General features: G+C 46.8%; 2 protein-coding genes across 12 annotated transcripts; one reads left to right on the top strand and one right to left on the bottom strand.

The window, feature by feature from the left end:
- Positions 1-18,505: 18,505 nt before the first annotated feature.
- Positions 18,506-36,607, top strand: TMEM11 (transmembrane protein 11). Of its 2 annotated transcripts, XR_638975.3 has the most exons (3): positions 18,977-19,080; positions 21,911-22,202; positions 23,564-23,608. XR_638975.3 is itself a non-coding variant. In XM_003912469.5 (2 exons), the coding sequence occupies exons 1-2, from the start codon at positions 18,779-18,781 to the stop codon at positions 36,219-36,221; spliced, it is 819 nt and encodes a 272-aa protein (XP_003912518.1). In that variant the 5' UTR covers positions 18,506-18,778; the 3' UTR covers positions 36,222-36,607. The 2 variants fall into 2 exon arrangements, 1 of the variants encoding a protein (XP_003912518.1); XM_003912469.5 differs by lacking the exons at positions 21,911-22,202; positions 23,564-23,608 and adding an exon at positions 35,705-36,607 and having other exon boundaries at positions 18,506-19,080.
- A 6,238-nt stretch (positions 36,608-42,845) lies between these two features.
- Positions 42,846-106,382, bottom strand: DHRS7B (dehydrogenase/reductase 7B). Of its 10 annotated transcripts, XM_009189891.4 has the most exons (8): positions 105,643-105,677; positions 63,354-63,491; positions 59,740-59,918; positions 54,498-54,607; positions 50,415-50,631; positions 49,762-49,854; positions 45,988-46,140; positions 42,846-43,926 (listed from the first exon to the last, which is right to left on the bottom strand). In XM_009189891.4, the coding sequence occupies exons 1-8, from the start codon at positions 105,660-105,662 to the stop codon at positions 43,721-43,723; spliced, it is 1,116 nt and encodes a 371-aa protein (XP_009188155.1). In that variant the 5' UTR covers positions 105,663-105,677; the 3' UTR covers positions 42,846-43,720. The 10 variants fall into 10 exon arrangements, 9 of the variants coding, with proteins under 9 accessions (XP_009188155.1, XP_009188159.1, XP_009188161.1 ...); XM_009189895.2 differs by lacking the exon at positions 63,354-63,491 and having other exon boundaries at positions 105,643-105,965; XM_009189897.2 differs by lacking the exon at positions 63,354-63,491 and having other exon boundaries at positions 105,565-105,647.
- Between the last annotated feature and the right edge of the window lie 36,778 nt (positions 106,383-143,160).

Genomic DNA, 143,160 nt, shown 5'->3' with positions numbered 1-143,160 from the left:
TCCTGGCACAGCATCTGGCACATAGGAAATGCTCAATAAATATTTGTAGACTGCATGAATAATAAAGTCCCCCAGCTGGCGTGGTGCCAGAAGCAGGACTCAAACCCCAGCCTCCCACCTCATGGGCCTGGGCATTTCCTAAATCATATCCTGGCACCCCTCCTTGCTCCAACTCTCTGTGAGGAATCCAGGCAGTCCTGAGCAGCAGCCAAACCCTCGGCAGTCTCCAGCCACATGAACATGAAGCCTGTGTTTTGAGGCCCAGTGGAGAGGGGGAGAATCCCACCACCAGGGTTTAGGGAGCGCTTCCTGCTCACAGGTGAGCATGTCCTCAGAGGCACGCCGGCTGGCAGGCCTTCCTGTATAGTGCAAAGCCCCAGAGTGCTTGTAACGGCAGCCCTTAGCTGCTGGGAAAGACCCTCCCTTTTTTTTTTTTTTTTTTTTTTTTGGGGATAGAGTCTCCCGCGCCCGAGGTCACCCAGGCTGGAGTGCAGTGGCCTTGATCTCGGCTCCTGCAAGCTCCATGCCTCAGGTCAGCCATTCCTCACCTCAGCCTCCCGAGTAGCTGGGACTACAGGCGCCCGCGCCTCACCCGGCTAATTTTTGCATTTTAAATGGGGCCGGGGTTTCACCCATGTTAGCCAGGATGGTCTCGATCTCCTGACCTCGTAGTCCAGCCAGCTCGGCCTCCCCAAAGTGCTGGGATTACAGGCATTAGCCCTTGCCCAGCCAAGACCCTCCCTTTTCAAGGGATCTTCCCGGTCACTGCCTGTAGCCAGGTGAAGTAGGGCTCAGCTCAGGCCAGCATGCCCTAGCTCCAGCAAATTACAGGCCAGAGCCAAGATGGAAATTTGGCAATAAAGTCCTATCTAGAATTGTATTATCTGCTTTGGTTTTGGTCTTCATTGTATTTACTTTTGCAGTTACCTGCACATGATACAGGTGTTCCATTTAGGTGGCTGCATAGAGCTTCCTTTTTTAAATAAACTATTTATTTTTTGAGATGGAGTTTCACTCTGTCTCCCAGGCTGGAGTACAGTGGCACAATCACAGCTCACTGCCGCCTCAACCTTTAGGGCTTAAGCAATCCTCCTGCCTCAGCCTCCTGAGTAGCTGGGACTACAGGCATGCACCACCACTCCCAGCTAATTTTTTTGATATTTTGTAGAGACAGGGTCTCCCTATGGTGCCTGGGTTTGTCTTCAACTCCTGGGCTCAAGCAATCCACCTGCCTCAGCCTCCCCAAGTGTTGGGATTACAGGCATGAGCCACCACGCCCGGCCAGTTTCCCTTTTAAATAATATATTTCAGTGTTCAAGAGTAGACCCGCCAGAGTTTCAATATTAAAGTAAGATGAAAAGTCCAACCTTATTAGCAAGAACTCATTTTCCTATTTTATTTTGAAGCCAAAGTCGCTCTCACGCCAAACTGGAAGTCTTAGTGGCCCGATCTCCAGCTCACTGCAGCTCCGCCTCCCGGAGTTTCGCCATTCTCCTGCCTCAGCCTCCCGGTAAGCTGGGACTACAGGCACCCGCCACTCGCCCGGCTAGTTTTTGTAATTTTTTAGTAGAGACCAGGGTTTCACCATGTTAGCCAGGATGGTCTCAATCCTCCTGACCTCATGATCCGCCACGATCTCCGGCCTCCCAAAGTGCTGGGATTACAGGCAGGCCACTGCGCCCAGCCAGAATGATCATTTCTAAGCAGAGAGAGGGGGTGCAGAAGCAGGGGCTATTCAGGACCACTGCAAGCTCACGATGTCACTGGGGCCAGAGCCCAAACCACTTACTCCTCGTCCAGTGCCTGTCAGCCCTAAGATCAGAGATGCCTGGGTCAGTCTTGGGCCAGATGACCCATGCAGTTGACCACCATCACACCATCCATGGCAACATGTTCCACGTGGACAGGCTGCCTTCCAGAAATGGCCTGTCCTGCTGAGGTCGTGTTAGTTTCCAGGGGCAGGGAGGAGGGTGGTGCTGCAACAAGTTTCCACGCCTGCCCCGCTGGGTGCCCTGGCACAAGCATACAAGTGACAAGGGGCAGCACTCATAGCCCTGGAAACAGGACCCTCTGCGCTTTCCACAGGAGCTCCACCTGCACTGGAGAGTAAGGACAGCCAGGCCCCACAGCTGCACAGTCAGGAGGGAACCAGGTGCTGCTCACAAAATGCCTGCATTTCCATATGAGCATTGGTTTTAGAATTTACTGCACAACGGCCAGGCGCGGTGGCTCACATCTGTAATCCCAGCACTTTGGGAGGCTGAGGTGGGTGGATCATGAGGTCAGGAGATCGAGACCATCCTGGCTAACACAGTGAAGCCCCATATCTACTAAAAAACAGATACAAAAAATTAGCCGGGCGTGATGGCCGGCGCCTGTAGTCCCAGCTACTTGGGAGGCTGAGGCAGGAGAATGGCGTGAACCTGGGAGGCGGAGCTTACAGTGAGCCGAGATCGCGCCACTGCACTCCAGCCTGGGCAACAGAGCAAGACTCCATCTCAAAAAAAAAAAAAAAAAAGGAGAGAATCTGGAGTCTTGCCATAGCATGATCAACATATTGAGTCCCCTGCCACTTTTTTCCTAAGATGATGACGCTTTTTATTTTTCTTGAGGTTTATGATGGGATCAAATGGAGATGGAAGGAAGGGTCATGGCTGGGCCTTGGCCAGGGGTGACCAGTAAGACTGACAGTGCTCCTTTCTGCTGGGATTCCCCAGGATGGCATTCTGCTAATCCCAAAAGCAATGTGGTGAGGTTTCCAGATTGACAGTTCACTGAGGATTACATATTAGGGCTTCCTCACTCCAGCCTGGGCGATAGAACAAGACTCCATTAAAAAAAAAAAAAAAAAAGAATTTACTGCACAAATAAGCCTAGCACAAAGCAGTGCTCATAAGTATTAGCTGAAAGAAAGACTTTTGAATGAAAAAAATGGAGAAAACTACACTTTTTTTTTTCATTAAAAAATGGTTAGCTGGGTGTGGTGGGGCACACCTGTAGTCTAGCCACTCGGGAGGCTGAGGCAGGAGGATCGCTTGAGCCCAGGAGTTCTGGGCTGTAGTGTGCTATGCCAATCAGGTGTTCATACTAAGTTCAGCATCAACATGGTGGCCTCCTGGGAGCAGGGGACCACCAGGTTGACTAAGGAGGGGTGAACCAGCCTCTGCTGGAAACAGAGGTCAAAACTCCCGTGCTGATTAGTAGTGGGATCGTGCCTGTGAAGAGCCACTGAACTCTAGCCTGAGCAACACAATGAGACCCCATCTCTAAAAACAAGAGGGGGAAAAAAAAGAAAAATGAAAAATGAAAATTAAAAAATAAAAATAATAAATGTATCACATCACACCCCTCCTAAACTCATTTTGGTCCCTGTAGCCGAAGGATGTCAGAGGACAGCTCAGTGCTTCTCCCTACAACACACACTACCCTGTCTCAGCTGACCCCAGGATGGGCAGAAACCCAATCTGAGCTTATACCTAGGAGAGCAATTCCCTCAGACACCACCGAGAACATTCCAGAACAGATAAGGATGGGAGTTTGCTGGGAGGATACATTGACCTGACAGGCACTGGCCCACTCTATAGACAGCAGTCTCTGGGCCTCCCCTGCTGTCTCTGGGGAGCCCTGGGATCCCCTCACAGTGTCTTAGGAAACCCCTACCCACCATCACCTTCCTTTTTCTTTTCTTTTCTTTTTTTTTTTTTTTTTTGAGACAGAGTGTGAAAAAGTCAGGCTGGAGTACAGTGGTACAATCTCAGCCCACTGCAAATCTCTGCCTCCCGGGTTCAAGCCATTCCCATGTCCCAGCCTCCTGAGTAGCTGGGATTACAGGTGCATGTCACCACGTCCGGCTAATTTTTGTATTTCTAGTAGAGTTTCACCATATTGGCCGGCTGATCTCGAACTCCTGACCTCAAGTGATCTGCCCGCCTCAGCCTCAGAAAAAGTGTTGGGATTACAGGCGTGAGTCACTACACCCAGCCACCTTCCTCCTTAACTCTCACCCACCACCAGTGCCTGGCACAATCCCCTGTACAGAGGACCAAGCTGGAAGAAACCTTCATAATTCAACATTTTTTTTTTTTTTTTTTTTTTTTTGAGACAGAGTCTTGCTCTGCCGCCCAGGCTGGAGTGCAGTGGCTCAATCTTGGCTCACTGCAAGCTCCGCCTCCCGGGTTCATGCCATTCTCCTGCCTCAGCCTCCCGAGTAGCTGAGACTACAGGCTCCTGCCACCATGCCCAGCTAATTTATTATTATTATTATTATTATTATTATTATTATTATTTTAGTAGAGACGGGGTTTCACCGTGTTAGCCAGGATAGTCTCCATCTCCTGACCTCGTGATCCACTGCCCTCGGCCTCCCAAAGTGCTGGGGTTACAGGTGTGAGCCACCACGCCTGGCAATTCAACTCCTTTTTAAAGGAGAGAAACCGAGGCCCCAGGGTGGGGTGATAGGTTAGTTAGGGGCAGGTGGGACAGAGACCCAGGTGTTCTAAGCCTCAATGCAGGACTCCTGGGTGCAATGAATGCATGTGTGCTAGACCTGGGAGGCCTCTAGCAGCAGGAAGGAAGCAGGAAGAGCCAGCAGGAAGAGCAGCAGGAAGGAAGAGGAAGAGGCAGTCGCCCTGGCCTCACTGATGCACAGGCCCAAGGGGGTGCCTGACAGCAACTCCAGGTTGTGCCCAACCAAGGCTGCTGTAGACCGGTTCAAAAATGTGCAATGTCAACACAGCTCTGACTCCCGCCACTCTGAGCTGCCAGGGAAAATTCCAGAGTGATCTGGCTGGGAGCCTGTGTCTGGGTGAGGAGAGAGCGGCTCCAGGCAGGAGCTGACAGAGGTGACGAATCTAATCCCTTCTACTGAACTTTCACACAATAGAGACACAGGTGTGAGGGTGACAGGGCCCCACTGCTTCCCTCAAGATGGGGGTGATCAGGTCTGGAAGACTCTTGGGGCCTGTTAGGAGGGCCTTTGTAACCTCCTAATCTCATCCACTCCCAAGCCAGACATGCAGGCCCTGGACCCAAGGGCTCGCTACACTGAAACTCCCTGCTCCAAGTCACCTGCCTGAATGTCTCCACAGGATACACTGCCTCTGATGGCCACGGGGTTTCTCCTTACTTTTGGGTTGATGTTCTCATTCTGTCACTTTGCAGTGGGTTGAATGGTGATCGTCAAAGTGACATGCCCAAATCCTAATTCCTAGAACTCATGAGTGCCACTATATTTGGAAAAATATCTTTGTAAATATATTTAGGTTAAGAATCTTTCATTATGATGATGATTATTTTGAGACGGGATCTCACTCTGTCACCCAGGCTGCAGTGTAGTGGTGTGATCTCAGCTCACCGCAGCCTCGACCTCCTGGGCTCGAGATCCTCCCACCTCAGCGTCCCAAAGTGCTGGGATTACAGGCATGAGCCAGCACACCTGGTCAGGTTAAGGATCTTGAGATGAGGAGATCATTCTGGATTATCCGGGTGGCCCCTAAATCCAACAAGTATCTTTATACGAGGGAGGCAGAGGGAGAGTTGAGACCAAGAAGGCTGATGTGCGACCATGAGGCAGAGCTTGGTGTGACGAGGCCACAGATCCAGGCAGGCTGCAACCAGAAGTGGGAGAGGGAGGAAACATCTCCCCAGAGCCTCTTGGGGAACATGGCCCTCCCAGCACCCTGATTTCATTCTTCTGAACACATGCTTGCTGTCTGAAGTCACCCCATTTGTGGTCATTTGCGACAGTGGCCACAGGAAACTAAGACCCGTCGGCCCCCAATCTATGGAAGCAAATCCCCAATTATTCCCATGCCCCAAGCTGTTCTCCCTCCCTGACATCTTTCTTGCCTCTCTCTTCCCACTTACCATCCTACTTCTTCTGACTCCGCCTTCTCAGGCCACGTAAGTCCAGGAGGCCTCGGGACCTGTGTCCCCTCATCTCCACCAATTCCTATCTTCTCAGGCATTTTCTTTTCTTTCTTTCTTTTTTTTTTTTTTCTTTTCCCGAGATGGAGTCTTGCTCTGTCACCCAGGCTGGAGTGCAGTGGCATGATCTTGGCTCACTGCAACCTCGGCCTCCCGGGTTCAAGCGATTCTTCTGCCTCAGCCTCCTGAGTAGCTGGGACTACAGGTGCCTGCCACCACGCCCGGCTATTTTTTGTACTTTTAGTAGAGACGGAGTTTCACCATGTTGGCCACGCTGATCTCGAACTCCTGACCTCATGATCTGCCCGCCTCGGCCTCCCAAAGTGCTGGGATTACAGGCGTGAGCCACAACACCTGACCTCTTCTCAGGCATTTTCTCCCAACTCCAACCCCAAACCACGAGATGAGATGCAGCCTCAAAAGGCAGCTTCTTACTCCATCCAGAAGAGCAGAGACGCCTTGGGCGCTGGCAGGGAGGCAAGGGCTGGCAGGACAGGCATTTGGTCCTGGCTCTGCTGCAAGATTGCAGTGGGGCCCCGGGGTCATCTTAGGACCTCCCTGGGCTTCGCTGGGTTTCCTCTGTGGAAATGGGAAGAGTCGCACCAGATCCCCCTGAGGCCCCTCTGAGCTGCAGTGTTCTCTCTAAAGAACTGGAAGAAGTTTCTAGGAGTCCATGGGTTTCAGGATCTGTGAGATATGCTCCAAGTGCAAAACCCCACAGAGAATTTGAAAGAGTTAGTATGAAGAAAAAGAATGTTGGCTGGTCGCAGTGGCTCACGCCTGCAATCCTGGCACTTCAGGAGGCCAAGGCGGGCGGATCACGAGGTCAGGAGATTGAGACCATCCTGGTCAACACTGTGAAACCCCGTCTCTACTAAAACACAAAAAATTAGCCAGGCATGGTGGCGCGTGCTTGTAGTCCCAGCTACTCAGGAGGCTGAGGCAGGGGAATCGCTTGAAACCAGGAGGCAGAGGTTGCAATGAGCTGAGATCATACCACTGCACTCCAGCCTGGGGGACTGAGCAAGAGTCTGTCTCAAAAAAGGAGAAGGGAAGGGGAAGGGAGGGGAAGGGGAGGGGAGGAGAAGGGCAGCAGAGGGGAGGGGAGAGAAGGGAAGGGGCAGCAGAGGGGAGGGGAGGGGGAGCTGAGGGGAGGGGAGGGATGTTGGCTGGGTGCAGTGTGGCTCACGCCTATAATCCCAGCACTTTGGGAGGCCAAGGCAAGTGGATTACCTGAGGTCAGGAGTTTGACACCAGCCTGACTAATATGGTGAAACCCTGCCTCTACTAAAATCACAAAAATTAGCCAGGTGTGGTGGCGTGCACCTGTAGTCCCAGGTATTCGGGAGGCTGAGGCAGGAGAATCGCTTGAACCCGGGAGGCAGAGGTTGCAGTGAGCTGAGATCGCACTGCTGCATTCTAGCCTGGGCGACAGAGCAAGACTCCGTTTCACAAAAAAAAAAAAAAGAAAAGAAAAAGAATGTTAAAATATCTCACTCAAATTCCTTTTTTCATTATTATTATACTTTAAGTTCTAGGATACATGTACACAACATGCAGGTTTGTGACATAGGTATACATGTGCCATGTTGGTTTGCTGCACCCTTCAACTTGTCATTTACATTAGGTATTTCTTCTAATGCTATCCCTCCCCCAGCCCCCCACCCTGCCGACCAGCCCTGGGGTGTCATGTTCCCCGTCCTGTGTCCCTGTGTTCTCATTGTTCAACTCCCACCTATGTCTCACTCATAAATTCTAATTGACTACATGAAATGACACTTTTTGGATATATATGGGATTAAGTAAAATGTATTATTAAAATTAACTTCAGGCCAGGCGTGGTGGCTTATGCCTGTAATCCCAGAATTTTGGGAGGCCGAGGCAGGTGGATCACATGAGGTCAGGAGTTTGAGACAAGCCTGGCAAACATGGCAAAACCCCATCTTTACTAAAAATACAAAAATTAGCCAGGTTTGGTGGCGCATGCATGTAATCCCAGCTACCTGCAAGGCTGAGGCCCAAGAATCACTTAAACCCGGGAGGCGGAGGTTGCAGTGAGCTGAGATTGCGCCACTGCACTCCAGCCTGGGCGACAGAGCAAGACTGTCTCAAAAAGAAAAAATAATAATTTCACCTCCTTTTAAAGTGTTGCTACTGGAAAATTGTGTTTGTTTGTTTTGAAGACAGAGTCTTGCTCTGTCGCCCAGGCTGGAGTGCAGTGGCACGATCTCAGCTTACTGCAACCTCCGCCTCCTGGGTTCAAGTGATTTTCCTGCCTCAGCCTCCCCAGTAGCTGGGACTACAGGCACACGCTGCCACTCCCGGCTAATTTTTTGTGTTTTAGTAGAGACGGGGTTTCACCGTGTTGCCCAGGTTGGTCTCGAACTCCTGACCTAAAGTGATCCACCCACCTCAGCCTCCCAATGTGCTGGGATTACAGGTGTAAGCCACCATGCCCAGCCACTACTGGAAAATTTTAAAGGACCTTTGTGAGTGGCACAGTATCTATCCTGTGGCTCTCTGCGGCGGTCTCCCTCATCTCTGTCCCAGTCATGCCAGGGCCCCTGACATCTGCTCTATGGAATGATGTGTGGATATGGCCCAGATATCTCCAGGACCTGCTATTTGTCAGTCTGGGCTGGGGAGGGAGACCAGCAAGGGGCCAGAGAGTTCGGCTTAAGTGATACCCAGGTGAGCCCGGGGGTTCCCATGGCTGCGATGGATTTTGCTCTCATGGTCACTTTTTTCTTTAAATTTAGGTGAAATTCACACAATGCACAATTAACCATTTTAGACTACAATTTAGTGGCATTTGGTGCATCCACAATGTTGCACAGCCATTGCCTCTACTTCCAAAACATTCTCATCCCCCAAAAGAAACCTCATTCCCCCCAGAACCCATCCCCATTTTCCCTCCCACCCCCAGCCCCTGGCAGTCACACATCTGGTTTCTGTCTCTGCGGAGGTGCCTGTTCTGGACATTTCCACATAGTTACACTCACACAATATTTTCTTTTGTGTCTGGCTTCTTTCACTTGGAACAATGCTCTCAAGGTGCCTCCGCAAGGTCCATGGACCAGAGCTCCACTGCATCATGTGGCTCACACTGCATCATGTGGCTTCACCTCCTTGTGTATATCCATGTATTCATGGATGCCTGGGTGGATGCCCCTCCTGGCAATGGTGAGTGGGGTGCACAACCTCTGAGCAAAACCTACGAGACCACCTGGGTGCTCTCAGTGATAGCTGGCCCTGCCCATTCCTTTTGCAACCTCTAGGAATCCATCATCCTACTGGGGTTCCCTTTTCCCTCCAGCCATCATCTAGGGCGGGACAGGATTGAACACAGCCTCAGACCTTCATTTCCATCGCCTTCCACTCAAGAGTCAGCAATGTATCTGGCCCCAGCTCGGATCTGTGTGTCCTGCCCTCTGTGTCTTGGGCCTCAGGTTGCCAGGGAAGCTGCTCCCCTTCAGAACCCGTGAGCGTGGTCCTCCACCAGCCTGCTGCTCCCCAACGTGGGGACACAGAGCCATGTCCTCGCCCTGCACTGTCCTTGTCCCAAATCAACCTATTATCTCCAGCTCCCTCTCAGTCTCGCAGCTTCTCAGAAGAGGCACAGGTCAGGTGAGACAAGCCTGTCTTCATTTTGAGGCCTTGATCCAACTGGGAACAGGGGTGCTAGGGGTCGAATTGTGTCCCCTTAGAATTCCTATGTTAAGGACCTAACTCCTAGGACCTCAGAATGGGACTGTATTTGGAAATGGGGCTTTTAGGAGGCAACGAAGGTGCATTGAGGCCATGGAATGGCATCTTAATCTGACAGAAAGGGTACGCTTATAAGGAGAGAACTCTCTGTGTCTGTCTCTCTCTGCCATGTGGGGACACAAGAAGGCAGACATCTGCCTTCAGCAGGAACGGGATCTGCCAGCACCTTGATTTTGCACTTCAGCCTGCAGAACTGAGCAGGAATTGTGTTGTTTCAATCACCCAGTCTGTGGTATTTGGCTAGGGCAGACTCACACACCTCCTTACGTAGGTAGACCACCTTCCCCACTCACTGCTAAGTATGTTCAGTGGTATCACCTGCCTAGCACTCACCTGAAAATATCTCATTCGTGACTGCCTGTCTCCCCAGACACAGGTTCCTTGCGGATGGGGCTGGCCCATGAGGCTGCCCTGGCTCCCAGCCTGGAGCACACATGCTGTAACTAGGAGTGGGCAGAAGGATGGACAGAAGGAGAGATGAAAAAGTGTCATGGGATGCATGGGCGCCTTCTAGAATCTGTTTCACATAACACACAGAATCTGTTAACTACCAGATCAACTGCTGTCATCTAGCAAAGGGTTCCCTGGAAGTGTCTGGTGTGAGCAGGGGCCTTGCTGTGGAAATGCTGGACAAGAACAGGGCCCTGTTTGAGCAATAGGAGCCACAGCCTCTTGTGGCCACCATGAGACACTGGGCAGCATGGGGAGGTGCCTCCACCTATGCCATTTCCCAGTTCGTGAAGTCAAAATGCTGCCAGATGTCTCACCTTCTGCATCGTTGTTGTCAGGATGACATAGGCTCTGCAGTGAGCTATAGGAAGTGAGGGGATGCAATGATCAAACCATCTTTGCCTTGCTTGCCACACCCTCACGTGACCAACTTGGCCCAGTTTGCCCAAAACTCTCCCAATACTAAAACTAAAAATCTCATGCCCTGGGATTCCCCTCAGGCCTGGGCAAGCCAGGATGGCTGGTCACCCTTACACACTCCTGCTCTGTCTTGGCCCCTGCCTTGGATGAGGGGCTGGCCGTATGAGCTACGGAAAGGAGAGGCCTCGTCCATTCATCCCTCCAACACCAGGTTTGTACAAGCACCCTCTACGGTTCTAGTAACAAATGCATCTCCAAGTCTGCACCAGAAGCTCTGCACTCTTGCTGTTTCCATTCTCCGCCAAGGCGGACACTAACATAAAGGAGGGCCCATCTGTGCTTTCCCAGACTCACATTGTAAAACTATGGGACCAGTGAGGAGTTCCATTTGCATCTTGGGGCAGTGGGCTGTGCTTGGGGTTCCCTAGGAGTACTGCCCATGCTTGCACCTTGGTGCCTTTCCCATGTCTGAGGTGGAGATGTTGATGTGGTGGGATAGATCAAGGCTCCCCAAGGACATCCTGGCTGCACGGTAGCCAGTGGCATTTTTGGCCAACAGTTGGGCTTCTCTGCTGCTGCGCCCTGTTAGGCTAGCTTTTGTCTCGCCAAGTGGAGAATGTCTGCAGAGAGTCCTTTAGAAGGGGGTTGTTTCAGCGATCTACTGTTGCATAACAAGTCACCTGGAAACCAGGGGCATCAAACCACAGCCACTTCATTCTGCTTGTGGAGTCTGTGTGGGGAATCTAGAGAGGGCACCACAAGAAGCAGAGGGCCCCGTCTCTGCTCAGCTGTGATGCTCACTAGAGCCTCGACACCTGGCCTCTCCACGTGGCTTGGGCTTCTTCAGCATAAGACTTCAGACCTCCATCGGAGCACAGGGAGCTCCAGTGACAGAGCCTCTATGGCCTTTTAGGAGCCAACCTTAAAAGTCATTTAGCATCACTTCCTCTATAGCCTGCTGACTGAAGCAGTCACAGCCCCACTCAAATTCCCTGGGAGGGGACTTAGGCACTATCCTGAAGGAAGGAATGCCGAAGAGTTTGCTGCCATGCTTTTAAACCACCACAGGAGTGCTGGGGGAGAAAAGAGTCTTCATGTATGAAAAAGGTGGGACACGGGAGGCTGAGACAGAGAGCAGAAGAAAGTGAACAGGTGAGAAACAGAGGGTGGCCACCGTGGTAAGTTTTGGGATTTTAGAGAAAAAGCCGTGCTATCTGTGATGTCACCATCCTCGTCCATCTCCCTGGGCAACTTCCACCAAGTCCACACCATTTGTCACTGCTTCCAGCCTTGGATTTCTTTTTATCTCAATGATGGACCTATATATCTCAATATATAGGACCAGCCTCCAAGGTGCCTGCCAGATAAAGACTACCTCCATGAGGGTGGGGCAGGGCCAGCCTAGGAAGGCCTGGGGATGCCCAGATACCAGTGTGGAGCCCTGAAATGAAGGAATGACGACTGGAACTTCGATTCACTGCACACACACTGCCTCACTGTATGCTGAGGCTTCACTTTATTTTTTGAGACAGGGTCTCACTCTGTCACCCAGGCTGGAGTGCAGTGGTACAGTCATAGCTCACTGCATCCTCCAGTTCCTGGGCTCAAGTGATCCTCTCACCGTGGCTTCCCAAAGTGCTGGGATTATAGGTGTGAGCCACCTCCCCGGGCCCGAAGAATTTTTTAAATCCTACATGTTATGGGCTGAGTTGTGCGTCCCTGCCCCTTACCCTCACCCCAATTCAAATGTCACTATCTTAACCTCCCAGTACCTCAGAATGAGACTACATTTGGACTTTGATTAAAGAGAAAATTAAGTTAAAATGAGGCCATGAGACTGGGTCCTAACCCGATTTGACAAGTATCCATGTAAGAAGAACAGATTAGGGCTGGGCATGTTAGCTCATGCCTATAATCCCAGCACCGTGGGGGACCAAGGCAGGTGGATCACCTGCGGTCAGTTGTTCAAAACCAGCTTGGCATTTAGAATGAGGAAACATTTTAGAATGAGGAAAGGTAGGAAAGGATATACATCAACCTTTCAATATTGTAAGGATCACAGCAGTGCAGGGCGGCTTGTGGAATTATTAACTCTTATGACATGTCACTGAAGAACAAGATCCTGTACAGTGAAACTGCTTATCTGGGGGGAAACATTTAAGTTGCATATTAATGGATGGATTAATGGATGGGATGAGAACTACAGTCTCCAGTAACAGAAATTTTAAATGCACTGTTAATGAATTTTTTATAAGTAAATAAACTGTGACTTTTTTCCTTAGTAAATACACGTTATTAAGGCCACCTTTTAAAAAGAGAATCATATTCAAAATGTTCCATTTCACTCATGAGAAATTCAAATTTTGCATAAAACAAGATGTCATTTTTTAAAGAAACCTTGCCAAGGATAATTTTAGATGTACAGGAAACTCGCAAAAATAGTACAGTTCTGTATAGCTTTCACCCTGGTTCCCTTGACATTAACATCTCACATAGTCATGGTACGTGTCAAAACTAAGAACCAACATTGGCAGTTACTATTAACTGAACTCAAGACCCCATTCAGATTTCACTTGTTTTTTTTTTTTTCTTTTTAAGTGTGGTTTTTTTTCTTTTTGAGACAGAGTTTCACTCCTGATCACTCAGGTGCCGAGGCGGTAACATCTTGGCTCACGAACCTCCACCTCCCAGTCCCAGGTGATTCTCCTGCCCAGCTTCCCTAGCAGCTGAGATATGGTGCACCTTCCAGCTAACTTTTTTTTTGGTATTTTTAGTAGAGATGGGGTTTCACCCATATTTTCAGTCAGGGCTGCATCCTAACTCCTGACCTTGTGATCCACCGGCCTCGGCCTCCCAAAATGCTGGGATTATAGGCGTGAGCCACCACACCCGGCCCAGATTTCACCTGTTTTTCCACAAATGTCTTCTGCTAGCATCTGGCACTTAGCGAGATACCACTTTCAAATTTATCAGATTTACAAAAAGAAAACACTTGCTAACAGACCATGCTGGCACAGCTGTGGGAAAACAGGCGGTGTCATGTACTACTGGAGGGAGTGGAGAGCAGTCTGGCAACATTTATCAAAATAACAAGTGCCTACACTCTTTGACCCAGCAAGTTCTCGTCAGGAAATTATCCCAGTTTTATTTGCAATGGGTACCAGGAAATGGCGCAAACATGCTTATTGCAGCACTCTTTGAAAGAGTGAAAGACTGTCCAGAGACTGGCTGATACAATTATGGCATATCCAAACAATGCATTATCATGTACTGCTAAAACAAATCAGATATGCCCTGATGCAGAGTCATCTTCAAGATACAATTAAGTGCAAAAAACAACAACAACAAACAAACAAGAAGTGGAGCAATGTGTATAATATGCATCCTCTGGGCCAAATAAAACATTTGTTAATATATGTCTACTTTATATCTGCAGAGGATCCATAACAAAGATACCAGAGATAGCCTGCAGAGGGTTTTGGACAGAGATGGAAAGAGCCAGGTCACAAGATGGGCAAAAAAACCCCTTATTTTTTACTGTATATTGTTTTGTAATTTGAATTTTATACCATGTGAATATACTGCCCATTCAGACTTAAAATTCTACTTTTAAAATGCTCATTTTGGCCGGGCGCGGTGGCTCAAGCCTGTAATCCCAGCACTTTGAGTATTATATTACTGAGGGTCAGATCGAGACCATCCTCGGTGAAACCCCGCCTCTACTAAAAACTACAAAAACCAGGGGCCGGCTGCAGTAATGGGCTTACCAGGTCCCAGCTACTCAGGAGGCTGGAGGCAGGAGAACGTGCTGGATCTCTGGGAGGCGAGCGCCAGCAGCCGAGATTGCCCACTGCACTCCAGCCCTGGCTCATGGATGAATTGGCTTTAAAAATGCTCCTGTTTTGATGTTTTCAATAAAATTCAAACTTTGTAAGGAACGTGGCTGAAATTAAGACATTGTTTTGGAAGATTTGGTTTCTTTCCTCAATGTACTACATATAAGTAGCAGCCAGTGGTAAAGCTTGTACTCCTCAAAACAGCCCTGTAAGACAAGTGCTGTGTGAACGGCATCTATTTTCTCTCCTACACCTGCCTTTCTATACGCTCCATGGTCAGGGCTGGAAGCCAGAGAACTACATTTCCCAGACTCCCTTGTCATCTGACTCAGCCAGTGGGAGGCACTGGTGGGAATGTGGAAGATGTGAGATGGGGAAAGCAATTCCACTCTCTGGCTTCTGGTTGCACCCCTAAAATGCTGTCTGCAGCCCTGAAGTTGTGTGTCAGTAGCACCAGGCGGCAAGTGCAGCTCCAGGCTCCTGCTCAGCAGCTAAGGAATCAGTTTCTGGAAACGAATTCTCCTTTTGCTCCTCCAGCCTTGCGGGGGTCATAGTAGCTACCTCCAGTTACTAGGCTTTGGGTGCCCTTGTCCTCCCCTTGGTTCTCATGCCCTTCCAACACCTTTGTAAACAATACTCTGTATTAAATGGTTTTTCCTCTAATTACACACTGGTTAATATAGATAAAATTACTCATATTTTACAGGTGAGAAACTGAAATTCAAATAGAGAAAGTGACTTAACCAAAGGCAAGCTAAGTATCACCCTTGTCTCATCATGCTCCAGCCACCTTGGTCCTAACCTTATTGGAACACCCCAAGCCCGTCTGCACTGCAAAGCCATTGCATTAATTCACTCTGCACAGAACATTCTGTCTTTTTTTTTTTTTTTTGAGACAGATTCTTGCTCTGTCGCCCAGGCTGGAGAGCAGTGCCACGATCTCGGCTCACTGCAACCTCTGCCTCCCAGGTTTACACCATTCTCCTGCCTCAGCCTCCCGAGTAGCTGGGACTACAGGTGCCCGCCACCACACCTGGCAAATTTTTTGTATTTTTAGTGGAGACGGGGTTTCACTGTGTTAACCAGGATGGTCTCAATCTCTTGACCTCCTGATCCACCCACCTTGGCCTCCCAAAGTGCTGGGATTACAGGCGTGAGCCACCACGCCCCGCCAGAACATTCTGTCTTCAGTCCTTCACATGCACGCTCTTCCAAGTCCCACTCAAATGTTACCTTTGATGCAGTCGTTTTTTTTTTTTTTTTTTAAGAGACAGGGTCTCACTCCGTCCCTCAGGCTGGAGTGTAGTAATACAATCATAGCTCCCTGCAGTCTCAAACTCCTGGGCTCAAGAGGTCCTCTCACCTCAGCCTCTCCAGTAGCTAGGACTACAGACAACTTCTGTGCATTAACAGTAATCAAGAGGCAACGTTGTGAGGATCTTAGCCCAAGTTGGCAGATTGGAAGCAGACGGCCATTCAGAAGTTAAGGGGAGAGTAAAAGCCGGAGAAACGGGAAGGTCGTTAGGGCCACAGTTGTTTTGAGCGTTTACATTTACTCTGTGTACTAGACCTACCTCCAGTGCTTCTGAAGAGGCATGATGGCAGAGTGTAATCCCTGGACAGTTTGGGCTCAAATCCTAGCACTTTCCTGCCTGGCAGTGTGAGCAAGTCACTCAGGTCCTCTGTAAGTTGATTTCCTCATTTGCAAAATGAGATTGTTGATAATATCACTTTTTTTTTTTTAAGACAGAGTCTTGCTCTGTGCTCCGGTCTGGAGTTCAGTGGCACGATCTCGGATCACTGGACTGGGTTCAAGTGATTCTCCTGCCTCAGCCTCCCGAGTAGCTTGGATTACAGGCGCACGCCACCATGCCTGGTTAATTTTTGTATTTTTAGTGGAGACGAGATTTCACCATGCTGGCCAGGCTGGTCTTGAACTCCTGACCTCAGGTGATCCACCCGCCTTGGCCTCCCAAAGTGCTGGGATTACAGGCGTGAACTACCGCGCCTGGCCAACAGTATCACTTTTAGAGGGTTGCTGTGAAGATCAAGATGTAGATCACTTAAAATACAGAACAGCACTTGGCATGACATAATAATCACTTGTTACCGTTACCTTGTGCTGTTTTTCTAAGTTCCATACATGTATCTAAGCAATCCTCTGAGGGGAGATACTATCATCCATGATACAAACCAGGCAGCTGAGAAAGAGAAGTTACACAAGCAGCCCCTGAGCCAGAAGTGTGTTCTAGAATCCCTAGTATACCCTCTGAACCACCACACTGATCCAAAGACAAGACAGCCATATCCGCAGACAGTGTCATACCACGGAATTGTTCAGAGGCCTCCAGTATGGGCTATGCTGTCACTTGGAGGCAGGGCCGTATGACCCAATTGAAAGACCAGGTACTTTTTAGAGACAAGACAGGTAGAAGGTCTTGAAGGATAAAAGTTGGCTGGGAGAGCTGGGCACGGTGGCTCACGCCTGTAAATTCCAGCACTTTGGGAGGCCGAGGCAGACGGATTAAGAGCTCAGGAGTTAGAAAGCAGCCTGAACAACATGGTGAAACTCAGTCTCTACTAAAAACACAAATATTGGCTGGGCGCGGTGGCGGGCGCCTGTAGTCCCAGCTACTTGGGAGGCTGAGGCAGGAGAATGGCGTGAACCCGGGAGGCGGAGCTTGCAGTGAGCTGACATCCGGTCATTGCACTCCAGACTAGGCGACAGAGCGAGACTCCGTCTCAAAAAAACAACAACAACAAAAAAAACACACAAAAATTAGCCAGGTGTGGTGGCACGTGCCTGTAATCTCAGCTACTCAGGAGGCTGAGGCAGGAGAATTGCTTGAACCTGGGAGGCGGAGGTTGCAGTGAGGTTGCAGTGAGCCAAGATCGCGCCACTGCATTCAAGCCTGGAAGACAGAAGGAGACTCTGTCTCGAAAAAACAAACAAAGTTAGCTGGGTGGCAAAAGCATTTAGGCAAAGCATACAACATCTGCGTACCTGCAAACCCTCTGAATTTACTAGCTTGTTAAGTTCCTGACGGGAAAGGTAGGCAGTTGAATATGGAGAGCTAGGCAACTTCCAAACTACGGAGGGGAGGGCTTCTTGACTGTGCTAAGGAGTTTGAATCACACACTATAAGTGATGACGGACGGCGAGAGGATTGTAAGCAGCTAAAACTGTGGTAGAATGTGAGCTGAGGCAGGCGTGGTGGCTCAAGCCTGTAATCCCAGCACTTTAAGGAGGCGAGGCAATTTGGGATCATGAGGTCAGGAGATCCAGGGAACCATCCTGGCAAACCGCAGTGAAACCCGTCTCTATTAAGCCTAAAAAAACCTTGAGGCAGGAAATCGAAAGGAATCCTCAACAATGAGAGGGTCGCCTTTCCGTCTGCTGGCCGTCCTGCTGTGGCCTGCGGTGGGTGGGGACGGGGGTTCCACTACACGGAAGTGTGACGCGCCGAGCTGGACTTCTTCTAGGCTGAATTTGGGGCAGATTTTCGCATTTGTTTTGCTCAAGTATTTATGGGGCCAACTAATATGTTTAGCAACGTTGTGTGTGGGAGCAGTAGAGGAACTGAGAAGTTTACAAACTGTAAGAGATCCCCCAAAGAGTCCACAGGTCTGAGGCAGCAGCACCTGGGAATCTCTGGGTTCCAGTTAGTCCTTCCTGACTGACTCGTTACAGCAGTGTCCAGACAAGATGTCAGGTCCTGGGGCAGGGTTCCCGTCAGGTGGGATGGTTTAGCCCCGCATCTGCCTTCAAAGATCCCGAGATTATGCCGTCGCAGTGGACAGGACAAGAGTGGGTGCGTGGCAGGGACTGAGTCTAAGAGGCCTGGAGGCCCTGTCTGAAACAGGGCTGTCGCTGTCGCAGGGCCCTCTCTCCTTCAAGCAGTTATCATACAGCTATTCCCCTTCCTTGCGTTCAGACCCTCTCCTCTAACAGCCTGCACCTGCAAGCAGGGACCTCCGTGGCAACCGGGACAGTGTGTCTGTCTCGGCCTCCAAAGTACCCCGGAGTCTGAATTGGGCGGGGGATGGTGCGGGAGCAGCGCCTGACTCCGAGGAGGACCCGGGCGGCGTCTCCCGCCCCTCGGTGACCTTATGGGCCAAGGCTGTGAAGGGCAGGCGGGGCAACGCGGAGGGGCCGGGCGCTAGAGGCCCGCAAACAGCGCGGCGGTCCCCGGCAGGAGACGCTGCCTAGCGGGCCGGGACGGCGGCGCCGGGCGCCTACGCGCGGTGCTCTGGGAGTTGTAGGCACTTTGCTCTTCTCTCTCCTTCAGCTGGCTGGCTCTCGAAACCCAAGGACCTACCGGTGGGTGGGCGCCTGTGACTCCCAGGCTGCGAACGCCAGGAACTCAGTTTCTTCAAAAATGTCTGAACCAGGACTGCTCCTGGGGGGTCCTCGCGCCCTCGCAGAAGGACTACGGGCCCCGGCGACCCCGGGGGCGGGGCTTCTGGCGCGCTGCCTTGTGGGCGCGGTAGTTCCGCCAGGCCCGGCTTCCGCCTGCCGAGCGTCCCGGGACAGCGGGCCGGACTACACTTCCCGTCGGCCCGCCTGCTCTCCCGATGCCGCCTTGGCGCGAGACGTTGGCAAGCGGAGTGTCTCCAAGATGGCCGCTTGGGGAAGGAGGCGTCTTGGCCCGGGCAGCAGTGGCGGCAGCGCCCGAGAGAGGTGAGATCCAAGGGCTTGTTGCCCACGGTGCAGGCGGCTCAGGGGCCGGAGAGCCCAGCGCGGCCTCCGGGGGCTGCAGCAGCCTTCCTGCCCTGGTATCCCCGGGCTCCCCCGACCCCCGCCTGGCATACGGGGTTCCAGTTCCGGAGGATCCGGGATCCGGGTAGGAGCGAGGTCGAAGGCTTCGGCGGAGAGCTTAGGGGAAGGGGCGTTAGCCGGGCTGGGTAAGGTGGGCAGCGGCCATGCGGAGTGGGGCTCGAGGCCGGGCCGTGCGGAGAGGAACTGGCGCCCAGCGCAGGCCTCAGGGACCCGCCTAGCCGCGGGCTGATCGGCGGCCGAAGCACCCTTCCCGCTTGGCCGCGCGCGTGGCCATCTCGGCCGCGGCCCCCGACGTGGCGAGGAAGGCAGGGCCCCTGGAGAGAGAAAGAAGGTGAAGCCTTCACAGAGCAGGCCGGCCGCAGCAGGGGTAGTTTGATCTGCACGTTTACCAGGGAGCTTTAGCTCCCACCACATGTGTCTCTTCCGGGCCCAGAGCCGGCCACTTCCTCGAGGGGCGATTCTGGAGACTTTTGGATGGTTCTGTGCAAGCGCTCCTGCCGTGGAAGTCAATTAAAGTGACCTTTCCTAATGAATGGTGTGTGGGTAGGGAGCTAGGAGCGTGTTTCTTCCAACAGAGACCTCCATTTGAGTAACTGATTTCTAGCCGATGAGATTGGAGTAGTTTCCGTGTTACATGTTCAAGTTGCAGTTTTTGCTTCTGGGAAGCAGTTTCAGCTAGTGGAAGCCACTAGAAGCTGTTCAGCCGCTAGAAGTTTTGGGAGAGGATGTAGATTGGTGGAGCCACCTGGATGAACTATCCGCTAAAGCTTGATTGTTAACAGCAGCGGTCAGCAAAAAAGGAAAGTTTTGGTTTTGCTGTTGTTGTTTTTTTCCCCGTCTCTTTGGTGAAGATTGTCTAACCAGAAAATTTCTCTGCCTGTCAACTACTCTGCATTATTCCTTTTCTATGACTGATTCCATCCCGTGTTCCTTGCTATTGCTTGCAGATGGCTTTCCCAGCTGGGAAGATTCTTCCTGTTTGGCAGTTGTGATAGAGTCCGTTAGCTTGCTTGCACTTTATTCTTGAGCCCAGTTATCCAACGTCGCCCATTCTGCATTTCCTCTTCCTTGGAAAAGCAGTGGTAAACACACTTTTGTTTTTTTAACTCCCGCCTGGTATTTCTTAGATTGGACCATTTAAATAAGTTACCTCAGTGGTTTTCAGATGCCCTTAAAAACTAGCAAACATTTTCAAGATATTCAATGCAAACAGTAATAGGAAATAACCTGTTTAGAAAACAAAGTTTTAGAAACGTTCGCCCTCTTGTTGGACTAAAAGCAACTGAAAAGAGCCTTATAGGGATGCCTCAGGCAGGGAACAGGAGCCTTGCCAGCACAGGTTAAGCTTTTATTGATCTAAGAAAATAGATCCTGAGAATTGTTTTTGCTTTGGCTTGAGACAAGTATTTATTCAAAATGGAGTCGGCAAATCAGCAGTGCATCAGCTGGAGCCAGTGCTTGACTGTTGAACCTCAACAGTTTTTAAGAGAATTTAAATTAGTTGCCAACAGATTTCACATAAAACGCTCCCTGAAAAGCTGGGTAGTGGCTGACTCTTTTTGGTTAGGACAGTGCTCTCCAGTTCTTGGTTCCTCACCTGACAGCTTGACTCAATCCCCTGACAGCTTGACTCAATGCATTTACCTGCTTGGTCTCAGGTTGCACCTTTGGCCTGGAACTGAAGGCTCCACTCATACACGCAGATGTTGTGTGTCAGCAGGAATGTGGCATTTGGTTTTGTGGTTTGGATGTCACCATCAACTCTCCTAGATAATGTGGTGTGGGTGGAGACTACCTCTCTGTTTGCTTTTGCTGTAAACCCCTAGCCAGGTTCTGCAGGAAAAGTCATTTGCCCGAGCCCAGCTTCCCTAAGCTCTTTCCATGCTGAGCAGGGGATGGAAACAACCCGCTGTGCGGCTAGCGAGCTGACTTCTGGGCATCCCTCCATTCCTGCTCAGTTGGTGATGACTGTTCAGGTGGGGCAGGGTGGATTAGCTGATGGCCCAGCACCCTAGATTAGCAGATCTGAGTGTATTATTGGCTCTTATGACTGAAGTAGGCTGTTTATGGCTCTCTTAAATGACTTTGTTCCATGTCACATTTGTGCTGACTTAAATCTCAGCTCCATATTGTACGAGTGCTCTCTCCCGTTGCTGCTCACACCTGGTTAGCATTCGCTTTTGCTGAAGCTGAGGGAAACAGTGTCTGGTTTGGACAAGGGGCTAGAACAGAGCGACGCTTTGGGCAAACTTGCCAGATTTGCCAGCGGCTACCAACTCTGAGACATGTACTGTACTTAAAGGCCTCACCCAGTGTCAGATTGCCCACACTATTACTGCCAGCGCTGTGTGTTGGATGGTCCAGCTTAGCACGTGTAGCGTGTGGGTTCTTGCTTTACCTTGTTGAGTCTAGAACCACAGCTCTAGAATTAGTGCTGAATTAACACAGCAGTTCAGTAGTCACCAGCCACATGTGGCGATTACATTTAAATTCATTAAAATTAAATAAAATGAAGAATTCAGCTCCTCAGTCTCACTAGCCACATTTCAAAGGCTCAATAGCCACTTCTGGCTCGTGGCTACCATATTGGACAGCACAGGTAGAGGACATTTCCATCACTGCAGAAAGTTACGATATGGACAGTGCTGGTTTCGACTAAATTAGGAGGGGTGGAAATAGCAAAATGGTAGTGCTTGCATGTTGATTTTTCTCTCCACTCCATTAAATCTAGGGAACCAACAGTGTTTGTAATGAAGAACATCAGACTCTGAGCTGTAACCTGAATTCTTGTCCAAAATTCAGCACACTGGCAACGAGCACATCAAACAGATTGCCACTTGTCCTGTCGGCGTCTTTGAGACACACTTGCCCATCTAGGAAAGCACAGTGCGGGTATCTGTGTTCTGCCACCGTGTGCCAGCCTGGACCAGCTCACAGACAGCCCCGCCTGTCTTACTTGGGTTGCTTGACTTCACTCTCTCAGGGCCCCTGAACCTCCCTGAGCCCTCCGTGATTGTTGGAATGTGAGTATAGCTGTGTGCTCTGAGTTCCTGTTTTTATAATCATGTGAAGATGTACTTGATCTGCTTCTGAGCATGATATGAGGCAACCTGGGGTGTGCAGAGGGCCAGATGCACTGGGCTAACGGTTCAGGTTTAGGGTGAAGTTATTTGTTGCGGCCTGCCCCTCCCCTGGCTTGCGTGGCCATCTGCTCCAGCATTTTATAAGCAGCCAGTTCCCTGGGCTGACTTCCATAGCTTTCCATGCCACGCTTCATTCCCCAGGACCTGTCCTCTTCTTTGTGAACTCAGGTGTGCCTGGTCCCAGGTGGCCCTTGCAGGTTCATCCAGCGAGCAGAGGGAGCACAAGCCCCGGGGGGGCAGGTTGGGCCATGGTCCTGGGGTGACAGCTTCCCTTTCAGATCTGATCCTTCCCTTTTACACTTTCAGGGTTTGGGAGTATTGAATCTCACTTGAAAGACTCCCATGCTCGCTTTTGTGTGTGGTGGGAGTTTTTGTTTCCTTCGGGCTGGGATGAGATGAGCAGATACGGGATCTGCACCCAAGTGTGTGGGGGTTTAGCCACTGGTTGTGGGGTTCTGCTCAGCTGCTTAACAAAGGCAGAGCCACATGTTCTGGCCACAGAAGTTGGATTCGTAGGTAAGGATGGGGTTCATCCTCTTCAGCATTGATGTGCCTTCAAGTTTTCAAGACTTTCTGTTTTCCTTGGTTCACTCAAACAGCCTGGATTCCAAATGCATGAATGTGTGCCTCCGTGGCTCAGTCCTTTAGGTCATGTTCCAGGGAAGACCCCCCCTTTCTGAAGAGGGGAGGGCTGCGCCTGGGTCCACGGAGGTGGGGAGGTGGCTCCTGTGCTCTGGCTTGTGGGTGTGCACCTGTTCTTCAATGAGCGAGGTGCGGGGGATAGAGCTGGGCAGTCCTCCACGAGCGAGCGCACCCGGGAACCTCCCAGCCGCCGCTGTGTTCCGCCCTGGTGCCAGCAGCCACTTTATGGGCACAGTTCTCAGGAAAAGCTGACGACCATGTAGTAGTCATAACAGTTCTTCAGAGCAGGGCTGTCCAGTAGGAGTTTCTGGCACGACAGACTCCTTCTGGTGTGTTCCTGCAGTCCATTAGGGCAGCCATTAGCCACGTATGGCTGTCAGGATTTGTAGTGTCTGAGGAACTGAGGTTTTTAAAATTTATTTATTTGTTTGATGAGACAGGTCTGGCTCTGTCACCCAGGCTGGAGTGCAGTGGTGTGATCTCGGCTCTCTGCAACCTGCGTCTCCCTGGCTCAAAGCATTCTCCCACCCCAGCCTCCCGAGTAGCTGGGGCCACAGCCATGCACCACCATGCCCAGCTCACTTTTGTATTTTTTGTAGAGGCGGCCTTTCACCATGTTGTCCGGGCTGGTCTTAAATTTGTGGGCTCAAGGAATCCACCTGCCCTGGCCCCCCAGAGTGCTGGAATTAACAGGTGAGAGCCACTGTGCCCGGCCAGGAACTGAATTTTTTAATATTTCTAATTTTCATTAATTTAAATTTCAACAGCCACATGTGCCTTAGGCAGAGGGGCAGTGCTTGGCGACTGTTCCCTCTTCACTGCAGTTCTCTGGGAGAGCCAGGGCCTCTGGCCCCATTTGACAACACGGGAAACTGGCTCAGAGGGGCCGGGTGTTTTACCCTAGGACACAAAGCCGGTAGGCAGCTGAGAGAGAATTGAATCCACCCTCTCGGCTCCCCCACTCGGCGCACCGTGTTCCTGCCCCCCCAGATAGAAGCGCTGCTCAGTTACCAGTGCACAGAATAGGAAAGCGTCCTCTGAAGCAGACGAAAGGGCTGGGTACCCTGTGAAAGTTCCTTGGCCTGTGGGAGCCGTCCTCAGGCCATGGGGCCGTGTGCCCGTGCCTTTGAGTCTGAGGCACGGGCTTTCGCTGCTTCATTCCTCTGCTTTCTGTGGGTCGGGAAGAAGCAGGGCTTAATTAGGCAGAAGCGGGTGGAGGTCCAGCCCAGCCCCTCCCGTGTCATAGGTGATCAGGTGACCCTGTTCACTAAGCGAAAAGCAACCTGACGGATGGGTTGACTTCTTTCCAGTACCAGTTCTCTTAATAACCATCATTGTTTTTCCCCTCCTGTCACTCCTGTGGCTCATCCCTGTAATCATTACAAATGTCCGTCCAACCTGTGTCTTTTGGGAACCTGTTACATTCAGGCCCCGTGCTGGGGAGACTGTGATGGAAACGCAGCCTCCACCCCGGTGGAGCTTCAGGCCTGCCTGTGAGCCCGGCCCACTCCAGGAAGGGGCCTAATGGGGGTGCTTCCACTCAGATTTGCCTCTGCTGGGTCTCTCAGAACCGGGGAGGTGATGGTGGCTGGCCTGGCATTGTGGCCAGTGTTTGCTCAAGGGAAACAGGGAGCTGGAACCGTCCTTCTCTTTTTGGGCAGGACTGTGGGTAGACACCAGCATGACGCCTCAGCCATGAGAACTGTCGTCCAGACTGGCTCTTTCAGCGGACACCCGAGAGTGCTCCCTGAGCAGGAAGTGAGCCACCTCCTGTTCTTCTTGGCAGTGAGGAGGACTCTATGGCGGCCCATCCCTTTAACCCTGCTTGATAGAAGGAACAGAATTTTCTTTTTTCTTTTTTCTTTTTTGAGACGGAGTCTTGCTCTCGCCCAGCTGGAGTGCAGTGGCTGACCCGGCTCACTGCAGCTCTGCTCCCAGGTTCACGCCATTCTTCCCGCCTCAGCCTCCCGAGCAGCTGGGACTATAGGCTCTCACTCTGCCAGCTAATTTTTGTATTTTTAGTAGAGACGGCAGCACAGACTGACTGACGCAGGATCCGCTGCTGCCTCCCTAGGGTGTTGACATGGTTAATCGCCGCCAGAATTTTTCTTTTTAAGAATAAGTTTATAATTATTTTCCCATTATAAAAGAAACACTTTGCCGGGCTGTGGCTCACGCCTGTAATCCCAACACTTTGGGAGGCTGAGGTGGGCGTGATCAGGAGGTCAGGAGATCGAGACCATCCTGGCTAACACAGTGAAACCCCATCTCACTGTAAATAGAAAAATTAGCTGTGTGTGGGTGGGCACCTGTAGTCCCAGCTACTGGAAGGCCAAGGCAGAGAATGCATGAACCCGGGAGGCGGAGCTTGTGGTGGAGCCGGGAGATTGCGCCACTACACTCCAGCCTAAAGACAGAGGGAGGATCTGACTTAAAACAAAAAGAAACACTTTTGGCCATAGAAAGCATGAAGAAATTGAAAAGTCACCTATTAGGCCACCACATCCAAAGAAAACCACTGCTGATCTATTTCTTTTTTTTTTTTTTCTTTTTTTTCTTTCTGGTTTTTTTTGTTTGTTTGTTTGTTTTTTGAGACGATGGCTCGCTCTGTCCCCAGGCTGAGTAATGGCGCTAATCTTGTCACTGCAACCCTCCTGGTTGCTGACATTCTCCTGCCTCAGCTTCCTGCTAAGTAGCTGGGATTACAAGCGGTGTGCACCTGCCACCATGCCTCGGCTAATTTTTGTATTTTTAGTAGCATTGTGGTTTCACCATGTTGGCCAGGCTGGTCTCAAACTCCTGACCTTAGGTGATCTGCCCGCCACGGCCTCCCAAAGTGCTGAGATAACAGGCGTGAGCCACCGCGCCGGGCCTGATCCATTTTCACGTATAGCACCTTTGATACTTTGTCTTAGGGGTTTTTAAAATTATTATTTTTGAGGCAGATTCTCGCTTTGTTACCCAGTCTGGAGTGCAGTGGCGCAGTCTTGGCTTACTGTAGCCTCTGCCTCCTGGGTTCAAGTGATTCTCCTGCCTCAGTCTCCCAAGTAGCTGGGACCACAGACATGCGCCAATACACCCAGCTAATTTTTGTATTTTTAGTAAGGACATGGTTTTACCATGTTTGCCGGGCTGGTCTTGAAGTCCTGACCTCATGATCTGCCTGCCTCAGCCTCCCAAGGTGCTGGGATTATAGGCGTGAGCCACCGCGCCCGGCGTATCTTAGATTTTTTAAAGTTTATATGTTAAACACATCAAAAGTTATGTTTACAATAATGTGAAAAGTAATAAACATGCCCCAGCACGATGGCCCTTAAAAACATAACGCAAAATGAAAGAGGCCAGTTGCTGGAGACCACATGTTACAGGATTCCATGTAAATGAAATGCCCAGAATTGGCATATCCAGAGAGTGGGGAAGCAGACTGGTGGTCGTGGAGGGCTGGGAAGGGCTGGGGAGATGTGCAGGGACTGCTAATTAGTACAGGGTTTCTTTCTGAGATGATGAAAATGCACCAGGATCAGTTGTACTATTGGTTGTACAACTGTGGGAAAGTGCTGAGCCACCTCATCGTTCACCTCAGATGGGGGAGATGCCCTGTGAATTCTATCCCAGTAAAGCTGCCATTAAAAAATACAAATCAGGCCAGGCGCGGTGGCTCATGCCTGTAATCCCAGCACTTTGGGAGGCCAGGTGGGCGGGTCACCTGAGTTTAGGAGTTCAAGACTAGCCTGGCCAACATGGAGAAACTCCGTCTCTACTAAAAATACAAAATTAGCCAGGCGTCGTGGCACATGCCTGTAATCTCAGCCACTCGAGAGGCTGAGGCAAGAGAATTGCTTGAACCCAGGAGGCGGAGGTTGCAGTGCGCCGAGATCGTGCCTCTGCACTCCAGTCTGGGCAACAAGAGTGAAACTCCGTCTCCACAAAATAAATAAATAAACGAATAAATAAATAAAAATAAAATGAGGTCAGGTACAGTGGCTCTTGCCTGTAATGCCAATGCTTTGGGAGGCCGAGGGCCGAGGGAGGCAGATCACTTAGGAGTTCGAGACCAGCCTGGCCAACATGGTGAAAACCCCGTCTCTACTAAAAATACAAAAATTAGCTGGGCATGGTGGCGCATGCCTGTAGTCCCAGCTATTTGGGAGGCTGAGGCAGGTGACTCGCTTAAGCCCGGGATGCAGAGGTTGCAGTGAGTCGAGATGGTGCCATTGCACTCCAGCCTGGGCGATAGAGCGAGACTGTGTCTCAAAAGAAAGAAGACGGAAAATAACAAGTGTTGGTGAGGATATGGAGAAATGGGAACTCCTGTGCACTGCTGGCGGGAATGTACAATGGTCCAGCTGCTCTGCAAAACAGTATGGAGTTTCCTCAAAAAAAACTACAAAGTTGAATTACTATATGATCCACAGCAGTTCCACTTCCGGGTATATATACCCCCCCGAAAAAAGCAAGGAATCAAAGAGATGTGTGTGCACCCGTGTTCGTAGCAGCTTTATTCACAATCGCCCGTGGTGGAAACCAAAGTATCCATCACAGATGAATGGATTAACGAAATGTGGTTTATGCATACAGTGGAACATTATTCAGCCTTAAAAAGGAAGAAAATTCGGATACATGCTACAACATGCATGAACCTTGAAGACTAATTATGCTCAGTGGAATAAGCCAGACACAAAAGGGCAAACACTATATATGCTCCCACTTGTATGAAGTACTTGTATAGTCAGATTCATTGGGGTAGAGAATAGAATGGTAGTTTGCAGGGGCTTGGCGTTGGTGGGGAATGAGGGGGTCGTTTCATGGGCAGAGTTTCAGTTTGGGAAGATAAAGGAATCCTGGAGGTGGATGGTGGTGATGGTTGTACATCAGTGTGCATGTGCTTAGTGCCACTGAACTGTACGCTTACAAGTGCTTCCGGTGGAATATTTTATGTGTATTTTACCACACTTTAAAAAAGACAAAGTGATAGACGTGTGCGCTCCCTGCCCAGCGTGATAGAGAACTGGTGTTACCCTGGCCCGCCTCCTCCTGCGGCAGAGACCCTCGCTGTCTTTATAGCTGGCTCTCAGCGGCACGTCCCTGACCTCTGCCGCCTTAGAGTGTGTGAGAGTTGTATCCCTGGCTCAGGCCACTGCAACTCGTTCATGTCACTCATGGAGGAGGCGCGATTCTGCTCTCCCCGCTCCTGTCGGTCATCTTTTGCTCTCACCGACCAGTCCTGCTCTTTCTTGCGTAGCTCTTGCCTTTTGGGGAGATGCTTCCAGATTATGGCTGCTGGCACAGGCTGTGACATCCATCCAGAGGGGTCGTGGAGTTGCCCTGCTGAGTTTTCACTGTGGCCGCCTTTTAACTGGCATGCTAGTGTTCCCAGGGGATTCCTTTGCTGACTGCGAGAGCTGACTGAGTTGGCTCTAAAGTGGAGAGAGGAGGGCCTGAAGCCTGACTCTGGTTGAAGGCTGAGGGAGGGGAGTTCAAGACGCCTACTTCACAGGTGCCTACAAGCTATCCTGAGGCAGCAGACGGCGGTCCCCTTCAGGGTCTGCAGCAGTCCCCCTGAGGTGCTGGAACTGGCTGACCCCTGCTTCCAGCGCTAAAGGCTCAGAGAATCCAAAGCTACCTCAGTGCTGGCATGATGTGTTTAGGGTAGCGACACTGATCCTTTTACTTTTCTTCTTCCGTATGTTAAGACCCACTTCCGACAGTGATCTTTAAGTACCAGAGATCATGCCAGATTCAAAAGGATGAAAAGTCATTTACTAGAAAGAACCCTCCCTCCCTTTTCTTTCCTGAACCCCTTAGTTCCCTCCCTAGTGACCAGTCATAAAAATCATGTCTTTGTGTATCCTTTCAGAAATGTTCTGTGTATATAAAAGCAATAGACTTTTAAAAATCACTACAGATAGCATACTGTACACACTCTTCTGAACTCTGCCTTTCCCCCTGAACTTGCTTTCGCTTGGAGACTTTGCTGTTACTGCTGCTACCTCCTTCCTTCCTTCCTTCCTTCCTTCCTTCCGTCCGTCCGTCCTTCCCTTTCTTTTCTTCCCTTTCTTTTCTTTCTTTTCTTTCTTTTCTTTCCTTTCTTTCTTTCCTTTCTTTTCTTTCTTTCTCTCTTTCTCTCTTTCTCTCTTTCTTTCTCTCTCTTTCTTTCCTTTCTTTCTTTCTTTCTTTCTTTCTTTCTTTCTTTCTTTCTTTCTTTCTTTCTTTCTTTCTTCTTTCTTTCTTGTCTCTCTCTTTTTCTTTCTCTTCTTTTTTTTTTTTTTTGACAGAGTTTTACTCGTTGCCCAGGCTGGAGTGCAGTGGCGTCATCTCAGCTCACTGCAACCTCCGCCTCCTGGGTTCAAGCAATTCTTCTGCCTCAGGCTCCTGAGTAGCTGGGACTACAGGCACGTGCCACCAAACCCAGCTAATTCTTGTGTTTTTAGTAGAGACGGGGTTTCACCATGTTAGCCAGGCTGGTGTCAAACTCCTGACCTCAGGTGATCCACCTGCCTTGGCCTCCTAAAGTGCTGGGATTACAGGCATGAGCCACTGTGCCTGGCCGCTTTTTTTTTTTCTTTCTTTCTTTTTTTTTTTTTTTTTTTTTTTTTTGAGATGGAGTCTCGCTCTGTCGCCCAGGCGGGAGTGCAGTGGCCGGATCTCAGCTCACTGCAAGCTCCGCCTCCCGGGTTTACGCCATTCTCCTGCCTCAGCCTCCTGAGTAGCTGGGACTACAGGCGCCTGCCACCTCGCCCGGCTAGTTTTTTGTATTTTTTAGTAGAGACGGGGTTTCACCGTGCTAACCAGGATGGTCTCGATCTCCTGACCTCGTGATCCGCCTGTCTCGGCCTCCCAAAGTGCTGGGATTACAGGCTTGAGCCACCGCGCCCGGCCTTTTTTTTTTTTTTTTTTTACCATAGACTCTATTAATTGCTCTCTTACCGGTCATTTCACACTTGCAATGAAAAGCAAAAATATAGTCCCTTAGGAAGCCCAGGGCTCAAAAGATTCCAACTAGCTCTTACTTAAAAAAAAAAAAAAAATCTCCGTATAATAATTTTTTAAAAAGGAAAAAAAAAAATCTCCCATGCAACAGGGTTCAGGTCGCCCAGGTCCTTAGGCCCATGGCCTTACAAGTTGGAGGGCAGCTGGTGATGCTCTGCAGTGGTTTGAGACAACCTTCCAACTGGGTTCTTTCCTTCATTCGGTTTTGTTTGACCCGCAAGCAGAAGCAAGCCATGTATGGGTGGCTGCTGGGTGCTCAGGTGCTGGCTGGACGTGGCTGTGTCCTGGGAGTACTCGGCAGTTTCTTTTTTTTTTTCTTTTTCTTTCCGTCACCCAGGCTGGAGTGCAGTGGCACACTCTTGGCTCACTGCAACCTCTGCCTCCCGGGTTCAAGTGATTCTTGTGCCTCAGCCTCCTGAGTAGCTGGAATTACAGGCGTGCACCACCACGCCGGGCTAATTTTTGGTAAAGACGGTTGCACCGTGTTGGCCAGGCTGGTCTCAAACTCCTGACATCAAGTGATCTGCACACCTTGGCCTCCCAAAGTGCTGGGATTATAGGCGTGAGCCACCGCTCCTGGTCATGGCCACGAGGTTCTGAAGTAAGAGGAGTCTAGCAGTCCGTGTCAGCAGTGCAGACCTGAACCCAGGGGCCCAGCAGCGACAGCTTAAAAACCTGGGTCTGCACTGACAGCACCCCGCTCCCACCAGTGTCCCGGGAAGTTGGGGTGCTGATGGCCTGGTCGTGGTCGCGTGATCTCCAACAGAGGGATCCTGCAGCTTTGTGTGCGTCTGTGTGTGTTTTGGTTTGAACCTTGCCATCTCTGTATAGGGTCTGTTGCCTTATGGAATCCTAGAAATCCATTTCCCTAGACTTCACGTGTTGTCCTTTCCCAGTGGAAACCGAGATTCCCTTTGCCTAACTGACTTTATTTTATTTATTTATTTATTTATTTTTTTTGAGACGGAGTCTCGCTGTGTCGCCCAGGCTGGAGTGCAGTGGCCGGAACTCAGCTCACTGCAAGCTCCGCCTCCCGGGTTCACGCCATTCTCCTGCCTCAGCCTCCCGAGTAGCTGGGATTACAGGCACCCGCCACCTTGCCCGGCTAGTTTTTTTGTATTTTGTAGTAGAGACGGGGTTTCACCGTGTTAGCCAGGATGGTCTCGATCTCCTGACCTCGTGATCCGCCCGTCTCGGCCTCCCAAAGTGCTGGGATTACAGGCTTGAGCCACCGCGCCCGGCCAGCCTAACTGACTTTAAAAGCAGAATTGGTGAGCCTCTGGCGGCGGCACAGTTGTGCAGGGCCCTGCCTTTCTTTGGAGGCAGTATGGCTTATGCTCTTTGTGTTTCTGCTGTGGATAGGTGTCTTAGACAGTGGGCAGCAACAGTGCCCGGCCCGCATGAAGATGCCGAGGCTGCAGGAGGCCGGGGCCGTGGTTTGACAGGCGAGGGTGGGGGCAGACCCATGCCACCATCTCAGGATGTGTGCTGGCGAGTGCCCCCATGTCCATGCGCTTGCTCACGGCTGTGTCATTCACAGGACTGCCCACAGCCCAGGGCAGAGGATGCCCAGCCTCCTCACTCCCTGTGCTGGGGGGCGGGCCACATCTGGCAGCGGCAGTGAGGTGGGAGACAGCCTGGAGGGCCTTGGCTTCTCGCTGCTTCTAGGCTGGTTGGGATACGTGGATGCACCCACCCATCCGTCCCAGCAAGCGATGGAGCCTGCAGAGGGGTCTGGGTAGGTGTGGGTGCCAGCTGGGCTTGCAGGGGGGCCGGAGGGGGTGAGGGGGTGGCATCTGCCCGCTGCTGTGTTTCCAGATGGGGCAGTCTGTTCCGGGGCTGGGGTTTCTGGAATTTCCTCTGTGGGACCAACGGTGGTTTTCAGTACATTCAGGATGGCGCTGACCTGCTGGGCAGAGAAGGGCACCGGACTCGGGTGGATTTGGGTGTTGGCCAGAGCATTGTGTAAGCCCAACTGAACACCTCCCTTTTGCTTTGAGTGTTCCTGAGGGAGGAAGCCTGCCTCTGGGGCCCGCCCCGAGGTGTCCTTGGCCTGGCTTTGACAGTAGGATGCACAAGCTGACTTGAAAGCAACTCCATTTCGGTCTCAAGGTGGGACACAATTTGGCCCTCCACCCCGACCTTGTTATCTGGCCTCTCTGCTCCTCTTGGCTGATGGACTTGAGACCAGAAGGGAGTTCTCTTGGCCAGGAGTGCTCCCACCTGAGAGTGGAGGCTCCGCCCCTCTCCCTACACCCAGGGCCACAGCCAGCCCATTGCGCGGCCGCCACTCATTTCTCATATGAGCATGTGGGGGCACTGCTCAGCCTTCAGCCCCCAACGCCAGTGAAGACCCTGCCTCAGGTGTGCTTCTTTGCTGTAGGTGCTTTTAAAATGCTGAATCTGGCTGGACGCAGTAGCTCATGCCTGTTAATCCCAGGACTTTGGGAGGCCAAGGCAAACGGAACACTTGAGCCCAGAAGATCGAGACCAGCCGGAGCAACATGGCGAAACCCCATCTGTACAAAACAATTTTTTTTAATTAGCCATGCAGCCAGGCGCGGTGGCACACACCTGTAGTCCCAGCTACTCGGGAGGCAGAGGTGGGAAGATCGCTTGAACCCGAGAGGTCAAGGCTGCAATGAGCAGAGATCACACCACTGCACTTCTACCTGGGTGACAGCGCAGGAACCTGTCTCAAAAATAAAAACTGTTGAATCCTGCCTGGGAGTAACAGCTGGCCTCTCCCTCACCTCTCCTCTCAGACCAAATGGAAAAACTCCACCGAGGACTTTAGAAGGAAACCCCTCCTTTCCCCACAGAAGCTGCTCGTGCAGTCTTACAGTAACAGCTCATCAGTTCACCCCTGGCAAGGCAGCCACGACACTGGCACACAGTCACAGGCGGCTTGGCAGCAACCCAAGTTTAGGAGGCTCTTGTCCCACCCACAGCGAACTGATTTCTCCCCAGTGCATGCAGTTTAATTAGGGCCTATGATTGAATTAGGAGGCTTTGCCTTAGCCCAGCTTCGTTACAGTGACTTTTTCAGGATAAAGAGTTCCCTTTGCCCAGGTCCAAGCCAGTGCCTTTTATGAAAGTGGTTCCCACCCAGGGGGTAGGGCCCCCATGTTTGGGGGCACAGTCAGCCCATTACTAATGACTTTCATCTTGAATGTGGCCACATAAGATCGTTCACCAGTTGTTCATCCAACCGGCATGAAACCCAGCCTGTTAGGTTTGCTTCTTTGTTTGCTGAAAGCTTTGAGCTGGGAGGAGTCTCAGTTGTAGGAAGGACCGTGATTGCCTGTTCTTTTTCCTTGAAGTTTACCCTGACAGTCGGATTTCCACCATCCTTCACTTGGAATTGCTCCCATCTTTGAAGGAGGCTGGAGGGAGTTACTTTCATGCTGGGCTGAGGGTGGCTTGTTATGAATGTCTTCATTTGTCGCTCCCATGTTATGGCCGATGGCCAGGTGGCTCAGCTCTCCATAACTTTCCTCTGCACGGCAGCCAGGTGTGCGTGCCAGGACAGGCCGGGCGGACGGGACCTTCGCGTCTGTGCACACTGAGGGCTGTGCTTCTCGTTGGCCCCTAAAGGAAGCTAGTTCCTGTCAGAGCCTCAGGTAGATGGGCCACACTGACCCTTGTGTGGCCTAGTACACTGTGCCAGAGCCTCCCAGTGGGAGGGGCGTGGACTCCGGCAGGGGAGCAGTGACCAGCAGGTCCCTAGAGCCTCGTGTCCTTTAGTCAGATGAGTTTGACCATCCTGGGGACCAGGGTGTGCTGAGGGAAGGGGCAGCTTTGCACTGAGGAACATGGCTCTGCACAGCCGTAGGAGCCATGAGTTGGAAAACTTGAACCAGCCTCAAGAGCTGTGTCTAGCAGTGTCCCTGTCAGGGCTCAGATCAAGACTTCTCGCGGATGAGCAGATAATGGAAAAGTAGGATGCAGAGTGGCGTTGCGGAGATGCAGAAAGATCTGTCTCAGCTGGCCGGGCGTGGTGGCTCAAGCCTGTAATCCCAGCACTTTGGGAGGCCGAGGCGGGCGGATCACGAGGTCAGGAGATCGAGACCATCCTGGCTAACATGGTGAAACCCCGTCTCTACTAAAAAAATACAAAAAAACTAGCCGGGCGAGGTGGCAGGTGCCTGTAGTCCCAGCTACTCAGGAGGCTGAGGCAGGAGAATGGCGTAAACCCGGGAGGCGGAGCTTGCAGTGAGCCGAGATCCGGCCACCACACTCCAGCCTGGGCAACAGAGCGAGACTCCGTCTCAAAAAAAAAAAAGATCTGTCTCAGCTGAAACCAGCCAAGGAAAAATGACAAGGCGTGGGTAGCCCTGTATTCAGGCCTGCCCGCCACAGGTGAAGAAGATTCTGCTTTGGGTGGGAAATTTGGACCGCAAGGCCTGAAACCAAGAAAAGCCAGACTGCCTAAAATGCAGCTTGGCCCACGGTCACTGCTGGGGCTGCCGCCGGGCTGCTGTCTGGCCTTGCTGCAGAGCTGCGCCTTCCATGTGGTGGATCTGCTGCTGCTTGGGGTCATGGCACGCACCCCAGTCCCAGGGGGAAAGCCCCTTGTGTGGTCTCTGTGGCTGTGTTTCTGATGCAAATGAGTGGCATTTGCCGGTGGGGCAGGGGCCTGGGCCTGCAGGGCCGGAATCGGTGGCATTGCTGGCTGGATGTTTTGAAGCCCCTCAGTTGACCCTCCTGCCCACTACATTTGGGGGCCGCTACCGTCCTTGAAGTGCCGTCTTTTCCTAAGTCAGGGAAAGGGTCGCTTTTCCTATGCAGTGGGCTAGTGTCCTGGGTCTCCTGTTCTCCCCTCCGTGGTGGGGAGGAGCAGGAGGCTGCTGCCATCCGGGAAGGGCACCCAGGGCTCATGTGGCCTGGCCTCCCAGGAGAGCCAAAGGAGTTTGGATTTCGCCCAAGGCAGAGCTCTTCCATTGTGCCTCTGTTCTGTGGGCCCAGGATGACTACTTAGGAACCGTGTGGAGGGCAAGGGCTTAGCATGATCTGTCCTGAGGCCTGTGGTTTGCAGTGAGAATCCTCCTGCAGTTGCCCTGATTAAGAGCGGCTCTCGGGCTGTTGGCCTCGTGCTGCCGTGTGCGCCCATGTGACTGTGCGAATCCTTCTTTCCCCTTTAGGCTCCTTTGCTGACTCAGATCAGTTGGTCCACAGCCTTAGGCTAACCACCAGGCCTGCGTTTGTTCTTTTAAACATCGAGGTACTCCTTTTCCTGACTTTTTATATCTAAATTTTTTTTTTCTTTTTGAGACAGAGTCTCGTCCTGTCACCCAGGCTGCAGTGCAATGGCACAATCTCGGCTCACTGCAACCTCTGCCTCCCAGGTTCAAATGATTCTCCTGCCTCAGCCTCCTCAGTAGATAACGAGGATTATAGGCATGCACCACCACACCTGGCTAATTTTTTGTATCTTTAGTAGACATAGGGTTTCACCATATTGGCCAGGCTGGTCTTGAACTCCTGACCTCATGATTCACCCACCCCGGCCTCCCAAAGTGCTAGGATTACAGGTGTGAGCCACTGCGCCCAGGCTTATTTCACTGTTTCAGGAAAAGTACTTTTTACTGATTGTCTTGTGTTGGGATCTGAAGGAGATAAGGACCTCAGGGAAATGTGCTCTCCGCAGTGCAGGCTCAGACCTCCCCCAGCATCGAAACACAGTTAAGTGCTGCTCAGCCTAATCATCCTCTCTCTCTCTCTCCCTCTCCTGCCCCCTCCGTCAAAAGGGTGAGCTTGTCGGCCACAGACTGCTACATTGTGCACGAGATCTACAATGGGGAGAATGCCCAAGACCAGTTTGAGTACGAGCTGGAGCAGGCCCTGGAAGCCCAGTACAAGTACATTGTGATTGAGCCCACGCGCATCGGCGACGAGACGGCCCGCTGGATCACCGTGGGCAACTGCCTGCACAAGACGGCTGTGCTGGCGGGCACCGCCTGCCTCTTCACCCCGTTGGCGCTGCCCTTAGATTATTCCCACTACATCTCCCTGCCCGCTGGTGTGCTGAGCCTGGCCTGCTGCACCCTCTATGGGATCTCCTGGCAGTTTGACCCTTGCTGCAAGTACCAAGTGGAGTACGACGCCTATAAACTGTCGCGCCTGCCTCTGCACACACTCACCTCCTCCACCCCAGTGGTGCTGGTCCGGAAGGACGACCTGCACAGAAAGAGACTGCACAACACGATAGCACTGGCCGCCCTGGTGTACTGTGTAAAGAAGATTTACGAACTCTATGCCGTATGATCTCAGTAGAACAGGGAGCGAAGCAAAAACCACCTGGCCCACAAGAGACTGAACAGAGTCTTCAGATCGCCACAGTCACGTTTCTCACTCTGTGAGGCAGCAGAGCCTGGGAAGGTGTTTGGCTTAATCGTTGTTATTTTTAAAAAATAACAGATCACGGGTGTACCCAGGGTTTTTCAGCTCATTACACTAAGATGTGGATTTCCATAACCCAAGAGGGGGGTCTGAGGCTGTGGAAGTCCGATTGGGCAGTGGAACGCTGATGGAGGCAGACGCTGCTGAGGGGGTGTGGACGTGCTTTGGGGGAGGTCTTTAAGTCTATTGTTTAACTGTACCATCCAGAGCCCACCAGAAGCTATTGACCATTAAAATTATGAGAATTTCAACTCCCGCTGTTCTCTCTGTCCATGTCTGCCTGCAGCTGCTGCTGCACATCCGCTCTAGGTGGCGGCTTGTACGTGGAAGCAGCAGGTGCTGTGGTAGCCACCCTGCCCTGTTCTTAGCTGCGGCCCAGTGTTACCAGTTACAGCGACGACAAGCCTAGATCCGAGGTAGTCCTGGGCCCAAACCCCGCGCAGGAGCAGTCTCCTGGCTCGCGTTGGCCTCATCATTCCGAAGGCCAGCACTGCTACCATGCTGTTCAGGAACATGGTAGGATAAGGTGATGAGGCTTGGAGGCCTTTGGGTCTTCACTTGGGTTCATGTGGGGAGCTCTGGGCTCTAGGATCCCTCTTCAGAGATCTGAACACTGTGTTTTCTTTGAAGCACCGAAACTCTTCCTGCTGTGGACCCTGAGTTTATCAACCCATTGCCCTTGGCTGACAGAAAAGCCCTCAGAGCGATCTTGGAAGCACCCCCTGGCCGCAGTGCTCCCTGTTCCACAGGAGCCAAGCCAGTGCTCCTCCCTCACACCGAAGGGTAGACTGCATCACCTGCCACGTTTCCTCTAAGGCAGGGGTGACCAATCTTGACTTCCCTGCGCCACACTGGAAAGAGAATTGTCTTGGACCACACATAAAATACACTAACACTCATGATAGCTGATGAGCTAAAATAATAATAATAATAATGTTTTAAGAAAGTTTACAAATTTGTGTTGGGCCACATTCAAAGCCGTCCTGGGCTGCATGAGGCCCGTGGGCTGCTGGTTGGTGATTGGACAAGCTTGCTCTAAGGCCTTGGGTAAATGGGAAATGATCGCTTCCACAAAAAGGCTAGGGCCCCTGTCTTTACTTCTGCCTTCCTAAAGCCCATTCATCCCTGAAGAGCCACATGGCACCTCCTTCTGAAGGCCAATCATTTTTTTTCTTTTTTCTTTTTTTTTTTTTTGAGACAGAGTCTTGCTCTGTCACCCACGATGGAGTGCAGTGGCGTGACCTCGGCTCACTGCAACCTCTACCTCCTGAGCTGAAGTGATTGTCCTGCCTCAGGCCCGAGTAGCTGAGACTACAGGTGTGTGCTACCATGCCCGGATAATTTTTGTTACTTTTAGTATAGACGGGATTTTGCCGTGCTGGCCAGGCTGGTCTCTGGCCTCAAGTGATGTGCCTGCCTCGGCCTCCCAAAGTGTCGGGATTAGAGGTGTGAGCTGCCGTGCCCGGCCAGGCCAATCTTTAAGAGATAGCCAAAGTGGTTTCTCACCTAGTTTTAAAAGCTCCATCAGGAAGACCTGACGTCACAGAGTCATGGAGGGGTGCGTGGGAAGGCTTCACAAGGGGTGATTGGGCCATTTTTTGTAGGGGAGATTGAGAGCTTTTCAAGATTTTTAAAAGGGACCCATGGCCCACAGAAAGTTTAAGAAACTTTGATTTAATTCCAAGAGATTTAGAAATACTTATCACTCAGTTGAGTGCGGGGGGCATGACGGTGTTGAGTGTGCACCATTGTTTACGTGGCAGTCTCTAGGCACCTGGAATAATGGTAAAGAGGGAACTGCCTTAGCCACACAACTGATCCCGGAAAAACATGCCTCATCTCGACGGCAGTGTGAGTTGAAATGCAGCTGCCCGTGACCCCTCAGGTGTCTGAGTGCTGGCAGCTGAGCCTGCTGGGCAGGTTTTTTTTTTTTTTTGAGACGGAGTTTTGCTCTGTAGCCCGGGCTGGAGTGCAGTGGCCGGATCTCAGCTCAATGCAAGCTCCGCCTCCCGGGTTCCCGCCATTCTCCTGCCTCAGCCTCCGGAGTAGCTGGGACTACAGGCGCCCGCCACCTCGCCCGGCTAGTTTTTTGTATTTTTAGTAGAGACGGGGTTTCACCGTGTTAGCCAGGATGGTCTCGATCTCCTGACCTCGTGATCCACCCGTCTCGGCCTCCCAAAGTGCTGGGATTACAGGCTTGAGCCACCGCGCCCGGCCTTTTTTTTTTTAAATAATGCCCAGATTTGGAAAGGGAGCCCCATGCCTGGCCTGGAAGTGCTCTGCCGACAAGTTAGATTTCATGGGGGAGTTGACTAGAAGGCACAAGCTGGACAAGCCAGACAAGTTGAGGCAACCTCAAGTCAGCTGAGCAGAAGCCCTCGCCCGAAGTAGAAGCCAGGCGCAAACGGGTAGCTCTTCCACCGTTTCCCAAGCTGCACTGAGCCAAGTGATTCTTGTTGGATGTATTAACCCAGGTTCTGAAATGCCATCTTAGTTACATGACCCCTGACCAGGCAGATGGGGATGAGGTGCTGGTGTGGACAGCAGGCAGTGGTTTCATATGCCTGAGGCTGGCAGTGAGAAGCAGAAGTGCGCCTCCCTCCCCACTGTCAGTGCTGACTGCTCTGTTCCTGCCATTGTCCTGCCTAGAGGATCAGTCACGGCAGAGCTGCTGACAAGTCGCTTAGGGTCATCTGTGATATGCGACAGTACTTCTGAAGAAATAGCATTCAAAGGCTGAGTGCAGTAGCTCATGCCTGTAATCCTGGCACATCGGGAGGCTGAGGGAGGAGGACCATTAAATACTTGAGTCCAGGAGTTCAAGACCAGTCTGGGCAACATAGCAAGACCTGTCTCTACAAAAAAAAAGACGAAAATTAGCCAGATGTGGTGGTATGCAAATGTGGTCCCAGCTACTCAGGAGTCGGAGGAGGGAGGATCACTCAAGCCTCAGAGGTTGAGGATGCAGTGAGCTGTGATCTTGCCACTGCACTCCAGCCTGGGTGACAGAGTGTGACCCTGTTTCCAAAAAATAATTTTTTTTTTTTTTCTTGAGATGGAGTCTCTCTGTCGCCCAGGCTAGAGTGCAATGGCGTGATCTCAGCTCACTGCAGCCTCTGTCTCCTGGGTTCAAGCAATTCTCCTGCCTCAGCCTCCCGAGTGAGCTGAGATTACAGGTTGCCACGACTGGCTAATGTTTTGTCTTTTTAGTAGAGACAGGGTTTCACCATGCTGGCCAGGCTGGTCTTGAACTCCTGGCCTCAGGTGATCCATCTGCCTCGGCCTCCCAAAGTGCTGGGATTACAGGCATGAGCTGCCGCGCCTGGCCAATTTTTTTCTTTTTTTTAAAACAGCATTCAGTAACTGCTGAGAGAAAGCAAAGGCCAAGTTACTGGGGCCCTCCTGTGCAAAATCCACTTAAATGAGTCCTACATGGACCACTTTAGGGAATAGATGGTGTCATTAATCTAGTAAATTAGTTTTAGCTACCCATCCCCACCCAATTTCAGAGAGGAGTGAAGAGCTGTTATGTAAAAGGACAACTGATCAAACTGGATCTCCTCGTTCTGGTCTGTTAGCTCCCTCCAGAGTTTTCACATCTGCTGCAGCAGCTGCTGGGCCCTGAGGGAAGGAAGGGAGACTTGCTGGGAGGTGGGCAGGGCGCCCAGGGCTATACACTATTTCTGCGATTCACTCATCAGCTACGGCCCCTCTGCCCTGCATGGAGGCGCTGCTGTTCGGAAAAGCTAATTGGTTTTATTTTTCCGTCTCTGGTTTTGGCATGATGTGAAACACCAAGGGGCTTAAAGAGCAAAGTGTGAAGTGTCTTTGAACTTCATCAGGTATCTGAAGGCAGAACCAATTAAAAATCATGCTTTTCAGACCTCCCCAGCAGAATTTCAGGCTGAAAGAGAAGGAGGCAAAAACCCTCTAAAGACAGAAAAGAGAAAGTGGAACAGCAGCATCGCTAACCCTGCTGGCAACGTCCATGTTCAAACACTGATGTGAAAACCCAAGAGCAATGAAGGTTGCTCAAAGGCCATCAGCTGAACCGGGGCTGTGGCTGGGCTTCTTGCTTTGGAGCAGTGCACGTGGGGCCCACCCACAGGAAGGTGCTTCAGCTGCTAAGTTGGGAGAATTCTAAAGGCTCAGTAAGTCCCACATTATCCAAACCACGGCTGTCTCCAGGAAGGGACACTGAACTCCAGCGACCCAAGACAACATGGACATGAAAGAGCACAGCTGCAGGCCCTTTTAGTCCTCAGCCTCTGAGGCCAAGAAGAGCGTCTGTCTGGTGTTGGTGCGACTTTAACAGGTCCCCTCTGGGACTCACCAACCTCCTCCTCAAGAACAGTGGGCCTCAGACTCTGCCTTTGGCAAACAGCTTTATTTAGATAGATTTTAACAATTCTTCAGTTTGTGTTATAGTTTATATGGCAAAATATAAAGTTTATAAAGTTAAGTTTTAGAAAGTGATTTGAGGTTTTTAGAATGCTGGATAAGTAAACAATAATATTGAGATCTGGCTGGTCTAGCACGTCAATCGCCAGTTGCTAACCACTTTAATTGGGAGGAAATAAACTTTAGAAATGAACTGGACCTACTCAGTAAGCCTCAACCATGTATTTTTAATAAATTAGAAAGGTGGTAGCTGGGCATGGTGGCGCACACCTATAATCCCAGCTACTCGGGAGGCTGAGGCAGGAGAATCACTTGAAGGTGAGTCACAGGAGGTGGCGGTTGCAGTGAGCTGAGATCATGCCATTGTACTTCAGCCTGGGCGACAAGAGCGAAATTCCATTTCAGAAAAGAGGCCGAGCACGGTGGCTCACGCCTGTAATCCCAGCACTTTGGGAGGCCGAGGCGGGTGGATCACGAGGTCAGGAGATCGAGACCATCCTGGCTAATATGGTGAGACCCTGTCTCTACTAAAAATACAAAAAAATTAGCCGGGCGTGGTGGCGGGCGCCTGTAGTCCCAGCTACTCAGGAGGCTGAGGCGGGAGAATGGCGTGAACCCGGGAGGTGGAGCTTGCAGTGAGCAGAGATCATGCCACTGCACTCCAGCCTGGGCAACAGAGCGAGACTCTGTCTCAAAAAAAAAAAAAAAAGAAAAAAGAAAAAGAGGCCAGGCACGGTGGCTCACGCCTATAATCCCAACACTTTGGGAGGCCGAGGCCATCTCAAAAAAAAAAAAACAAAAAAGAAACAACATGAAAGCAGGTGTTCGTTCTGGCTGCAATCCAACCACTTACAACTAATAGGTGGTATGTAGGTTAAGAAATATTTAATGCCAGCCCAAGCTCCATGCACCCCAGCTGTGAGTCAGGTCACAATGGCCCCAAAACCAACAACCTCAACAACATATGTGACGTTCCTGTCTTCTGATGATGGAGTACATGGTTGCTAAACTTGCATTCCTTTGAGGGCAACCTATCACATCAACCTCCAGTTGCTGACCATGTTATATAATGGAGAGGAAAGGACAGCACCTGGACACCAGGTGCCTCTGAGCGTGGCAGCCAATAGCATCCAAGGAGAAACGTCCTCTCGTTTCCATCTAGAGGGACAGCGCCCTTCATTGCTGCCATTTCCTGGAAACCTGCTGTGTGCTCGGCACTTTCATTCAACCTTAGACTCGGGCTGAGCTTTAGACAGGTGCCGCTGCTGTCTCAGTTCCAGCTCTTGCCTGAGTCTACTGTCTCCAGTGTGAACACTAAGGAGACCCTTCTCTTCCATGTCAGGAGGGAGGCTGACAATTTACCTGGAAAATGAAGAAAGACTCATCATGTCTGTGTCCACATTTTACCCAGAGGCTCCTGGAACGTCCAGGAAGCGTTAGGAGCTGGGACAAGTCACCAGATCTAATCACCCATTTGTCCTCCTCCTCCCAGGAAACCTGAAACCCTCTGACACCCTAACCAAAGGCTGGCTGTGGCCATTTTTATCATCTGTCTAGGGCAGCTGTTTAAAATACAAGCTCAGGCCAGGCGCGGTGGCTCACGCCTGTCATCCCAGTGCTTTGGGAGGCCGAGGCAGGCAGATCATGAGGTCAAGAGATGGAGACCAGCCTGGCCAACGTGGTGAAACCCCGCCTCTACTAAAAATACAAAAATTAGCTGGGTGTGGTGGCATGTGCCTGTAGTCCCAGCTACTTGGGAGGCCAAGGCAGGAGAATCACTTGAACCCGGGAGGCGGAGGTTGCAGTGAGCCGAGATTGCGCCACTGCACTCCAGCCTGGGCGACTGAGCGAGACTCCGTCTCAAAAAAAAAAAAAAAAAAAAAATGTTGCTGCCAATGTTATGTAATGGTCATAAAATATAGGCTCAACAAGGCCAGAGTTGGGACATGATGCAAGATGTCAGTATGATATGATAGGAGATTTGTAATCCAATTTGGGGAAGTCTGCAGTGGACCTACATTTCAATTTTCAGTTTCAATAACAGGAAAAGTTTCTTCCTAAACACTAGAAATGAACTTGACCTACTCAGTGAGCCTCAACCATGTATTTTTACTAAATCAGAAAGGCAGAAACAGGCATTCTTTCTGGCTATGATCCAACTCGTCACAGCTAACCAAGGCTCACTTCCACCAGACCAGGGGCTGCTGTAGAATCTGCCCAGCTGGCCAATTTGATGGTTTTACTTCTAGAGGGATGCACGGGGCCATGTAGCATCCTCCTCTCCCTTTTGGCTGCTCTCTCTTTAGTAAGGTCACCTTCTGCTTGGAGTGGTGCCTGGCATCCTACAGGGATGCAGTGAGAGTTAAGAGAGAAATGGGAATTCCTATGAGGTGCTAAAGCCATCCCTTGGGATACGCCAAATAAGCCATTACATACTGGCCCGCTTTTTATGTTGGATGAGATATCACAGGGCCCGGAAATGGGTGTGACTACTGAATTCTGGAAACTACAGCTTTCTCCCTTGAGTACTGGAGGTGGCCTTTCTGCCCAAACAATGAGGTTTAAGTCAAATACAAAAGCAGCTGGGTCAGGTGACATCACATCTCTGATTCCAAGGTTGAAACAATTTCGAGGAGCTGGCAGGGCCAGAATTCAAAGGACACAAGGTTCTAGTCCTTGAAGACTACCACTCTTTACTGTTTGAGATGTTTATTTCTTGGTTTTAGGGTTAAACCCCAGCTCCACGTTTACTCCGGAAGTGTCTCCCCTCACCCTGGGAGGAAGCTTGCTGCCGTTTTTGGTTCTCTTCCTCTGCCAGCAGATCTGCGTGAGACGTGTTTCTTCAATCTTTCCCATTTGTGAGACAAATCGCCATTAAAGTCTTAACAAATACAACTGTCCCTTGTAGAGGAACCAAGCCTAAGAGCGCTGCTTCTCTGCCCTGGCTCTGGCTGGTCGGAGTACTAGCAGTTCTTGGATTTCCGCTCTTTTCTGGCCCTGGAGGCCATGAGGCTGAAGAAGAGCCCGGGAGCCAGGGTTCGAAGATAAATGGCCAAGGAAGGCAGTAGGTCAGCCAGGATCACATCTTTCTTCTTCTTCCCCACAGCAGCAAGAACATCGTGGGCCACCTCCACGGGGCTTCGGCCCTGGGCTGTGGTGGTGTCCATAACTAAAATAAATAAAACAAAAGAAACACATGAACTAACTTGGAAGCAGAGGTCCCTCTTGAGGAGTGGAGCTGATGTGAGCCGTCAGGTCAGCCTGCTGCCTTTCCCACCACGAAGCTCTTCCCAGGGCCAGGAAGCCGGTGGTGTGCCACCACCCCTGAGGATTCCATGCTCCCAGGAAAGGAGGAACCATTTTGCAGCTGGATGTGGGTCAGTGGGGGAAGCGAGAGCGGGGTGGGATGTGGAAACAAGGTAGACTGAGGATCCCAGCTAGGGCTTGGAACCAAAGTGAGTCTGTCTGCCTGGTGGTCCACAGCAGAGGCACAGAGTGAGCCCCTCCCACTGCATCTGAAAAGCAGCTTCCTGACCTGGGAAACGTGTGCCTGTTAGAACAGCTGAAGACTAAGGGATGTGGTGCCACCTCATTTGTCTTGGGTAGCCTGGCTTCAGGGTGGCCAGAGAGAGGTGGCTGGGGACTACTGACGCCCACAGGCACAAGCTCACTGAGTCAGGAGCAGACACATGTCCCTGTTCTCGATGTCAAGTACTAACTGGATGAGAAACAGGAAGAAATCCTTAGTTTGTTTTAGGTGTTAGAAGGGACAGCTGGAAGAGATTAGAAGGAGGTGTTAGGTTAACAGCAACTGATGTTCCTTCTACCCTAGTAATTTGACAATTTTGCCAGCAAAGTAGGACCAGCTGGCAGGCACACAGGAGCGGCCACTAGCACAGACCATGTGAAACCACTTTTTTTTTTTTTTCTGAGACAGGGTTTCGCTCTGTTGCCCAGGCTGGAGTGCAGTGGCACAATCATGGCTTACTGCAGCCTCGACCTCCTGGACTCGAGCAATCCTCCTGCCTGACTCAGCCTCCTGAGTAGCTGGACTACAGGCGGTGCCACCATGGTTGGCTAATTTTCATATTTTTTGTGGAGGCAAGGTCTCGCACTATTGCCCAGACTGGTCTCAAACTCCTAGGCTGAAGTGATCCTCCTGACTTGACCTCCCAAAGTGTTGAGATTACAGGTGTGGGCCACAGTGCCTAGCCACAGGAAACCACTACTAAGTTGTCCAGCTTGCCTGAGCTCCCTCACCAATGTCTGTTCTCATGGTGTTTTTGTTAATGCAGAAAAGTAGGAAGTTTTGGATTACAGCTTATTTTGAAATGCCACAGAGAGAATTTTTTAAGTGGCGTCTTCTAGGTTTAAACAGGTGTAAAGCTGTATGAAGCCCCATGCCTCTGTATAGTGTCTACTGTGGGAAAACAGGACTCGCTGTGTGAGCGCAGCTCTGCCAGGACATGGGCAGTCTTGGTTCAGGCCTGGCTAGGCTGGGTGCAGGACCATGAGGCCCCTGGCAGACATCACAGCACAAACCCCAGGAGATCACTTCAGGGAGGAGGACATGGCAGGACAGCACTGGAGGGGTGAGCAGGCCCTGTTCCAAGCAAGGGGAGGCAGCCCCAGCTCCAAGGGCTCCAGTGATCACGGGCACACTGGTCTCTGCTTGGCCTGAGCCTGCATGCTGGGGCCGGCTGCTCTGCCCACGAGCGGTGACTGCAGGTCAGCTCTGCACTGTCTCCAAATGAGACAAGATGAAGGTGCTGAGACTGCTGCACTCGGCCTCACCCTGAAGACTGGCCCGGAATCAGTCATTTCTCAAGCCTACGGGACAGAGACAGACCATCAAACACCCTACACTTGCCATGAGGTCAGTTCACTCAATCCCGATGCTGATAATACTCCGTGGACTCGGGATCTGCGAACGGGTTAGTTGGGAGTCTGGTGGCATCCCAGCTTGGCAACTTCCTTTTAGCCCTTGAGTCCTGTCCACAGAGGTCCTGTTCTGAACGCTGCAATGGTGACGTTCACACTAAGGGTAGGCCATGGTGGGGTAAACGAAGATTATTCAATAGTCCATATCTAGAACCAACGCCTCAGTTTTTTCACTTTAGAAGTTCTATTCCAAATGAAAATGACCAAAGAATCCCTGATGTAAGAACCGCATGTCTCACTGTGGCTGACCGACAGATTTTCATAGGAGAAAAGAGAAACCGGGCCTCACCTCCATACCTAGATCCATCCGCAGTGATGGCATTGACAGAGAGGTTGGTGTGGATGTAGCCGGGGCTGATGACGGTCACCTCAATTTCATACTGTTCCATTTCGGCGCGCAGACAGTCAAAGAAAGCCTGGGTTGCATGTTTGGAGGCTGCGTCTACACGTGTGGACGGAGAGGCAGGGGAGTGAGTGCGCCGGGGTGGGCATGGCCTGGTACCCAACTATTCACCACCATTCACGCTCTCTGTTCTCAAAACCTGGTTTTACTTGTGATCAGGTCTTGCTATGTTGCCTAGGCTGGACTCCAACTCCTGAGCTCATGTGATCCTCCTGCCTCAGCTGGGACTGCAGCTTTAAAACCTGGTTTTATAATTTAAGATTACAGTATTATAACAATGTTCATTTCCTGACTTTGAGAAGGGTACTGTGCCCTTGTTCTTAGGAAACACACTGAAATAGGAGTAAACGAGCATCATGTCTCCAGTTTCCTTTCAAATGGTTCAGGAAAAAAATTATAAGCTATATATACATATAGTTTTCTATATATTATAAATGGTATATATGCATATACACAGGGAATATGATAAAGGAAATAAGGTAAAAAGGTTATTAGGGAATCTGCATGAAGCGTGCATGGGAGTGATTTGTGCTGTTCCTGCAACTTTAAGTCTGAAGTTATTCCAAGTTAAAAGTTAAAAAAAAAAACCAAAACTGAATGCCTACTGGGTAAAACATTCAAATGGTATATAAAAGGGCAGAAAGTAAAAAAAAAAGAAAGAAAGAAAGAAAGAAAGAAAGTCCTCCTGTCTTCCAAATTCCAATCCTAGAGATAATCAGTGCTAACAGTTTCCCAGGATTTTTGTTTAATTCTGTTTTGCGTTTTTAGAGAAGACATCTTCTCTGTCACCCAGGCTGGAGAAGAGCTGTGATCATAGGATTATAGCTCTTTGCAGCCTCGACCTCCTGGCCTCAAGCAATCCTCCCACCTCACCCTCCCAGAGCGATGGGATTATAGGAGTAAGCAGCCATGCCCAGTGATTTATTTTTCTAATATATCCTACGTATGGCCATGTGATTTTACACATTTTACATAAAATATATATATATACACATCTTTTAATACAGAAATGAACTCTTACCTATTCTACTGTTCCTGAAAGTAGCTTTCTTCACCTGGTGGCAGGCCGGACATCTCCCATGCTGGCCCCGCAGACCTGCCATGTAGCTCTGGCTGCCTAGTCCTCCCCAGTGAGTTACCAGGTGACAGAACTGGCCCCATCAGTGGGCCTTCATGGGTGTAAAAAATTCAGGCCTGCCTTCTTATGTATCTCATTTTGACAAATATCCAGGCAGTGGCTTTTCATCTAGAAGAGCTACAGAGCTTACTCCACCTGCAAGAAACAGCTGTGTCTGCCCTCGAGCAAGGGCTTCACAACTCAGTAAAAGGTGCTCTGAATGGGAACACAGTGACCCTATAATGACATTCCTGGGAAACATACCAGCATCTCCACAGTAAATCAGTTTCCTCCAATTCAGAATTGTAAATGTTTTAGCCTTAGGAAAGAAGGGGCATCCGTCAGCTAAGGAAACAGGAAGGGAGAAAGCAAGGAAGTGTCGCAGCAAGTCACATGAGGCAGTTCAGTAGCGTCTGAGCTTGCTGCAGTGCCTTGCTGGGCCTGCTCCGTTGGTTTGGGGCACAGTTGCTGGGGGCTGGATGGATTGGCTGTGGGTGGATGGAGAAGACTGCCCCCATCAGCCATGATTCCAAGAGTACAGCCCAGGCTTGGGGACAGGGAAGAGTGGGTTATCCTGTAAGTCCCCAAAATAGAAGGCTACACTCTGACAGCTGGTTCTCCCCAGAGCTCTCAGGCTGTGAGTTCTCAGCCAGGCTGTGCTGACCTCGCCACTGTCCACATCACTTACCCTGCCAGTGTGCGGCCCAGTACTAAGCACACTGCGTGGATCATGTGACTTGGTCTTCACTGTAGCCGCGTGAGAGAGAGAATGCCGTTCTCCCCATTTTATAGGTGAGAAGGCTGCTACTTATCTGGGTTAACCAACTTGCCCAAGAGGCACTCCATATTCAGCCTGGTCATTATAAAGCTGAATATGGAGACCAATCATTGTACGCCTTACTGCAGTCAGCAGGCCAAACAGACAACAAAAATCAGTGGTATTATTATAAATCAAAGTAAAACTTGAAAATAATTTAGTATAAAGGACTCCAGCTGGGCGCAGTGGCTCACGTCTGTAATCCCAGCACTTTGGGAGGCTGAGGTGGGCGGATCACTTGAGGTCAGGAGTTTGAGATCAGCCTGGCCAACACGTGAAACCCTGTCTCTACCAATAATACAAAAGCTAGCCAGGTGTGGTGGCACGTGCCTGTAATCCCAGCTGCTCAGGAGGCTGAGGCAGGAGAATCACTTGAACCCGGGAGGCGGAGGTTGCAGTGAGCCGAGATTGCACCACTGCATTCCAGCCTGGGCAACAAGAGTGAAACTCTGTCTCAAAAACAAAACAAAACAAAACAAACAAACCCTTTACCCTGATTTACCCATTCTTAACATTTTAACTCGTTTGCTTTATTAGTTATGATTCTATATATACTATTTTTTTTCCTGCACCATTTGAGAAGCCTTAGATGGTGTCCTATCCAAAGTTGAAAGAGAATATTAATAAACAGGGAAAGCATGTATGTACAAGCATGTATGATGATTGTAAATCTCACTAATATGTAAGGAAACAGGATCAGAATAGTTAAGTAATGTGTCCAAGAAAATACAACCAGAAATTTCTGGTTGTATACCAGAGCCAAAAGGTACAGCTGGGATCCAGATCTTGGAAGAAAGAATAAATTATGTTACACTCCCAGTTCACAGGTGGCTATATAGTGTCATGGACCTGGATGTTTGTGGCTGCCCTTGCAAAGTGCTGCAGCAGCTCAGATTTCCCTGCCTTTGCTGACCAGGCTGTGGCTGGGTCTAGCCTTTGGGTGGCTGAGAGGAGATAAGGCAGTATTTCCTTTCAGGAGGTGATGCAAAGAAAGGACAGTTTGTGAAATTACCTTACAACCCTTTTTATTGAAACCCTCCCATTGAGTGCCCCAAGATATAAATATTTGAGAAGGTTCTACATAGCACACTGCTGCTAATGGTCAAAGACCGGGGGAAAAAAAAATCCTCAAGTGTCCAGGAAAATGGCTAAATCAATTATGTCACATGCATTCAGTGGATTACTATATTGAAAGGATGAGGTAAATCCATACATGCTGATGTAGAAAGATACATTGTTAAGTGGGATTAACAAGCTACAAAGCAATATGAATAATGCCATCCTATTTTTGCATGTTTGAATTACATGTAAGAAAAATTGTGGAGGCATATGCCGCAAAGTGATGGCATGGTTATATCTGTGGGACAAGCTAATAATCGTAACAGTAGGAGTGGCTAGCACATGCCTAGTGCTTAGTGCCTGGTGCAGCTCCAAGCACTGTGCTCACAGCAGTCCTCTGGGCTAAGACTGAGGCTGTCTCCATTTACACTTGAGGGCAGGGCACAGAGAAGTGGGGATACTTGCCCAAGGTCACACAGGGGACAAAAAGTAGAGAGTTGGGATTTGATCCCAGACATGTGGCTCCGGAGAACACATTCTAAAGTGCCTTTGCATTCTGGATAGTTTATTTCTACAGTGTCTACATTCTAGATAGTAAATGTGGTACTTTTCTAATCAGGAAAAACACCATAAAGCAGAGCATTTTGTGGGAGAGAGCAGTACTCACATGCTGATCGAAAAGGAATGCTGATCTTGCCCTGGATGCTGCTGATGGCGACAATGTGGCCTTGCCTCCTCTTGATCATGGAGGGCAGGAGTGCTGAGGACAGAGGCAGAGGCTTAGACGAGCGCCCTGCTTCCAGTCATTGCCTGTGATGCTGATGGAAGGCGACCGTGCTTTTGGTATTTAGTCAGAGTAAGGGAGAACGGTGAGAACCCCTTAGGGTGGAGGACTATGTTGGAACTCCTAGCCTCCTATGCCCAGCAGAGTGCCAGCAGGCTGGCAGGAGAGAGGAGAGAGGCAAGGAAACAGGGACGGAGGTCACTGCGAATGGTTAGCTCAGTTCCCTTTTCCTGCTGGAGCCTCTCCCCCGGACTGAAATCCGTGGTGGGACATAAAAATATCCCCACCGTGTAGGGGTTTGCAGACACCATGAAAAAGACATGTAGGTAATGCTGCACAAATGTGGCCGTCACTAAAGAGAACATCTTGATTGGAAGCTATAAAGCAAATACCCAAACTGTGACAATAACACCTAACACCCACTCCAGGGCAATAGAGAGGATGGAGATAGGGAACGGTTAGCTGGAAAGGATCCGAGTGAGGTAAAAAGAATGCCAACATATCACTTATCACTGCTCTTTTCTCAAGACTGTTACCTTTCGTTAGAGCAACTGGGCCAAAGTAGTTTGTCTCCATGACCCTCTTGTCCACATCCACTGTGGTGTCCATGATGGTACCACGGTAGCTGATCCCAGCATTGTTGACAAGTATGTCCACATAGCCAAAGCACTGCAGGATCTCAGCTGCTGCTGCAACTACGGCCCCAGGGTCTGTGAGGTCGAAGGTCACCAAGTAAGGCTTGTGTGTCTGCACCTGGTCAAATACAACAGACACCAAATTCACTTTCTGAGTGGCAGGCCATCTGAGCTATGTGTCCCACAGATCACTTAGGCTCAAAACAATAACATAACTTTATACTTTAAGGAAGTAGAAAAAGAATAGCAAACTAAACCCAAAACCAGCAGAGGAAGGAAATATTATAGTAAAGATTAGAACAGAGACAAACAAACAGAATACAGAAAAACAATAAAAATCAATGAAACCAAAAGTTGGTTCTTTGAAAAGATCAACGAAGTTGAGAAAGCATTAACTAGACTGACAAGGAAAAATCAGAAGACACAAATAACTAAAATCAGAAATGAAAGTGGGACCACCAACTTTATAGAAATGATAACAGATGATAAAAAAGATTATAAAGATTATGAAAAATGATATAAAAGAATATTATGAACAATTATTTGCCAACAAGTTAGAAAAACTAGAATAAATGGATAAATTCCTTAAAAAAACAAATGACCTAAACTGACTCAAAAAGAAATAAAAAAATTTCAGGAGACTTATAACAGATAAAAAAAACTGGATCAGCAATCAAAACCTCCCAACAAAGAAAAGTCCTGGACTGGATGGCTTCACTGGTGAATTCTGCCAAACATTTAAAGGAGAATTAACACCAGTTCTTCTCGTACTCTTCTAGAAAACTGAACAGGAGAAAACACTTCCTAATTCAGTCTGAGGCCAACATTACTTTGATACTAAAGCCAGATTAAAGATATCACAAGAAAATTATAGAGCAATATCTCTTATGAATATAGATGCAAAAATCTTCAACAAAATACCAGCAAATTGAATTTAACAGCATATTAAAAGGATTATTCACCACGACCAAGTGGGATTTATCCTAGGAATTCAACCAAGGTTGGTTCACCGTAAGAAAATCAATCATGGCCAGGTACGGTGGCTCATCCCTGTAATCCCCAGCACTTTGGGTGGCTGAGAAGGGAGGCTCACTTGAGCCCAGGAGTTCGAGGCCAGCCTGGGCAACATGGCAAGACCCTGTCTCTCTAAATTAAAGAAAAGAAAATTGGCCGGGGGCGGTGGCTCATGCCTATAATCCTAGCACTTTGGGAGGCCGAGGTGGGTGGATCACCTAAGGTCGGGAGTTCGAGACCAGCCTGACCAACATAGAGAAACCCCGTCTCTACTAAAAATACAAAATTAGCTGGGCATGGAGGCATACGCCTGCAATCCCAGCTACTCGGGAGGCTGAGGCAGGAGAATCACTTGAACCTGGGAGGCGGAGGTTGTGGTGAGCTGAGATCGTGCCACTGCACTCCAGCCTGGGCAATAAGAGCAAAAACTCCTTCTCAAAAAAAGAAAGAAAAAAAAGAAAATTGAATGTTATACCACATTAATAGAATGAAGAAAAAAAAAACCCACTTGATCATCTCAATTGATGCAGAGAAGGGATCTGACAAAATTTAACACCCTTTCATGGTAAACATACTCAATAAACTAGGAATAGACCAGAAATTCCTCAACACAGCACAGGGTGTTTGTGAAAAACCCACGGATAACATACTCTGTGGAAAAAAATGGAAAGCCTTCCTCTAAGATCAGGAACAAGATAGGATGCCTGCTTTCGCAACGGCTACTCAACACCGTACTGGAAGTGCTAACCAGAACAATTAGACAAGAAAAAATGACCCAATTTGGAAAGGAAAAAGTAAAACTATCTCTGTTTGCAGATGGCATGATTCTATATACAGGAAATTCCAATACATCCACAAAAAGCTAGTAAGAGTTAATTAACAAATCGAGCAAAGTGGCAAGGTACAAGAGCAACATCCAAAAATCAGCTGTGTTTCTATATACAAACAATGAATAATCTGAAAAGGGAATCAGGAAAGCAATTCTATTTACAATAGCAGTTTAAAAAATTAAATATGCTATGGTTTGAATGTGTCTCCCAAAACCCGTGTGTTAGAAACTTAATCCCCAATGCAACAGTGTTGAGAGCTGGGAACTTCATGAATGGATTAATCCTGTTATTGTGGGAGCTTCCTTCTCAAAGGATAAATTCAGCCCTTTTCCCTCTTTCTCGCCCACGTGATGCCTTCCTACATGTTATGACATGGCAAGAAGGCCCCTGCCAGACACCAGACCCTTGCCAGATGCTGGCTCCTCAAACTTGGATTTCTCTGCCTCCAGACTTTGAAAACTAGATTTCTTTAAAAATTACTCAGCCTGGCTAGGCGCAGTGGCTCACGCCTATAATCCTGGCACTTTGGGAGGGCAAAGTGGGCAGATCAGTTGAGGAGGCCTGGAGTTCGAGACCAGCCTGGGTAACATAGCAGGACCCTGTCCCTACAAAAAATGAAAAAATTAACCCTGTACAGTGGCATGTGCCTGTAGTCCCAGCTACTCAGGAGGCTGAGGCAGAGGACTGCTTGAGTCTGGGATTTTCAGGCTGCAGTGAGCCATGATTGCACTCGTGAACTCTAGCCTAGATGACAGAGCAAGACTATGTCTCTAAAAATAATAATAAAATAAAAATAAAAACCACCCAGTCTCTGCTATTGTTACAGCAACATAAAACAGACTAAGATAAACACTTGGCAATAATCTAAGGAGGTGAAAGACTGTACACTGAAGACTGTAAAACACTGCTGACAGAAATTAAAGAAGACATAAGTTCACAGAAAGACATCCTACATTCATGGATTGGAAGACCGTGTTGTTAATGTGACAGTACTACCCAAAGTGATCAATAGACTTGATGTTATTCCTGTCAAAATCCCACTGGCAGTTTTTGCAGAAATAGAAAAAAATAATCCTAAAATTCATATGGGATGACAATGGGCCCTGAATAGCCAAAACACTCCTGAAAAAGGACAGCTGGAGGACTCACACTTCCTCACTCCAAAAGTTGTACAAAGCTACAGCAATTAAAACAGTATGGGTCCTTCCCCTCCTCCTCCCCCTTGCCTCCCCCTTCCTACCCTCATGCTCCATCCCTCCCCCTAAGGGGGAGACAAACCCGTATGGTATGACATAAGACAGACATATAGACTGACTGAATAGAACAAGGAACCGAGAAATATACACTTCAAATATGTAATCAATTGATTTTTGTAAGGATGGCCATTCAATGAGGAAAGACGGTCTTCAACAAATGGTGCTGGGAAAAGTAGATAACCACATGCAAAAGAATGAAACTGGACTCTTACCTAATACCATTTATAAAAATTAACTCAAATGGATCAGTCACCTAAATGTAAGATTTAAAACTATAAAACTTGGCTGGGCACGGTGGCCCATGCCTGCAATCTCAGCACTGTGGGAGGGTGAGGCAGGCGGATTATGAGGTCAAGAGATTGAGACCATCCTGGCCAACATGGTGAAACCCCATCTCTACTAAATACACAAAAATCAGCTGGGTGTGGTGGTGCACGCCTGTAGTCCCAGCTATTTGGGAGGCTGAGGCAGGAGAATCACTTGAACCCAGGGGGCGGAGATTGCAGTGAGCTGAGATTGGGACATTGCACTCCAGCCTGGGTGACAGAGCGAGACTCTGTCTCCAAAAAAACCTTTTAAAGTTATCACCATCTCCTACTCCCACCCAATGAGTAGAGCTTAGCCAGGTAAAAGGGAAGGGAGAAAAGAGAACTTTCTAAACTCATAGTGCTAGCCAGTAGGGGCATCGGGATGTAAACCACCGGACAGTTCTCCCTCCCCATGCGGCGGGCCCGATTCGCTATGGAGACCTGCTGCCTTCCCTGGGACAGTGTGACACATGGATGTCCTGTAACTCAGCAGTCCAGGAGTGGGCCTCTATCTCCTCAGTGCCTACAGAAGAGGGCCTGTACTCCTTCCCCATGGAAAGCATGCCCGTGGCTCACCTTGGTGGCATGAGAAGCGGTGAGTTCTCTGATGAGCTCTTCGAGGGCCCCACCATTCCGGCCACAGAGCACCAGCTTAGCACCAGCAGCATAGAAGACTTTTGCACATTCTAAGGGAAGAGAAAAGAGCCCTGACAGCCATTCTTCCCCAGCGCCGTTCAGTGTAAATTCACCCAGTGTTGCTGTTTGCTGCTTCACACCCTTGACATGTCTGTGTTGGCCCCTGCTTGTGGTCCAGCATGGAGCTGGAAGCTAGGGTCCAGTGCAGGGCTCACACCCAGTGCTACAGACATCCACAGGGCAAAAAGAAAGGCAGGCCGAGGTGGACAGATGTGTTAAGTATCATGCTCAGAACGCCCCATGATACTCCTGTTCACCTGGATCAGCTGTGAGCATCACCTATCTTCACAGCTGAGGGAGCTCAGCAAGGTCACTCAGGCAGAGGCTTGTCCTGATTGACAAGGACAGTCAGGGCCAGCTATTATGGTGCTGTGCCCTGCCAAGGCTGTGTGGTGGCACTACCCAGGCACAGCTCTCCTGGAACTACTCACACAGTCCTGGAGAAAAGCTGGGGCAGAGGACCGAGGCCCTTCCCAGGTCTGATGGGCTGTTTCCGAGGGAGTGCTTGAGGCAGAGGGAGCAGAGTGCCTGAGGGGCCACAGGCAGATGGAGCTGGGACAGAAGGTGGAGGGTCTAATAGCCTCACTGGCTGGGGAGGGGTCAAGGCAGTGCACACAAGTACCTGCCACACGCAGGACTATTAAGGATGCCTGCCTTTGAAAAGGCTCAGTCCTGCTGGGCGGGAGGGAGTGGGGACACAGGAGGAAAGCAGACTCCACCAAGCCCGCTGCACTATTTCAGGGGACAACCTGTGAGGACTTCAACTAAGACCACAGCAGGGACAGTCCAAAGCTAGCCAGACACGTGGTCTATATCCTTTTGGTGGCAAGAAACAGAAACTCAACTCACACTGGGGCAAAGCAAAAAGAGAATTTGCCAGAGGGATTGTGGGGAAGCTCAAGAATGGAGAGGAGAGCCGGATGGCCGAAACCTAGGAAGGACCCAAGTGCTGGCTGCCCGGGTGCTCCCACACGTGGGCAGGCCCCAGAGCTCACATGCACGGTTTTGTCTTATCTCTTCCCAACTCCGATCAAATCCCAGGGAAGGCCATGATCAGCCTTGAGTGGGGGTTCCAGCAAGGGTCACTGGTAATTCTCCTGTGGCTAAGCAGGAGAGCCTGACAAAAAAATCCCCTGAACACAGGAGGGTAAACCACCAGAACTGGGGGTGGGGGACTAGTCTGTGGGGAGTCAGAAAGGAAACGGAGTGATGGCAGGAGGGGAGGCAGAGAGGGTGGTGGTGTTGCTTCTTGCTTACCCTCCCCTGCAACATATCCTATATAAATGTTCAGTGCCCCGAAAACGTCCATACAGCTTATGAAAAGCAGGACAGCCCAGCAGCCAAGAGAATGGACTTGAGCTAGACTTCCAACTCTGGTTAGAACTTCTTTGTTTCTGACTTTCCTCTTATTTAGGACGCTTTTTATCTATCAAGCACAGTAGTAAGAGATTACCTGCCTTAACTCATTCAGCCCCTGGGGGTGTGACTGTGAGACTGAATGAGTTAAGGTAGGAATCTCTTACCACAGTGTTAGATAAACAGCATCTGCAGTGTCAATTGTCATTTTTGTATTTCTATTTATTAAAAAAAAATTTTTTTTTTTTTTTTTTTAGAGACAGGGTCTTACTCTGTTGCTCAGGCTGGAGTGCAGTGGCACAATGATAGTTTACCGCAGCCTCGAACTCCTGTCCCCACCTGAGGCGTCTCCCTCAAGTGCTCACCAGCAGATCTGCACAGGACACCTTGGCCCCTGGCTGACCCTGACCTGACACCAGTGAGCCACTGACTTGGTTCTAGATGGAATCTTAAGAGGCCCAGGTGATTAGGTGGTGCCCTAGCTCCTGGTTCATGGAAAGGAATGGCCTTTGCAGGCTAGTTCCATCTCTAGGAGCCATGTGGTGAGGGGCCAATGCTGCAGGCTTGGAGGATCAGGGCTGCCACCTCCTCAGCTGGAAAGGAAAGGTCAGAGGGGCAGGCGGTGTGTACTGGTCTGAACAGGCCTGCCCTTAGAGAAGTGTCCAATTTCCTTAAAGCTAGATGGGTTCCAAACAGGGGAGGAGAAGAAACTCCAGCATCCTTCAGGACCAGGGGTCCTGAGAGGCCTGAGGGAAGGCTCCCTGATGTCTGTCTCACGGTATGAAGCCTCCCTGTGCTCCACAGCTTCTTGTTCAGCTCCCTACACAGCATTTGCTCACCCCCCAGGCGCCTCTCCACACACCCGACAGTCTTTGGGAAAGAGGTGTTAAGTAGACTTAATCTAGACACACCATCTTCTTTGATGGAGATGAGGTTGGTGTGTTCCTTGGCTCATCCCGACAAAGGGTGGAAGCCCAGAGAAAGCACCCACCGTGGGTAGTGAGGCCTGGTCCCAGCGCCCCAACCCTGCCTGCCCTGGTCCTCTTCTCAGCAGAGCAGCAAAGCCCCTACAGGAATGAGGCGGGTGGTGGCTGCACTCCAAGCCAGATGCCAGCATTCCTGAGGCTAGAACTGTTCATCCGGTTTATAAATCATTCCCAAAGGCTAGGAACCTTGGGTCCTGCTGGCTGCTTCACCCCATTTGGTCTTGTCCTGACCAATACATAGGACATTTGTGAGGTGCCACCAAAGGGTGCAGACACAGAACCCTGCAAAGGTGGGAGTCCCGCTGGAGTCTAAACTGCTTTGGGGAATTGACTGCCTCAATTCTGTTTGAGTTTTGCTTCCGAGCAAAGAAAGCTAAAAAGAGAGGAAATGAAAGTTTGTGTAGGGAGTGACAGAAATGAAAACAACAGATTGGAAGGATTCCATTTTCATTTATTGAAAAGCTGATACTGGAAGGTCGGAGGGTCCAAGGAAAACAGCTCCAAGGTACATACGTGAAGGGCTGCAGATGACTGTCCAGTGCCGCTGGCACGCCTAGCTGGAAATCAAGAGAGCTGTGCACAGCCCTGTGGCTAAAGCTGGAGGAAGCAGATATCCAGAATGTTCTGTTCCTTTAGTCAGTGGTCCCACACTATTCTACAAGGACAAGCTCAAGAGGCTTAAATACACAAAACAAGAGACAAGATAGGAGAAATACGAAAAACTGAAGACTCATTGCATAACTCCAAACCTTCCGAGTGGCTGACACGGCAGGCAGAGCCACTGAGGACAACATAGCTCTGCCTCCTCACAGAAGCAAGGCAACAGCAGCACGTCCTTGGTGGCATCAACAGTGGCTGTACTTGACATGGCCGGTTAAGAATCTGCTCTACTTTATCTGGATGGAGGAACTCCTGTTCCCAAAAAGTAAAATGGGGCAGAATACAAGCAGTGACTGGAATCCAGGAAGGGCCTGACATCTTATGATACACAGACAGGTCTGGTGACCTCCGTGACATTTTCTGTTCCCTTCATAGTCTTGGTGTCAGGAGAGGAGATGCAGAATGAAGATGACAGCTTGTTTCTCAAACATCCACAGATGGGAGCACCTGCGACCCAGAGCTCCACCTCTGCCAGCCCTCAAATGCTCTTCAAGGACTTTCACAAAATGCTTCTCTTTGAGCTCAAGAGAAGTGGCTGCTGACCACCCTATATATAGCAACTGAGTAAGGTCAGAGGACTGACGATGGCAAAGGGCCTGCAGACAGCTGTCCCTGCAAAGGTCTGGCTATCCAATGACAGACATGGTATTTACCCCTGGAGACCTCACCTAACATCCACAGTGGTGCATAAATGAATCCATACTCCCTAAAGCCTTCCCAGGCCACCCCTGGCCAACTGCAAGCCACTTCCACCACAAAGACCCATCTGCTTCTCTGTGTTCATGCAACACCCAACTGTTTATAAGTCCCTGCGGGACTGTGCTTCTCCCACCTCCGGGCCTGTCTGGAATGTTCTGTCTACCAGCCCACCTATTCCTTTTACCCGGCCATCTCCCCTGCTGCAGCTTTGAGACTTGAGTTCTAGAGACAGAGAGATGTGGGTTTGACTCTTGGTTTTGTACTTTCTGGCTGGAAGTCCTAGTCATTCTTTCTCTGAATCTTAGCTGTGAGAAGTCAGTAAGATAATGCATGTAAAAATGCTTAGCACAAGCCAGCACATATACACGTGCCTTGTCGCCACCGGGCTGGTTTGGGAGCATATGTTACTGCAATGGCAATATACTGAGATAAGTCCTTGCCTTTCTCCTTACAGCAGTCAACTGTGACCTCCTTCAAGGAAGGGACCCTGTCTTTCATCTGTTTGTTCTAGAACCTAACCCAGAGCCTCCCACTTAGCAGGCGCTCCATCAGCTCCAGCTGAGCTATCACCAACCAGAAGACGTAGCAGCGGTGGGTCACCACAATTCAGGGAACTCCTCAGCCTTCTTCCATGGAACTCAGCGTGAGCGTGGATGGTAGATGGTATGGTGTGTGCATGTGCAACGTGCTAAGTCAATATACATGTGTGGCAAGAAAACAACGGAGCCCTGTAACTCAGAGGCTTCCAGAAATGGGAGAAGGGGGAACCCAGGTTTTGGCACTCCGGGCCAGGGTCCTGGTACACCATTCCTGAGACTTAGAAGCTCATGGTGTTCACTGGGTTGGAATGGACCTAGACTGGAGACCCTGGAACAGCGGAGGCACCATTTATCCTGTCTTTGACCTTGCCGAGACCATGCTGAGGGGACAGCTGGGGGCCTGGCCTGGGAAGGCAAGGGAAAGCATGCACCAAAGCTGTGAACCGGAGGTCCTGGCTGAATCTAGGAAAGGACATGTTTCATTTGGTCCTCATAGAGGTAAAAACACATTTTAAGTTAGCTGTCTGTCTTTGGAAATTGGGAGATTTCACATAAAATTCCTACCTCAGCAAGCAGCTGGGGCTGAGCAGGGCTGCCCTGTGAGGGGCAGGCATCCCATCCCATCCCACCCCACCCCACCCCCGGGGCCGGGCTGCTTCTCTCGCGCTTGCCTCCCACCCTGACGCTGACTCATTTCTCACTGTGCTTTGGCTCCTGCTTTTCCCACTTGGACCAAGGACAGTGCCATCCAGCCCACTTCCCTCATCTGGACCTCTGCCGCCGCTTTGGGCATTTGCGCTGGTGGTCCCTGTGCAGCTGGGCCGCTCCCCATCGCTGGCTGACTTCCCCCCACCCCCCGGCAGCACTGCCTCCAGCACCCACCTTTGCCCAGCCCTGAGGTGGCGCCTGTGATCACCACCACAGCATTCCGCAGGTAGGCCTTCCCGCGCACCCACTGCAGCAGCCGGAAGAGGCCGAAGACGCCCAGGCAGCCGAACAGCAGGGGCAGGATGGCTGTGGAGGTGATGAAGTCCATGGCCCTCGCCTTTGGCAGATTCTTCCTGGGAGAACCAAAACCAAACACACCAGTGACAAAGTAGCAGAGCTCAGGGGACTTTCCTAGGCTCTTCCTCTCATCGGATACGAATCCTAGATCTCCCTCTGTGGACCCCAGAAAGTACTGACCCAGGCCCTGCACCCTCGGCTGACTGCTGAGCATTGTGGAACTTTCTCCCTCTTACTCAGTACTGACATGAGCGGACAGAAAAGCCACAGGCCTCATGCTGCCCCTCAGGGAACAAGCGGAGAATGCCATTCAGCCTAGGATGTAGTCACCCACAGTGTTACAGGAAGAGGTGGCGTGTCGGTACTCAGCTGCCTCTCCTTCGGAAACCTGTGTTGGCCTTACCTCAAGTAACGCCTGTTTTCATTTTCACTCCCTGAATACTTGTGAAACTAGATAGGGGTTTTTTTGAGGAAAGGAAAAACGAAATCGTACCAATTCTTATCCTCTTCAGAGCAGACACTCAGAGGATGGACGTTTCTGGGTGGAGCAGCTTCTAGATTGTTACAGTGAGGGCCACAGATGGACTTCCGACCACAGGCCTCGCAGACACCCAAAGGGGATTCAGTACAGGGCCCTGCCCCAGGCACCAGCGTGGGCTCTGGCTGGTGAGCGTGTTGCCCTGCTGTGCCTGTGGCATGTTCCTGCCCAGCATTCCCCAGTGAGCCGTGAAATCCGCAGGCTGTGCGAGTGTCTGTGCAACAGTGTGCAGCTGATTCTTGGGAAATGTGTGTTTTTCCCCACCTGCCCTTATTTCCCCTGACCCTCCCCCATTCTTCCACATTCACCTGTCCCCCTGTGCCCAAAGCAGGAGATAAGAGGGGGACACAGGGTGAAAGGAAGGCCGAGGAGGAGCTGGTGAGGACCGTGGTGAGCACCATGTGCTGTCGCTGGGAAGCCATGCCCTGGAAGGTCACTGGATGAGCGAGCCAGCGTCTATGAGACAAAAGGCCCCCAACAGTCCACCTCCAGGGCTGTGGTTTACAAGCACAGAATCCTTCTCAGGAAGGAAGAGGCTGGAATCCAAGAAGGGAGTTCTGGCAAACCAGCCTGTAGCTCTAAATTATTCACCAGCTTGGAGCAATGATGTAAAACCCTCACTCACCTACTTAATATCTCATCTCAAGCCCACACATTAAAAAAAAAAAAAAAAATTCTGCTTCCTTTCCTAAGAGGACATCAACTCTGGATGCCAGAGTGAGGCTAGGAACACTGTGGACTCCCAACACGCATCCATCTATGCACCAAGTCACTTTGATCCTGAAGTTCAAGTTCAGGGTGGCTGCCCTGATCTCTACTAAACCGCCCCCTACAAGAGGATTCTACTGCAACTGGAACTGTCAAGTCAACTAGTTTAGCATTTACTTTTTCACCTGCTTTTCCAGATATGCCTGAATTCTTAACCACCGTAAAAAACAGCCACATTCGGCCGGGCGCGGTGGCTCAAGCCTGTAATCCCAGCACTTTGGGAGGCCGAGACGGGCGGATCACGAGGTCAGGAGATCGAGACCATGCTGGCTAACACGGTGAAACCCCGTCTCTACTAAAAAATACAAAAAATTAGCCGGGCGAGGTGGCGGGCGCCTGTGGTCCCAGCTACTAGGGAGGCTGAGGCAGGAGAATGGCGTGAAGCCGGGAGGCGGAGCTTGCAGTGAGCTGAGATCCGGCCACTGCACTCCAGCCTGGTCGACAGAGCCAGACTCCATCTCAAAAAAAAAAAAAAAAAAAAAAAAACAGCCACATTCTCGGACTGTAAAAATGACAGTTTCCCACCAACCGCCACTCAATCCACTTCTGAAAACACCTCAGCTACTATCTGCTGCATGGGTAAAGCTCCCTCTTGCCCTACACTATGCCAAGCCTCTGCTGGATGAACTGGGGATTAAAGTGGTATCTAAAGCACCAAGCTCTTCACCCAGGCACTACTGGTAGCATCCCTGCCCCAAGAGGAAGCTCTGGCCAGGTGTTCTTGCCTGCAGGCTATGCTGGGTCCCAAGGACCCTTTGTCTGGAATCTGAGAAGTGCTCAGGAAAGGTGTAGGGTAGGCACCGAGGCCTGTGCCACTGCAGGGTTCTGTGGGTGCTGTCTGAAGTCCTGCACAGGACCAAGATCCTGAAAACAGGGAATGTGGGAGGGTTTCCCAGGGGAAGGAGGGATAGACAGTGGGGAGGCAGGAATGGTTGCCAGTTTGTTGATATAGCTTTACCAGAAAATTATAGCAATTGACAAAAGGCAAGAGAAGGCTCGAGGTAAGGATAGCTTAAAACTTGCATATAATAAGCTAGTTGAGGGATGGGGGCTTAGGAAGAGTTAACTCGGCTGGATGGCTATTTGGTAAAAGCTTTTTTCCCACTGCAATCACAGGTCTTTGTACCAGGTAGGTCTCAGGGTAGGACCACCCTGCCTTGTCCAGAATGGCCCGGGGCCCAGCCACTGCCCAGGATGAGCTTGAAGTACAAAAGGGGTAGGGGCCTCAGCTCAGGGAAGGATAGTAGGCCTCAGCCTCTGGGGCTGGGACCCGGAGCCCCACTAGGCGTGTTGGGTGGAAACCCCTCTGAACACTCCGCCATGGCCCCTGGAGGCCGGAGCCTGTGATGTCCGCCCCATTTCAAACCGACGACCTAGGGCTGAGGCAGAACGCCACTGAGGTCATGGGGGTCAAGAGCCAAGTATGCAGTCTGTCGCTTCCCAAAACCCAGAGGCCACCTGAAAAACACTTAACTGCAGCACAACAGTGGCAGTGCAGGGGTCATGAGGATAAACCCTCAAGCCAGCCTGGCTTGGGTGACACCCTGGCCCAGTCACTTGGCAGCCTGGCAAAGAGGCCTCACTGCCCTGGGCCTCAGTGTCCTCACCTCTGAGCTGAAGTTATGAGAGGACCTCCCTCCTGGGTTTATTACAATGTTGGATGAATTCATCTGTGTGCACAGAGGGAACACAGCTGCCACCAGCATCATCATGATCACGACTACCTCAAAGTTCCTGGACCAGGACCTCACCTCCCAGCAATCAGGCTCCCAAGGCTGTCTGAAGGGACCCCTGGCTCATTAAAGGAAGCTCATTAAATGTATTAAGTGTCCAATGTTGTTTAACTTCTGTATCTTCATCAACCCTTCAGTTTAATCAAATCAACCAATAGGAAAAAGCTCCATCCACAATATTGGCAGAAGTCAGAAGCCAGGCTCTCGTGTCCCAAGTTTTGTGTTAGAAAATGTGGTTATCAAGGCCAGCAAAGCAGGAGAGAGCAGACAGGTACCAAAATGTCCCTCAACCCCGTTTTCACACCCAGGGAGGAGTAGGATGAAAATAAGCCAGCCCAGCAAGGCTCCCCAGTGGAAGATGATTAAAGCTCCCAACAAATTGTACTTTCATGCAACCTAATTAAAACTCAAGCCAGCAATCTATGACATGAAGAAAAGACAGAACTACACACCGTCTTGTACACTTCTGGGATTCCTTGAGCACCTGACACATCATAGGCCAGCCTTGGTCTCCTGGCCCTGGGGACCACTTTGCCTGAGGCAAACATGGCGCCGGGTGAATGGGATCCATCCTTGGCCCGGGCCGCTTTCTGTGGGGAGAGCGCACGTCTGCATTCAGTCTGGTAGTTTGCTATTGAATCAGAATGCAAAGCAAATTAAAAGCCAGTGCCAAGGCCAAACGCAGTGCCTCGCGCCTGTAATTCCAGCACTTTGGGAGGCTGAGGTAGGGGGATCGCTTGAGCCCGGGAATTCAAGACCAGCCTGGGCAACATGGTGAAATCCCATCTCTGCAAAACATACAAGAACTAACCAGATATGGCAGTACACGTCTGTAGTCCCACCTTCTTGGGAGGCTGAGGTGGGAGGATTGCTTGAGCCTAGGAGGTTGAGGCTGCAGTGAGCCAAGACTGTACCACTGCACTCCAGTCTGGGTGACAGAGTCCCTGTCTCAAAAACAAACAAAAAACAAAATCCAGTGCCAACTCTCCCCTGCTAACAAAGAATGACCATGGTGGGAAAAGATACCCCAGAGCGAGCCATTTATCTGAGAATCAGCTTCAATTCCAGCATAACTTTCGTGACCGGATGAAGTTTTTCATATTGATAATCCTGACTCCTTCCAGAGTTCTTCAAATTCTGAAAGCCCTCCTAACTGTTCTTCCACTCTGCAGGGCATGTGGCCACACAGCTGGGCCTGCTTGGGGCTCTTAGGGACAGCTGCGCCAACACTTTCCTAGCTTGTCTTTGGAAGTGGGATGGCCATGAGAGCTAGCCACGGAAAGCCCCACCACCTTGCCGTGGTGTCTAGGCCTTTCTACCAGCTAAAAGGACAGCTTCACAGTGGAAGAAAGGAACAGTGTTCTAGCTGGCCACATTTCCAGATTAGGAAATACATCTACATAAAACAAGGTCAAAGGGAGGCCTGTTTTCTTTGAAAATGGCATATAAGAAGGATTTATATGTATGTACAAACTTTAATATATTTATCAATCATGCATTTTATACCAAAATCCTTATTAACTGCTAGTTTCAGATAGATAGTCGGATCATGGACTCAGAAGGCAAGACTGATGGTATAAAAAGGGACTGGGAAACAATATCTGGCTCACGATTTTCAGCATTTGGAGATCAGCTTGTAGAGAGAAGGGGCAGTGTCTGTCCCGCACTACTGTGAGCCATGGCGGAAAGTAGGACAGAGACATGGGGAGAGAGAGTGTGGCCAGAAAAAGAAGGTGAGAGCCCCTCAAATAGAAACCATAGTGCACACGGCATCTGGAATCAGAGGACACCACCTACACATGGAATGTGCACACTCACAGTCACACTCTTAGTCCTTGGGCAAGAGACCTGAAGCATGGTCTCGCACTGATGATGAGACTCACAAACTGGTGTGAGGAAGGGAGAGAGCTCAGGGGCTCACATATTAATGCTGTCTGCTTGTATTTTCATCCCTTGCCAGATCCATGAGCTCTAGACCCAAGTTAAAAGAGTGCAAAAGGGCCGGGCGTGGTGGCTCACGCTTGTAATCCCAGCACTTTGGAAGGCTGAGGCGGGCAGATCACGAGGTCAGGAGATCGAGACCATCCTGGCAAACACGGTGAAACCTCGTCTCTATTAAAAATACAAAAAATTAGCCGGGCGTGGTGGCGGGCGCCTGTAGTCCCAGCTACTCGGGAGGCTGAGGCAGGAGAATGGCGTGAACCCGGGAGGCAGAGCTTGCAGTGAGCCGTGATCGCGCTACTGCACTCCAGGCTGGGCAACAGAGTGAGACTCCGTCTCAAAAAAAAAAAAAAAGAGTGCAAAGGTAGCAAAGTCCCTCTAAGGGTGAGTGTTCCTTGGGCCCGGGTAGCCAGAGTTCGGTGTTTCTCCCTGTGATTCTGCTGCTCCTTTACTTTCTGCTGAACCCACCACTGTTCGAACTCCCTCATATCCGTGCATGCAGCTCATCCACCCTTTAAAGGGCTTCTGGAACCTCAAATTAGACATGAGACTGTCACCAAGAAATCAACTCCGAGCACAAATGTCACCCTTTATGTCATCCATTCCATTCCTTCTACTTTGGCCAAAATTCTCCATTGCATTTCACAGACGGAATCCGTTCCTAAGATTCCTTTCTCTCAAGCATTTTTTTTTTTTTTAAAGAACTGTTAATAAAAATAGGTTGTTGGAATCTACTCAGAAACCACACGTAGAAATTAAACTACTAACAGCCACATCTGAGAATCCAAGGAGGGGATCTCAAAACCCACCAAAGATTTTTCAAAAAGAACAATTTCAGGTCTGTAAGAAGGATTAGCCATGAAATAATTTGCCATGTTACACACAAGAAAATTGGGCTAAAGGGCAGAGAGGAGTTCCAATTGGAAGGCAAAACACTGAAATCACACGGCAAGGATTGGCTTAGTACCGCTAAAGCAGTTAGGATCCTGCTCCCACAAACCTTCACCTGCTCTTTTATTTTATAACCAATGGCCAGTTCTATCAGCTGCTCTATTTAAGGTGACATAAACTATGGGTCATGCTTATGACCCATATCTTGAAATATATCTGAAAGCTTCTGTCATTTTCAGAAAGTAAAGGCAGGGTCAAACTACTTTTTTTTTTTTTTGGTCTCAAATGTCTGAGAAGCCACGTTAAGGGTGCCTTCGACTGGAGAAAAAAAAAAGAACAATATCCTACCTCAGATGGCAGCTACTTTGCCAGTGGCGGGTCCTAGCGCCAGTGTCTTCTCTGGTCTTTTGACCTGGGCCAGAGGACACCTTCAGGTCAGCAAGCCCTCCCTGGAATGCCTGAACAAGCCACGGCAGAGTGGCCCGTGGGGTGTATTTTCAGAAGCCAGCCTTCAGCCCCTTGGTTTAAAAGAGTACAGGCTGGCTTTAGTAAAAATAAAACCAGAAGGCAGATTTCAGACCAGGCTCCTGAGTGTTCAATCCTGGGAAGAGCAGCCACATTGAAGTGAGCTCTGCTCTCCAGTAAGACGCCGAGCACATGCTTCCCAGCAATCCCATGTCGGGGCGGGGGGGGGCGGGGAAAGGTGCCAAAGCCCAGCCCCGGGCCCTGTAATGTGATGGCACAGGAGTGCGGTGACAACGAGCAGGAGGCAGAGCCCGCGCCAAGTCTGCCTGTTCATTTTGGCCTAAAGCCCTGCTTATCAATTATAGCACTTACTACGGCTACCTAGGAACTTGGACACACACAATTTTGTTTTTTAATGTGTTTTTCTGTTTTTGTTTTTTTTTTTTGAGACGGAGTCTCACTCTGTTGCCCAGGCTGGAAAGCAGTGGTGTGATATTGGCTCACTGCAGCCTCCACCTCCTGGGTTCAAGTGATTCTTCTGCCTCAGCCTCCCAAGCAGCTGGGACTACAGGTGCATGCCACCACGCCTGGCTAATTTTTGTATTTTTAGTAGAGACGGGGTTTCACCATGTTGGCCAGGCTGGTCTCGAACTCCTAACCTCGTGATCTGCCTACCTCAGCCTCCCAAAGTGCTGGGATTACAGGCGTGAGCCACCACGTCCGGCCTTAATGTGCTTTTTAAAGTGAATTTAGATCAGGCGCAGTCACTCACACCTGTAATCTCACCACTTTGGGAGGCCAGGGTGGGTGGATTGCTTGAGCTCACAAGTTTGGGACCAGCCTGGGCAACATAGAGAAACCCCGTCTTTACCAAAAATTTAAAAATTAGCCAGGAGTGGTGGCACGCACCTGTAGTCCCAGCTACTTGGGAGGCTGAAGTGGGAGGACGGCTTGAACGCAGGAGGTGGAGATCGTGCCACTGCACTCCAGCCTGGGTGACAGAGTGAGACCCTGTCTCAAAAAAAAAAAAAAAAAAAAAGTGAATATAGTGTTGCTGGAAGACATTGGAATAATGTCACTCTCTTTCCTAGAAAACGCACCAGAGGACCAGGCCCCCCGCACCCGCCCCTGACAGAAACTGGACAAGGCACTGACTGTGGTGGTAAAGACGAGAAAGCACCATGTCAGCACGAGGGAGGGGGGACAAGACCACCGTGCTGCACACTTGCTGTGCAACACAGGCAGATTCATTCACTACTTGAAACTAAGCGCACTCACATCAGAATGGGGATGGTCGCTCCAATGGGAAAATGCATGGGAAAGCACTTTGTAAATGTGAAAATCTTGAACAACTGTGCTGCTGTTGAATCATAAACTGACTGAAAAAAGGCAATTCCCCAGAGAGAATTTCAGAAACGTTCCAAGCAATAGCAGCCAGGCTGGCCGCATTAAGGGCTTGTTATGTTTGAGTATGTTTGGTAGAAAGACCAACCTTATTCCTCCACACCCACACCGGGGATGACCTCAGATCCTGGATGTCGTGCACTCATCCTCTCAACTACACTTCTCGAGTGCCCTCTGGTACCAGGCACCGGTCTAGGGCTGGGGTGGAGGGCAATGAAAGAAGGAGAAAAGCTGTCTGACCTCATGGAGGCAGCCCCTATGGGAGACTGACAATACACAAAGAAACACAAAAATTAAATAATTGTGATAACGAAAGAAACAATCAATGTAAAACAACACAGAGTAGTGGGCTGTCCGAAGTACAAGCCTTGCCTGAAGACTTCATTCAAAGTGAAAACAATTCAAACTGCTATGCTGGCCGAACACCGCACCTGGCCGAGGCCACTGCTGGTTTGTGACTCCTAAATCAGATTATTGTCTTTAAAAATTACATATAACAACAGCAACAAGACAGATAAGATGCCAACATAAATATGAGGTCAGAAATCTAGTTTAAAAGGAGATGCTAGAGCGTCAACTAGAGTATCTAAGAGGAACTATATACAGGCATCAGTTTCAGACTTAATTAAGCAAGGCTGGCCCAGTGGCTCATGCCTGTAATCCCAGCTACTCAGGAGGCTGAGGCGGGAGGACTGCTTGAGCCCAGGAGTTTGAGACCAGCCTGAGCAACACAGTGAGACCCCGTCTGTATAAAAAAAGTGAAAAAAGTAGCCAGGTGTGGTGGCAAGCACCTGTAGTCCCAGCTACTCAGGAGGCTGAGGTGGGAGGATTGCCTGAGCCCAGGAGTTTGAGGTTATCGTAAGCTATGATGATGCCACTGCACTCCAGCCTAGGAGACAGAATGAGACCCTGTCTAAAAAACAAAAAAAACAAAAAACAAAATGAAGCACAACAAATGACAATATCTACACTCATGATTGAGCAGAGGCAGGTGCGGTGGCTCATGCCTGTAATTTCAGCCCTTTAGGAGGCCAAGATGGGAGGATCATTTGAGCTCAGGAGCTTCGGACCAGCCTGGGCAACATGGTAAAACCCTGTCTCTACCAAACATACAAAAATTAGCAGGGCGTGGTGGTGCACATCTGTGGTCCTATCTACTTGGGAGGATGAAGTGGGAGGATCACTTGAGCCCCAGAAGTAGAGGCTGCAGTGAGCTGTGATCATGCCCTAAGGATGTGAAGCTTGGATATCAGTGAATCAACAAGACCCAGCCCCTGATGCCACCGTGTGCGTGGACTAAGGCAGTGAGGAGAACAATCAGTAACAAACATTTAATTACCATGTGGCAAGGGCTACAAGGAGGCCACCTGATGCAATTTTAAGCACCTAGGTAATCTGGTCATTTGTATTGCTTTTCCGTCCACTAAAATGCCTTGTAACATTTCATAGGATTTTCTTCATGGGGGCAATGAAGTGGGGACAGAAGAGACCGCATTATTAACACTTCACTGCAAGCAGACTCTGGGAGATTTGTAGCAGGAAAAGAAACACAACAAAAGCAGTTTTACTTTCTGATATGCTTTTTAAAGTGAACTCAATTCACTGAAATAGAGTGGTCAGCATGAAGACTCAAGAAGTAAAATACACAGAACTGACAAAAACTCCAGAAGTAAACGTCCTCCTAGTGTCCTGACAATGTACCAAAGCCATTTCTTTCTAATTTAACTTGATTATTTAGATTATACCTAGTTTTTTTTTTTTTTTTTTTTTTTGAGACAATCTTGCTCTGTCACCCAGGCAGTAGAGCAGTGGCGCGATCTCGGTTCACTGCAACCTCTGCCTCCCGGGTTCAAGCGATTCTCCTGCCTCAGCGCTTGTAGCTGGGATTACAAGTGCCCGCCACCACACCCAGCTAATTTTTGTGTCTTTAGCAGAGATGGGGTTTCTCCATGCTGGCCAGGCTGGTCTCGAAGTCCTGACCTCAGGTGATCCACCCACCTCGGCCTCCCAAAGTGCTGAGATTACAGGTGTGGGCCACCGTGCCTGGCCTAAACCTGTATTTTAAATGGTACCAAGGATGCTCAAGAAATATTAAATAATAATTTTAAGAGCCTTCATTATAGAAAACACTCTCAATGCTAAATACTTTTCGATAAGTAGAAAGTATAAGAAGAATTGGGTCTCTAGAAGTTCGTTCTTGCCTGCTATCCTCCTTGATAACTCTATCCAATCTTCAAGTCCTGCTTGGGCACCATCTCCTCCCTGAAACCTTTCAAGCCACCCAGCAGCCCTGCCCCCCATACCTGGACAGCGTTAATCACTTCCTTTTCAGTGTAGCCTCCGTGGCATCTCACAAAGCATCACAATGATTACCCTTCACTGCCACGTGCCTCCCTAGATGGCAGTTCTCTGAGGGTCTGGCCTTTCATTCTGACTCCCACACCATCTATGTGGTGAGAACTTCATAAATGTTTGTTGAATAAGATTGTATTATGGAAATAATCGAATCCAATACCCTCAGATTACAGAAAATACAGAGCCCTGATGTGTTGTTTTATTTGCCTACACTCAGTATTAAGCAGAATCCTGAATAACGAAAGTTCTCACAGTCCATTTCAACTACTCGCCAGTTGCCATAAGAAAAGCAAACATTCCTGCAGCTTTATCTCAGCAAAATATCACTAAAACAAAGTACGGCAACCAAATCACATCCCGGGGCAAAAGTAAGTATGTCATTCACTAGGGATTAAACATTAAATGTTGCTTAATTTCATGTAGTCTCATGGTTGAAATCAGAATATTTTGAATTCTAACAAATTGTTGTCTTGGTTTCCTCACAGAGTTAGATAAATCATTATGTCTCTGTTCGCTCTCTTTCTCTCAGACATATGTGCCCTTACTGTAATTTATCTAGGATGATGGCTCACCCTGAATTCCAAGCTATTTTTAGAGCTGGGTGAAAAACATTTTTGTGAAATTTAACCAGAAAATGACCTTTATTCTGAAGGAGGTTTTGAAAGTTTCTATAACAACTCTCCTGAAAACGTTTAGTACACTGACTTTTAATGCCAACAAACACACAGGAGGAAGGGCGCATGCTGGAAGGACTGACTGGGAAGGCAAGTGTCATGAGCTGAGAAGGCTGTGCCACTCCCAACATCTATGATTTCACTTAAAAATAGCCTAAGCAGGTGCCCTATCACTTTCTTTTACCAAGCGGCCTAGCAAATATTTCCTGAGGACATGGCTGTGTCTCTTTAGGAGAGTCATACAGTAAGTAATCAATCTATTTCACCCACTGTTACACTTCCCACTTTTCTTCATAGATAGATTTTTTTCTCTCCTTATTTCTCTCACAGGGCCTTCTTCCTGGGGATTCAAGATAATGTCTGGAGTCATTTCCTTTTAGCCTAAAGGACTTCCTTTAATACAGCATTTCTTGAAGGACAAATCTGCAATCTACCAATTATCTGTCTTTGTTTATATGGGAATGTCTTTATTTTACCTTCAGTTTTGAAGGACAGTTTTAGATACAGAATTTCATGTATATTCTTTTTTTTTTTTTTTTTTCCCCAAGACGAAGTCTCGCTCTGTTGCCCAGGCTGGAGTGCAATGGCATGATCTTGGCTCACTGCAACCTCTGCCTCCTGGGTTCAAGCGATTCTCCTTCCCCAATCTCCCAGGTAGCTGGGACTACAGGTGCGCGCCACCACGCCCAGCTAATTTTTGTACTTTTAGTAGAGACGGGGTTTCATCATGTTGGTCAGGCTGATCTCGAACTCCTGACCTCATGATCCACCCGCCTTGGCCTCCCAAAGTGCTGGGATTACAGGTGTGAGCCACTGTGCCCGGCCCATGTATATTCTTTGAATATACAGTTCTACTGCCTCATAGCTGCCATTTTTTAAATTAATGAAATTTCTAAGACGAATTTTAGGTTCACAGCAAAATGGAGCAGAAAGTACAGAGTTCCCATATACCCCTGTGTCCACATAAGTACAGCCTCCTCTATTATCCACATCCCCCACCGGTGTTACACTGTTATAACCCATGTGCCTATGCTGTCACATCATTGTCATCCAGAGGGCAAAGTTTATATTAGTGCCCACTCGGTGCTATGCATTCTCTTGGTTTGGACAAATGTATACTGACATAAATCTATCATTGTAATACCATACAGAATAGTTTCACTGCCCTAAAAATCCTCTGTGCTCCACCTATTCATCTCTCCCTCCTCCCCAACCCATGAACCTTTAACTATCTCCACAGTTTTGCCTTTTCCAGAATGTCATATTGTTGGAACCATATAGTATATGGCCTTTCCAGATTGACTACTTTCACTTAGTAATATACATTTCAGTTTCCTCCATGTCTTTGCATAGCTTCATAGCTCATTTTTTTTTTTAGTACTGAATAATACTCAGTTGTCTGGATGTACCACAGTTTATCCATTCAAAGACATCTTGGTGGCTTCGAAGTTTCGGCAATTATGAATAAAGCTGCTATAAACATCTGTGTGCAGGTTTTTGAGTAGATGTAAGTTTTCAGTTTATCTGGGTAAATATCAAGGAGTGTGATTACTGCGTTGTATGGTAAGAGTCCATTTCATTTTGTAAGAAACTACCAACTGTCTTCCAAAGTGGCTGTAGCATTTTGCATTCCCACCAGTAATGAGTAAGAGTTTCTATTGCTCCACTTCCTTGCTAGCATTTGGTGATGTCAATGTTCTGGATTTTCGCCACTCTATTTGGTGTGCGGTGGTATCTCACTGTCATTTTAATTTGCATTTTCCTTACGAAATATGATGCAGAGCATCTTTTCATATCCTTATTTGCCACTTGTATATTTTCTTCACTGAGGTCTCTTCAGATCTTTCGTCTATTTTGTTTATTGTGTTGTTCATTTTTAATTTTTAAATTTTTTTTATTTTTGAGACAGAGTCTCACTTTGTCGCCCAGGCTGGAGTGCACTGGCGTGATCTTGGCTTACTGCAACCTCTGCCTCCCAGGCTCAAGTGATTCTCCTGCCTCAGCCTCCTGAGTGGCTAGGATTACAGGCACATTGCCACTACCGTCCAGCTATTTTTTTATTTTTATTTTTTTTGTGATGTGAAGTCTTGCTCTGCTGCCCAGGCTGGAGTGCAGTGGAACGACCTCGGCTCACTGCAACCTCTGCCTCCTGGGTTCAAGCAATTCTCCTGCCTCAGCCTTCCGAGTAGCTGGGATTACAGGCCCACACCACCATGCCTGGCTAATTTTTGTATTTTTTTAGTACAGACGGGGTTTCACCATGTTGGCCCAGCTGGTCTCGAACTCATGACCTTGTGATCCACCCACCGTGGCCTCCCAAAGTGCTGGGATTACAGGCATAAACCATCACGCCTGGCCTAATTTTTGTATTTTTAGTAGAGACAGGGTTTCAACATGTTGGCCAGGCTGGTCTTGAACTCCTGACCTCACGTGATCCACCACATCAGCCTCCCAAAGTGCTGGGATTACAGGCATGAACCACCACGCCTGGCCTTATTTTTCACTGATGAGTTTTAACAGTTCTTTGTATAATTTAGATAACAGTCCCTTTTTTTTTTTTTTTGTGAGACAGGGTCTCACTCTGTGGCCCAGGCTGGAGTGCAGTGGCTCACTGCCACCTCAACTTCCTGGTTTCAAGGGATTCTCCTGCCTCAGCTTCCCAAGTACCTAGGACTATAGCCACACCACACTGTGCCCAGCTAACTTAAAAAACAACAACAACAACAACAACAACAACAACAACTGCAGAGACAGGGTCTTGCCATCTTGCCCAGGCTGGTCTTAAACTCCTGAGCTCAATGATCCTCTCATCTTGGCCTCCCAAAGTGCTGGGATTATAGACATGAGCCACCATTCCAGTTGATAGCAGTCCTTTAAAATGTGTCTTTTGAAAATATTGGCCAGGTGCGGTGGCTCACACTTTGGGAGGCCAAGGCAGGAGGATCATGAGGTCAGGAGTTTGAGACCAGCCTGACCAACATAGTGAAACCTCGTCTCTACTAAAAAAAAAAAAATTAGCCAAGCATGGTGGCGCACGCCTATAATCCCAGCTACTTAGGAGGCTGAGGCAGGAGAATCACTTGAACCCGGGAGGCAGAGGTTACAATGAGCCAAGATCGCACCACTGCACTCTAGCCTAGGCGACAGAGCGAGACTCTGTCTTTTAAAAAAAAAAAAAAAAAAGAAAGAAAATATTTTCTACTAGTCTGTGGTTTGTCTTCTCATTCTCTTGACATAGTCTTTCTCAGACTAGACGTTTGTAATTTTAATGAAGTCCAGTTTATCAACTATTTCTTTCATGGATCATGCCCAGAAGTCACCACCATACCCAAGGTCATCAAATTTTCTCTTATGTTACCTTCTAGGAGTTTCATAGTTTTGCATTTTACATTTAGGTGTACGATCCATTTTGAGTTAACTTTTGTGAAAGTTGTAAAGTCTGTGTTTAGATTTTTTTTCTTTTCTTTTCTTTTTTTTTTTTTTTTTTGCATGCAGGTAGTGTTTCGATACTATCTGCTGAAAAGACTATCGTTTCTCCATAGTCAAAGATCAGTTGGCTCTATTTATGTGAGTCTATTTCTGGGCTCTCTATTCTGTTCCATTGATCTACTTGTTGTTTCACCAATATCGCTGTCCTGATTAATGTAGCTTTATACTAAGTCTTGGAGTCAGGTAGTGTCAGTCCTCTAACTTGTTTCTCCTACAATATTGAGTTGGTTATTCTTGGTCTTTTGCCTTTCCATATAAACTTTAGAATCAGTTTGTCAATATCCATAAAATAACTTGCTGGGATTTGGATTGGGATTGCATTGACTCTACAGATAAATTAGGAAGAAATTATATCTTGACATTATTGAGTTGTTCTGTGAACATGGAATATCTATTTAGTTATTTGTTACATTTCATCAGTTTTATAGTCTGCCTCATTAAAAAACTTGTTCATACTGTAATGTCTTAATTTCAAATTCTACTTGTTCACCGCTGGTTTATATATTCACCTTGTATCCTGCAACTTTGCTTAATCACTTATTAGTTCCAGGAGTTTCTTGTTCTTTCAGATTTTTTACATAAATGATTGCCATCTGTGAACAAATAAATTTTTATTTCTTCCTTCCCAGTCTCTACCATTTTTATTTCATTTTCTTGTCTTACTGCACTATATAGGACTTCCAGTATGATGTTAAAAAACAGCAATGATTCAATATGAGATTTGGGTGGGGAAAATTTTTTTTTAAAGCACTGATGAGAGGGAACATCCTTGCCTTGTTCCTGATCTTAGTGGGCAAGCTCTGAGTTCTTCACCATTGAGTATGATGTTGGCTGAGTTTTCTTGTAAGTATTTATTAAGTTGAGGGAGTTCCCCTCTACTCCTATTTGCTAAGAGTTTTAATCATGAATCAGAGATAGATACTGTTAAATACTTTCTCTGCATCTACTGATATGATCATGTGACTTTTTTTTTCCTCTTTAGTTTGTTGATGTGATGGATTATTTTTTTTTTTTCCAGACAGGGTCTCACTCCGTCAACCAAGCTGGAGCGCAGTGGCGCAATCTCAGCTCATTGCAGCCCTTACCTCCCAGGCTTAATTTTTTCCGCCTCAGCCTCCCGAGTAGCCGGCACTACAGGAGTGTGCCACCACACCTGGGTCATTTTTGTAGAGACAGGGTTTCACCATTTTGCCCAGGCTGGTCTTGAACTCCCAGGCTTAAGTGATCCACTGGCCTCGGCCTCCCAAAGTACTGGGATTACAGGAATAAGCCACTGCGCCCAGCCAGATTACATTAGTTTTTGGTTTTGTTTTGAGACAGGGTCTCACTTTCTTGCCCAGACTGGAGTGCAGTAGTGTGATCACTACTCACTGCACCCTCAACTGCCCAAGCTCAAGCAATTCTCCCACCTCAGCCTTCTAAGTAGCTGAGACCACAGATGTACACTACCTCACCTGGCTGATTTTATTATTTGTAGAGATGAGGTCTTGCTCTGTTGCCCAAGCTGGTCTTGAATTCCTGGGCTCAATCAATTCTCCCACCTCGCCCTCCCAAAGTGCTGGGATTACAAGCATGAGCACCGTGCCTAGCCTGATTTGAATACTGAGCCAGACTTGCATATCTTGGATAAATCCCACTTGGTCATGGTCTTGGTCATTTTCATACGTTATTGCATTCAATTTGTTAATATTTTGTTGAGGATATTTGCATCTATGTTCATGAGAGATACTGGTACATATTTTTATTTTCTTGTAATATCCTTGGTTTTGGTATTAGGGTAATGCAGGTCTCATAGGTTGACTTAGAAAGTATTATCTCTGGCCGGGCGTGGTGGCTCAAGCCTGTAATCCCAGCACTTTGGGAGGCCGAGACGGGCAGATCACGAGGTCAGGAGATCAAGACCATCCTGGCTAACACGGTGAAACCCCGTCTCTACTAAAAAGACAAAAAACTAGCCGGGCGAGGTGGCGGGCGCCTGTAGTCCCAGCTACTCGGGAGGCTGAGGCAGGAGAATGGCGTAAACCCGGGAGGCAGAGCTTGCAGTGAGCTGAGATCCGGCCACTGCACTCCAGCCTGGGCGACAGAGCGAGACTCCGCCTCAAAAAAAAAAAAAAAAAAAAAAAGAAAGTATTATCTCTGCTTCTATCTTCTGGGAGAGATTGTAGAGAATTGGTATAATTCTTTCTTAATTGTTGGATAGAATTCATCAGTGAATCCATCTGGGCTTGGTGCTTTCTGTTTGGAAAGTCATTATTATTGATTCCATTTCTCTAATAAATATAGGCCCATTCAGAGTGTTTATTTCTTATTGCGTGAGTTTTGGCAGATTGTCTTTTGATGGAATTGGTCTATTTCATCTAGGTTATCAAGTAATGGGCACAGAGTTATTCATAGCATTCTTTTTTTTTTTTTTTTTTTTTTTTGAGATGGAATTTTGCTCTTGTCGCCCTGGCTGGGGTGCAATGGTACGATCGCAGCTCACTGCAGCCTCCACCTCCCAGGTTCAAGCGATTCTCCTGCCTTGGCTCCCCAAGTAGCTGGGACAATAGGTGCATGCCACCATGCCCAGCTAATTTTTCTATTTTCAGTAGAGATGGTTTCACCATGTTGGCCGTGCTGGTCTCGAACTCCTGACCTCAGGTGATCCACCTGCCTCAGCTTCCCAAAGTGCTGGGATTACAGGCTGGAGCTACCACGCCCAGCTTATTTATTTATTTATTTTGAGATGGAGTCTCACTCTGTTACCCAGGATAGAGTGCAGTGGTGTGATATTGGCTCAATGCAACCTCCACCTCCCAGGTTCAAACGATTTTCCTGCCTCAGCCTCCCAAGTAGCAGGGACTACAGGTGCACAACACCATGCCTGGCTAACTTTTGTATTTTTGTAGAGATGTGGTTTCACCATGGTGGCCAGGCTGGTCTCAATCTCCTGATCTTAGGTAATCCGCCTGCCTCGGCCACCCAAAGTGCAAGGATTACAGGCGTAAACCACCACGCCTGGCTACATTTATTATTCTTTTCATGGGCTCTGTAGTGATGTCCTTGCTTTCATTTCTGATATTAGTCATTTGTGCCTTCGTTTTTTGGTTAACTTCCTTAGCCGGACTAGACGCTTATTGATTTTATTATCTTTTCAAAGAACTAGCTTTTGGTTTTGTTTGGTTTTCTTTACTGATTTCCTATTCTCAAATTTCATTGATTTCTGCTCTAATTTTTATTATTTTTCTTCTGCTTACTTTGGCTTTAATTTTCTCTTCTTTTTCTAGTTGCCTAAAGTATAAACTTAGATTGTTGATTTTAGATCTTTCTTCTTTTCTAACACATACATTCAATGCTATAAATTTCCCTCTAAGCACTGCTTTTGCTGCATTCTACAAATTTGGTAAGGTGTTTTCATTTTTTTACTTCAAAATATTTTCAGTTTTCTCCTGAGATTTCTTCTTTAACCCATGCGTTATTTACAAGTATGTTGTTTAATCACTAACTATTTGAGGGATTTCCAGTTATCTTTCTGTTACTGATTTCTAGTTCAACTCCATGGTGGTCTGGAAGCAGACAATGTATTTCTTTCTGTTCCTTTATATTTATTAAGGTGTGTTTTGTGGCCTAGAATGTGGTCTAAGTGAATGTTTCATTCACTTCGGAAGAATGTATAATCTGCTGTTGTTGGACAAAGTAGTTTCTACATTTTAACTATATCCAGCTGACTGCTGCTGTTGAGTTGAACTATGTTCTAATTTTCTGCATGCCAAATCTGTCTTTCTGATAAAGGAGCACTGAAGTCTCCAAATATAATAGTGGATTCATCTCTTTCTCTGTGCAGTTCTATCAGTTTTTGCCTCACATATTTTGATGCTCTATTACATGTATATACATTAAAGATTATTGTCTTATTGGAGTATTGATCTGTGGTCATATTGTAATGCTCTTTATCCCTGATAACTTTCCTTGCTCTGTAGTCTGCTCTGTATAGAAATATAGCTACTCCCACTTTATTTAGTGTGAGTATGGTGGATCTTTCTTCATTTCTTTACTTTTAATCTATATGTGTCTTTATACTTAAAGTTGGTTTCTTGTAGACAACATATATTTGGGTCTTATTCTTTGATAAACTCTCACAATCTCTGCCTTTTAATTGATGTAACTGACAAAACCACTGACATTTAAAGTGATTATTGACATAGCTGGATTAACAGCTACCATATTGGTTAATTTTTTTTTTGTTACCGTTGTTCTTTGCTCCTCTTTTTGTCTTCCACAGTTCTTCTGCTCATTGTGGTTAACTGAGCATTTTATATGATTCCATTTCCTCTCCTTTCATAGCTTATCAATTATGCTTTTTTAAAAAAAACAAAACAAAAAACTTTTTTTAGTGGTTGCCCTAGAGTTTACAGTATATATTTCCAATGAATCCAAGTCCACTTTCAAATAACACTATACCACTCCACAGGTATTGCAAGTGCCTTATAATAACAAAATAATCTTGATTCTTCCCTCTCTTCCTTTGTACTGTTACTATCATTCATTTCACTTATAACTATCTCGGCTCACTGCAACCTCCACCTCCTGGATTCAAGTGATTCTCCTGCCTCAGCCTCCAGAGCAGCTGGGATTACAGGCACGTGCCACCACACCCAGCTAATTTTTGTATTATTAGTAGAGACAGGGTTTCACCATATTGGCCAGGCTGGTCTCAAACTCGTGATCTCAGGTAATCCACCCACCTCAGCCTCCCAAAGTGCTGGGATTTACAGGCATGAGCCACCGTGCCCAGCCCAGATGTAATTCTTATCTTTGCTCCTCTATAGGTAGTAATTTTCCTCTCTGGCTTTTTTCTAGATTTTTTTTCTTTATCGTTGATATTCTGTAGTTTGACTATGATATGTCCGTATAGGCTTTTTTCCCTTTATCCTGTGCTATGGTTTGAATGTTTTTGTCCCTTTCAAAATTCATGTTGAAACTCTATCCCCAATGCAATAGTATTAAGAGTTGTGACCTTTTGTAGGTGATTGAGTCATGAGTGCTCTGCCCTCATGAACAGGATTACATGCCGTTGTCCCTTTTTTCCACCCACTCTATCCCTTCTGCCAAGTGAGGACACTTAGATGGCACCTTCTATAACGAACAGGCCCTCACCAGACAGTGAACCTGACAGTGCATTGATCTTCTACTTCCTAGCCTCTGGAACTGTAAGAAACACATTTCTGTCTTTTTATAAATTACACAGTTTACAGGACTAAGACATCCTGCTTGGTGTTCTCTGAGGGGGAAATTCTCAATCACTATTCCTTAAAATATTGCTTCTAGGCCGGGCGCGGTGGCTCAAGCCTGTAATCCCAGCACTTTGGGAGGCCAAGACAGGCGGATCACGAGGTCAGGAGATTGAGACCATCCTAGCTAACACGGTGAAACCCCATCTCTACTAAAAAAAATACAAAAAACTAGCCGGGCGAGGTGGCGGAAGCCTGTAGTCCCAGCTGTTCGGGAGGCTGAGGCAGGAGAATGGTGTAAACCCGGGAGGCGGAGCTTGCAGTGAGCTGAGATCTGGCCACTGCATTCCAGCCTGGGCGACAGAGCGAGACTCCGTCTCCAAAAAAAAAAAAATATTGTTTCTATTTCTTTCTCTCTTTCCTCTTTCCAGCATTCCCGTTATGTATATGTTACATCTTTTGTAGTTATCTCACATTTCTTGGATATTCTGTTCCTGTTTTTTTCAGTCTTTTTTCTCTTTGCTTTTAAGTTTTGGAAGTTTCTATTGTCATATCTTCAAAGCTTCCAGATTCTCTCCTCTGCCATGTCCAGTCTACTGAGCCCATCAAAGACATTCTTCATTTCTGTTATATCACTTTTGATTTCTAGCATTTTGTTTTTCTTCTTAGCTTTTTCATCTTTCTGTTTACATTACCCATTAGTTCTTGCATGTTGTCTACTTTTCCATTAAAGCCCTTAGCATATTAACCATGATTTTTAAAAATTCTTGGCCTGATAAATCCAACATTCCTGCCATATCAAACTCTGGTTCTGATGCTTCTTCAGTCTCTTCTGTGTATTTTCCCTTTTAGTATGCCTTGTAATTTTTTATCAAAAGCTGGACAGGATGCACTGGGTAAAAAGAACTGTGGTAAGCAGGCCTTTAGTAATGTAGTGGTAAGGTGCTGGAGGGAGGGGAAGTGTTCTACAGTCCTATGATTAGGTCTCAGTTTTTTGGTGAGCCTGTGAACTATAAATTTCACCAGTGCCTCTCAGTTTTCCCCCTTTAGGTGGGACAGGATGGCTAGAGAGGGCTGGAGTTGGGCATTAATTTCCCCCACATGAAAGAATAGAGTGAGCTGAAGTTGAGTATTACCCTTCCCCAAAGTAAGTTAGGCTCCGGTAAAATAGTTTCTCCTGAGGGCAGGCCTTGTTAAGATGAGCAGAATGCTCTGGCATATTTCAAAGTGATGATTTTTTTTTTCCTTCCCTCTGCTGGAAGCACAAGGGGATTTCTCTCCAATATTCATTGTGAGGGGCTGGTAGAACTCTTGGAGGTAAAACTTACAAAAGCATGAGCACCCCTCAAGACTGGGTCCCACTGAAGTTTTTAACTCTCTGTGTTACACTGTTCTTGCATTGCTATAAACACCTGGGCTGGGTGTGGTGGTTCACACCTGTAGTCCCAACACTTTGGAAGCTGAGGCAGGCATATTGCTTGAGTCCAGGAGTTCAACACTAGCCTGGGCAACATGGTGAAATCCTGTCTCTTCAAAAAAATAGAAAAATAAGGCAGGTGTCATGGCATGTGCCTGTGCTCTCAGGTACTCACGGAGGCTGAGGCAGAAGGATCACTTGAGCCCAGGAGGCTGAGGCTACAGTGAGCTGAGACTGGGGCAGTGTACTCTCACCTGGGTGACACAGTGAGACCCCTTCTCAAAAAATAAAAATAACAAAACACCACCTGAGGCTAGGTAATTTATAAAGAGGTTTAATTGGCTCATGGTTCTGCAGGTTTTGCAGCAAGCATGGTGCCAGCATCTGCTCAGCTTCTGGGGAGGCCTCAAGAAGTTTACAATCATGGTGGATGGTGAACAGGGAGCAGTTGAGAGTGGGGGTGAGATAGAACAAGGGGGAAGATGCCACAAACTTTTACACAGCCATATCTTGTGAAAACTCACTCACTGTTGCAAGGACAGCACCAGGAGGATGGCATTAAACCATTTCATAAGATTCCTCATGATCCAATCACCTTCCACCAGACCCCATCTCCAACACTGGGGATTACAAGTGAACATGGGATTTTAGTGGGAACAACATTCAACTAAATCACTCTCAGACTTGTTCACACGAGTCTCCAGCAATTTGTCAATTACACTTCATATTTTCCTACCACAGGACTGGTTCCCCCATAGGTTTCTGCTCCAGTAAATGTGATTCCATGTATCCACCTGTCTGTCTCTTATTTTGGGGGCAACAGTGTGCGGTATGATTTCATGTCTCTGATGTATCTATGAAGAGTTGATTTTTGGTTTGTTAAGCTTTTTACTTGTTAGGAACAAGTGGCAACTTTTTTTTTTTTGAGACAGAGTCTCACTCTGTCACCCAGGCTGGAGTGCAGTGGCCTGATCTCGGCTCACTGCAAACTCCGCCTCCCAGGTTCAAGCAATTCTCTGCCTCAGCCTTCCGAATAGCTGGGATTACAGGTGCCTGCCAACACGCCCAGCTAATTATTTTTTTATTTTTTATTTTTAGTAGAGACAGGGTTTCACCATCTTGGCCAGGCTGGTCTTGAACTCCCGACCTCATGATCCACCTGCCTAGGCCCCCCAAAGTGCTAGGATTACAGGCGTGAGCCACCACACCCAGCCTATAAGTGGCAACTTCTAAGCTACCTACCTGCTGGACTGAAAGCTAAAAGCCCTGCTGCTTATAATGAGAAGCCAGACACTAATCATATAACTGTTGTTCCCTTGCACGTGAGGAGTAATTTTTCTTTTGCTGTTTTTGAGCTTATGCCTTTGGCTTTCAACAGTTTGACTAGGATGTATCTAGATGTGGTGGATCTCTTTGTGACTGTCCTACTTGGAGCTTACAAAGTTTCTTGGATATGTATATTAATGTTTGTGGTAGCCTAAATAATACCTTTCAAAGATGTCCACATTCTAATCCTAATCTCTAGAATCAGTGGGCATGTTACTTCACTTATATGGTAAAAAGAAACTGCAGCTGTGATTAAATTAAGAATCTTGAGATAGGGGGATTATTCTAGACCCTCCAGAAGAAATCAAACACTGCTGATGGCTTAATTTTAGGACTTCCAACTTTTAGAACTGTAAGATAATAAATATGTGGTTTATTAAGCCACTAAATTTGTGGTAATTTTATTATAGCTCTCGGCAAGTATGTCACAGACTCCTGCTGCTCTTACTCAGAGTTCCATGTTTTTTCATGAATAAATGCTTCTTTTTTAAAAAACGGAGTTTTGCTCTTTTGCCCAGGCTGGAGTGCAATGGTGAGATCTTGGCTCACTGCAACCTCTGCCTCTTGGGTTCAAGAGATTCTCCTGCCCCATCCTCTTAAGTAGCTGGGATTACAGGCATGCACCACCAAGCCCGGATAATTTTTGTATTTATAGTAGAAACGGGGTTTCACCATGTTGGCCAGGCTGGTCTCGAACTCCTGACCTCAGATGATCCACCCACCTCAGCCTCCCAAAGTGCTGGGATTACAGGCATAAGCCACCATGCCTGGCCAAAGAAATGCCTCTTGATTTATTGCATGTCTTAGGTCAATTTCCACACCCATGAAATGGTTGTTTTTGACAATTTCGTCCTGTTTCATACTTTTTTTTTTTTTTTTTAAGACAGAGTCTCGCTCTGTCGGCCGGGCTGGAGTGCAGTGGCATGACTCAGCTCACTGCAAGCTCTGCCTGCCGGGTTTACGCCATTCTCCTGCCTCAGCCTCCCGAGTAGCTGGGACTACAGGCACCCGCCACCTCGCCCAGCTAGTTTTTTGTATTTTTTAGTAGAGACGGGGTTTCACCGTGTTAGCCAGGATGGTCTCGATCTCCTGACCTCGTGATCCGCCTGTCTCGGCCTCCCAAAGTGCTGGGATTACAGGCTTGAGCCACCGGGCCCGGCCCATACTTTTTTAATGGGTTGGTTTTCTAGGAGATTTCCCAGCCTCCTTGTCTGCCATACCAGATACCTTGCCCTCTTGCCAAGGACCTTTTATCCATTCAGACACTCTATGCCTTATTTTTTTTTTTTTTTTTAAATAGAGATGGAGTCTTGTTATGTTGCCCAGGCTGGTCTTGAACTCCTGGACTCACGTGATCCAGTGATCCTCCTACCTTAGCCTCCCGAAGTGTTGGAATTACAAGTATGAGCCACCATGCTTGGCTAAAGAAAATTCTATGCTATTTAACTGGAGAACTGAATCCATTAACATTCAGTGTTATTATTGATAAGAACTTAATACTGCCATTTTGTTCCTTATTTTCTGGTTGTTTTGTAACTCCTCTCTTCCTTTCTTCTGTTCTTCCTTTGTGGTTAAGTGATTTTCTCTGGTAGAATGTTTTGTTGCTTTGTATTTTTAGTAAACCTATTGTAAGTGTTTTGTATTGTGGTTCCCATGAACCTTACAAAAAAAATCTCACAGATGTAACAAGTCATTTTAAAGAGATGACAACTTATCTTAAATAACAAAGAAACAAATAGAAATAAAGAAAAATATGTTAAAAAAAAACAAAAACGCTTCTACACTTTATCCTCATCCCCCACATTGACTTTTAGTTGTCTCAATTTACATAATTTTATATTATCTACCTCTTAACAGGTTGCTATACCTATTATTGTTTTGATAGATTTGTCTTTTCTAGCTCCACACTAGAGTTATGAGTGAATTGCACACTACAATTACAGTATCAGAGTATTCTGGGTTTGTCCATGTACTTACCTTGATCAGTGGGTTTTATACCTTCAATGGTTTCCTATTTGCACATCGAGTGTTTTCTTTCTGTTTGAAGAACTCCCTTTAGCATTTCTTGTAAGGTGGGTTTAGTGGTGGTAAATTCTCTCAACTTTGGTTGTCTGGGAAATACTGTATCTCTCTTTCATATTTGAAGGACAATTTTGCTGGATACAGTATTTTTGAATGGCAGTTATTTTTTTCTTTCAGCACTTTGAAAATGTTGTTCCACACCTCCCTGGACTGTATGGTTTCCTGTATGCTTTTTTGTATCGTGGTTCCCATGAGGCTTCTTCATCAAGAAGTCTGTTGCCAGACAAATTGGAGCTCCTTTATGTTATTTGCTTCTTTTTTCTTGCTGCTCTTAGGATTCTCTCTTTGTTGACCTTTAAGAGTCTGATTGTTATATGTCTTGGGGTCTTATTTGGGTCAAATTTGATGTTCTCTGATTTTCCTGCTCCCGAATATTTGTACCTTTCTTAAGTTGTGTAAAGTTTTCTGTTGTTATTCTCAGACTAAGGTTTCTACCCTTTGCTCTTGCTCAACTCTCTCCTGAACACCAATAATTCTTAGTTTGGGCCTTTTCAGGTAGTTTTCTATATCTTATGGGCAATCTTCATGGCTTTTTGTTATTTTTTTTTTCACTTTTGTGTATTTTCTGGTTTTGTTTGTTGGTTTGTTTTTTATAGTTTTGCTCTGTCGCCTAGGCTGGAGTGCAGTGGCATGATCCTGGCTCACTGCAACTTCCACTTCCTGGGTTCAAGCGATTCTCCTGCCTCAGCCTCCTAAGTAGCTGGGATTTCAGGTGCACGCCATCACACTCGGCTAATTTTTTATACTTTTTGGTAGAGACAGGATTTCACCACATTGGCCAGGCTGGTCTCCAACTCCTGTACCTCAAGTGATCTACCCTTGGCCTCCCAAAGTGCTGGGATTACAGGCATGAGTCACCGTGCCCAGCCGTGTATTTTCAAATCGTCTTTCAGCTCACTGATTCTTTCCTCTGCTTGATCCATTCTGCTGCTGAAAGCCATTAATGGATTTTTCAGTTTAGCAAATGTATTTCTCAGTTCTGAGATTTCTGTTTTTTATTTCAATATCTTTGTTAAGTTTCTCTGATAAATTTCTGAATTGTGTGTGTGTCTGTGTGTGTGTGTGACCTTGGAGATCATTGAGTTTCCTTGAAACTACTATTTTGAATTCTTTTTTAAAAACTTATTTTTTAGGGCTGGGCATGGTGGCTTCTCCCTGTAATCCCAGTGTTTTGGGAGGCTTAGGTGGCAGGATTGCTTGAGCCCAGGAGTTTGACAGCAGTCTGAGCAACATGGTGAGAACTTGTCTCTACAAAAAATATAAAATAAATTTCAAAAATTATTTTATTTTTTAAATAGAGACACTATCTCACCATGTTGCCCAGGCTGGTCTCAAACTCCTGGGCTCATGTAGTCCTCCTGTCTTAGCCTCCCTGATGCTTGGGATTACACGCCTGAGTCACTGTGCTGGCCTATTTTGAATTCTTGATCCTCCCACACTGTGCCCAGACGACCTGTAGGTAAAAACCTCCTGCAGTGTTGTGTTGCTGAGTAGCCATTATGATTTGCCATCTCCTTTGAATTACAGAGCAGAGTTTCCAGGGCTGGGGATGGCAGTCCTGCCTCCCACCTTTGTCTCTGCCTGTCCTCAGGATTTCCCCCTTCAGGCACTTGAGATGCTTCCTGTGGGTTAAGGCAGGGACAAATCTCCTGCTAGGGAATCCAAGATGATGAGGATGTTGGTTGTTCATCTCAGTCTTACTTTTTCCAGTGCAAAAATGGTGACTTGCAGGGAAATTTTCCTCACACTTGGTGCCAGGCAGAATGGATGTGGAAGTCCAATTCTCTTACCAACTGCTGGGAGCTTTTTCATTTCTCCATGGCCTCGAGAATTGTCTCATCTTCATGTTTGAGTTCTGGGACATTTCTGGTGATAATCTCAGCACTATACATTTGTTTTTGGTTTTCTGTGGAAGTGAGTGAAGTCAGTTTGTTTCTGTGTTGCTACTTTGGAACCAGAAGTAGTCCAAATATATATTCTTATTTCTGCACTCTTTTTGTTAACCCCATGTTCAGTGGGCTGACTTCCATGTGTACTTCAGGGCCCCAAGTTCTGCCACAGCCCAAGGCTTCAGAGTCTTCACTGATATAAGGCACGCTGGTTTTGGTCTACAACAGTGACAGCATTTAAAATGTCCTGAGATCACTGGCTACAGCAAGACCCCCAGCTCTGTTCAGCAACTCAACAGACTCTAAGCGCCACAAATTTCCCAAGGACTTATTAATATAACTATCCCACTGCTAGAAATTAAAATCTTGATAACACAGACAAAAAACCCTAATCACATAGAAATTATGTCTCTGAAATAATCCTATCCAAATGCCTTCATAGTAATGCATGTCAATTAGAAACTTTCAAGAAGAGATGCCTTTTAAGACATTATATATGCCAAGTTAAATAAAAAATGTTTGGGGAAAAAGGCAATATCCTTAATTCCAAGTTTATGAGAAAAAAAGACAGTAGATCATTGCAAAACTTACCTCTTGTTGTAAGAATTAACGTTTCCTCACTTTAACCAGTACCCTTGGCCTGGGGTCAATTGCTATAGTTGTCCAACCACATCTTCCTTCTGATTCAGTAAGAAACCACATTTTGTTTCTTGCAATTCATTGTTTTTTCCACAAAATAAATTCTCTTTAAATTCAAGTCTGACTTGCTTTTTGCTTAAGATCAAATTGCTAGCTGCCATTTTTCTATTGAGATATAAATAAATTTGAGGTGTGAATGACCACTTCACATGGTTGATACAGCAAACTATTGTTGGAACCAGGCAGATCTTGGATCAAATACCAACATCATACTGACTAAGTGAGTACCTCTGAACAAGTTACTTAATGTTTTAGCCAGTTTCCTCATCTGCAAAATATATCTAATATCTGCCTTATAAGATTGCAGAAAGGATTAAATACATATATGCATGTTTTTTGTTTTCTGTTTTGTTTTTGTTTTCTGAGACAAGGTCTCACTCTGTCACCTAGGCTGGAGTGCAGTAGTGTGATCTCAGCTCACTGCAGCCTTGACCTCTGGGGCTCAAACGATCCTCCCACCACAGCCTCCCAAGTAGGTGGGACTACAGGCGCACGCCACCATGCCCAGATAATTTTTTGTAGAGATCCAGTTTTGCCACGTTGCCCAGGTTGGTCTTGAGCTCCTGAGGTCAGGCAATCTGCCTGCCTCAGTCTCCCAAAGTGCTGGGATTACAAACATGTGCTATGCTACAGCCCCCAGGCTTATATGTAGATTAGGAGGCCTTTTATTTGGTTTAGCTAAATGATATTATTACGACAACTACTGGATTATCTATCTGGAGTGGGTGTTAGGTAATATAAGAAACAATAAAGAGAAGGAACGAAGAAAATGGATAAATTATTATTCTTCCTTGTGCCCAACACTAATGGGCAACAAAATTAACTACAGATGCTCTTCAATTTACATAGGGTTATATCTCAATAAACCCATCATAAGTTGAAAATACCATAAATAAAAATGCATTTAATACACCTAACCTACCAAACATCATAGCTTAGCCTAACCTACCTTAAACATGCTCAGGATGCTTACATTAGCCTACAGTTAGGCAAAATCATCTCAGATAAACCTATTTTATAATAAAGTGTTGACTATTTCATGTAATTTATTAATGCTGTACTGAAAATGAAAAACAGAATGGGTGTATAGGTACTTGAGTATAGTTTCTACATGCATATGACTGTTGCACCATCATAAAGTTGAAAAATGGTTGAGTAAAACCATCTAAGCTGGGAACCATCTGTGGTTTAAATTTCCTTATCTCTCCTTATCCAGCAATGGAAAATGAAGCGACCTTTTAAAATTCCCCTTTTTATTAACTGAGATGCGTCTACAAGTACAATATTCTACCACATGCAACATTCTAAGAAATGTAACGTTTTCCTGTAAACCTGCATTTAAAAGTTTTTAAACACATTTTCTGAAGAATTGCTGAGAAACATTTATTAGTTACCACAATTGAAAATTGGGCGAGCAGTGGCTCAAGCCTGTAATCCCAGCACTTTGGGAGGCGGCGAGGCCGGATCACAAGGTCAGGAGATGAGACCACAGAGGAGTGAAACCCGTCTCTACTAAAAATACAAAAAAATTAGCGGTGATTGGTGAAACTCTGTAGTCCAGCTACTCAGGGCTGAGGCAGGAGAATGCGTGAACCGAGGCGGGCTTGCAGTGAGCCGGGTCGGCCACTGCACTCCGGCCTCAGGCGGAGCAGCGAGACTCCGTCTCAAAAAAAAAAAAAAAGAAAAATTGACAGGTTGATTTCTTTTTTTTTTTGAATGGAATACCAAGCACAATAACCAGGCTGGCTGGTGGGCGATCTCGGCCCAACTCGCCTCCTGAGTTCATGCCATTCCTGCCTCCTCTGGCTGGAGACAACCGGCACCATGCCTGTGGTACCCGTGTTACTTTTAGTAGAGACGGGGTTTTGCAAAATGTTAATAGGATGGTCTTGATCTCCTGACCTGCGTCGATCCACCGCCTCGGCCTCCCAGAAAATACAGACAACTGAGCATAAGCCACCGATACTTGTCTAAATTAATTTTTTTTTTTAATCCACTAGAATGGTGGGGGTCTCTACCATTTCTCTGAATAGATTCCTTTGGAAATCTGATTTTTACTATGTCTGCTAAAAGGCAAGTATATAAAAAATTGTGGAAGTGATTTCAGGAGACCTACAAAACCCTTGAAGCCCATCTGTACCCTCCAAGTTACAATACCTACTTTTACTGGAAAATCTTTTTTTTTTTTTTTGGAGACAGAGTCTCACTCTGTCACCCAGGCTGGAGTGCAGTGGCGTGATCTGGGCTCATTGCAATATCCGCCTCCTGGGTTCAAGTGGTTCCTCTGCCTCAGCCTCCCAACTAGCTAGGATTACAGGCATGCACCACTATGCTCAGCTAATTTTTGTAATTTTAGTAGAGACAGCATTTCACCATGTTGGCCAGGCTGGTCTCGAACTCCTGACCTCAGGTGATCCACCCACCTTGGCCTCCCAGAGTGCTGGGATTACAGGCGTGAGTCACCATGCCCAGCCTGGAAAATCCTTCTGCAATGCAAATATTCACCATTTAAACTTGGGTGAATTAGTAAACCTGGGTTTTTATAAATCTAGATTCCTTAAACTGAGGCAGTCCAGCATGACAAATGAAATGCTTGTTAGATTTATAGTTCCTGCATGTCGGAGCAACTGATTTGGAATAAAAATGTTGCCGCCATTTACTTCCTCTGTTTGATTTGGGAACTTATCCCATTTGGACCCCAGTTTTCTCACCTCCAGAATGAGTAGATTCTCATTCTACCTGCATCTCAAGGCAGTTATAAGATAAGACCTAAAGAGGTAACAGTTCCTTATTCACCGTAAAGCATTACATGTTGAATGGAGTCTGTTGGAATGATCGGTCTTCAGACCTGTCCTCAGCTGCTACAAGCATCCTCTACTGCTGCATGTCTACATCGGGTGAGTGTTTCTCAACCTGAGAGTAAGAAATTAGATCACAAGAAAGCCCAGAATTGTCTAGAACCTCCTGCCAGAGTTCCTAGAACCCTTGGTTGCACTTGACCTGTCCACAGGTGGTCTCTCTCTGGTGGCCTAAGAAAGGCCACTTGATTCATCTCTATGTTTCCTGTGCCATGCACAAGCTTGATGCTGAATAAACATCTGCTGACTTAATGATAAACAAATGAAAAGTAGATGTGAAAAAGAGCAAACACTTTTAACACGTTAGGCTCCCTCGCTGTAATCTTCTAGTTTTCAGTAACTGGGATTTCAGGACCCCAATTGCTGCCCCAAAGAGCCGGTAGTCAGCAATAACTACAACTCTTTTGTGCAAGCTGCCAGATTGGATCCTCCGAAGGGGATCACACAAGTGTATGAGAACCACTAGTTGACTGTCATAATTTGTAAATCTCATGGGTTAAAATGAGAGGAAAAAAACTGACCCTCTGTAAATATCTGACAATGGAGAGGGAGAGAGGAACTATGCTCCTTTCAGGTGTTTATGTATTACAAAATGCTGTAACGTCACAATCCTTCATTCCTTTGAAAATGTTGTAGAAAACACTGTATATGCCAACTTCACAAATCTGAAGTACATTTTTATTTCTAATATAATTAATATTTTGCCCATCCTGTGGCTATTTCTAACATGGCAGCTTTGAGTGAAACAATAATATTACACAGATGTCCAAATCATACTTTAAAAACAAGTAATTTTGGATGGGCACAGTGGCTCATGCCTGTAATCCCAGCATTTTGGGAGGCCAAGGCTGGCAGATCACTTGAGGTCAGGAGTTCAAGACCAGCCTGGCCAACATGGTGAAACTCCATCTTTACTAAAAATACAAAAATTAGGCCGGGCGCAGTGGCTCACACCTGTAATCCCAGCAGTTTGGGAAGCCGAGGTGGGCGGATCACCTGAGGTCAGGAGTTTGAGACTAGCCTGGCCAACATGGTGAAACCCTGTCTCTACTAAAAATACAAAAATTAGCCAGGCATGGTGACAGGTGCCTGTTATCCCAGCTACTCGGGAGGCTGAGGCAGGAGAATCACTTGAACCCGGGAGGTGGAGGTTGCAATGAGTCAAGATTGCACCACTGCACTCCAGCCTGGGCAACATACAAGACTCCACCTCAAAACCAAACAAAACCCCAAGTAATTTTTAGCCTATTACTATGAAAGGAAAATATCTTGGGCTCCTTCAAGCTGGGAACTGCTCAAGGCAAATCTACCTCCTATTCTATTCATAGTCATCCCTTTGCTCACAGAGATAGATGCATATTTTGATTGCCTCCTTTGGAAAGACTCTTCAGAAACTCAAAAGAATGTAACCAATTGTCTCTCACCTACCTGTGACCTGGAAGCCCTGGGAGTAATGGTGGGGTGGGGAAGGGGGGTGAGGGGGTGGGAGGGCTTGCTTGCTTTGAGTTGTCCCTGCATTTCTGGATGGAACTAATGTACTTCGTACATATATTGACTGATGTCTCATGTCTTCCTAAAATGTATAAAACTAAGTTGTTCCCCAACCACCTTGGGTGCACATGTCTTCAGGACTTTCCGAGGCTGTGTCATGGGCACATCCTCAACCCTGGCAAAATAAACTTTCTAAATTAACTGAGACCTGTCTCAGATTTTCTGGGTTCACATTTTGGTAACCATGGGGGTATTCTAAGTGGGGATGCCCTTGACCTTTGACAAATTTCCTACCGGTGCTTGGTACCAGCATGAACTACCTTTATGACAATTTGCTGGGGTCTGAAAGCACTCCCTCCAGAGAATCCCTGATCTCCCAAAATTTGATCAAGATCTAAAGTTTATTTTGCTGTATAACTCCTCTCTTTTTTTGGAGTTTTACCTGCTTCCAGCACAAGGAAGACAAGTGATTTTCCTGCTTCCATGATGATGGAAGGCAGTAACTCCTTTGTGGAGTTTGAGATTAGGGTTTTGTTTTTTTTTTTCTTTCCTGCTTGTAGAAACCACTCTTCAGCCTGAGACCAATCTCTAGGTAAGTAACTGAACTGGGCTTTGTCTTGGTTAAAGTTAAGATTAACAACTAACTGGTCATAATTCCTCCTTACCATTAGAGTGCTCAGTGATCCTATTGCTGTGTGTGTGTGTGTGTGTGTGTGTGTGTGTGTGTGTGTGTGTGTTTGCTATTTTGTTCCTGTCTGAAGTTTTTAAGGATCCTAATTCTAGTTCAGAGATGCATTCTAAAGGGACTTCACTATTGCTTTTTCTCTCAAATTTAATCTTAATTCAGTTTGTCTGTATGCACTTGTGTGAGGAACTGAACTGTTTTTCTCAGTTGAGGAAAAAAAAGGCGTTTTGCTCCTCCCAGCCGAAAGGTGCCCCTGGGTGACCGGTGGCCTCCTGGGGGTGTGTGGGGTTAAGTTCCACCCCTCCACAATGACATGCAGCAGCCTTGCAAGGAAATCTCCAACAGAAATTAATTTTTAAAATAGCTCTTTCAGGAAATACATATAAGCACTGATCACCCAGCGTTCTGAGCCCTCTCTGAGGTCATAGTCTTCTGGAGAGAGAAAATGAGACATGTAAAAGGGTGGGAACGACTCAATGATGACATACTGTGTAGTCCTGCCCACAAGGAGCACATATCGATTCACCACATAAAAACCCTAGACTACAGCTCAGTTCTCGCTTTTAAGAAAAAAAAGAAAAAGGGCAGGAAACAAATAATCAAAGAATGATGAGAAAAGAAGGAGAATGACCCCCTTTTGAGCACTCCATAGGTTTTATGGCACCTCTACTTGCCAAAGTTTATGTAAAATGGAAATAATATGGTCTTTGTGCACATTCACATTAAGGAAAAAGAGGACTAAGGTTGACCTGCAAACTACAGAGTTCCTAAGTATTCTTTTTCTCTATTTTTTCTTTTCTGCCTGCTCTCCATCTGCTGTTAGTTTTCTATTAAGATAAAAACCACTGTTTAGATCCAACAAGCTATTTTTGCAAACCACTAAATTTCTATTAATCTCATGGCTAAAAGTTCTGAAGTAAAAGCTATAGGGTGTTGGGGTGTGTGTGTATTTAAAAGACCTTTATAATTTCTATAACCCAAACTTTTTCTCTCCTCATCTTATAATGTAAACTGTGCTACTTGACTTTCACCTGAGTTGGTTCCTTTAACATGAAAATTTAAGGCTATTTAGCTGACAGCTGCCCAGGGTTGTAAAACAGGTTATCAAGAATCTGAAAGTCTGATATGAATCTACAAAATTCATTTTATGAATCTACAAAATGTACTTCTAATGATACTTCTAATGGTACTACAAAATGAATCTACAAAATGTACTTCTATTGGCATGCCTAATATGTCTACGTATTTACGTATTGTGTACACAATGTTTCACTATTAAAAATATATATAAAAGAGCTCTGAGTAATGGGCTCTAAAAAACCACCTAAATCAGATATTAAAAAAGACTAGTCAAATGCTTTTTCAAGTTCATGTAACTTAAGTAAAATATTTAATAAATAAGCTAGTTTTAAAATTATTGGTAAAGTAATATTAGAAATGTCTTAACAATTGCCAGCATACATTTTTGCCTGCATTTATTAATCAAGCAATTTCATAATTCTCTGCCAGATATATTAAGGTGTCAACATATGGCACAGGGGTTTCAAAACTTTAAACCCAGCCCAAAACAGAATGATCTTTGCTTGTGTAATTTTTTTTTTTTTTTTTTTTTGAGACGGAGTCTCGCGCTGTCGCCCAGGCTGGAGTGCAGTGGCCGGATCTCAGCTCACTGCAAGCTCCGCCTCCCGGCTTCACGCCATTCTCCGGCCTCAGCCTCCCGAGTAGCTGGGACTACAGGCGCTGCCACCTCGCCCGGCTATTTTTTGTATTTCTTAGTAGAGACGGGGTTTCACCATGTTAGCCAGGATGGTCTCGATCTCCTGACCTCGTGATCCGCCCATCTCGGCCTCCCAAAGTGCTGGGATTACAGGCTTGAGCCACCGCGCCCGGCCTGCTTGTGTAATTTTTAATAAGTAAGACATAAATATTGGTTTAATGAAAATAGCTGCATCTTAAATATAGTAAGATTACCGTAACTTCTAATCTCATGGCTTTAGGCAGTCTAATCCACAGGCAACAAGGAGGTTCCTTTTGGGAAAGGACTGTTACCATCTTTGTTTCAAAGCTAAACTATAAACTAAGTTCCTTCCAAAGTTAGTTCAGCTTATGCCCAGGAATGAACAAGGACAGCTTGGAGGTTAAGAGCAAGATGAAGTTAGTTAGGTCAAATCATTTTTCACTGTTAAGATTTTGCAGTGGTGGTTTCATAACTTTAAATTATGACTATCATAGTTTCAATAATGTATGTAAACAATTAAAATAATTTGGTAAATGTAATAGGATAAATACTTGTAGATAAACTGGTCATAATTTAGAACACAATGTTAAATTAAATAATAGGTATTTAATTATTTGGGTATTTTCCAATAAATATATATTGTAGGAAAACCCTCTTGCTAAAAAACAAAACACTCTTGCTAAAAGGTGAACAAGTTCTGTCTAATTCAAAGCTTAAAGGTTACATATAAAACAAGGTAAAAGGAACCAGAAAATAAAAAGAGACATAGAAAGTTATAAAAATAAAGAGGTAAATTTTTGTATGTGTGGTAAGAAAGCTTAAAGAAAAATAATTTTATACGAGAAAGAATCTTGTATGGCAAATTTAGTCCTAAAATAAAATGACTGGTTGCTTAAGAAGGAGGGATGTTTCAGGCATGGTGGCTCAAATCTGTAATCCCAGCACTTTGGGAGGCAGAGGCAGGTGGATCACGACGTCAGGAGATTGAGACCATCCTGGCTAACACGGTGAAACCCCGTCTCTACTGAAAATACAAAAAATTAGCCGGACGTGGTGGCAGAAGCCTGCAGTCCCAGCTACTTGCGAGGCTGAGGCAGGAGAACGGTATGAACCCAGGAGGCAGAGATTGCAGTGAGCCAAGATCATGCCACTGCACTCCAGCCTGGGTGACAGAGTGAGACTCCATCTCCAAAAAAAAAAAAAAAAAAAATAGGGAGGGATGTTCAAGAGAAATCAGAAAGCCCAGAAAGCCCAAGCATGTCATGAATGATCAGTGTAAGTTGCAATAAGAGGATTTTTCTTTTCTTTTCTTTTTTTTTTTTTTTTCAAAAAAGAGGCTGGGCATAGTGGCTCACGCCTGTAATCCCAGCACTTTGGGAGGCCAAGGTGGGCGGATCACGAGGTTAGGAGATCAAGACCATCCTGGATAACACAGTGAAACAACATCTCTACTAAAAATACAAAAAATTAGCCAGAAGCCGGGCGCAGTGTCTCATGTCTGTAATCCCAGCACTTTGGGAGGCCAAGGCAGGCGGATCACCTGAGGTTGGGAGTTTGAGACCATCCTGACCAACATGGAGAAACCCCATCTCTACTAAAAGTATAAAACTAGCTGGGCGTGGTGGCATATGCCTGTAATCCCAGCAACTCGGGAGGCTGAGGCAGGAGAAACGCTTGAACCCGGAGGGTGGAGGTTGTGATGAGCCAAAATTGCATCATTGCACTCCAGCCTGGGGAACAAGAGCAAAACTCCATCTCAAAAATAAAAAAAAATTAGCCAGGCGTGGTGGCAGGCACTGGTCCCCGCTACTCTGGAGGCTGAGGCATGGAGGCTGAGGCAGGAGGATGGTGTGAACCCAGGAGGCGGAGCTTGTAATTAGCCGAGATTGCACCACTGCACTCCAGCCTGGGTGACAGAGTGAGACACTGTCTCAAAAAAAAAAAACAAAAAGAAAAATGGGCAGGCCCGGTGGCTCACGCCTATAATTCCAGCAGTTTAGGAGGCCAAGGCAGGTGGATCACCTGAGGTCAGGAGTTCAAGACCAGCCTGGCCAGCATAGTGAAACCCCATCTCTACTAAAAATATACAAATTACCTAGGCATGGTGGCGGGTGCCTGTAATCCCAGCTATACGGGAGACTGAGACAGGAGAATTGCATGAACTCTGGGGGCAGAGGTTGCAGTGAGCTCAGATCATGCCAGTGTACTCCAGCCTGGCTAACAGAGTGAGACTCTGTCTCACACACATACAAAAAAGAAATAAAAATAAAAATAAATTTTAAAACCAAAAAACTTTAATATGACCAAGTTGTCATATTAAGTTTTGGTTTGCTTAGACTTAAAAAAACTGAGATTAAAAACTTTTTTTTTGTCTGGGTGCGGTGGCTCACACCTGTAATCCCAGCACTTTGGGAGGCTGAAGCGGGCGGATCACCTGAGGTCAGGAGTTCCAGACCAGCCTGGCTAACATGGTGAAACCCCATCTCTACTAAAAATACAAAAATTAGCCGGGCATGGTGGTACACGCCTATAATCCCAGCTACTCAGGAGGCTGAGGCAGGAGAATGAATCCCTTGAACCTGGGAGGCGGAGGTTGCAGTGAGCCAAGATCAGGCCACTGCACTTCAGCCTGGGCAACAGAACAAGGCTCTGTCTCAAAAAACAAACAAACAAAAAAACACCAAAAAAAACCCCATAAAACCTTTTCTTTCTTTCTTTCTTTTTTTTTTTTTTGAAATGGAGTTTCGCTCTTGTTGCCCAGGCTGGAGTGCACTGGTGCAATCTTGGCTCACTGCAACCTCCAACTCTCAGGTTCAAGTGATTCTCCTGCCTCAGCCTCCCGAGTAGCTGAGATTATAGGTGTGCACCACCACACCCAGCTAATTTTTTTGTATTATTAGTAGAGACAGGGTTTCACCGTGTTGGCCAGGCTTGTCTCGAACTCCTGATCTTAGGTGATCCACCCACCTCAGCCTCCCAAAGTGCTGGGATTATAGGCGTGAGCCACCATGCCCAGCCAGTTTTGCTAAATCTTAAACACTGACTGCAATTAAAGCCTTGTCTTCAGGCTCCACAGAAGATGCCAATCGAAATAAACTGCATTCCTGAGACACAGGGCAAGAAGTTAAAAGCTATTCAACTCCTCAAAGCCCAGGGACTATTGTGGAAGGGGTGGGCATGTAAGATTGTAAGGGCCAATTTTGAAAGATAAAATAAGTTCAGTTTCTCTATAAATTAGTTATTAATGTCAAAGGCACACTGATGCAAGACCAGCATATGGCCCGTGTCAGATTAATAAGGTTTTCTGGAAGCATTAATTAACTCCTTAATAAAGGTTATAAAAAGTTTATAGAAGCTACATCTTATGGTCAAAATTCAAATCTTATAGACTGTGTATAAAATTTTGAAAAACAAATTTAATTGTCTTCATGCTGTTTTTATTAAGGCTTATTGTTTGGAAAATTAATTCTTCTCTCTCAAAAAATAGAGGTTTTCACCTTTTTGCTTTTGAAATCCTTGAGTTACCATTTTGGTTAAATGAATGACTTATTTTACAATGACCTGTGATCCTATTTTGTGATATCAAGTGTTTAAAACCTTTGATATTTGACAAACTTTCCCAAATCAAATCATAAATTATGTCTTTTTCTGACCTAATTAATCCTTTAAGACATTAGAGGTTCCCTAAAGTCCAAAAAATAACATAATTTGGCTTATCTGATACAAAAATTATACAGGAAGCATTGTCAAATATGAAATGGTATTTGGTTTTCTTTGGGCTGTATTTGTATAAATATGTTATTGGTATGTATTACAAAATTATGGGAAACTCCTATAATTCTGATATAACTTAGTATACATTATCAGTAATAATCATAATTGTTATGTTAGGCCGGGCGCGGTGGCTCAAGCCTGTAATCCCAGTACTTTGGGAGGCCAAGATGGGTGGATCACGAGGTCAGGAAATCGAGACTATCCTTGCTAACATGGTGAAACCCTGTCTCTACTAAAAATACAAAAAACTAGCCGGGCGTGGTGGCGGGCGCCTGTAGTCTCAGCTACTTGGGAGGCTGAGGCGGGAGAATGGCGTGAACCCGGGAGGCGGAGCTTGCAGTGAGCCGAGATCACGCCACTGCACTCCAGCCTGGGAGCACAGCGAGACTCCGTCTCAAAAAAAAAAAAAATAATAATAATAATAATAATTGTTATGTTAAAATTTTTGGTGTCACAGAGGTAACAAATTTCCTTGTCAATTGTGTCTTTGACTATGGCTGCCCTAAAACTTTTTGTCATCCATGGACAATTGTCTTGTTTTGGTCCTCTTTAGAAGGTGGTTTTATAATCAGCTACAAAACTCTAACAGGTGCTCTTGAATGCAGGTTTCTTTGGAGATTGTGATATCAGAATAGAGGAAAAACTTTTAGGACTCAGGGAAAGCTAAAATGTTCACAAGTATCAAGCAGAACAGGAATTAACTGCATGGACTGAATTTTTGCTTAAAATGTTTGCTGATCCTTTGTTTTGTTTTTCAGAGTCTTAAAACTTTTCTTTTGAGCTACTGACAGCTTTTAACAATTCAGCATACTCCTATGAACAAAATTTGGAGCATATTTGTTTCTCTCTACCTGATTACTCCAGAATCTGGAAACTATTTATGAGTATTCTTATGGTAATACAGTTATTTGCATAAGGGATATAAGACTCTGTTTTCATTTGTAACAGGACACAACTGGAGAAACTGGTTACCCTCCTGAGTAGCTGGGGCTACAGGCGCCTGCCACCACACCTGGCAATTTTTTTGTATTTTTAGTAGAGATGGGGTTTTACTGTGTTAGCCAGGATTGTCTGGATCTCCTGACCTCGTGATCCACCCGTCTCGGCCTCCCAAAGTGCTGGGATTACAGGCGTGAGCCACTGCGCCCGGCCCTGAACTGAACTCTAATTTTACTTGCTACAAGTCTTCAAAATAATGTTTTCAATTTTTTTCCTTTTTTTTTCCTTCCATTTTTCCTAATTTGGAGTCTCTGAAAACTAAGCTGTGCTTTTTTAAAGCCCTGCAAACTGAAGCCAGACAACTTAGAAGAAAATAACAGCAACCTATTTACATACATAAGCCACTTTCATACCTGCTTCAGAGTAATGTGGCCTATATCAATTTTTCCAGGATTGTTCTTTGGTTGGTTATTGTTTTTCTCCCTTCCTCCCCCCATTTTCTCTTCACAGGACATGAGACTTCACAACCAGATAAGAATGAGCTTTCAGGACCTAACTAACTAGGAATAAACTGTCCTAGCCATGAGAGATCAGATGAAACCTGAGACCAGAGACGCATTTTATTCTAAAATGCTTTCTCCAAACGATTTTAAAAAAGAAAGGTGGGGAAATGTGAAAGGAAAGTATCTTGGGCTCCTTCTAGCTGGGAACTGTTCAGGGCAAACCCGCTTCCCATTTTATTCAAAGTCATCCCTCTGCTCACAGAGACAGATGCATATTCTGATTGCCTCCTTTGGAAAGGCTCATCAGAAACTCAAAAGAATGCAACCATTTGTCTCTCACCTATTGGTGACCTGGAAGTCCCTGAGGAGGGCCTTACTTTGAGTTGTCCCACCTTTCTGGATGGAACTAAGGTACTTCTCACATATAATGATTGATGTCTCATGTTTCCCTAAAATGTATAAAACCAAGCTGTGCCCCGACCACCTTGGGCACACGTCATCAGGACTTCCTGAGGCTGTGTCATAGGCACGTCCTCAACCTTGGCAAAATAAACTCTCTGAATTAACTGAGACCTGTCTCAGATTTTCTGGGTTCACATTACCATATATGGCTATTGAAAAGGAAAAATATTAATAACAATTACTAACTTTCTAAAATATTTGCAATGTGCCAGACGCTGAACTACACATTCTCCATACCCATGATTTCATTTCATCCTCATAGCAATCCTGAGGTAGGTATGACAGTTATTTTCATTTGTTACATAAGAAAAGTACCTGAAGTCACATGGCTAGTAAATGGTGGAAAAGAGATTTCAGCCAATGTATTCAGACTCTGAAGCCCACATTCTTAACTCTTAAGTGCATCAAATAGGGGGTCATGTAAAAAAAAAATAATAATCCTTTAGTTGGAACTTTAAACAGGAAGGATTCTAATACTAAGAGATGAACAGATCCCTAAGCTTAGCTCTAATCACCTTGTTACAAGAAGTTTCGCCTAAAGCTGCCTCCTTACATATTTTAAGTTTAGCCTAAATGTCCCTCCATACCTAGTGACTTGTAACCTAACTGGATGTGCAAACAACCTTTAACCTACTCTTGTAACAAGTAGCCCAGTCTCAACCAATCACAGCAGCCCAGTTTCAGCCAGTCATAGGCAGCCAATTGCTCAAATAAGGCAAACACTAGGCTGCAACCAATCTAGCTGTTTATGTACCTCACTTTTTTTTTTTTTTTTTTTGAGACAGGGGATCTCCCTCTGCCGCCCAGGCTGGGGTACAGTGGTGTGATCATGACTCACTGCAGCCTCGACCTCCCAGGTTCAAGCGATCCTCCCACCTCAGTCTCCCAAGTAGCTAGGACCACAGGAATGAGTGGTACACCTGCTTTCATATATATATATATATATATATACACACACACACACACACACACACGCACATGCATACATATACAGATACATATACCATACACACACACACACACACACACATATATATATATATTTCTTTTTTCTTGTAGAGATGGGGGTCTCCCTATGTTGCCCAGGGTGGTCTCGAACTCCTGGGCTCCAAGCAATCCTCCTACCTTGGCCTCCTAAAGTGCTGGGATTATAGGTATAAGCAATCGGGCCTGGCCTCTACCTCACTTCCGTTTTCTGTATGTCACTTTCCTGTTTCTGTCCATAAATACTATCCAACCATGTAGCTGCCCTGGAGTCACTCTGAACCTATTCTAATTCCAGAAGCTGCTGATTTGCAAATCATTCTTTGTTCAGTTAAACTCTGTTGAATTTATTTTGTCTAAAGTTTTTCTTTTAACAACTCAAACAGAACACAAAGGGTTCTAAGCAACAATTGAACATAAACAAGCTAGCTGCTTAACAGGAACTCAGTAGTTTCCTTGATTCAGTTTAGCTAACACTTTAAACCAATAGCTACTTAACAGGAACTCAGTACAGTTTCCTTGATTTAGTTTAGCTAATATTTTAAACCAATCTGGATTATAATGCCATACTCATACAGAATTCTGCAATGGTAGTTTCCTAATGTAGTAATTTAATGACCACTAAGTGCTGCTCATATAAACTGGAAAAATGTATATCCCCTTCAGAACTTAGTGTTCCTAGTGCAAACATAGCTTACTTAATAAAACACTAGCTAAGTACAGCAAGAAAGCTCAAACCACTGGTAAGCAATATTCAATCAATTTATCAGTCATCTGAACCAGAGCAACTCTGTTTTGAATACAGGCTGGGTAAAATAAGGCTGAGACCTACTGGGCTGCATTCCCAGGTTAGGCATTCTAAGTCACAAGATGAGACAGAGGTCGCATAAGATACAAGTCACAAAGACCTTGCTGATAAAGCAGGCTGAGGTAAAGAAGCCAGTCAAAACCCACCAAATGGAAAATGGCAATGAAAGTGACCTCTGGTCATCCTCACTGCTCATACATTCTAATTATAATGCATTAGCACACTAAACAACACTTCCACCAGCACTATACCAGTTTACAAATGCCATGGCACGGTCAAGAAATTACCCTATATGGTCTATGAAGGGAAGGAACCCTCAGTTACGGGAATTACCACCCCTTTCCTGGAAAATTCATGAATAATCCACCCCTTGTTTAGCATATAATCAGGAAATGACCATAAAAGTGGCCAGCCAACAGCCCTCAGGGCTGCTGTGCCTATGGAGTAGCCATTATCTTGTTTCTTTACTTCTCTAATAAACTTGCTTTCACTTTTCTCTATGGATTGGCCTCAAATTATTTCTTACACAAGATCCAAGAACCCTCTCTTGAGGTCTGGATCAAGACTCTTTTCCGGTAGCAAACTCAGTGGCCATCACAGACCTCTCCCTCCACTAAGCAGTTTAAGTGGCCAAGTCTCATGTTACTGGGAACTTTAGAAGATGGGAGGGAGAGTTCAGGTAAAATCCTAAGGAATTTGTTGTATTTCCTATCTGGGTGGGTGGCAAGAAGCTTTCAAACTGAACTTACATGCCGTTCAATCCCAACTTTCACCCTCATGCTTATGGCTTTCCAGAATAGAGAGTTAATTTCTGCATTAAAATAACATTGGCTACCAAAGAAAGGTTTCATATGTGTATAATGGGGTGGGAATGAATAATTCCTACACCAGCCAACATTATGGATGTTGCTCTAGTCCAACATTTTACCGTACTGTAAGTAAATTTTTTTTAGTTGTCATGCAAACATAGAGTAAAAATTTTAAAACTGAATTTTCCCTGTTGCCTAAAGGGAAGGAGATCTTTTCTCTCCTTCCTTTTCCTTACAGTATTTCTTTGAAAAACCCAGTATTTATAAATTATTCCTCTTTCCCTTTGATATGCATGCAAATCTTTTTAAAGGCTAAATAAACTAGCCCTACCTTAGCTTTTTTAAACCCAATAAATACAGTAAAACCCAGGACTGTTTTTCTGAAGGGCCTGGAACCCCCTCCTTTATATTTATTTATTAATTTTTTTTTTTTAAATTTTTTTTTTTGAGATGAAGTCTCACTCTGTAGCCCAGGCTGGAGTGCAGAGGCACAATCTCGACTCATTGCAACCTCCGCCTCCCGGTTCAAGTGATTCTCCCGCCTCAGCCTCCCAAGTAGCTGGAATTACAGGCGCGTGCCACCACACCCAGCTAATTTTTGTATTTTTAATAGAGATGGGGTTCGACATGTTGGCTAGGCTGGTCTCAAACTCCTGACTTCAAGTGATCTGCTCTCCTCAGCCTCCCAAAGTACTGGAATTACAGGCGTGAGCCACCATGCTCAGCCAAACCCCCTGAACCCCCGATTTTAAATGGAAATATCCAGGAAGAAAATGACCCAGCCCTATCACTGTGGGAGTTTAACCTAGGCACCTCAATTACTTGTTTTATCATAGAGCTGTTTTATGTTTTCCTTTGGAAAAAAGTAACTAGGTAGCACAGATGACCAACTCTATTACCAGATGAATTTAGAATGAACTATGAAAGCATGTACAGCAAATGTCAAGTCTTCTTACAAGAGGACAAATTACCATTCATCTTGAGACTACATAATGGGTTGTATCTGCTCAGTTACATACAAATAAATGGTGGTATTTATTTGTATGTGGTATTTCTTTTTCTGAAAGAAACTGCATTAGTATATTATCCATAATACATCCCAGTCTGGTTTAATGCTTATTATTCTTTTTCTTTTTTTTTTTTTTTTTGAGTCAGGGTCTTACTTGTTGCCCAGGCTGGAATGCAGTTTACTGCAGCCTCAAACTCCTGGGCTCAAGTGATCCTCCTGACTCAGCCTTCTGAGTAACCGGGACGACAGGTGCACACCACCACACCTAGATAATTTTTTATTTTTTGTAGAGATGGGGTCTCCCTTTGTTGCCCAGGCTAGTCTCAAACTCCCCGCCTCATGTGATCCTCCCACCTCAGCCTCCCAAAGCACTGGGATTACAGGTGTGAGCCACCACATTCAGCCTCACACAGGTCTTTACGTAACAAGATACAAGCTCCTCCTAGTCTCAAGACTTCACACATGCCCCTCCCTCCTTCTGTTAGCTCTTTGTCCATTTAACTCCAACTCAGTCCCTGAAGTCTCAGCTAAATATTATTTTCTTGGGAAAGCCTTCCCTGTCTCTCTTCATTTCCCCCCCAACACCTCCGCCGCCCCCAGCATGCCGGTGACTCCACTATATATTCTCACAGCACCCTCTACTGTTCTCCACAGCATGCATCACAATCGTAATTAACATTTAGTTTTATGTATATATTTACTGTCTATCTCCCTTGCTAGATTTACAAGCAATTTAAAGACAGGGGTTTTATCTGTTTTGGTCATCACTGTATCCACAACACCCAGCACAATGCTGGTACACTGTAAGCGTTCAATAAGTATCTGAAGGAATTAATAAGATTTGTAGCTAAGTGCTAGGTTCTGAAGTGACGTGGTATTGGATCTGCCTTTACTGGCTCTATGCCTTTGTTATTGTTGTTGTTTGAGACAGGGTCTCACTTCCCCCCCCCCCCCCCACGCCGCCCCCAAGACGGAGTCTCGCTCTTGTAGCCCAGACTAGAGTGCAGTGGCGGGATCTCAGCTCACTGCAACCTCTGCCTCCCAGGTTCAAGCGATTCTCCTGCCAAAGCCTCCTGAGTAGCTGGGATTACAGGCACCCACCACCACGCCCCGCTAATTTTTGTTTGTTTGTTTTGAGACGGAGTCTTGCTCTGTCGCCCAGGCTGGAGCGCAGGGGCGGGATCTCGGCTCACTGCAAGCTTCGCATCCCGGGTTCACACCAGTCTCCTGCCTCAGCCCCCCGAGTAGCTGGGACTACAGGAGCCCTCCACCACGCCCGGCTAATTTTTTTGTAATTTTTTTAGTACAGACGGGGTTTCACCGTGTTAGCCAGGATGGTCTCGATCTCCTGACCTTGTGATCCGCCCACCTCGGCCTCTCAAAGTGCTGGAATTACAGCGCCCAGCCAATTTTTGTATTTTTTAGTGGAGACTGGTTTCACCATGTTGGCCAGGGTGGTCTCGAACTCCTGACCTCAGGTGATCCGCCCGCCTCAGCCCCTAAAGGTGTGAGTTACGGTACCCAGCTAAGACAGGGTCTCACTTTGTCACCCAGACTTGAATACAATGGCGTGATCTCGGCTCACTGCAGCCTCAATCTCCCAGGTTCAAGCAATCCACTTGCCTCGGTCCCAACAAGTAGCTGGGACTACAGGCGTGTGCCACCATGCTTGGCTAATAGCTCTATGCCTTTGGATAAATTTCTCAACATCTCTAAGCCCATCTCTCCCTCCATAAATGAAGATTATAGTTCCTATTATTAGGGTTATTACGGGATTGAGTAATTCAGTAAAGGGATTAGTACAATGCCTGGAACATAGCAAACACTCAAAAAATATCAACTATTATTAAGGAATGGAGAAAAGGGGACATGTACATGGTAGGGAAGGCATATTCCACACCCTTGATAAAGGCACAAACATAGCTTCCATTACGCAAACACACCGTTGCAATCGGCAACAGTGTAAGCAAGTATTTTGCTTACTAAATGTATGAGTGTATGAAACCCAAATGTTATTTCAAAAGTAACTTCACGATTCTCAAATCATTACACAAAGGTTTGGAAACTGAAAAAAGAGCATTAGGTGGCTACCATTTGCTGAATACCTACTATGTGCCAGACACCAGCTGAGCACCTTGCAAGTGCAGTCTCATTTACGCTTCACAACAACCTTATGAGTGGGTTTGTTATTCCCAAAGTTACAGCTGAAGAAACAGACACTCCGAGTTTAAAACGTTTGCCCAAAGCCGCACAGCCAGGAAGCCGCAGAGTAAGTATTGGAAGAGCAAGACATCTCAAACAGCCATTCCCGTGGACGCTCGAGTCAGCACCCTCCTTCTGCCTTCAGAAAAACCGGAGTTCCTTTGGCTAATCCTAACTCGCCGTCACTGGCTAAGGTGCCACCGTCCCCCAGCGCTCAACCCTCGGTCTTGCCGCAGGCACACGCTGCGGGGGCTCCCCTACGTCGCGCAGAAATGCGGGAATAAACAGGCTCGAGCCAAGAGCCCTCTGGGAGCAGAGGCCTTTCACACACAGCGCCCAGCGCGACACCCATTTCCAGCCGCAGAAACCGGACTCAAGAGACCTCGGCGACAGGCGGGGTTCCCAGCCAAGCACTCGCCGGAACCAAAGCCCTGGTCCCAGCGACTGGGCTGTCTTCCTTCAGAGTTCCGCGTCGCGGGGATCCGAAAGCCGCCCGGGATTCCGCGCGCTCCCCCAGGGCCCGCGGCCTTCGCTCGACCACTACACCGCTTCCCCTCACCCAGGCCGGGGAGTCGCCTCAGCTCAAGGCCAGACCCTATCTCCTGATCTCGGAGGTTCCTTCTTCCCCAGCCCCTACCTGGTTGCCGGAGAGACCATAGTCAAGCCATCCTCCCGCCTCGGAAGTGACGTGTACGCAGCCGGCGAGGCTCCGTCCAATCCCAGCGTTGAGGCTGCGCATGCGCGTTGGGCGGGCGTCCCTCAAGGTGTACGTAGTACCTGCTAAACCAGAGATCTGAACAGGGTCCACCTGCATAACTACAGTGCCTTCATCTTCCGGAGGGAAATTCCGAAGGTCGTGGCTGGCGTTCCGTGGACTTTCGGCGAAGAACATAGTTGGAGAATTCACGATACAGTTATCAAGATGATTATAATGCCACAGTAATCAGAACAGTGTGATAACTGGTACAAAGGTAAAAATAATGAATGAAAAAGAGAGAGGCCAGAAACAGACCCGCAGCTATGTCGTCACTTTTTCCTCCTACAAGTAGCCACGGTAATGCAATAAGGAAAGTTTTTTTCAATATACAGTGCTACGTCAATTGAATGTCGATTGGGGGAAAATGAACCTTGAGTCCTATCTCAAGTAAAATAATTCTAGATGGATGATAGACCTGAATGTGAACAGTACAACTCTAGACAATAAAATCGCAGAATATCATAACCATGAGAGAGGAAAATAACGTTTTAGCAGAACACAAAAAGTGCCAGTCCTAAAGGAAAAGGCTGATAAATTGGGCGTCAGTAACTATAAGATACCGAAAAGACCCCATTGAGAAAAGGGAAAGACAATAGAACAGACAAGATATTTGAAATACATATATCTGAAAATGAATTTTATTCAGAATATATACGTACTTCTTGCAAATAAATTTTTTGAAGGGCCTGAAGTGATTTAAAAAAAAAAAAAAAAAGCATGAAAAGAGGATATTGAGAGTAAAGGGCAGAGGAAGGAAGGGGCAGGGCAGAGGAAGGAAGGGGTGGGGGGACTCTCATCATTCAAAATTCATAAGATGGCAAATATGTGTAAGGTGGAAAATCTCCCTCTCTGTTCTCCAGGAACCCACTTCACCTCCCCCTAGGTAACAATGCTATTAGCTATGTGTGTCCTTTCAGAGCCAGTTTATTGATAACCAAGCAATTATATATATATTCAACACCCCCTTGTTACACAAACAATAGCATTCTGAAACACCCTTCTGTTCTTGCTTTTATTCACTTTAACAAATTAATATATCATGGAAATTCTTACAGATATCCACAAACTCTGAAAGTGGGAAATTTTATTTTTAACTAAATATTTATTTTTGGTGTTTTCACACAAGTTTTTATACCCTCCTGGTCCCTCTCCAATGTTCTAGAAACTCTAGATTCCTGCTTGCCTATTCACAAAGTTTGAATATCCTTATAACAAACCCAATATGAACCTGTGAGGCAGGAAAGTAGGGTCTGGAGGCAGGGAACCTAAGGCCAATTCACGCTGACTTCCTAGAACTAAATCAAAAGGAAAACCGGAACTTTCCATGCCCAAGTAACAAAAGGACCAGAAGCTACTCCCTTTGCAACCTGCCCTACTTTTCTGCCTGGCAGATGAAAAACTGAAGGTACCTCTGATTGGTCCCCTCTTGCAACCAATCAGGCTGATCACAGGCCACTACCTCTTTTACATAGGGTGTACACCAAGTAACCAACGGGAAACCTCTAGAGGATATTTAAACTGCAGAAAATTCTGTAACTGGGCTCTTGAGCCACATGCTAGGCAGGCTCCCACGCTGTGGAGTGTGCTTTTATTGCATCATTCTTTCCTTGCTTTGTTTGTGCGTTTTGTCCAATTCTTTGTTCAAAACGCCAAGAACCCGGACACCCTCCACTGGGTAACGCCTGACTAAGTCAGTTTCCTGGGGTTCATTTCCTAGGCCTGCTACCCTCTTAGCCAACCCACTCTTCAGTCCTGCATGGAATTTGTTTTAGAAGCAACTCAACACATTTCAATGTTTTGGTAACCAATTTGAACTGCATCTCCCAAATGCAAGTGTAAGAACTCTAACTTCACAGCCAGGATATTATACAAATAGATTCCAGTAGGCCGGGTGCAGTGGCTCACACCTGTAATCCAGCACTTTGGGAGGCTGAGGCAGGCGGATCACCTGAGGTCGGGAGTTTGAGATCAGCCTGACCAACATGGGGAAACCCCATCTACTAAAAATTTTAAAAAATCAGCCAGGCATGGTGTCGTGTACCTGTAGTCCCAGCTACTCAGGAGGCTGAGGCAGGAGAATCACTTGAACCCAAGAAGTGGAGGTGGCAGTGAGCAGAGATCACGCCACTGCGCTCCAGCCTGGGCAACACAGTGAGACTCCATCTCAAAAACAAACAAACAAAACAAATAGATTCCAGTGGTTAGCACAGTTCCATGGCTTTCTATGAAAACAAGATGGAAGAATTTTGTTTCCAAGAAGATGAACTAGACACAATTTTCCCTATTCCTTTTACTAAGTACAACTAAAAATTGTGGGCATTATATATAAAACAATCTAAGACTCCGAAAGGTGGAGAGAAGGAAACCAGCTAGCCACCCTGAGACCCAACGAACAACATGGTGGGTGTTGCCTTATATATCCCAGACTGGGTGCTAGGAAGTAAGAAACCTGGAAATGCCGACAGGCAAAGACAATGCCCTAAGAAAAGCCTTCTCTCTCTAGCCACAGGACCAGGAAAAGCACAGCCTCAGAAGACAGAAAATGTTTAGATAATAATGACTCTAATCCAGCCCAAACCACAGAAAGAACCCCATCCCCATGCTTGCCTCTTGGAAAGCCCAGACTGCCACCCATGCTAGGCTGTAAAGAGGCACCACCGTCCCCTCCCCCTGGCATGGTGTCAGAGAAGGCCAAGTGGAGGGCTGGATTTTCATTCCCACTGAGCAGCAAGGAGGCTCTCCCCCAGCGTGGTATCAGTGGAAACCACATGGAGAACCTGGACTTCCACCCGACTTGATCGGAAGGAAGCACTCATCCCCTTCTCTGGGGTGGTGTCAGAGACAGTGTTCCATGAAAGGGCATATAGGCAAAGCCATCCCCAAATGCCCAAGGAGCTGGGAAAACATAGGAAGCAGACAAATCCAGTTTGTCAGTATAGGATAATTAATTAGAGGGAACTTACAGACAGAAGCATGGTCTTCGGTGTCCGCAAGGCCAGTGGATCTCCACACAGTAGCCTCCCAGAACCAGGGCTTATATCTTGGGGACAAAAATATACTTACCCTGGAAGGAATGTGTAAATGGTTGAGAGAATGCTGTGGGTGTCACAACCTATGATTTCTGCAACAGCATCAAGGGTTGTTTCTGTAAAAAGGCAAAAGTTACAGTGAATAGGTGATCCTATATAAAGAGTCATACATCAACTAGACATTTTGGAGGCATTCCTGGAATTGGAGTTAGCGGATTCGCATTTAAAATAAAGTCACTCTTGTCCCCATAGGGAGCCAAGTGGAGAGTCAGAACTTTCAACATCACTCAGTGGCAACAAAGCCACCTCCCACCCCACATATCAGTGGAGGTCCCCTCCCCATCCCAGCAAGGGTGGTATCCCTGGAGGCCAACTGGAGAGCCTGAACTCCCATTCGTGCCAAATAATCTCCCTCCACATGTCAACAAAGGCCAAGTGGAAGGCCTGGACTTCCACCCCCACTTGGCAATAATGAAGAGGCATCCCCTTCCCCCTGCCAAAGTGGGTCAGGAAGCCTGCTAAAACACAAGATTTAAATAAGGCCCAGAGTCTTATGACACCCCAAAGTCCAAGTTTCCACCAAAAAGCACTCATTATACCAAGAAATGGGAAAATCTAAACTTAAATGAGAAAACACAATCAACAGATGCCAACACAGCTGAGCACAGTGGCACACACCTGGAACTCCAGCACTTTGGGAGGCCAAGATGGAAGAATCCCTTAAACCCAGGAGTTCAAGACCAGCCTGGGCAACATAGTGAGACCCCACCTCTACAAATAACTTTTTTTTTTTTAAGTAGCAGGGCTTGGTGACATGTTCCTGTGGTCCCAGCTACCTGAGAGGCTGAGGCAGGAGGATCACTTGAGCCCAGGAGTTTGAGGCTGCAGTGAGCTATGATTGCACAATTGCACTCCAGCCTGGGTGACAAAGTGAGACCCTGTCTCAAAAAAAACACTTTTTTTAAGAAAAATCAATTGTATTTCCATATACTAGCAACAAACATGAAAACCAAAAATTTAAATGCAGTACCATTTATAATCACTCAAAAAATCAAAATACTTAGGTGGAAGTTTAACAAAACATGTACAGGACTTATAAGCTGAAAACTACAATAGACTGTTGTAAGAAATCAAAGATCAGCTGGGCACAGTGGCTCATGCCTATAATCCTAGTACTTTGGGAGGCTGAGGCAGGCAGATGGCTTGAGTCCAGGAGTTCAAGACGGCCTGGGCAAGACCCCGTCTCTACAAAAAAATACAAAAAATTAACTGGGCATGGTAACCTGTAGTCCCAGCTACTTGGGAGGCTGAGGTGGGAGGATCGCTTGAGTCCAGAAGGCAGAGGTTGTAGTGAGCCAAAATCACACCACTGCACTCTAGCCTGGGCGACAGAGTGAGACCCTGTTTAAAAAAAAAAAAAAAGGAATTAAGATCTAAAGAAAGAGACATTCCGGCTGGGCATGGTGGCTCACGCCTGTCATCCCAGCACTTTGGAAGGCCAAGGCGGGCGGATCATGAGGTCAGGAGATCGAGACCATCCTGGCTAACACTGTGAAACCCTGTCTCTACCAAAAATACAAAAAATTAGCCAGGCGTGGTGGCCGGCACCCTGTAGTCCCAGCTACTCAGGAGGCTGTGGCAGGAGAATGGCGTGAACCCGGGAGGGGGAGGTTGCAGTGAGCCGAGATCGCGCCACTGCACTCCAGCCTGGGAGACAGAGTGAGACTCCTCCTCAAAAAAAGAAAGAAAGAAAGAAAGAAAGAAAGAGACATTCCAGGCTCATGGACTGAAGACTCAACATAGTAATGATGTCAATTCTCCTTTAACTGATATACAGGTTTAACAAAATTCCTATCAAAATGCCAGCAAAATTTTTTGAAGATATAGAAAAAAAAATTTTTTAATGTATGTAGAAAGGCAAAGGAACTAGAATAGCTAAAACAATTTTGGAAAACAATAATAAAATGGAAAGAATCACTCTACCTGATTTCAATTTTTATTATTATTTTTTTGAGACAGGGTCTTACTTTGTTGTCCAGGCTGGAGTGCAGTGGTGCAAACAAAGCACATTGCAGCGTCAACCTCCCAGGCTCAGGTGATCCTCCCACTTCAGCCTCCCAGGTAGCTGGGACTACAGGTGCATGCCACCACACCCAGCTAATTTTTTCTGTATGTTTTGTAGAGACAGGGTCTTGCTATGTTGACCAGGCTGGTCTCGAACTCCTGGGCTCAAGCAATCCTCCCACCATGGGCTCCCAAAGTTCTGGGATTACAGACGAGAGCAACCACACCCAGCTTCAAATCTTATTATATAGCTCAAGATTGTTTGGTATTATTGAAGGACAAATATATAGGTCAATGAGAAAGAATAGAGGACCCAGAAATAGCACCACACAAGCATGTCCATCTGATTTTTAAGAAAGATTAAAAGCGGCGGTAGCGGTGTCCGCGCCTGTAATCCCAGCACTTTGGGGAGGCGAGGCGAGTAGGATCCACCCGGTCAGGAGATGAGACCATCCTGGCTAGTGCAGTGAAACCCCGTCTCTACTAAAAATGCAAAAATTAGCGAGGCCCGGCCCGTGAGCCTGTAGTCCCATGCACGGGAGGCTGAGGCAGGAGAATGGCGTGAACCGGGTGAGGGCTTGCAGTGAGGCGAGATGAGACCACTGCACTCCCAGCCTGGGCGACTAGCGAGACTCCGCCTCAAAAAAAAGAAAAGATTAAAAAACAATTCAATGAGATGATAGGCTTTTTCAACAAATGGTGCTGGAGCAATTGAATGTTAATGGACAAAAATTTAAAAATAATAATAAAGAACCTTGACCTAAACGTCACACCATTTATGAAAATTAACTCAAAATGAATAATAGATTTAAACATAAAGCATAAAAATTTTAGAAGGTAGTACAGAAGAAAATGTGGAGGAACTAGGGGTTGGTAGAGATTTCTTCAAAATGACACTGAAAGTATGATTCATAAAAGAAAAAATGCATAAAGTGGACTTGATCAAAATTAAAAATGTTTTGCTCTGCAAAAGACTCTGTTAATGGAATCAAAAGGCAAAGTACACACTGGAAGAATAGATATGCAAACCATATACCTGAAAAAGGACTCATATCTAGAATATACAAAACATTATCAGCCAGGCACGGTGGCTCACACCTGTAATTCTAAGACTTTGGGAGGCCAAGGTGGGAGAATTGCTTGAACCCAGGAGTTTGAGACCAGCCTGGGCAACATAGTGAGACCCTGTTTCTTTTTTTTTTTTAATTAAAAAAAACTCTCAAAACGCAACATGAAAAAATTGAGCAATTCAATTTAAAAAATGGACAAAGACATGAAGAAACATTTCACTGAAGAGAATATACAACCGGCAAATAAGCACATAGAAAGATGATCAACATTACTAGCCATTAGGGAAATGCAAATCAAGACCATGTTGAGATATCACTACACACCTCTTAGAACAGCTAGACAGATGGTGAATTTCTTAACACCCCAAAACCTTAGCCTCTCATCCTTAAAATGAAGATAGTAAAGAAATTGTGAGGCCAAAGATGATAACACTTGTGAAGTGCCACAGAAGTTAGTACTCAATAAATTGTAGCTGTTTTTGTTGCTGTCGGTGGTGGAATTGTTGCAAAAATACTGGGATGCATAACTATATTTTTCCTCTGATGAAACCAGAAAAAACTGTTTCTGCAATAACTAAGTTTAGTATAGCTCTAGGAAGAATTTCCTTTAGTGACAGGAACTCTAACAAGTCCCTCCCCCGTCCCCTCCCCTACCCCCGCCCGTGCTGCTGGGAATTTTAAAATAAAATCTGTTTCCTGCTGACCTGTCCTTTGAACGATGCTGCTTGGAGGCTGCGGAAACGTCTCCACCAAATTTGTTTTCTGAGATACCCGATGAGCTGCAAGGAAACAGCGCCACCTTCCTGAAGCACGCGGAATGGAATCAATAGTTTGTAGTCCCCTGTATCACGCCATCTCCTCCTCCGGGAGGTGTGAGGTGAACATAAATGGTGTACTGAAGCTATCAAATTATTAGAACAACTGAGAAGCCATAAGAGAAGAAAAACAGTACATTTTTAAGAACATTGTTGGTTTAAGACTAGGGTGCATGAAGCTGACATAGAGACAATATGTTCTGTTATTTGTGGTTTCTGGAAAATGTCAGCTTCCTGCAGGAAATAGGGTTTAAAGCTAATATTGGTTGCTGCCTCATAGAAATTGTGACTCTCAGAGATAAGAAAGCTCAGACCGGGCGCGGTGGCTCAGCCTGTAATCCCAGCACTCTGGGAGGCCGAGGCAGGCAGCAGGCGGATCGCTTGAGCCCAGGAGTTCAAGACCAGCCTGAGCAACATGGTGAAACCCCGTCTCTACTAAAAATACAAAAATTAGCCAGACGTGGTGGCGCGCGCCTGCAATCCCAGCAACTCGGGAAACTAAGGTAGGAGAATCGTTCGAAGCAGGGAGGCAGAGGTTGCAGTGAGGCGAGATTGTACCACTGCACTCCAGCCTGGGTGACAGAGTGAGACCCTGTCTCAGAAAAAGAAGAGAAAGAAAAAAAAGAAAGAAAAGAAAAAGAAATAAGAAGTCTGTATTTCTTTCCTTAGAGAAAGGATTTATAATTTTTTTATTTTTTTATTTTTATATTTATTTATTTAATTTATTTTGAGACAGAATCTTGCTCTCTCATCCAAGCTGGCGTGCAGTGGTGCAATCTTGGCTCACTGCAAGCTCCGCCTCCTGTGTTCAAGTGGTTTTTCTGCCTCAGCCTCCCGATTAGCTGGGATTACAGGGGTCCACCACCAGGCCTGGCTAACTGTTTTGTATTTTTAGTAGAGACGGGGTTTCACCATGTTGGCAAGGCTGGTTTCTAATTCCTGACCTCAAGTGATCTACCTGCCTCGGCCTCCCAAAGTGCTAGGATTACAAGCAGGAGCCACTGCGCCCAGCCAGGGTTTATCAAATTTTGTATGAAAATGTATTTTAGGGTCTTACATCTATTCTCACAAACAATATCTATACTGTATTTTCTTCAAATCCTTAATCAGATATTATATGGAAGAGGGACATCCAGAAAGGCTGAGTGCAGGGTAGAACACATATTTTAATAAAATTAATTTGTCCACAAGAAGCTGTTGGCACTTGGGAGTTAGACCAGTGCTGTCCCTTGTGGTGGCAACTACCTATATGTGGCTGTTTATGTTTAATTCAGTAAAATTTAAAATTCAGTTCTACAGTCCCACTAGCCACATTTCAGGTGTTCAACACAGTGACCAATACAGCAAATGTTCAATGTTCGTTACAGATGTAGAGCATCTCCACCATGTATATGGGTCACAGAGAAGCCACATTTACTTTAAAAAACAGCCTTCCGCCGGGCGCAGTGGCTCACGCCTGTAATCCCAGCACTTTGGGAGGCTGAGGCGGGCGGATCACAAGGTCAGGAGATCAAGACCATCCTGGCTAACACGGTGAAATCCCGTCTCTACTAAAAATACAAAAAAATTAGCCGGGCACGGTGGCGGGCGCCTGTAGTCCCAGCTACTCGGGAGGCTGAGGCAGGAGAATGGCGTGAACCCGGGAGGCGGAGCTTGCAGTGAGCCGAGATCGTGCCACTGCACTCCAGCCTGGGCGACGGAGCAAGACTCCGTCTCAAAAAAACAAACAAACAAACAAAAAAAAAACAGCCTTTCTGAGCTCGATTATTTCTACCAAATAGTTCTACTCCTGTTGAAGACATCTCTGTGTCAGACAATAAGCTGATGTCAAATGAGAAAAAACCTCAGACACTGACATTGAACCTGGAGAGTCTGGCTCCAGAACACACTTGCAAACAGTTACACTGTCTGGATTTCCCAGACAGGAGCGGGGTTAGTGGGTGCAGCTCTGCAGCATGATGACCCGGCTGGTTTGGTTCTAGTCCAGGGAGGAAATTCTCTGATAGTGGAGTCCCATGAACACAGAAGCAACCCACCTCCCCACTCTCTCTCTCTCTCTCTCTCTCACACACACACACACACACACACACACACACACACACACACACACAATCTTCCCTCAGAGATTGTGCAGAATGTGTACGAGACCTCCTAAGGAACCAGGTCTCACTCTGTCGCCCAGGCTGGAGTGCAGTGGCGTGATCTCAGCTCACTGCAAATTCTGCCTCCTGAGTTCAAGATTCAAGTGATTCTCCTGCCTCAGCCTCATGAGTAGCTGGGATTACAGGCAAACGACACCATGCCCTGCTAATTTTTGTTATGTTCACTACAGATGGGGTTTCACCGTCTTGGCTGGGCTGGTCTTGAACTCCTGACCTCAGGTGATCTGCCCACCTTGGCATCCCAAATAAGAAACCAATTCTAATTTATGCTCACCAGGAGCTGTCTGGGTTTTGTTTGAATCAGCCTGTAAGTTTAACAGTTGCCACATCTTACCTTTGACTTGATGAGAGAGAGTCTTATTTGCTTTTCTCATATATGTTCAACCTCAGAGCTTCCACTTTTTGGGAAACACATTTAATAAATGGAAGGGGGGATAAAAGAGCCAAAATGAGATTATGATAATGATAAAATATTTTTAAAGTATTCAATTTAATAAAAACGATTTTAACATCCAAATATACAGTGTAATGCATTTGTGATTTTTATAAGACAGTTTCAGAATTCATGGAAAAATCTACTCATTGGTAGTGCCTCAGAAACTGTGCAGTGATGCTGGAGAGAGTGCAAGTGACATTTTTCTCATCACTGTCTTCTCTGTGACGCTGCAGCCTCATACAGCAGTAAGATCCGAAGCCTAAACTCTAGGGCCTTTTCGAATACAAAGCCGGGACCACTGCCTGGCCCACTCCTACCAACCTCCCTCCTCCAGCAGGCAATGGGGCCTCGGCACCTCTCCCACGAGTCATCTTGTCCTGGCCCTTCCAGCCCCATTCTCTCCATTTCCCAGCAGGCGTCTGTACTGATGTTCCCGAGGCAAGTGATCGACCTTCACTGTCCCTTTCCAGCCTTCCTGCCAGGAAGAATACTGGGATGCATAAGCTACCATGTACCCTACCGTTTAAGTTCCTCCTTCTAGAATAGTGCATGGCCTACTGGCCATGAGGTGGGTTTCTTCCATCTTTTCCAGTCCCTTAGGGAAGCAGCTCCTTAACCCCTCACCGTTAACACAGTGATGTTAACACAGGACATTTCAGGAGTTGTTCAGTTCAGTGTTTATTCCTTTAGCATAGATTTACCCACACAGGAGGTTATGGGTTTCTAAGCATCTTTGTATGCCAGAGGTGACCGCAGCCCTCCTCGAGGCCAGGAAAATCTGCCTCTGAGCCAAATAAGGTTGTGTGTGTGTGTGTTGTTTTTTTTTTTTGTTTTTTGGGGCCAGGGTCTCTCTCTGTCACCCAGGCTGGAGTACAGTGGCCCAGTCACAGGCTCACTGCAGCCTTCACCCTCTGGACCCAAGCAATTCTACTTCCTCCGACTTCTGAGTTGCTGGGACTACAGAGCACACCACGACACCTGGTTAATTTTTGTACTTTTTTTTTTTTTTTTTTGTAGAGATGGGGTCTCACCATGTGGCCCAGGCTGGTCTTGAACTCTTGGGCTCAAGCAGTCCATCCACTTCGGCTTCCCAAAGTGCTGGGATTACAGGTGTAAGCTACTGCACCCAGCCTCCAAATAAGCTTTGATCTTAAGATTTCTCGCAGCAAATAATTAATAATTAAATTGTCCAGGCTCAAAAGGTGCTAAAAAGATGCTAAACAGCATCTGCATTCTGTGTTGGCATTTCTCCCTTGGCATTTCTGTGTTAATTTAAACTGTCTGACCTGGGCCGGGCACAGTGACTCATGCCTGTAATCTCAGAACTTTGTGAGGCCAAGGCAGGTGGATCACTTGAGGCCAGGAGTTCGAGACCAGCCTGGCCAACATGGCAAAACCCTGTCTCTACTAAAAATACAAAAATTAGCTGGGCGTGGTGACATACACCTGTAATCCCAGCTACTTGGGAGGCCGAAGCAGGAGAATTGCTTGAACCCGGGAGGCAGAGGTTGCAGTGAGCTGAGATGGCACCACTGCACTCTGGCCTGGGCGACAGAGTGAGACTCTGTCTCAAAAAAAACAATAAACTGTCGATCTGTAAGACGAAAACGGGAAGCAAAGGCTCCTACCCTTAGTGACTGCAGAGAGAGTGGAGAGTCATAAAATGAGATCCAGGGAGTCTAAGGGTTCAGCTATTTACAGTCAAGGACTTCAGGCCTGGGCTTAGTATACTCCAAGTGCTCAGAAGAGTACTGCCAAGGCATTCTTTTAGATCTGTGGTTCAGGTGTCTTATGGGGAAAAACACACTTCATTTTATTTTCTTTCTTTCTTTTCTTTTTTTCTTTCTTTCCTTCCTTCCTTCCTTTCTTTCTCTTTCTCTCATTCTCTCTCCCTCCCTCCCTCCCTCCCTCTCTCTCTATCTCTTTTTCTTTCTTTCTTTCTTGACGGAGTTTCGCTCTTCTTGCCCAGGCTGGAGTGCAATGCAATGGCATGTTCTCAGCTCACTGCAACCTCCACCTCCTGGGTTCAAGCGATTCTCCTGCCTCACCTCAGCCTCCCGTGTAGCTGGAATTACAGGCATGCGCTGCTCTGCCTGGCTAATTTTTTTGTATTTTTAGTAGAGATGGGGGTTTCTCCATGTTGGTCAGGCTGGTCTCGAACTCCCAACCTCAGGTGATCCGCCCGCCTCGGCCTCCCAAAGTGCTGGGATTATAGGCATCAGCCACTGCGCCTGGCCCAATGCACTTCGTTTTCTTACTTCTCCTTGCCTATAACAAATTCATTCATTCAACAAATGCTTCTAGAGCATTTACACCATTCAGGGTGCTATGGGAAGACAAGGATTAAGCAGGCACAGCTCCAGCTCACAAGAAGCTCATGAGCTGGGGGAAGAGAACATATGTACACACTTAGCTGTCACAGGAAAACGTGGCATGTGTGGAGTTTCAAATACACAGCTGTGGAAATTTAAGCGGGGATGGAGTAAGGTGAGCATCCAGGAAGGTTTCATCAAAGAGTAGATATTTCTGTGGGATCTTGAAGGAGGGGAGAATTTGGACATGTCCAATTCACCCTTTGTGACATTAGCAAGGATGTAAAGGAACACTCAGAGAATGGTTAGTCCTTCTATTTGGCTGCTGTGCAGGTAGGATGAAGATGAGGATTGGGAAAGAAGATAGGGTCAGATTGGGGAGGGACTCTATTCAGGCAGCAGAGGAGAGCCACGATGGGCTTTGTAGCAGGAAATCCACCAGATCATCCTGTTGCATGAGAAAAACTCCCTCAGCTGCTGCTCTGAAAGGTGGACGGAAGAAGGGAGAGGGTCAAGGCAGCCAGTCCAGGTAGGAGGCTGCGGTAATACTGTTGGCAGAAGCTTGGGTTTGCAGATGTATCCCTAGCACCTTGCTTGTTGCAAGTTCTCCCAAAATACTTGTTGGAGATTACAGGGTTTTTTTTGTTTTGTTTTGTTTTTTGTTTGTTTGTTTACTTTTTGAGACGGAGTCTCGCTCTCTCGCTCTGTTGCCCAGGCTGGAGTGCAGTGGTGCAATCTCAGCCTACTGCAAGCTCCGCCTCCCAGATTCACGCCATTCTCCTGCCTCAACCTCCTGAGTAGCAGGGACTACAGGCGCCCACCACTACGCCTGGCTAAATTTTTGTATTTTTAGTAGAGATAGGGTTTCACCGTGTTAGCCAGGATGGTCTCGATCTCCTGACCTTGTGATCCTCCTGCCTCGGCCTCCCAAGGTGCTGGGATTACAGGCGTGAGCCACCATGCCTGGCCCCACAGATTTTTAAATATTTGTATTTCTTGCATACCTACTGTGTGCTGGGTAGTTTGGGATGTATAAATGAAATGAATTCCAAAATTAAGGTCCTGAGTGCGCAAATGGAGAGGAGAGAGGCTGAAATTGAGACACATGGTAGGCATAGGATCAACATGACTTGGCAAAGGACTGGAAGCTAAGGGAAGGGGGAAGAGGAGCAAGGACTTGGGGAGGATGCAGGGTGATGAAGGTCTCACAGAAGCAGCAGGTTTAGGGGGAAATGGGATGAACTCCTTTTTGGATATGTTGGGTTTGACATTCTGGCAAGAGAGCTTAACAGGGCAACCCAGCAAGCTTGGCTCTTGAGTTTGTCAGGCCTGAAGATGGAACAGAGAGACCACAGGGGTACATGAGATTTCCCTAGGGTATGAGTGTCGGCCCCACATCTACACTGTGGGGTAAGAAGAGAATCGGGCTTCCATCCTGGCTAACACGGTGAAACCCCGTCTCTACTAAAAATGCAAAAAATTAGCCGGGCAAGGCGGCGGGCGCCTGTAGTCCCAGCTACTCGGGAGGCTGAGGCAGGAGAATAGCGTAAACCCGGGAGGCGGAGCTTGCAGTGAGCCGAGATCGCGCCACTGCACTCCAGCCTGGGCGACTAAGCGAGACTCTGTCTCAAAAAAAAAAAAAAAAAAAGAAGAGAATAGGGCTGCGGCAGGTTGAATTTTTGTTCACCCAGATGTGGCACCCCCACATCTGGATTGAACACATTCCTGCTGAGAACTCAGGAGCAGCCATGAGACCTGTATAATCAGCCACATGTAAGCAGAAGCGACACGGGTCACCTCTGAGCAGAAACTGCAGGGAATCAGTGTGTGATTTACCATGTCTCTTTCTCTTCTTTCTGCTGTAAGACCATCAATGTCCCAAACAGAGACTGTTCCAACAGCCTGGGTCCTAGAGTGAAAAAAGTGTTGTGTAGGACTGTAGCAGGCCCATGATGGACACGTAACATGAGCAAGAAATGAACTGTTGTCGTTGTAAGCCACTGAGATGGGGGGCGGGACGTCATTTTTCACACAGCATAACCTAACCTATACTGGCTGATACAAGGTCAAGGACAGATCCTTGGTGGTTAAGAAGGGGCAAAGAAAAAGGAAAAGAAGAGGTAGAAGATGGCCCTCAGAGGAGAGGATGAGAACAGGAATGCAAGTGACAGAAATACTAAAGCGTTTTCTTCATTGAATCCAGCATTCATTGATGATCGGTGTCACTGTTCTTTTTTTTTTTTTTTTTTTTGAGACGGAGTCTTGCTCTGTCGCCCAGGCTGGAGTGCAGTGGCGCGATCTCGGCTCACTGCAAGCTCCACCTCCCGGGTTCACGCCATTCTCCCGCCTCAGCCTCCGAGTAGCTGGGACTACAGGCGCCCGCCACCACGCCCGGCTAGTTTTTTTGTATTTTTAGTAGAGACGGGGTTTCACCATGTTAGCCAGGATGGTCTCGATCTCCTGACCTCGTGATCCACCCGCCTCGGCCTCCCAAAGTGCTGGGATTACAGGCTTGAGCCACCGCGCCCGGCCTGGTGTCACTGTTCTAAATACAGTCCCTAAGTGGGGCCATTGAGGAGCATCTTTCAATATTTCCAATGTCATGTATCCCCCGCATCTGAGCACTTCCATGATTCTATAGATATATTAACATATGTGCTGTGATGGTTAATATTGAGTGTCAACTTGATTGGATTGAAGGATGCCAAGTATTGTTGCTGGGTGTGTCCGTCAGGGTGTTGTCAAAGGAGATTAACATTTGAGTCAGTGGACTAGGAGAGGCTGATCCACCCTCAATCTGGGTGAGCACCATCTAATTAGCTGCCAGCACAGCTAGGATAAAAGCAGGCAGAGGAACATGGAAGGACTCGACTGGCTGAGTCTTCCAGCCTTCATCTTTCTCCTGCCCTGGATGTTTCCTGCCCTCAAACATCGGACTCCAAGTTCTTCAGCTTTTGGACTCTTGGACCTACACCAGTGGTTTGCCAGGGGCTTTTGGGCCTTTGGCCACAGACTGAAGGCTGTACTGTCCGCTTCCCTATTTTTGAGGTTTTGGGACTCAGACTGGCTTCCTTGCTCCTCAGCTTGCAGATGGCCTATTGTGGGACTTCACCTTGTGATCATGTGAGTCAATACTCCTTAATAAACTCCCTTTCAGAGATACATCTATCCTATTAGTCCTGTCTCTCTAGAGAACCCTGATGAATACATAGGCAAAATGATGTCCGTACAAGACTATGCAATGCATCCTTATTTTTGATAGCAAAAGATTGAACCAACTCAAATATCCATTAATGGAAGCCTGGTTAAATCCATCAGAGTAAAACCATACACTGTAATGCCATGAAACTCCAAGAAGTAACTCTATGCATCAACAGGAAAAGTCACTGCATATCTTAGTGACATATATAAAGTTTAAAAAAGCAAAGTGAGACTTGATTTTGCTGCAATAATATTAACAAATAGTGCCCCCACCATTGTTAAACTAGTTTGCGACCAACATTTTCTTGCTCAGAGATCTGTAGGTCAGGTGCTTTGGGCTGCTGATTAGGTTCACATGTGCTCCACATGCCTCTCATTTTGGGACCCAGTCTGAAGGTACAGAGGCTACCCAGGGCAAGTCCTTGTCATGGCAGATGGCAGGAGTGCAAGAGGTCTAGTGGGAACTTGTCAGTCCTCCTAAAGCCTCTGATTGGATATGACACACTTTGACTTGTGTCCAAAGGAAGCACACTATATGGCAAAGCCCAAAGTCAGCCAAAAAGAGACGTGAACTCTACCACAATGGGGAGAGGTGATGGGAGTGAATATTTGTAGCCCAATCAAAACACAGATCCATAAGGAGCTAGGCTCAGAAACCACACAAAGGATGGGGCATGGAAACTGGGATGGGGGGATAAGGATGGGAGAACAGGTCACTGAATGAATTTTATACTTTTTATTTATTGTTATTTTAATGTAGTAATGCTTTTGAACCATGTGAATAAAATTTAAGTAACTGAGAAAAAATTAACAATGTGCATTATACTTTGTAAACTCCATCAATGTAAAATAATCAAAAGGGTCACAATCTAATTTAAAGAGAGTTTATTCAATCACAAAGTGTGAGGCTAGACGACCAACACCAACTCCAAAGGAAAGGGGTCAGCATTTGAAAATAGGGAAGTTAAGCGATTTCATTTGTATAGGCAGAGACAGAGGAGTTTTGCAAGATTACTACATTATTCGTACAAGGATAGCACATGGTTACAGCAAATTAATTATAGGTAGTACTTCTTTTGGAAAGGGTACATTAAACTTTTTTTTTTTTTTTTTTGCAGAGGGTATAATAATCATGATGTTTCTGTCATCTAGTCTAAGCACAGCAGGACAAAAAATAAGTTTTTCCGTTTTTCTCTTTTTTTGAGACAGGGTTTTGCTCTGTCACCCAGGCTGGAGTGCAGTGGCACGATCTCGGCTCACTGCAGCCTCTGTCTCTTGTGCTCAAGTGATCCTCCTGTCTTAGCCTTCTGAGTAGCTGGGGCTACAGGCACATGCCACCATGCCCAGCAAATTTTTGTATTTTTTGTAGAGACAGGGTTTCGCCTTGTTGCCCATGCTGGTCTTGAACCCCTGGGCTCAAGTGATCTGCCTGCCTCAGCCTCCCCAAGTGCTGGGATTACAGGTGTGAGCCACTGCACCTGGCCAGGAAGTTAATCTTTAACAAGGGTCATTAATTAAGAAGACAGGGCCAGATGCGGTGGCTTATGCCTATAATCCCAGCACTTTGGGAGGCCAAGGCAGGCAGATCACCTGAGGTCAGGAGTTCGAGACCAGCCTGACCAACATGGAGAAACCCCGTCTCTACTAAAAATACAAAAATTAGCAGGTGTGGTGGCACATGCCTGTAATCCCAGCGATTTGGGAGGCTGAGGCAGGAGAATCGCTTGAACCCAGGAGGTAGAGGTTGCGGTGAGCCAAGATCATGCCATTGCACTCCAGCTGGGCAACAAGAGCAAAACTCTGTCTCAAAAAAAAGAAGTGGGCAGGAGGGTTTTGTCCCTAATGTCCTTTAGTTCTCTCTAGTCATTGTACAGGACAAGAAAACTAAGAAAGCGAGTTAATCTATAATCTGAGAACAGACATTGTAACCACATGTGACTCAAATCACGGTCACATCTCTCTCCAGTCTTCACATGTTTTTTGGGTGTTCCAACAGCTTTTACATTTTCACATTTTCCCCTTTCCATCAAGATCTTTTGAAGAAAGCATTGTAGATGAACTCAATAGTTTTAACTCCTTTTTAATTTTTTAAAGATATTTATTTATTTATTTTAGAGACAGGGTCTTACTCTGTCACCCGGGCTGGAGTGCAGTGGCTCAGTCACAGCTCACTGCAGCCTTAAGCTCCTAGGTTCAAGTGATCCTCCTGTTTCAGCCTCTCAAGTAGCTGGGATTTCAGGCACGCACCACTGTGTCTGGCTCTGACTCTTTTTATGTCCAGGAGTTTAGTCCCATGTCACTAGGAAGACTCATTCCTAAGATATCACGTCTTACGGTGAAAGTGGGATTGGATGAACTATAAGGCTCATGAAGTATAGGCCAAATTTAAGAAACATGAAGGAAGTGACTTTGTGACCTGAGCCAGGTTACTTAGTTACATTTTTAATTAATGCGATGTTTTCAAGTGATCATTATTTTAGTCTTTTGAGTCACACTGACTCAATTATTTATTTATCTTTTTTCGAGACAGAGTCTCACTCTGTCACCCAGGCTGGAGTGTGATCTCGGCTCACTGCAACCTCTGCCTCCCAGGTTCGAGCAATTCTCCTGCCTCAGCCTCCCGAGTAGCTGGGATTACAGGTGTGAGCCACCACGCCCAGCTTATTTTTGTATTTTTAGTAGAGACAGGGTTTCCCCATGTTGGCCAGGCTGGTCTCAAACTCCCAACCTCAGGTTATCTGCCTGCCTCGGCCTCCCAAAGTGCTGGGATTATAGGCGTAAGCCACCACACCCAGCTGTTTTTTTTGTTTTGTTTTTTGTGTTTTTTTTCTTGAGACAGAGTCTTGCTCTGTTGCCCAGGCTAGAGTGCAGTGACATGATCTTGGCTCACTGCAACCTCTGCCTCTCAGGTTTAAGTGATTCTCCTGCCTCAGCCTCCCGAGTAGCTGGAATTATAGGTGTGTGCCACACCAGGCTAATTTTTGTATTTTCAGTAGAGATGGGATTTCATCATGTTGGCCAGGTTGGTCTTGAACTCCTGGCCTCAAGTGATCCACTCACCTCAGCTTCCCAAAGTGCTGGGATTACAGGTGTGGGCCTCTGTGCCAAGCCATACTGACTCAATTGTAAACAAATGTTATAACAGCAACATAGACAAAAACAAGACAAAACACAACAAATGTTTATAATTTCTAAAATAAGTCACTATTTTTACCACCAAGTTTCCCAAGAGCCAAATCAGCTATTTAGCCGGCTGCTTAGAGAACGTTTTGGATATGAAAGATTGGTTATTTGGGTTTTCATATTAGCCATTAACTTAGTGATATTATTTGATCTATCTGGGATATAGACACGGCATTTAGTTTCACAATAACACAGCATTAATGGAAAAACAAAACTCCGTAAACAATTTAAAGAGGTTTATTCTGAGCCAATATGAATGACCTTGGTCCAGGGAACAGTCTCAAGAGGTCTAGAGAAAGTATGCCCAAGGTAGTTGAATTACAGTTTGGTTTTATACATTTTAGGGAGACAGGAGTTATAAGTAAAGACATAAATCAATACATGGAAGGTATACTTTGGGTCAGATCAAAATGGCAGGACTTCTTAAAGGGGCATCAGCTTCCAGGTTGTAGGTAGATTCAAAGATTTTCTGATTGGCAACTGGTTGAAAGAGTTAAGCTTTGTCTAAAGACTTGAAGTCAGTAGAAAGAAATGCTTGAGTCAAGACAAGGGGGATTGTGGAGGCCAAGGTCTTTGTTACGTAGATGAAGCCTCACAGGTAGCAGCCTTTAGAGAGAATAGATGATAGCTGGGCGCGGTGGCTCACGCCTGTAATCCCAGCACTTTGGGAGGCCAAGGTGGGCAGATCAGGTCAGGAGATCAAGACCATCCTGGATAAAATGGTGAAACCCCGTCTCTACTAAAAATACAAAAAATTAGCCAGGCGTGGTGGTGCATGCCTGTAATCCCAGCTGCTCGGGAGGCTGAGGCAGGAGAATGGTGTGAACCTGGGAGGCAGAGCTTGCAGTGAGCCGAGATCACGCCACTGCACTCCAGTCTGGGTGACAGAGTGAGACTCCATCTCAAAAAAAAAAAAAAAAAAAAAGAGAATAGATGATAAATGTCTCTTTTCAGGTCTTAAAAGATGGCAGACACTTAGTCAATCTCTCCTATGTCTGGGAAATGCCTGAAAGGGAAGCCCTGGCTGCATTAATGGAGATTCTCTACAGAAATTTCTCCCACAAAAGATGGCTTTGAAGGGCCATTTTAAAACATGTTAAAGAAATATGTTTCGGGATAAAATATTTTGATTTCCTTAAGGGTCTGCTATCTGTCATGTGTTGCTGTATCAGAATCAGGTTGGAATTTGGTAAGTCTGTTTTGTCAGACTTATGATCTCTATTTTAATGTTAATGTTGGTCGGTGGTGCCTAAACTCCAAAAGGGAGGAGGTATAATGAGGCCTGTCTGACCTCCCTTCCCATCATAGGCAGGAATTCAGTTTTTCAGGTTTCTCTAGGGTTCCCTTGGCCATTCATTCAGTTAGGGGTGCTTAGGATTTTGTTTCTGGTTTGCAACTATTTCTTCTTAGACCGTGGTGAGTATGGCTAAAGCTATATGGTTTTGCAATACAGCTTTTTTCATGAGAGTAACTTTATTACTCAATAATGAGATAACCATGCAGATATTATTTAGGACCTTCTGTGTTTAATTGCTTAGGGCCTCTACATGTCAAATAACATCTTTAGTAACCAGTTGTGGTACAAAGATAGAAGCTAAATGATTATATGGTCAACAAAAAGAGTCAAGCTCTGTAAAAATATTTGAAGAGATTCATTCCAAGCCAAATATGAGCGACCATGGCCTGTAACTCAGGAGGTCCTGAGACCATGTGCCCAAGGTGGTCAGGGTGCAGCTTGGTTTTATATATTTTAGGGAGACATGAGACATCAATCAAATACATTTAAGAAATACATTGGTTTGGCCCAGAAAGGTGGGACAACTCAAAGCTAGAGTTTCTAGGCTATAGGTAAATTTAAACATTTTTCTGGTTGACAATTGGTTGAGTTTGTCTGAAGACCTGGGATCATAGAAAGGAAATGTTCAGGTTAAGATAAAAGATTGTGGAGACCAAGGTTCTTTTATAGTCTTATAGTGGCTGCCCTGAGAGACAATAGATGACAAATGTTCCCTATTCAGATCTTTAAAAGGTGCTAGACTCTTAATCTCTTTAGGATTGGAAGGGCCTGGAAGAAAAAGATCTAGCTATGTTAATAGATTCTTTATAAATGCAAATTTTCCCAAAGGACAGCTTTGCAGGGCCATTTCAAGATATGGCAAAGAAACATGTTTTGGGGTAAAATATTTTGATTTTCTTTCTTGTCTTATAATGTTATGCCAGAGTCAGGTTGGAAAGTAAGTCACAATATACAGGGTTAAATAAAACCCATCTGATGAGAATTTGTGGTTTGTAGGGCATGACTCCCCAGACCCCTTAGATAGGAATTTGGGCAAGATAAGAAAAAATCAGAGCTTAGTTCTCAGTGCCAATGGAATAAGAAGGAATCCAACTAGATTGTAAATGAGGGAGATCTGTGGGTTTTTTAAACCAAAAATAAAATTCTAAGCCCCTCAACCATCTGAATGGACCCCTCCTCTTGGCTAAAGAAAGGCTATTCTAAGATTAACCTGAAAAACTAGTTCAGGCCATGACGGGAAGGGAGGGTCAGACATGCCTCATTATACCCTCCTCCCTTTTGGAATTCAGGCCCAGCTGACCAGCATTAACATTAAAACAGATCTTAAGGCTGGCAAAGCAGACTCTTTCTAGCGATCAGATGCCAAATTCCAGCCTGACTCCAGTATGGCATCACATGACAGATAGCAGGCCCTGAAAGAAATCAATGTATTTTGCCGGGCATAGTGGCTCACATGGGTAATCCCAGCACTTTGAGAGGCTGTGGTGGGCAGATCACGTGAGGTCAGGAGTTCAACATGGTGAAACCCTGTTCCCTACTAAAAATACAAAAATTAGCTGGGTGCGGTGGCATGCCCTATAATCCCAGTTACTGAGGAAGCTGAGGCAGGAGAATCACTTGAACCCAGGAGGGGGAGGTTGCAGTGAGCCGAGATCGCACCACTGCACACCAGCCTGGGTGACAGAGCCAAGACTCTGTCTCAAAAACAAACAAAAAAAAAAGCAAAGTGTTTTACCCCAAATTATGCTGCTTTGCCATATCTTGAAATACTCCTGCAAAGCTGCCTCTTGTGGTAAAATCTACATTCTGAAAAGAATCCCCTTCCTTTTCTAGGCATTCTTCCTGATCCAAGAAAGAATTAACTTTGATAAGAAACGTTTATCATCTATTCTCTCTGAAGCCTGCTACCTGGAGATTTCCTCTACATAATGGGATTCTCGGCCTCCACAACTGCTTATCTTAAACGCAGACATTTCCTATTGAGCCTAGGTCTTCAGATAATAACTTAACTCTCTCAACCAATTGCCAATCCAGAAATCTTTGAATCTGCCTATGGCCTGGAAGCATCCCAGCCCCACCTCCACTTCAGGTTGTCCTGACTTCGAACCAATGTACATCTTACATATATTGACCAGTGTTCTTCTGTCTCCCTAAAATGTATAAAACCTGATCACCTTGGGCATATGTTCTCAGGATCTCCTGGGGCTCTGTCATGGAACATTGGTCCCTCATATATGGCTTAGAATAAATCTCTTAAAATATTTTACAGAGTTTGACTCTTTTTGTTGACAGTTTGAAAGGGTATGAACTATTTGACCTTGTGCCCAGGTATAACCCAAAGAACCATCCTAGGGGTATCACCTGGTGAAACAGTCTGCATTTAGTTCACTCAGTCTTCTGAGACATGAATCCAAGGGTCTCTGTCTTCTAATTTTGTGGTATCAAGTATGAAAGGAAAATAAGTCTCGGGACACCAAAATCACTAAGCTAAAGGGAAAAGTCAAGCTGGCAACTGCCTAGGGCAAACCTGCCTCCCATTCTACTCAAAGCCATCCCTCTGAGGCTCACCGGAGACAAATGCATATCTGATTGCTTCCTCTGCCCCACTGCTTATGTGAAAATGCGTATTCACTGAGCCATTCTAAATTGTGTATTCAGTGGAAGGCTGATCAAGGACTCAAATGAATGCAACCTTTTGTCTCTTACCTACTTCTATCCTGGAAGCCCCCACTTCGAGTTGTCCTCCCCTACTGGATGGAGTCCATGTACATCTTACATGTTACTGATGTCCCCTGTCTCCCTATAATATGTAAAAGCAAACTATACCCCTGACCATCTTGGGCATGTGTCTCAGGACTTTCTGAGGCTGTGTCACAGGCTCATCCTTAACCTTGGCAAAATAAACTTTCTAAATTGACTGAGAACTGTCTCAGATATTTTGTGTTCACAAATGACGCAGGATTTTTCTCAGTCACTTTGCCAACTGGAGACCTCCAAGAGCAGCAACACACCCCAGCCTGGGCCTCACTTGGCCCTGGGCCAGCCACTGGAGGTGCCCCACCCACTCGGCCTGCCTGTGCTATAGCTTGTATCCATGTTTGGCAGTTCCCAAGCTCTTGTCCTGCACCCAAGAAGAATGAGGATATGCTGACAATTGAAGGGTGAGAATGGGTAGAGAATTTTATTGAGTGATGGAACAGCTGTCAGCGGAGAGGCGATGCAGGGGGTGGTTCCCCTCTCAGAGTGGCTGAGTCCAGGGCTTTTATGGGTTCAGAATAGGGGAGTACTGATTGGTTTGTGAGTATGCAAAGAAAGGCTAAAGCAAAGGCACCACTAAAGGATGAGCATGGCACTGTAAAAAAATCAATTAAGGGCTGGGCGCAGTGGCTCATGCCAGTAATCCCAGCACTTGGGAGGCCAAGGCGGGCAGATCACAACGTCAGGAGATTGAGACCATCATGGCTAACATGGTAAAACTCTGTCTCTACTAAAAATACAAAAAATTAGCCGGGCATGGTGGCAGGCACCTGTAGTCCCAGCTACTCAGGAGGCTGAGGCAGGAGAACGGTGTGAACCCGGGAGGTGGTGCTTGCAGTGAGCTGAGATCATGCCACTGTACTCCAGCCCGGGTGACAGAGCGAGACTCCATCTCAAAAAAAAAAAAAAAAAAAATTAGGAAAGGGTAGGTATATGTAAAATAGGTGAAGAGTGGGGATCAATCAGAGGAAAGCACACCCAACAGGAAGACAGGTTCTCAATCCTATCCAAGGATTTACCCAGCACTGTCTTCAGTTCAAAGGTTGGGTTTCACCAGTGACCCACCCTTATCTGCCTAGGCATTTGACTGCCTCCTGTCACTATCACAAAGGGCTACTAAGGAATACCTGATAAGGTCCATACCATTTTGGTTGAAGAGAGTTTTCTTGTTTGTGTTTGTTTTTAATTTATTTATTTTTAAGACGGAATCCCACTCTGTCACCCAGGCTGGAGTACAGTGGTGCGATCTAGGCTCACTGCAACCTCCATCTCCCGGGTTCAAGCGATTCTCCTGCCTCAGCCTCTTGAATAGCTGGGATTACAGGCACGCGCCACCACGCCCAGCTAATTTTGTATTTTTAGTAGAGACGGGGTTTCACCATGTTGGTCAGGCTGGTCTTGAACTCCTGACCTTGTGATCCGCCCACCTTGGCGTCCCAAAGTACTGGGATTACAGGCGTGAGCCATCGCGCCCCACTGAGTTTTGTTTTTAATGTTATTTCCGATAGACGAAACCTGCTGGCTGAAGTTTGTGATCCTTGCAGTTTTAGTGTCCTAGGAGCTCACTGTGAAAAGCTTCTTTCACTAAAATGTAATTTATAATTGTGTCATAAGACCATTGTAATATCTGAATCTGTCTCCTTTTACTGTTACAGATGTAGGTTTTTGGAGACAATTTCATAGGTCTGCCATTGTGATTTTGAATGGAGATTCGAAATTCCCAGGTGGTGCTTACCAAAAGGGGTCAACGTCAGACGAAGCAGAACCAGTGGAAGGAACAGCTTTTGGCTAAGGAATTTTAAAAGCCTCAGTTAATTTTCCCAGTTGAGTTTTTGTGTGGGTGTTTTTTTTTTTTTTTTTTTGAGATGGAGTCTCACTCTTTGCCAAAGCTGGAGTGCAGTGGCGCGATCTCGGCTCACTGAAAGCTCCGCCTCCTGGGTTCACACAATTCTGCTGCCTCGGCCTCCCGAGTAGCTGGGACTAAAGGCACCCGCTATCACACCCAGCTAATTTTTTTTTTTTTGTATTTTTAGTAGAGATGGGGTTTCACCGTGTTAGCCAGGATGGTCTCGATCTCCTGACTTCGTGATCCGCCCGCCTCGGCCTCCCAAAGTGCTGGGATTACAGGCATGAGCCATCCCACCTGGCCATTTTTTTTTTTTTTTTTAAAGACACAGGGTCTTACTTTGCTGCCTAGGCTAGAGCGCAGTGGCATGATCATGGCTCACTACAGTGCTGACCTCCTGGGCTCAAGCAATCCTCCCACCTCAGCCTCCCAAGTAGCTGGGACCACAGGTGTATGCCACCTTGCCTGGCTAATTTTTTCTATTATTTGTAGAGATGGGAGTCGCATTACGTTGCCTGGTCTGGTCTCACACTCCTGGGCCCAAGTGATCTTTTGCCTTGGCCTCCCAAAGTGCTGGGATTACAGGCGTGTGCCACCTTACCCAGCGTTGAGTTTTGATCATTCCATTTATGCGTTTTTATTTTGTTTTGTTTTGTCTTGAGACAGCGTCTCACTCTGTTGCCCAAACAGGAGCAAAGTGGCATGATCTCGGCTCACTGCAACCTCTGCTTCCTGGGTTCAAGCTATCCTCCCGGCTCAGCCTACCAAGTAGTTGGGACTACAGGCATGCACCACTACTCCCAGCTAATTTTTGTATTTTTAGTAGAGATGGGGTTTCACCATGTTGGCCAGGGTGGTCTCAAACTCCTGACCTGAAGTGATCTGCCTGCCTTGGCCTCCCAAAGTGCTGGGATTACAGGTGTGAGCCACCACAATGGGCTGCATTTATGTGTTTTATTAACCCAGGTAACTATAGATGATGAACACATTGTAAATGTTGGAGAATGGCCCACGTTGTAAAATGTGGGTAAGGGATTGCTTAAGGGAATTTTACTTACTCCTAAGGCTGTTGCTTTTCTGCATGGAAATGCCTTTACCCTGTGAGAAAACATGCAAATCATTACGAGAACATATTTGTATATTTGCAAGTGTTAAATCAAGTTTAGACTAAAGCTGCCTCCTTACGTATTTTAAGTTTGGCCTAAAGATTTCTCTGTACGTTGCGAACTCTAACCTAAATGAAGCTGTAAGCAGACTGTAGACTACTCTTTTGTCAGTCACTGTATTTTGGCCAATGCAAAGGTTCAAACTCTGGCCTACTGTTCAAACTCTGTTCAAATAAGGTAAATGCCGAGCTGTAACCAATCTACTGTTTCTGTACCTCACTTTCCTCTTTCTGTCTGTAAATCTTCTTCCACCACATGGCTGTACTGGAGTCCCTGAGCCTGCTCTGGCTGAGGAGACCACCTGATTTGCCAATAGTTCTTGCACAATGAAACTCTGCTAAATTTAATTTAGCTGAGTTTTTCCTTTAAGACAAGGGTGAGGCCGGGCGCGGTGGCTCAAGCCTGTAATCCCAGCACTTTGGGAGGCCGAGCGGTGGATCATATCGTGAGACCTATATTCATCCTACACATGGTGAAACCCTGTCTCTACTAAAAATACAAAAACTAGCCAGCGTGGTGGCGGGCTGTAGTCCTGTGCCACTGGAGGCTGGGAGGGGCGGGAGAATGGCGCGGAACCCGAGGTGGAGCTTGCAGAGCCTGGAGATCAAGGGCCACTGCACTCTAGCTCATGCATAGATGGTGACTCCGTCTCAAAAAAAAAAAAAAAGACAAGGGTGGCAACTGGAGTAATCCAATAGCCATACCTCGAAAGGGGCCTCAGGTAAAGGAAAATGTCCTTGGGAACTGTATGACAGTTTCCCTAGATTATGTTCCGGACAAATGTGACAATTTTACATCTTATGAGTTATCGTTGGAGAAGTTTTCCAAAAATAGCTTTCCCCAAGCAACCATTTTGTCAAGGCTCTAGTGAGTGGGGTCATATACACAGGTTAAAAATGATAACTGACCCAGCACTTTGGAAGGCCGAGGAGGGTGGATCACGAGGTCAGGAGATAGAGACCATCCTGGTTAACATGGTGAAACCACGTCTCTACTAAAAATACAAAAAATTAGCTGGGTGGTGGTGGGTGCTTCTAGTCGCAGCTACTCAGGAGGCTGAGGCAGGAGAACAGTGTGAACCTGGGAGGCAGAGCTTGCAGTGAGCCGAGACTGCGCCACTGCACTCCCGCCTGGACGACAGAGCAAGACTCCATCTCAAAAAAATCAATCAATCAGTAAATAACTGAGCTGGGCATGGTGGCTCACATCTGTAATCCTAGCACTTTGGGAGGCCAAGGCGGGCAGATCGCCTGAGAATAGCCTGGGCAACACAGTGAAACCCGCCTCTACTAAAAAATACAAAAAATTAGCCGGGCGTGGTAGCATGCGCCTGTAGTCCCAGCTACTTGGGAGGTTGAGGCAGGAGAACTGCTTGAACCCGGGAGGTGGAGGCTGCAGTGAGCTGAGAGCACGCCACTGCACTCCACCTTGGGCAACACAGCAAGACTCTGTCTCAAAAAAAATAAAAAAACAGAACAGCCGGGCGCTGTGGCTCACACCTGTAATCCCAGCACTTTGGGAGGCTGAGGCGGGTGGATCACCTGAGGTCAGGAATTCAAGACCAGCTTGGCCAGCATGGTGAAACTCCGTCTCTACTAAAAATACAAAAATTAGCTGGGGTGGTCGCACATGCCTGTAATCCCAGCTACTGTGGAAGCTGAGGCAGGAGAATCGCTTGAACCTAGGAGGCAGAGATTGCAGTGAGTGGAGATCACACCACTGCACTCCAGCCTGGGCAACAGAGCGATTCTCCGTCTCAAAAAAAAACCAAACAAACAAGATAACTGTAGGCCAGGCGCAGTGGCTCATACCTGTAATCCCAGCACTTTGGGAGGATGAGGTGGACGGATCACCTGAGGTTGGCAGTTCAAGACCGGCCTAACCAACATGGAGAAACCCCATCTCTACTAAAAATACAAAATTAGCCGGGTGTGGTGCCACAAGCCTGTAATCCCAGCTACTCGGGAGGCTGAGGCAGGAGAATCGCTTGAACCCGGTAGGCACAGGTTGCAGTGAGCCAAGATCGTGCCACTGCACTCCAGCCTGGGCAACAAGAGCGAAACATCATCTCAAAAAGAAAAAAAAAAAAATGGTAACTGTAATTCAGCAGGTAGTATAGGCACATTGTTTGGCGCACACTGTACCTTATCTTTGGCAGAGTATGTTCCCTCTTTTTCTAGAGGGCAAGAGCTATATCTAGTTTGTTGCTATGGTGCTACGTACTTTTCATACAGGCATTTATTGATTTATTGAATGCAATACAGAAATGCTGAGGATGTGACGATGTTGTCACACCACCTCCTGCATGAAGCCTTCCCTAACCCTGCCCCCTTTCCCAGACTGAAAGTAATTTCCACATTCTCAGAATGTGGAATATTCTTACAGTTCCAAACACACAGAACTTTGAGGCACAATTACTCACATATTTGTCTTAATTTTCTAACCCACTCTGAATCTTGCTACAAAAAACATAAATTCTATGTATAGTCAATGTGACTTTGTGGCATAGATTAAGCATTAATAACCTTTTGCTGAAGAACGGTTATGGTTACATGGAACTTTAAAGCACATTTTAATCTGTTTATGAAGACTTAATTTCCCCTTGTGATTTAGGTACTGATCTTTGAAGTTATAGGATTTTTTATCTATAAAGTGACGCTGGGCCTGGCGCAGTGGCTCAGGCTTGTAATCCCAGCACTTTGGGAGGCTGAGGTGGGCGGCTCACCTGAGGAGTTCAAGACCAGCCTGGCCAACATGGTGAAACCCTGTCTCTACTGAAAATGCAAAAAATGAGACCGGGCGAAGTGGCTTACACCTGTCTGTAATCCTAGCACTTTGGGAGGCCGAGGAGGGCGGATCACGAGTTCGAGACCAGCCTGACCAACATGGTGAAACCCCGTCTCTACTAAAAATACAAAAATTAGCCGGGAGTGGTGGCTCGCGCCTGTGATCCCAGCTACTCGGGATGCTGAGGCAGGAAAATCGCTTGAACCCAGGAGGTGGAGCTTGCAGTGACCCGAGATCCCGAGATCACGCCACTGCACTCCAGCCTGGACAACAGAGCAAGACTCTGCCTCAAAAAAAAAAAAAAAAAAAAGTGGCTCTGGAAAACAATAGTCATTTTGAGGTTGGGCAGTGCTCAAAGCTATTATCGATGTCGTTGATATTGGGGTCTCAAAAAAAGTCAACCAGTGTGTTACTGAAGACGGACAGGTGGTGGCAGGGCTCTTAGCTGAGGGACAGAAAAATGCTTGCTGCCTAGAATTCACTTACATTCTTTGTTTCCTCTCTCCAGGTTTCTGGCTCTGTGTGGAATAGGTACTGTCCTCCTGGTAGTTGTTAGGGAATCAGACATTGCATTTTGATCGTGATAAGTTATTTGCTTTTCTCGTTTGTTCACCTTAAATTGAAATTGGAGAGGTGCAAATTCTGCCCCATCCTGGGAGGCAGCTCCTCCTTCTTAGCAAGCTCTGCAGCAGGTTCTGGTGTCCGCGACTTTCAAATTGCCTCGGGGGTCTTTCGGGAAGCACGTCTCAGGGGACAAGCGCATGGTTATGGTTTGGGTACAGGCAGCGTTTTCCCCGAGGACTTGCTGCCGCCCGCTTCGGGACTGCGCATAAGCTCCCGGGGCTGTCTGCCAGATCCTCGCACGCTCCGGAAATTGAAGGATTGTGAATCAAGAGGTCTCCACCAATGGATGGGCACAGGTCGTGGCTGGGCCAATCAGGCTCTGTCTCTAGGGCTTTGGCGCGAAAAGACACAAGGTCCAAAAAGAAAAAGAGGAAAAAAACAAAAAGGAAACGGGAGTGTGAGATTGATAGACTCTAGCAGCCCTCCTATGAGGCTGTCTATTAATTTCTCTTCTCTAAATGTCTGCCTTTTTTCTTCGTGTACAATTCCTTTTTGTCATCGTAGCAGGAATAAATATCGATCTCTATCAACGTTGGTGTAAAAGGACCCTGCCTTTTAGCAGATCATTCCGCCCCCAATAAAAGACTACACTTCCCAGCGACCCTTGCAGACCCGAAAACCTGCGGCACTCTAAAGCGGAGCCGCGACAACTTCCGGCGCCCTAGGGGATTGGGCTAGCCGCGTGGTGCCACAGCGTCGGCTGTGCCTGAAATCTTGTTGACTTCAGCCTCCTTCAACTCCGCGTTTTATGAAATATTGATACAGAGGGGTCATTGTGGTTAAAAAGTTACCCGCGATCAGGGGGTGTTTGGCCAGGGCTTGGTTGCAGAAGCAGCAGCTAAACTGGATAGTCGCTAAATGAAGGCGTAGCGCATCTGAGACCCGGCGATTCTCCTCCTAGGTGTATTGCGGACGGAATGTGCCAGGACGTGCGTAACACTTGTCAAAACACAGAAATGACCCAAGTCGTTTATCAACAGATGAATTGTGGTATAATTATACAATGGATTGTTAACAAAACAATGAAAAAGATAATTACAACTACATAGAATAGCATGGATGACTATCACAGACATGATGTTGGGTGAAAGAAGCCAGATACAAGGCGTACCCCTTCATGAAGTCCAGAAACAGGAGATGGAGGTGCTAGAGGCCAAAAGAGTGGTTACCTGGGGCTAGGCATAGTGACAGGGAGAGGGGCATGAGAAGCCTCGGGGTGTGGAAACCGGTCTATGAGTGATGATTATATGGGTGTGCACATGTGTAAAACTCGTAAGTTGGTACTCTTAAGATTGATGTTTTGTTGTTTTTTGAGATGGAGTTTCGCTCCGTCGCCCAGGCTGGAGGGCAGTGGTGCGATCTCGGCTCACTGCGACCTCTGCCTCCTGGGTTCAAGCGATTCTCCTGCCTCAGCCTCCTGAGTAGCTGGGACTACAGGCGTGAGCCACCACGCTTGGCCAGTGAACCTTATCTTTTGTATATTACAATCATATGTATAGTATATCTATTAAAAAAAAAAAAAAAAAAAAGGATGTAACATTCCATTCTTGAGTTTGTATTTCCCAAAGTATCCAAAATCAGGCCAGAAGGTTTTAGTGAAATTCTCTACTTTTGTTTTAATCAAATTTCATATTCTAGGAAATCAGTCAATTTCTCCTTCAGGCTGAAGTGCGCACTCCTTTGATTAGTAATATGCAGTTAAGGGAGCAGGTTCTGGGGCCAAGACTTCCTGGGCAGAAACCACATTTCTGCCTCTTACTAGCAGTGTGAGCCTGAAGAAACTATTTAACCAGTTTAACTCATTGGTAAAATGAAATAATCGCAGCCTGGCCAACATGGCAAAACCCCATCTCTACGAAAAAAAAAACAAAAATTAGCTGGGAGTGGTGGTGCACGCCTGTAATCCCAGCTACTCGGAAGGCTGAGATCAGATAATCGCTTGAACCCAGGAGAGGTTGCAGTGAGCCAAGATCACGCCACTGCACTCCAGTCTGGGCAACAGAGCAAGACTGTCTCAAAAAAAAAAAAAAATCATATTACCTACGTCCCAGGGTTGTTGAGTGGTTAAACGTGTGTTTATGAAAAGCGCTTAGAATACTAAGAACAAAAGAATGCATGCTATTGTTATTGGTGCTCAGTATTATGATTGGTCCACAAGGCTCTTCCTGATCTGTTTCTTATCAGCCTTTCAGCATCATGTCTCACCATTCTCCCTTTGGTTTCTCGCCATCCGAGTGTACCTAACCATGCTGCTTAACTTATTTTCATGTGCTGCTCCCTCTGCCCAAAACACCCTTACCCCAGGCTGCAGCATCCACCATATAGTTTGAGCACACACTTAGGGCATCAGCAAAGCAGAGGCAACCCCCTAAAAAAAAAGAGAGTGAGGAAAAATAATATATCTCTACAGTATTGGATGGTTGACACCCTGTCCCCTCCACCACCAGCAGAAAAAGCATGGAAGGAGTTATGGGGAAGTTGATACTTTATTGGGCTGCATTGCCCCTATTTTATGGTCTAGAGTTGTTTGTATGTGAAATAACATTTGGATGGTGGGAGGAGTGTAATCTCTTCAGTACTGAGGCCCTTATAGGTCTTTGTGGCAGATGGTGTTTTCCAGAATGGCCACAATGATATTTCCCATCCCACATCCTCTTCCTGCAAGGTGACTTTGACACTCCTGTTGAGAGGTAGAACCTCTCCGCTTCAATCTGGGAGGGCTTGTGACTATGGTGAAAGTGAGGCCGTGTCACTTCCAAGTCTGGGTGAGATAGCTTCTTCCTTGTTCCCAGGAAGTGTAGCCCCAGACTTGCTGTTAGAACCCAGCTTCTGTGCTATCAGGAAGTCTGGGCTACATGAAGAGGCAACATGGATTGTTCTGGTCAACAGCCCCAGCTGAGAGCCCAGCCAACAACTAGTGTCAACCGGTAGATACCAGTGAAGCCTTTAAGATGAATCAAGTACCAGCCCCTATCTCCCTGCAACTGTATCAGGTCCTGAGAGAACCATACCAGCCAATTTCTAAAACCATGAAAAAGTAAAGTAAAATGTCGTTGTGCTAAGCCACTACATTTTGGAGTGATTAACAGTTATAATGGGGTCCTGTCCTTCCCCACCCAACTCATCCTATTTTTTTTTTTTTTTTTTTTGAGATGGAGTCTCACCCTGTTGCCCAGGCAGGGGTGCAGTGGTGTGATCTGGGCTCACTGCAAGCTCCGCCTCCTGGGTTCATGCCATTCTTCTGCCTCAGCCTCCCAGTGGCTGGGATTACAGGCGCTCGCCACCATGCCCGGCTAATTTTTTGTATTTTTAGTAGAGACAGGGTTTCACGGTGTTAGCCAGGATGGTCTCGATCTCCTGACCTCGTGATCCGCCCACCTCGGCCTCCCAAAGTGCTGGGATTACAGGCGTGAGCCACCGCGCCCGGCCATCCTATTTTTCTTTTTTTTCTTTTTCTTTTTTTTTGAGACAGATCCTTGCTCTGTCACCCAGGCTGGAATGCAGTGGTACAGTCATGGTTCACTGCAACCTCTGCCTCCCGGGTTCAAGTGATTCTCACGCTCAGCCTCTGGAGTAGCTGGGACTACAGGCATGCGCCACCACACCCAGCTAATTTTTATATTTTTAGTAGATTCAGGGTTTAACCATGTTGGCCAGGCTGGTCTCAAACTCCTGGCCTCAAGTGATTCTCCTGCCTCAACCTCCCAAAGTGCTGGGATTATAGGCATGAGCCACCACACCCTTCCCTTCCCTTCCCTTCCCTTCCATTTCGTTTTTTGAGACAGTTGCCCAGGCTAGAATGCAGTGGCACAGTCATGGTTCACTGCAACCACTGCCTCCTGGGCTCAAGTCATCCTCCCGCTTCGGCCTCCCAAGTAGCTGGGACCATAGCCACATGCCACCACGCCTGGCCGATTTTTGTATTTTTAATTTTATTTTTGTAGAGATAGAGTTTCGCTGTGTTGCCCACGTTGGTCTTAAACTCCTGAGCTCAAGCAGTCTGCCTGCCTCAGCCTCTGAAAGAGCTGATATTACAGGCATCAGCCACTGTGTCCAGGTCCCTACTTGATTTTCTTTCTTTTTGAGACAGAGTCTCTCTTATCCGGGCTGCCCCACTTGATGTTCAAGACTGCTCCAGTGTCCCACCTGTAGGTGGCCTTCCCTGACCTTTAGGACTGAGTGAGGCGCTTCCTCCAGGCTCTCACAGTCCTTTGCATCCCTCTGTCATGGCTCCAACATGCCCTATTATCACTGCCTGTTTGCTTGTCTGATGCCCTCATTTAAAAGTTTAAACTCCCGTGAGCAGTGACTGCACTTTTAAAATAAATCTTCTGTATTCTCAGTAGCTAGGACAGAGCTAGAAAAAAAAAAAAAAAAGTAAGGGGTCGTAAAGTATACAGAGGGAACAACTTCAGCAAAGCAGGTGCTTACAAGTCAAGCACTGGCTAGGCAAGTCAGAGCAGGGCTTAGGGGGACAGGCTGCCTGGTTCCCCATCCCAGTTACACTCCAGCCTGGGCAACCCAGTGAGACTCGAACATTCTCTCTGACCTCTTCTATCCCTAGCCTTAGACAAGTTACTAAACTTCTCTGTGTCCCAGTTTCTGAAATAATGGGAATGAGAATGGTACTCCCAAAGAGAAAAGTCTAATGTACAAATTTCATAACAAAGGAGTCTAGCTCTCAGAACCACCAACTAACAACTGACAGATAAAAAGAGAAGGTGGTGGCCGGGCGCGGTGGCTCATGCCTGTAATCCCAGCACTTTGGGAGACTGAGGCAGGCAGATCACAAGGTCAGGAGATCGAGACCATCCTGGCTAACATGGTGAAACCCTGTCTCTACTAAAAATACAAAAACAAAATTAGCTGGGCGTGTTGGTGGGTGCCTGTAGTCCCAGCTACTCGGGAGGCTGAGGCAGGAGAATGGCGGGAATCTGGAAGGCGGAGCTTGCAGTGAGCCGAGATCACGGCACTGCACTCCAGCCTGGGCAACAGAGCGAGACTCCGTCTCAAATAAATAAATAAATAAATAAATAAATAAATAAGGTGGTGCTTATTGTTCAATTTATTATATAGATGTCATCAATTCTCATTGGAGGATGCTTGTCTTCTTTTGATAAAAACCAGAAATTTCTGTCTTTGGTTAATTAAAAACAATATATGGTTTATATAAGATGCCAAGCTTTTGGTGTATTTCAAGGCTTCCTGGAAGGTTTTATATTCATGGCCTGTCTCAGAATGCAAGGTTTTTAGAAATTGAAAGCTTTTTGTTTTTATTTTATTTCGAGAGATAGGCTTTCACTCTTTCACCCGTGCCAGAGTGCAGTGGTGTGATCATAGCTCACTGTAGCCTCAGACTCCTGAGTTGAAGAGTTCCCCCTGCCACAGCCTCCCGAGTAGCTGGGACTACCGGTGTACACCACCATGCCTGGCTAATTATTATTATTATTATTTTTTTTGGTGGTGACAGGGTCTTGCTATGTTGCCCAGGCTGATGTTGAATTCCTAGCCTCAAGCAATCCTCCCACCTTGGCCTCCCAAAGCCCTGGGATTATAGGTGTAAGCCACCACCGCTAGCCTTCCTTTTTACTTTTTGAAGTGTAAATATGTTCTGGGTTGAAGAGTCTAATGAGTCAACATCAGACGAGCCCGTCTCAACTACTTCATTGGGTTGTTATGAGGTTTAAATTATACATACGACTGACCCTTGAACAATACAGGTTGGAACTGGATGAGTCTATTTATAAATGGATTTTAAAAGATAAAATGTGCCTGCCTCTCTGTCTCCCCTTCCATCTCCTCCACCACTTCTTTGCCACTCCTAAGACAGCAAGACGAACCCCTCCTCCCCCTCTCCTTCCTCCTCTTTCTCCCCCTCCTCCTCTTCTGCCTTAGCCTACTCAACACGAAGATGATGAGGATGAAGACTTTTATGATGATCCACTAAATATATTTTCTTCCTTATGATCTTCTCTTTTTTTCTGAGACAGTGTCTTGCTCTGTCACCCATGCTGGAGTGCAGTGGCACAATCTCGGCTCACTGCAGCCTTGACCTCCAGGCTCAAGTGATCCTCCCAACTTTGCTTCCTGTGTATCTGGGACCACAGGTGTGCACCACTACTCCTGTCTAATTTTTGTATTTTTTGTAGAGACAGGAATTCACCATGTTGCCCAGGCTGGTTTCGAACTCGTGGACTCAAGAGATCCTCCTGCCTTGGCCTCCCAAAGTGTTAGGATTACAGATGTGAGCCACTGCACCCGGCCTGATTTTCTTTCCTTTTCCTTTTTTTTTTTTTTGAGATAGGGTCTCTGACACCTTGGTTGGAGTGCAGTAACGGGATCTCAGCTCACTGCAACCTCAGCCTCCTAGGCTCAAGTGATCATCCTGCTTCAGCTTCCCAAGTAGCTGGAACTACAGGTTTGCACCTCCATGCCCAGCCTGGTTTTCTAAATAATAGTTTCTTTTCTCTAGCTTACTTTATTGTTAAGAATACAGAGTAGAATATGTATAACTTTTTAAAAATGTGTTGACCAACTTTATGTTATCGGTAAGGCTTCCCATCAACAGTAAGCTGTTGGTAGTTAAGCTTTGGGGAAATCCAATGTTATATGCAGTTTTTCAACTGTGTGGGGGGTTGGTGTTCCTAACGCTCCCCCCTCCCTATTGTTCAAGGGTCAGCTGTATATGTATGTATGTATGGATGGATCTATGTATCGCGATAGAACAGGTCTTAGTACATAGTAACTACTCAAGTATCAGTCAGCCTTGTTATTGCTGAGGCTTATCAAGGCCTCAGAAAGCCAGCTTCACATCCTCAGCCACCACTAAAGCTGTGTGAGTTTGGGCATCTGAGCCGCAGTCCCTTGTGGGTGAAATGGAGATTGATGCCTGCTTCATGGGGCAGTTGTAAAGACCACACAAACATAGATGAAAAAGGGGTGGCCAGACACAGTGGCACACGCCTGTAATCCCAGCACTGTAAGAGGCTAAGGTGGGGGGATCACCTGGGTCAGGAGTTCCAGACCAGCCTGGCCAACATGGTAAAACCCCGTCTCTACTAAAAGTACAAAAATTAGCCAGGCATGGTGGCAGGCACCTGTAATCGCAGCTACTCAGGATGCTGAGGCAGGAGAATAGCTTGAACCTGGGAGGCGGAGGTTGCAGTGAGCCAAGATCATGCCACTGCACTCCAGCCTGGGTGACAAGAGCAAGACTCTGTCTCAAAAAAATAAATTAGCTGGGCGTGGTGATACATGCCTGTAATCGCAGCTACCTGGGAGGCTGAGGCAGGAGAATTACATGAACCTGGGAGGTGGAGGTTGCAGTGAGCCAAGATTGTGCCACTGCACCCCAGCCTGGGTGACAGAGAGAGACTCCGTCTCAAAAAAAAAAAAAAAAAAGCAGCAGCAGCAGGGGGGTGGTTTCAAGAAACATAAGAGATATTAATATTGAATGTTTTCCCCAAAACCGCTAAATACAGGATAGCCTAATTCATTTCAGAGAAGAACATTTCCATGTGCACTTCATTTTCATTTCACTTTTATTACGTGAAATCTGTACTCAGCCCCTTCTCCATTTCTGCCAGCGAAATGTCACTTTGAAGGTCTGTCCTTTGTAAGTAATACTAAGTAGTTCACTTCAGGACCAGGCCTCAAAAACTGCAAGTCTTAAAACTTAACAAGGAGGTCTCAGAAAGAACAGGGGAGGTCAGAAAAAAATGTTACTTATTTATTTTATTTTTGAGACAGTCTCACTCTGTCACCCAGGCTGGAGTGCAGTGGTGTGATCTCGTCTCACTGCAACCTCCGCCTCTGGTTTAAGCATTCCTCCCACCTCAGCCTCCCAAGTATCTGGGATCATGGGCACGTGCCACCACACCCAGGTAATTTTTGCATTTTTTGGTGGAGATGGGGTTTCACATGTTGGCCAGGCTGGTCTTGAATTCCTGACCTCAAGTGATCTGCTCCCTCAGCCTCCCAAAGGGCTGGGATTACAGGTGTGAGCCACTACGCCTGGCCTTTTTTTTTTTTTTTTTTTTTTTGAGACAGTCTAACTCTGTCACCCAGGCTGGAATGCAGTAGTGCGATCACAGCCCTGCAGCCTCAACCTCCTGGGCTCGAGTGATCCTCCCACCTCAGCCTCCTGAGTAGCTGGGGCTACAGATGCAAGCTACTATACCCAGCTCATTTATGTGTTTTTAATAGAGATGGGGTCTCACTATGTTGTGTAGGCCGGTCTCAAACTCCTGGGCTCAAGCAATCCTCCCGTCTTGGCCTCCCAAAGTGCTGGGATTACAGGCGTGAACCACCACACCTGACCAGAGAGAATGTTCTACATCACGAAGTATTTAAAATAATTGATTCTAAATAATCTATTTTAAATAAAATATTTTAGATTATCTATAATCATAATAAACTTTTAAGTAAGCTGATTTGTGATGATGGTAACTTGAGAGTGGTCACCACAATCCTGCCCTCTGCTGTGAAATGGAAAGTGCAGGGTCATGTGAGTATCTGTAACAGTTACCCACTTGTGCTGTCCTTAAAATAAGCCTTTTCTTGCAAATATTATGTGAACATAGACTTTAGAAACTGTTGCCATGTCTTGCACCAAAAAAGAAAAAAAAAAAGAAAAAAGGAAGAAAAGAA

This window comes from Papio anubis, chromosome 17 (genome assembly GCF_008728515.1).
Source record: "Papio anubis isolate 15944 chromosome 17, Panubis1.0, whole genome shotgun sequence".
In the NCBI taxonomy this organism is placed as follows: Eukaryota; Metazoa; Chordata; class Mammalia; order Primates; family Cercopithecidae; genus Papio; species Papio anubis.
The sequence above is the reverse complement of the archived record's forward strand: the minus strand, read 5'-3'. Positions and strand labels throughout refer to the sequence as shown.

Bases quoted from the DNA above. Each gene is read 5' to 3' on its own strand.
- TMEM11 (XM_003912469.5), top strand. From the start codon at position 18,779: ATGTCTGAACCAGGACTGCTCCTGGGGGGTCCTCGCGCCCTCGCAGAA. The intron at 19,081-35,704 runs GTGAGATCCAAG...CTCCGTCAAAAG, and splicing joins GGCGGCAGCGCCCGAGAGAG to GGTGAGCTTGTCGGCCACAG.
- DHRS7B (XM_031657001.1), bottom strand. From the start codon at position 60,822: ATGGCTTCCCAGCGACAGCACATGGTGCTCACCACGGTCCTCACCAGC. The intron at 49,855-50,414 runs GTAACAGTCTTG...CTCTGTCCTCAG, and splicing joins CCCAGTTGCTCTAACGAAAG to CACTCCTGCCCTCCATGATC. The intron at 46,141-49,761 runs GTGAGTACTGCT...CCACACGTGTAG, and splicing joins CATTCCTTTTCGATCAGCAT to ACGCAGCCTCCAAACATGCA.